This window comes from Myotis myotis, unplaced genomic scaffold, assembly GCF_014108235.1.
Source record: "Myotis myotis isolate mMyoMyo1 unplaced genomic scaffold, mMyoMyo1.p scaffold_m19_p_17, whole genome shotgun sequence".
In the NCBI taxonomy this organism is placed as follows: Eukaryota; Metazoa; Chordata; class Mammalia; order Chiroptera; family Vespertilionidae; genus Myotis; species Myotis myotis.
In genome coordinates this window covers 9,661,647-9,769,997 of record NW_023416321.1, presented here as the reverse complement: position 1 = coordinate 9,769,997, position 108,351 = coordinate 9,661,647, and the positions used below count along the sequence as shown (strand labels likewise).

The following is a 108,351-nucleotide window of genomic DNA, read 5'->3' as shown; positions in this document are numbered from 1 at the left end:
TGCGGGCAGCCAGGAGAGTGAAGCTAATGGTTCCGGGACAGCAGAACCTTCCTCTGCTGGAAATTGTTAAATCAGTAAGGCTAGCTCAGCCGGCGTGGCTCAGTGGTTGAATGTCGACCTATGAACCAGGAGGTCGCAGTTCGATCCCCGGTCAGGGCACATGCCCAGGTGGTGGGCTCGATCCCCCTTGTGGGGCGTACAGGAGACAGCCGATCTGTGGATCAATGATTCTTTCTCATCACTGATGTTTCTCTCTCTCTCTCTCTTTCCCTTAAAATAATAAAATAAATCAGTAAGGCTAGGAGCAGGGGCAAGAAATTGTATTTTTTAAAATATATTTTTATTGGTTTTTTTACAGAGAGGAAGGGAGGGGGAGAGAAACATTGATCAGCCGCCTCCTGCACACCCCCCACTGAGGATGTGCCCGCAACCAAGGTACAGGCCCTTGACCGGAATTGAACCCGGGACCCCTGAGTCCGCAGGCCAACGCTCTATCCACTGAGCCAAACCGGTCAGGGCAAGAAATTGTATTTTTTAGATCTTAGGTCATTCTGGTGATTGGCAGATTTAGAAACCACTGGATTAAATGCCAGGATTTATTCTTTCGGCACAAATGTTAGCTTTTCTTTCTTTTCCTTTGCTTTTCCTCCAGCCCCACCCCCGAGAGAGTGAATCAGTCTGGCTGATTCCAACAGGGCCTGAGAGAAAGGAAGTTGGGAATCTTGACTGCGCATCCTTCACAGACATGAAGTAACTGTGGACTTCGCTGGTCGAGTGCGCCCTTTTGGTGCAAGCGGAATGAGGTGATGGTCCCTGGGGACCGCCCTCTACTCTCCCCACTGAAAAGACCACATTTAAGATGAATATGACCTTAACCCTGACTTACGAGTAGAAGCCCCGTCCCACAAAATGGTACTGACACACAGAAACCGCCAAGGCCAGTAACTCAGACTGGCACTCAGGGCGAGCCCTGCCTTTCATTTCTGGTCTCACCTCTCTGACTGGCATCGTCCCCACTACGTGCTGATAAAGCCACTGGGCCTCCCCAGACGGCTCCTGCTCTCTCTGCACCTGAATGCACCCAGGGGACCCTTCCCCAGGAGGTCAGGGGGCCGCCTTGGGGGAGGGGAGGCCAGGAGAGGAGATGGGTGCTGTGCTCTCCCCTAAAGCAATCCCACCTTCCTGCCCCCCAGTGGGAGGCCTCCTGGTGCAAGACCTCTCGTGAGGGCCCTGCTTTCAGAGCTGCCACAAGCCTTGGGACCTCAGGGATAAGCAACTCCACTGTGGGCCAAGTCTTTTTGTGTGTTTGTTTGGTTAAAGATTTTTGAGAGAAGAAGGTAGAGAAACATTGATCTGCTGCCTCCCACACACGCCCCAACCGGGGATTGAACCCGAATCCCTGGCATGCGCCCTGACCGGGAATCCAACCCGCAGCCTTTCGGGGTACGGGACGATGCTCTAACCAACTGAGCCACGCAGGCCAGGGCTCACAGCCAAGCCTTGATCAGCCAAATACAGTTGTAAAACCCAAGCCTCTTTATTGTTCATCCTCCCTCCTGCATCCCTTCTGTGGCCTGTAACTCAGACTCGCAGAATTCAGCCTGGAATGAATCTCAGATTTCTTCTTGTGTGACAGTTTTCAAGTCCTGGGTTTGGCCACAGCTTGGTGAGACGGGGCGCTCCAGCTTCAGCCACAGCAGTTCTGCTCTTCTGTGCTTTTATATAACATGTCAGAGTCTGGTCAGTGATGCGCTGGCAAAAGTTTTACAGCCGATTCTCAATTCTCGCGGGGGTGGGAGCGGAGAGGCCCTGATCTGTAGCATTTGCCAGCTTCTGTCGAGTAAATCCTCCTCCTAAAGCCGGGTCCAAGCTACGGACCGGAAGTCACCCCATGCAAAGTTGGGAAATCGGCATGATGGGTTCTTGGGGGCCGTGCAAGCCAGCAAGGCCTGGTCCTTCTCGCTAAAACAGCGGTTCTCAACCTGTGGGTCGCGACCCCTTTGGCGGTCGAAGGACCCTTTCACAGGGGTCGCCTAAGACCATCCTGCATATCAGATATTTACATGACGATTCATAACAGTAGCAACATGACAGTTATGAAGTAGCAACGAAAATAATGTTATGGTTGGGTCACAACATGAGGAACCGTATTGAAAGGGCCAGAAGGTTGAGAACCACTGATCTAAAAGAAGTGTGAGGACGGCTGTCTAACATCCCCTCTTAAAGAGGAGGCAACTGAGGCCCAGGAAGATTTAAAGACTTGCTGAGGGTCCCAGAGCTAACCAGGACCAGCAGCCAAGCCTCCTGACCCCCAATCTCCTAAAACTACAAATGCTGCTCAGCCGGACGTGGGGGGCGGGGACCAGAACCATCACAGTCAGCACCAGGGCGGTGGCTCTGGGAAGGCCTGGCAGCAACAATGTCAAAGCAAGTGGCCAAAGCATCTCGCAGCGGCCTTGGCGGGTGCCATTTGTGCTTCTCCTTCCTTTTTTTTTTCTTTTTCTTTTTTCCCCCTGAGTTTGAACCTCCCTCTGCTTTTAAAAACGTTTTTTCTCCATTACAGTGGACGTGCAGTGTTATTTTATATTGGCTTCAGGTGCTCAGCGTCATGGTTAGACATTAAATAACGTACGAAGCGATCCCCCAATGAGTCCAGTACCCGCCTGGCACCATACACAGCTCTTACAATGTCATTGACTGTATTCCCTCTGCCTCTCCTTACTCTTCACAAACGGGGAGCAGGGAGGGGGATCCAACCTCATTCCAGTTTCCCCATTCCCGCTGGGGTGACACAGGAAGCACCCTCCGCCGAAGTCCCCAAGTGGCCTATCTCCCAGGCCTCTCCTGGGGGCAGTGCATTGTATGTTGTGGGGGCAGGGTGTGGGTGTGTGGGGGAGGAACTGGGAAGGAACAAGCCCATTCAGACACGTCCAGGGGCGATTATCTTAGCAGCTGTTACACTTTCTCCCTGGGTGAGAAGCAAGGAGAGAGGGTGGATGCCAAGGAAAACGATCTTCTAGGATGCGGGGTTCCCGCTCTGGCTCTGCTGCTGATCTGGGTGCTGTCTCCCCTGCCTAAGGCATCCGTTGCCCCCGCCCCTGCCGCGCGATGGAGAGTTAGAATGGATGCTTCTCAGCATCTCTTTCTTGGACAATCCATGAATCGCTGGGGGGGGGGGGGGGGGAGGGGGATGTGTAGGAGGCCCCTGCATCCCCTCCTGCACCCCACGCTTCTCCTCTGAAGATGCTCCCCACTCTAGAGACAGCACCCCAGAAGGGCTCCCTGGCTCTGGTTTCTCTGCACGTGGAGAGGAGACACCCAGTCTCCAGGGCCGCCTTGGGGCCGCCCCAGTCGGCAGCTGGTCTCCTGTTTCCTAGAGACTCTTTGTGTCTGTTTCTTCCCAGGGAGCTGGGGTCACGGTGCCAAGAAGGATGCAAGGGGGGTCATCTTCCCCCCAGCTTCTGCCCATCTCTCCCTCCCTCCAGTCTGGTCTGCCCGGGAAGGGGAGGGTGGGTGGGGGCAGAATCCTGTGACCCCCCCGCCAGCCTGTCCTGCACCTTCTCACTGTCTGTCTTCCCCTCCACGGGAGGAAAACGGCTCAGGCAGAACAAGGGCCGTTATCGCCGACCTGGCCCTGCTGCTGCCTGATAGAGCCCAGCCCTCCCCCGCCAGATCTCATTAAGGGGTCGCTGCTTATGCTCCCCAGCCGCCCCCCATCCATCTTTGGCCACGGATGACAGACTGGGCCCGGGGGCTGATGTCCGGCAGGTGACAGGGTTAATGGCAGAAGAGGGCAGAGGGCAGAGGCCAGCCGACTCACAGTGTCGGGAGGGCAGCCCGGGGAGGCCCTGGGTCCATTCCAGCTGGGCAGCCCCTCAAATTACAGCCCCTGAGGATGGAGGGGGGAGCTCTGGGCCCCTCCATCCCCAGGGGAGCAAGATGGGCAGGATCGGCCATCGTGGGAGCAGATGGTGGGAGAGGAGACTGTTAGCCAAGGAGGAAGAGGAATGAAGAAGCTTCGAAGGGGAAGAAGGGCTGGAAGCTGGGGGGAGGGGGGAACCCTCTCGATGTGGGCTCAGTAAAAAAAAAACATATAAATAAATCAATAAAAAAGCAAGCCTCTCGAATGCCTGGGTGCTCTTTGGCAAGAAGCGCATATTTTGCTGGTGGGTGTGAGGTCGTGGTGTCTGGGGTGGGTGCCCATGGCCCTTTCTGCCCGCTGCGTGTCCCCGGGGCCCAGCCTGTGGCGAGGGACCATGTTCAGGGTCAAACAGTGGGGTCCCCATCCCGTTCCGATCCTCCCTGTGCGAGTCCGGGGAAGTGACTTAACCTCTCTGAGCCCGTGTTCTCCATCTGTGGAGTGCAGACCTAGGGCAGTGGTCGGCAAACTGCAGCTCGCGAGCCACATGCGGCTCGCTGACCCCTTCAGTGTGGCGCTTCCACAAAATACCGACTTCTGCGCACGGGCCACGAAGTTTCAATCGCACTGTTGCACACCCGCATGTGGTATTTGTGGAAGAGCCACACTCAAGGGGCCAAAGAGCCGCATGTGGCTCGCGAGCCGCGGTTTGCCGACCGAGGACCTAGTGGAACCAGCTCCCGAGAGGAGGACATGACGTGATGCGTGGAAAGCAGCACCCGGCCCACTGTGTGCTCAAGGAGCACCGGCTGCTCTTGGTGGTGTTTTCATGCTGGTGTCACCGTTGCAGCCTCTCCCCCCTCCTCAGGCTTTTCCCAGGCCTTCTGCCCCGGGCCCTCCCTCCTGTGACCTCCTCATGCCCAGGATCCCCTCCTGGCCTGTGCCGCTCACTCCCAGGAGCTGCTGAATGCTGCTTTGGGGGCAGCTGTCCCCCTCACCACGCCCAGAGGGAGGCCCCACAGTGGCCTTTGAAGCCCCAGGTGGGGGAGGGGCTGCCCTGTGTGGGAGGAGAGTGGAGGAACAATGGACAGTGGAGGGCTGGCTCTAAGGCTGGACAGCTGGCAGTCAGGCAAGGGTGTGGGGTGGAGGTGGGACGGGGGCATGACCTCCCAAGGCAAGCAAAAGGTCCAAGAGAGCTGGTCCTCATGGTGGCCTCCCACAGGGGCCCCGGATGCTGAGGGTGTCCTATGGGGAGGGGGAGAGGGATTGTGGCAATGCTGCCTGGACTGAAGTTGTCCAAAGCTCTCCCAGAAGGGGGCCGGGAGCCCCCCCTCAATCCCAGGGACCGCTCAAGTGCACCCCGATCTCGGGGTGGGCAAAGCCGCCAATGAGCGCTGCTCTGCCCTCCTTGGGGAGCCTGGATGGAGCGGCTCCCCCGGGTGCTGATCGCCTCCATTAGGTCCTCAATCTTGCGAGGATAATGCATGGCCCAGGCTGGGCTGGGGGAGGAGGCCGCTGGCAGGGAAGCTGGGAGGCGGGTGCAGGGGCCTGAGCAGAGTGCCAAGCAGCCTGCCTCGGCAAACCCGGGCGGGGCCAGTAAAGGCAGCAGGGGAGGGGGCCACCCCACCCTCCACAGCCCCTAGCCACCTCCGGACCCTCGTGCCAGCTCCACCAGCTCCCAGGGCCTCAGGGGCTTCTCCTTGGGGTGCCTCACCTTCCCCAGGCTGCCGGCCTGTGTGGTGCCAGGGTCCTGGGGAGCAGGAACCAGCAGGATCTGCCCCTATGGACTGGACCAGAATCCTGCTGAGCTCAGAGCCTCTGAGGACGGCCCCGCCAGACCAGAATAAAAACACCCCTGATGGCAGTGGGAGGACTCAGGACAGGAGACTGCTCCTCCCTGGCGCTGTCCAGCCACCACTGTCATATGAAGTCAAGTCGGCCTCGTGGTTCTGAAGGGCGTGTTGCTGCGAAGTGGCCTGCTTGTTGCTAAATCCCGTTCCCTTTGGGATGTTGCCGCCTGTGCCAGTTTACTCTGGGGGTCCATGCCTCAGTCTCAGGGTGTCCCGCCCCAGTGTTTTGCCTTCCACTGGGAAAGCCCTGTGACCACCGTGTGTGTGTGCATTAGATGGCGATGCAGTTGGTAGAGCCCTTTCACAGGTCGCTCCCCACCTGCCCGCTAGGAGGACAGGTGCTACTGTCCCTGAAGGCAGCAGAGCCTAACAGCCAGGGGTGTGGCCCTGGAGTCGGGCAAGTCCAGGTTGCAAAGCAGCATCCCTGCCTTCCAGCTGTGTGACCTCCAGCTGTGTGACCTCTGGCAGGCTCCTTATCTATTAAACTAGAGGCCCAGTGCACAAAATTCATGCACTGGTAGGGGCCCTAGGGGCTGCTGGCTGCTGGCTGGGGCCTCCCTCCCTTCCCCCAGCCAGCCTTGCCCCCGGGTCGAACTTCCAGACGAACTCCCAGTCAAGGGGACAATTTGCATACTGTGCTTTTATTATATAGGATGGGGGTTAAACTAGCATTAGCATATCTGTGGCTTATGAGAACTTGCTACAGGAGGTCATTCTAGCTTAAAGCATTTAGCACAGTGCCTGGCACATTATAAATGCTGAAAAAACAGCAAAGGGAAAAGGCATTTTATGAAGAAAACGGGGTCCTAGAAGGTGAGAGGTTGGGCTGGATTACAGAAGCAGACAGTGCAGCAGTGAGGTCCCGGGATTCTCAGTGCTCCCTCCACCCCCACACCGACAGGCCCCGTCCCGCCCTGCCTGCCCCTCTCGGTGGGTTCTGTCCCACCCTCTGGCCCCCCACCCCCTCAGCCTGGCCCCCCACGGCTCCTGCTCCCCGCACTGAGCTAGCAGGCCCCTCTCTAGCCGCTGGGCTCTCCTGCCTGTGGAAGCCTGATTCTCTCTTCCTGTCAGGACCGAGTGGAAAATGTTTGCGATAATAGAGCAGCAACCAGAATACGAGGCCCATCATTCACCAGCGATCAGATGTAGGGGAGGTGCCAGCAGTTAGATTAATAACGGCGCCATTAAAAACTAGCCGGCGACGCTCCCGGAAAGCACGTGCTGGCTGGGGTGGCTGGGTTTGTTTATTTATTTATTTTTCCCTTCAGGAGCAAACGGGGCCACGGAGGGAGAACATTAAATTATCTCGTGAAATGATTCCGGTAATAAGCTGGGCAGGTTAGGAGGACTGTTGGCAGCCCCCGCCAGACCTCCGGTGACCTTTCTGAACTCCTGTTTCACTTGGCCTTGCTTTATAAAGGGCCAATTACTCCCTTCTGGGTTGGCTGTGTCCCTTGTTTAGAGCTGCTGTCTAGATGGGCAAAATGGGCGCTTTTTCATCAGCCAAGCAAGTAAGAGAGATCATCTATTATTCTTTGCCAGGAATCAGAACGTGCTGTGGAAAAGAGGGGGTACTTGTAGGGACAAAGGCTTTGAATATTTGACATAAGCACTGTTCTAGAAAGTCAGGTCCACAGAGACCCCATCATAACAGCATCAGTAACCATCACAACTAACATTTATGTCGCGTGGACCAAGGGCCAGCTTCCCTCCTGGGCACTTTCGTGTGTTAACCCGTTTGATCTCATAATGACCCCAGGCAGCAGGCACGGTTCTGTCCATTCTACCCACCAGGAGAGTGAGGTCTCTCAGCTGGTAGGTGGTGGATCTGGGATTGATTCCCAGCTTGCTGACTTCCCGACTGTGTTCCCACCGGCTGTACTGCCTCAGACGGTCTTCGCTGGGGATGTGCCTTCTTCGTTGCTAACTGTCTGAGATGGACATGCCCTGCCCTGCGTTAATAGATGATTCCTGCAGCCTGAGAACTCCTTCCTGCCTCACATAGTCGCAGCCACAGTACCTTCCGTGAGCCAGGCCTGGGGCTGAGACACGTGTTATGCGCGTCATCTCACTTGTCCCGTTGCCTGTGCGGTTGGTGCTGTTCTCGTTCCCACTCTGCAGGTCAGCAGACCAAGGCTCGGAAAGGCAGGCGCAGGAACCAAGTAGCAGACTTCGACCTGGCTGACTGCACACCTGGCTGCCCCGTGAGACAGTTTCTCCCGCGTCCCAGGCCAGGATTTTTATGACTCCACTGCTCGAGGGTCTGGTGTGACCAAGCCCCGTTGCTAGGGGTTTATCCCGTTTCTAAGACGCCCAGATTCCAAGGGTGTGGTCCTCGGCCAGGCGACCCAGCCAGACACAGGCCAAGACAGGAAGGCACAAGGAGTCTTTTAATTTTACATTAAAAGCAAAGTCCCCTCCCCCTAGCTTCTCCCTCACCCCCTGCCTCCGCTCCCTTCCAATCACATCAGAGCCCCCAGAGGGGGCTTGACCTCTGTCCTCAGGGGAGGTCAGCCGGGGTGACCCTGCCTGTGTGCAGGATCCCATGAGAGAGGCCCAGCTGCAGGCCCCGGAGGGCTGGAAGCGCACCCGGAAACGGGCTCGGGGTCACCCAGGGCGGCCCTGCCGAGGAGGGGCTTCCCTGGCCCTTTGTGAGTGATGGGCAGGGGGAGATTAGTTCCACGGGCAGCCCCTGTGTCTCCAGAGAAAGCGCCTATTATGGAGTGACTCAAAACACAGGGCACAGCCCACCCCACCTCCCTTTTATCTCCATGGAGATGAGGGAGGGTGGGAGGATGGGGAGGGGGGGTGGGCGATGGAGAGAGCAGAAAAGGGAGGGAGAAGGCAAGGCAGGTGGAAACGGGCCATGGCAGAGGGGATGAGGTGGAAGATGGCAGGAGGAAGAGGGGACCAGGCGAGAGGGGAGAGCCCTTCCCGGCCTCAATCCGAGCGGCTGGTGGGATCGCTCTCACCGCTTCCTCTCCACACTCGGCCTGCGGCGTCACACACACTCCCCGGGGCGCCCCGGGCCGAGGAGGTTTGCCCACTCCCCTGCAGCTGGCCCTCTGACCTCTGAGGGTGAGGGGTCTGACCATCTGGGATGAAACTGCAGGATGGCCGCATGGAAGGCAGCTGGGGAGCAGCTGCTGGGCCTTGTCCAGCTCCTGGACACACCAAGTGCCCTCAGAGTCATCCACCCTCCGCAGGGTCCCCAACAGACACGGATCCCGTGTGGGCCTCAGGCCCTCAGGGGTGGTGATGTCTCCCTGGGCCCTGGGAGCCCCTGTGGTTGTCAGAAAGGGCTTCCTTCTGTCAGGTAGAAACCTGTCTCCCTCTTAGACACAGGCCGATCCGCCCTCGGGGACCGCACAACGGAATAGGGTGGGCATTTAATAAACATGGCAGACAGAGAGGATACAAGTCCAGCACTTCTTGACATGAAATATTTGCAAAAAGTTGTTGAGCAGGTAATTGTGTTGGAAGAAAAAAACAATTCCAGCTGCTGGGATCCCATTGCACAGGCAGAGGAGAGGACAGATGGAGCTGTAGGGCCCTGGGTGCCCTGTGGTCACCCAGAAGGTCATGGGCAGGGCCTCCGGGGTATCTCAGCACCCTAGGCATTTGATGAACAACCAGCCCAATGGACAGAATGGAGCCCGGAATCAGACCTTTATAGGGTATTTTCTCTGGTCTGTGCCTCAGTATCCCTGCTACTAGCTGGACAGACGCCCTCCATCCCAGATAGGGTGCTCTTGAAGAGGGGCCGGCTCCTAGCGAGCAGCCGGAGGCCCCATGTTCTTATCGGACGTAGGAAGGAAGGGACCTCCCTCGAGAAGTTCCCAAGTGGAAAAATGTGTGGATCCATAACTTGGATAGAAATAAGGATTCAGGGCTGAGGTGTGTGTGTGTGTGTGTGGAGTTGGGGCGGGGGGGGGAGATCCTCCAACCAGCAAGAGTTCCAGCCTGCATTCTGGGGGTCTCCTCCTGGCCCCCTACAAGACTCTTCTTCCCCAGGTGGGTCAGCCATGAGGCTGTGAGGGGCAGGGGGGATGGAAGAGGGACAGGAGGCAGAGTCCGCTGTGTAGGAAGAACTTAGGGCTCTCTCTGCCCGCTTTGGTTTCCGCCTGGGGAGGCCTAGGAAGGAGGCTGCACAGGCAGACATTCCGAATGAGTTCCATTTAGGTGCACCAGGAAACAGAGATAAGCTGAGACTGTGGGCGCGCTAACAAAGGCCACATCCTATGCGCGAGAACCATTGTTTCTAAATGCCAGGCCTCAGCAGATGTTGGAGACGGCCCTGCCTCCGCATCAGAGAGAGAAGGGAGGTGAGCCTGCTGCTGCCATCTGACTAGTGCCCGCGCCTCAGCAGTCAGGAAAGGCAGGCGTACCTGCTGTTGTCTCTTCCCATTCAGTACCGGGGCTCCTGCCCAAATGCTCGTGTCCAGATTGTATTTATGACTGTTTTAAGAAGGAGTGACAGAGCCTTTTAATATCCCTGACAGCCGGGATGTTTTAATAGATGGTGGAGCGGGGCTGCCCGAGTTAAGAGAAGAGAGCGGAGTTGCTGAGCGAGCTGTCAGGCCTGGTTTCTATGACAGACCTGCTGATCGGCTCGATGACAAAATAAAATACGGGCCCGCGTCTCTGCTCGGCCCCGTCAGGCTGACAGACAGTCTGTCACCGTTGTATGTCATCTTTTACCTCCTGATCACTCAGGCTTAGGGGACCTGCATGTAACGGGGAGTCCCTACCGGATTTCCACCCAACTTGCCTCCCCCAAGCATCGGGCCTCCATTCCAGGCGCTCCGGCTGGCGTTCTCCAGTTTTCCAGATTTCAAACAGAACTCGTCTACCTGAGAGCTCTCTCTGCCTCACCTGTTGCTGTTTGTGAGGTGATTATAGGTCCTAGAGCAGTGGTTCTCAACCTTCCTCATGCCGCGACCCTTTAATACAGCTCCTCATGTTGTGGTGAGCCCCAATTTCATTGTTACAAATTAAACATAATGAAAGCATAGTGATTAATCACAAAAACAATATGTAATTATAGATGTGTTTTCCGATGGTCTTAAGCGACCCCTGTGAAAGGGTCCTTCGACCGCCAAAGGGGTCGCGACCCACAGGTTGCAAACCGCTGGCCTAAAGGATTGTCTGCTAAAACAGAAGGAATGGGGGGGTTAGGGGGGAGTGTTTGCACAACAATGGAAATGTACTTAATGCCACTGAATTGTACACTCAAAAAGGGGGTTAAATGGTCAATTTTATGTAATGAGCTGGGCCAGATATCTGCACACACACACATGCAGATGGAGTAATAAACAAAGAGACTTTGGATACCAACTTGGGTGTCCACGGCCTAGGCCTGTCACCTGCAGCAGGACTCCTGCCAGGGTCTCCACTCCCATAAAACACTCCGCCCTCACCTCCTACTTCTGTGCCCTTTGCCCCAACCCTGGGCTCAAGATCGGGTTTTGAGTTGGACAAGTTCCTTTTACCCACGTTTCCAGCTCTAGGTTTGGGGCTGGTCTGACCTTGAACTCAGTGTGGGGCTCAAGCTGCTTTGGCCACACCCTCAGGAGGTTCTGGTGGGTGAGGTCCAAGGGGTTCTCTCATTTTTTTGTTTTTATTTCTTGGTGGGAGAAAAGCAAGTGACAAATCCAGGAGCCACTGATCTTGTTCTTTCCTGAGTGGCTGAAAGGAAAGAAAGGCAGCAGCAGGCCTCCCTTCCCCACGTGAGAAGGTGAGGGTGCTGATCCGCTCCCCACATCTGGGGCGCCCCTCCCTCCTACACCACCACCACCAACTGAGAGGCAGCACTGGGGTTTCTGGGCCCCAGTCTCCGGGGCTGCAGACAACTACAGACAAGAGCCTCCCTCTCCCCGCACCGGCTCAGGGCTCTGCGTTCGAGTCCTCTGCCAGGAGAGAGTTAAGGGCTTGGGTTTAATTTGCCCGTTAATCACAGTTAAAAGAAGTAATGAGTGTCTCCCCAAAGCCTGGGTGTTCCTCTGCAGATTAAGCAGCAATTTGCATAGCCCCTTTATTCATCCCCACCTTCCCCGGTGGGGCGGCTTGTCCTTTCAGACACAGCCAAGCGCAGCCTGCGGAGGGAGCTTTGACAAATGGCTTTGCTGCGCGTGGTTTGGACGAGAGGGAGGGAGGGGAAGGCTGGGAAGGAGAGGGCAGCTCCCGACAGTAATGGATAGCCGGGGCGTTAAATAGTGCAGAACTTTTTATTAGACACACAGGAGAAGTTTAAATATTCAGACTGGTTTTCTGTGAAGCCTGGGGAACGAGCGGAGGTGGCAGGCAGGGTAAGTGAGAGTTTACACAGGGCCAATGTGCTCCCAGAGCCCTCACCAGTCACCAGGGAGGAGGGGCGCTTGGAGGACAAGGCGCTGCGGTCAGCTGGCACCCCCGCTCCCTGGCGCTGCCGTGACGCCCTCCTGCTGGGCCCTGGGCTCTGCCGGCCTGGAAGCGGCTCCAGCTCCAGGGGCCTGATCCCTCGGGGGCAGAGCAGCTCCTTCGGAGCCCACATATGGGTGACATTCAGTAAGTGGGGGCTGACCCCAGCTTCAGGTAGCAAACCCGGCTGTGAAGCAATGATATCTCCCAGAGGATGGCGATATCGCCTCCCCTCCCTCCCTGCTCTCTCTCCTCTGGTCCTCAGGAAACAGGGCAAGAGGAGAGACGAGGCCCACACGATACCCAGGGCAGCGCTCTCACGGATGGCTGAGAGACAGGACTTCAATCACCATCAGTCCCATTGAAAAGCCTGCGTAAACCCAATTTTCTTCCTGAACATCGTGTTTTGTGGGACTATTCTTTCTTATAATTTGTGAGCCATATGATCACAGTATGATAGAGGTCGGTCACTTCAGAGATCAGTAAGACCATTGATGTTCGGAGACGTTTGCGATTCCAAAGGGGACACGAAAATGAGCAGGACCCAGCCCTGCCCTTCAGCAGCTCAGTTGGGGACAGGCACCGGGAGGGCACTGAGAGGCAGGCGGGGTGCGGCTGAGGAGGGAGGGTCGTTCTGCAGGGGAGACATGTTTGGGTCTCTGGTCCGGAAGGCTAGGAGGGGCCAAGAAGAGGGTGGGGGTTTGGGGACCATGAGGCCGTGGTGTCTTGGATGGATCCCCAGGCTGGAAGGCAGGTGAAGCCCCGAATATTAAGAGCCAGCCGGCCGACTACACTAGGAATTTGGGGAGCTAAGGGGTCATCCGTTTCTAAGCAGCGGGATGATTAGGGTGACAAAGCCCGTGGCACATGGGAAAGGAGGGTTAGAGGGGAGCGAGCGGAGAAGGCAGAGAGGGAGAGGTGTGGGCTGGGATGATGATGGGCTGGGTGGGGACGTGTTGGAACATCTGGGACATACAGAGCCAGGACCCAAGCGCAAGTTTCTCACCTCAGGCCAGGATACTTCCGGCCCACCAGCCCCTTGCAACAGCTGGCAGGTGAGGCGCACTGTGCCAGCCCCCGTCTTGGTGTGCAAACACCCATGGCAGCGCCCTACCCGGGGCACGTGGTGCCCTTGTCTCATTTTACAGGTGAAGGGAAGGAGGCACAGAGAGGGCCAGGGACTCGCCCAAGGTCGCTCAGATGGCAAGAAAAGGCCAGGATTTGACCCAGGCTTCCCAGATGGAGACATGCAGGTCGCCACCACCTTGCTTTTCCTGTTCCCTTCCTAACCTATTACTGGCACTAGATTTTCGTATGTGTGCAAAAGGAGAGGAGGAGAGTAAACACGTGGCAATTAAAAAGTGAAACAAGACAGTGCCCTCGGCAGTCCCAGATCTGTCTCCTGCTTCAACAGTGTTTGGACGGAACAGACCCAGGGATGCCCCTTCTTCCAGCCTCCGACCTCTCTCCAGCCTCTTATCCAGTCACCACCTTCCGAACCACCTCCAGAACCACCTCCAGAACCACCTCCGGAACCACCTCCGAGACCAGCCAACACACCGGGGTTTTTCTACCTTAATTCCTCCTGATTGCCAAACCACCATGAGCTCCCAAATTCGTCGGAATTATTCCACCGAGGAGGAGGCTACGGTCAACCGCCTGGCCAACCTGCATCTGCGGGCGCCCACACCTACCTCTCTCGGGGCTTCTACTTCCACGGTGACGACGTGGCTCCCGAGGGCGTGGGCCGCTTCTTCTGCGAGTTGGTGGAGAAGAAGCCGAGGGGCTGAGCGTCTTTTAAAGGACGCGCTGAAGCCAAGGTGAGCGGGCAACACTCAGGAGCCATGGAAGCTGCCCTGGCCTTGGAGGGGAGCCTGACCCAGGCCCTTTGGGAGCCGCAGGCCCTGGTTCTGCCCGTGAAGACCCCCAGCTCCGTGACTTCCTGCAGAACCACTTTCTGGGTGAGGAGGTGGTGCTCATCAAGAAGATGGGCGACACCTGACTCACCTCTGCAGGCTGCCGGCCCCAGGCTGGGCTGGGCGAGTGTCTCTTCCAAAGGCTCCCCTCCAGCACGACTAGGAGCTTGTGGAGCCCAGAGGCCTTTGAGGGGCCCCTCTGCTTCCCCCTGGTGTCTGGCTCTTACCTGAGCCTCTCCCTGAAGCCCTGTCCCATGCATTGGACCAAATGGAAACAATAAAGTTTTTGCATAAAAAAAAAAGATGAAATAAAAATTAGTAACAGGATAGCACTGGTCAGCGTGCTCAGTGGTTAGAGCATTGGCCTGTGCACCAAAGGGTTGCTGGTTCGATTCCCAGCTAAGGACGTGTACCTTGGTTGTAGGTTTGATCCCTTGGCCCTGGTCTGGGCATGTGTGAGAGGCAACCAATCAATGTGTTTTTCTTTTCTCTCTCGCTCTCTCTCTCTCTCTCCTCCCACCCCCCAGCCCCTTCTACTCTCTAAAGTAGCAGTTCTCAACCTGTGGGTCACAACCCCTGAAAATACATCCTGCATAACAGATATTTACATTACGATTCAAAACAGTAGCAAAATTACAGTTATGAAGTAGCAACGAAAATAATTTTATGGTTGGGGGTCACCACAACGTGAGGAACTGTATTAAAGGGTCGCGGCATTAGGAAGGTTGAGAACCACTGCCATAGAGTCTAAAGAATCAATGGAAAAAATGTCCTCAGGTGAGGATTAAAAAAAAAACCCAAAAAATTAGTAATAGGACAGGCAGGTGTGGATTAAAAGGCAGGTAAGAGTTTAGGGCCTGTGTTTCTAGAGGAGAAATTGTAGGCAAAACCTTGGGAATGAATGAGGAAAAGGGCGAGGGGGGGGGGGAGGCGTACATGCCCAGAGCAGGATCAGCTCCTGCCCCGAGGGTCTGGGAGGTGCTTGCCTTTGGTCCTCGGCCCAGGCCAGTTCCCTGGAGCAGGGAACTCTTTGGATGGGTGAGGTTTCCAGGCTGAATCGTGCAGCTAATTCCCAGCCCACTGGCCATGGGAAACTAGGTCTGCATGTGCAGGACCCCACATCTCCCTTGGTGGGCGGCCAGAACCCGATGAACAGTTGTTAGCACCGCACTTAGCCCACGTTCACGGTCAGCACCGCAGGCTGCAGCGCCAAGGGGTCCTACTTCTGTTGACTGTATGAGAGGACGCGGTGCAGGCAGGAAGGCTTCCTTTGAGCGGAGATTGTGTGCGGCTTCGGCAGTGGTGGAGTTAGCAGGGCGAGTGGATTTTGGAAAGGCTCTGCTTCCTCATCTAAACAGGAAGACTCATCTGAGCCAAGTAGTGAGAGCCTTAGATCCCTGGAAGGAGGTGGCACAGAAGTTGCCCATGAAAGTGAGGTGCGCTCTGGGCAGTACATCCACATCACGCTAAGGAGTCTGAGGGTGCAATCTTGGCCCCTCCCCCCTCTCTCCCTGAACTGTTTATTCAATCCTAAAAACCTGGCTGCTCAGAACGTGTTCCTCCCTCTCCACCAGGAGGTCTCACCTCTCCCTTCCAAGAAGGCAAGTCAGACAAGGATGAAAGGTCCTCATTACTTCACAAACCAAGAATAAGGGCGCAGGTTTTTTCCAGCGACTACTTACTCTGTGCCCGGCACGGTTCTGAGCGCTCTGCATACATTAACTCATTTATTTAAAAAAATATTTTTATTGATTTCAGAGAGGAAGGGAGCGGGAGATAGAAACATCCATGAGAATGAATCATTAATCGGCTGCCTCTTGCACGCCCCCTACTGGGGATCGAGCCCGCACCGGGCATGTGTCCTTGATCGGAATTGAACCCGGGACCCATTAGTCTGCAGGCCAACGCTCTATCCACTGAGCAGCCAAACCAGCTAGGGCTACATTAACTCATTTAATGCTCACAACCACCTGAGGCAATTCTGAGACAAACAAGCAGGAACCTAAATGCAATCAGTGATGTAAGGGAGACCTGGGCGCAGATCCGGCGACACTGGGAGTGGACAGCCAGGCAGATCTTCAGGGTCGGGAAAGGGGCGCCAGGAAGCGAAGCGCGAGGCCAAAAGCAAATGGGGCTAAAGCATCTGCAGAACAACCCATGTTCTGGGGTTAAAGGCTTTTAAAAGACCATTTACATCAGCCTAGGAGTCAGTGGGCCTTCCTCTCACTAGATAAGCATTGAAAGGGGCTGAATTCCTGAGAACAGTCCCCTAATCATACCTTCTTCCAAGACACCAAAACCTACTGAGAAATCTTTTACCCAAAGCCACTTCCCTCGTGCACAGACGGCCACGCCGCAGCCTGCACGCCTCTCCCACGGCCTCAGCGGGCAGAGGGCAGAGGCCGGCGAGGTGCTCCTCTGCAAGGGCAGGAGTGAGAGCTCTTGAGGCCCGAACCCAGCCTGCAGGTCACCTGACCCACAGGGCTTCTCCCTGAAGCTCGGTGCCCAGTAAGCAATGGAGTCTGTCTAACAGCTGGTGATTGGACGAGGGACGTTAGAGTGGGCAAGGGCCGCATGCCTCGGTGAGCTGGTGGCTGCTGCGAGAGGGAGGCCAGAGGCCAGTGGAGCCAGCAGCTGAACAGGGGAGGTGGGGGGGGGGGCAGGAGGAAGCGCCATTCGCTTAGAGAGGAAGGGACCAAGAGACGCAGACAGCTCCCCAGGCCCAGCGCCCTCCCAGCGGCTGAGGGCAGGACAGGGCCCACTCAGCCCCTGTATGCCCTTCCATCCCAAGGACAGTTTTACCTCGACGTTCCACACCAATATCTTCCCTTTCCAATTCCTAGACTTGTTTCAGCCCCCAATACCCCCAAAAGAAGGTGAGCAGGCAAAGATTGGGGGGAAGCGATGGGCTGACATTAATTGATAGGAGCAGCTTCAAGCAGTTCATGCTGCCTTATCTCTCTCTCCTTTGGATAGCGTGTGTCCGCTGGAGTCCGCGGGGTCGGTGATTAATAGGGGCCATCACTCACTGTCCAGGGCGGCTGAAAGGCAGCAGGGAGGGGGCGGCCCTCCCCAGAACTGAGATAACAAGCAGCAGGAATAATGAGTGGTGTCACTCCACTTTTCATTTTGATGGAAAGTCATTACGGGAGTCAACGCCAGCGACAAAGAGCCATGAATCAACTGCTCTGCTATGAAATTAAAATCGAATTGCCGGCCATCCCCAGCCCCTACCCTTCCTGGGAAACAGAGATGGGTAGGTGGCTTGGGAGACGGGTGCTGTCTTGGGGTGGGCTCTGCCCAATCAGAGAGCAGGCAGTTACGGGTAGGAAGTGAACCGGCAGCTAGTGAAGGTGACAACTCCTGTCTCCACCTTGTTCATCAGACCTTCCTCCCCAAACCGCATTTCCCCTCTGCCGGGGGGTAAGCTGTGACTAAAAGGGAAAGACAGCTTTGCTGGCTCCAGCCAGGCTGCCACCTGACTGCTTCTCCTGGGCTCTGGCCTGAGTGGGGCAGGCTGGGCCTGGCTCAGAAAAAGGGGCCCCTGACTCAGGAACCCAGAGCCCCTTGCTGAGCCATCTGCAGATGCTAATCTGGGCCCTCCCTGTCACCCAGAGGACAGGTCCCTCACCTCGGCCTGCACAGGGACAGCTGGTGGCCTGGGGAGCCCACGGGGATCACAAACCCCATGCAAACAGGTGTGCAGTCTCAGCTCCAGGCCCAGAGAAGCAGAAACGGTCAGGATAAAGCCAGTCTCTTCCTCTTTTATTAAGTCCGACTGGTTAACAAGGAGACGCTGGGGTTTCAGGCTGACAGGCCACAGGGCCCATAAGACAGCTCCTTGCAGAGATACAGTGAGTGCAAAGGTCACCATCTGGGTGACACTCCCGCATGTGGCCTTCCACCCTCCAGAGCCTGGTCTCTCGCTGGGAAAGGCCCGCAACATCAGCCCTGGCGTCCCACCTCCGTCCTGAGGCTGAGGAGACAAGCAGGACGGGGCGGGTGTCACAGAGAGGTTCCCATCAGGTTCACAGGGCGCCCGTTGTACCTCTTGGAAATGTCAGCTTCAATCTGAAAGACAGCGGTGCCGAGTGGGCCTCGATCTGCGGAAACGGGGGTCCCGCCCTGGTAGGTTCCCCTTTCCTGTCTTACCAGCTTCTGCAGCTCCTTGGTCTTCTCCAGCAGCAGGTCCAGCTTGGGCTCCAGAGCGGCCTGCTCCTGCAGTGCCTCCTGCTGCTTCTGCACCATCAGTTCTTTCTTCAAAGCCAGCAGCTGGGACTGCTTCAGCTTTTGCTGGAGGAACTCGGTGACTCTGTCCACATACCTGCAGGGCGATCAGGGCAGTGGGGTAGCAGAGCAGCCGGAGCATCCGTTCAACTAACAGATGCAGCTCAGGAAACCACACCCCGAATCGGCCCCATCCTCCCACCTTTCTGTAAAGACTACCTCCTGGCTGCCCTGTCCTCCGGGTTCTGGCTGCATACAGCACATTACCCCACCTTGCCCCACAGAGAATCTAGGTCCCCGATTGGGATGGCCCAGCTATGGGAGGCAGGCACGAGGTCTAAGGGGTCATGGAGAAGAATACAAGGGGTCAGGACTCTTCAAGATGGAGGAGTCCTGCTCCGATCCCGGAACAGCCCCATGTCAAGGGGAAAGCCAGACCTTGGTGAGGCCAGGATCATAAACAGGTGCTGCATTCGGAGACTGGTGAGCCGGCCAATCAGGTCCTGCAGCACTGACACCAGGGTTTCCATCTTCGCTTTGGTCTGGCCCTGCAGGATGGCTGGAGCCAGCTGGAACTGGCTCACAGACAGGATGTCGGCCTCCTCGCTCATCTCCACGGCTCTCTGGGACAGGAAGATCTCGAGCTGAGGACGAAGAGGATTTGGTTCAAACCAAGAAGAGAACGCTGAGGCTAAGCCCCCAGCCTGCCCCAAGTGAAGGGTGAGATGTGAGGGTGAGGCTCTGGGTGCGGAGGGGTTCCTTCCTCTGAATACTTTTGTTGCTAGAAACGCACCAACTATAACGGCAGGGCTTGGGGCAGCCTCTGCTTCACTCTGCCATCACCCATTTCTATCTCAGGCCCTTCTAGCCTGGACCCCTGCTTCCTCCTCGCTGGGGATCAGATAACTGAGAACGCAGAGATTCAAAGGGTTCTCTCGGCCCCGGTGAAGGTATTTTCTCTCCGTGGAAGGAATGAGACTCAGGGAGAGGGATCCCTGGGATAAGGAAGGGCTAGGAAGACTCTGAGAGGCAGCCACAGATCTTGTCCCTCTTATTCAACCATGGAAGCTTGATCACTTCTGTCCTCCTCTGCCCTGGAGGCTAGGAGGGTCCTCTCTGGATAGAAAGAGGATGAATCTGTTGAGGACAATAATCTTCATGAAGCCTCCCCAGCCAGCAGGGCACTGGGAGGGAACAGACCCAGATTAACAAGGGCAGCCCCCAGCACCCCAGTCCCACAAGAAGGACCGAGAACACCGGCTCCTTACTCTGGGCTGCTCGTGCCTTAGCCACAGGGATAGTATTGACACAAGTGAGATCATGTGGCTCCAAACCTCCTACAGCATCTCAGTCACTCGTAGTAAAAGCCAAAGTCCCGAAGCTTCACCTCTCTGATCGCCTTCACTTGCCCACTCCCGGCTCTGCCAGGCCGGCCTCCCTGCATCAGATACGCAGGGCCGGCGCCCCTCTCAGGGCCTTGGCAATCGCGCCCTCTGCCTGGAGAGCTTTTCGGCCAGGCTTCGCCCTCTCCCTGCCCCTGCAGGTCCTGGCTTACTGGTCACCTTCACCACGAGGCCTTCCCTGGTCGGCCGACATGAAGCCCAGCAGCCCTCCAGCACTCCTTTCCTCCGTGGCACTGACGTTAACACCTAACACACTGCATCTCTTACTTTATTCATCTTGTTTCCTGTCTGCATTCCCCACTGGAACATAAGCCCCAGGTCAGGACTTGGACTGTTTTATTCCCTGCTCCCTCTCTGGCGCCTCAGGCAGTGCCAGGGGCTGAGAAAGTGCAGGGTAAACCCTTGCCGAGTGGATGGGGCCTCCTAGTCTGAGATGTCTCTGGTGTCCCTCACAGGAACAGGTGGGCCCAGGTCAGGGGTCTGGAGCAAGCCCTCCAATGCGGCGCCCCCCACCCCCCTCGCAGAGGATGAAGGTACCTCCATGAGCTCGTCGATGAACTGGTTCCGGGTCTCAGGGTATTCAAGGAGTGTCAGGGCATCCGAGCCCCTAGCAACACCTTCCGGAGCTGCCAGGAGGAGACAGAAGTGATGAGGGAGCTGAGGACGGGAGGAGACCTCCCCCAAGTGAGACGCTCTGGTGGGTTAATATGGACATGGACTCACTGAACTAAAGCCACTTCCTGTTCCAACCCCAGGGGGAAAGGTCACCCATTCCCACGTCTCAGCCGGAGACAGGCACTACTGCCAGCCCTAGCCTGTGAGGACCACAGCTGGTCTGAGTGAGGCCAGCCCTCTGGGCACAGGGGAAGTCTCGGCCTGCACTGCCCTCTAGTGGCTCAGTCGCTGCTACAGCCTCTCAGCGGGTGGGGAGGGTCAGTTCAGACGCAGAACCCATCAGCACTCCTGGGGCCCCTCGCCCACATTCCTCTCCAAACCCGCGCGGGTGCGGGCTGCTGGCAGGGGCCGTGCACTCACCCTCAGTTCCAGCCTCCACCACTGTGATCTGCAAAGCGGCAGCATCGTCTCCCCAGTCTATCCCATCACCCCCAGCTTCCTGGGTGGAAAGCAAAGAGCCCCAGGAATGTTGGCAGAATTTTCCCAGCAAAGTGAGCCAGAATCAACCCAAGCCCTCCCTAAGTCAACAACCGCACATTTCAGCTGCAGGAAGGACACGCAGGCCTGTGGTCGGTGGCAAAGACGCCAGTGTGGGGCCGTGTACGTTGCCACCCTCACCCCTGCTCTGGAGAGTTACCACCTGCTGACAGCCCCACCCCTTGCCCCGAACACCAGGAGAGGCCCAGACTCTGACATGTCACTTTGGAAGCTGTCTCCCCTGGACCACACCTGGTCTGAGAGCCATGAGCTTCCAATGATGCCTTTAAAGGCACAGACAAGACTTTTCTTCTCGCTGAAGCAGTAATCACAGAAAGTCCTCAGAGACGGACCAAGAGGGCATCCTCACCTTTGAATCCGATTCCAGGGAGATGCCCCAGTCAATGCCAGCAGGCTGGGCAGGGTCAGTCCCTTCAGAGGCCACCTCCACCCCAAAGTCGCCCCAGTCAATCTAGAAGAAAGGAAGTGTTAGCTCGGAGGGTGGGGATGGTAAGGGGCCTGCCTTCCCACGGCCTCGGCCGCCTCAGTAGGATGTGCTCGTCCACTGTTTAAATGCAGTGGCCTCCAAGCTCCCCAAGCAGAGCCCATCTCGGAGAGCTGACGGGACTGAAGGGTTCCTAGCTCAAAGCCAAGCAGATTGCTGAGGCTCCCGGCCCTCTTCTATACTCTGACCGCAAGAAGGCCAGAGGCTCAGAGGTTGAGCATCGACCTATGAACCAGGAGGTCACAGTTCAATTCCTGATCAGGGCACATGCCCAATTGTGGGCTCAATCCCTGGTGGGGGGTGTGCAGGAGGCAGTTGATCAATGATGCTCTCATCAATGATATTTCTATCTCCCTTTCCCTTCTTCTCTGAAATCAATAAAAAAGAAAAAAAATTTTAAAAAGGCGGCCGGAAAAATAGGGGAGTAGGGCCCCTGGGCCCTTCCACCTATAGTCTCTCACACAAATCCCTTTCTTCCTCTGGGACTCTGAATTCAGGCTGTGAGATTTGGGCTGTGTGTGTTGGGGGGTCGGGGGAGCAGCTCTCCCTCAGCCTGTCTTACCGCGTCTTCTTCCACCTGCTCGGGCGGCTCCTCGAGGTGCGGCCGCTCCACCACGGAGGGCTCTGTCCCCGTCCTCCACTCGTACACCGTGGAGTTCCCCCGCTTCTGCACAAATCGCAGCATCGGCAGCACCTGCTCCTCGGGGCTGCAACAGGGACATAACTGACCCTCCTGCTGCCCACTCACGAAGCCAACAGTGGGCTTTGGCCTGGGCCATAAGGTCAGATGGGCAAAGCCCCCATGGGTTCCAGTGCGTAAAATGAAACTCAAGTGTCATGTGGGTAAAACACAAGTGGAGAAGAGAGAACAGCCAGGGGAATGGGCACACTGCCCCCTGCTACAGAGCAGCCCCGGTACCTTTCACACACGAACCCCACGCAGGCCTGGTACAGGTCGATGGCTTCCCCCAGGGACCGAGCCCGCGCCCCGATCTCGGCCAGTTGACTTGGTAGCTCCTTCACCAGGGCCAGCAGCTCTCTCCGGACATTGTCTCCCTAGAGGGGATGGGAGAAGGGGGCTAAGGCAGGGTGCCGGGAAGTGGGGTCCAGCAGATGAAAGAAAACGTGCGCAGAGCAGACAGGAGAGAAGCTGGCCCCCGAAGGGCACAGCAGGCTGGGGGGAGCCTTTCTCAGATGCAGAGCTGTGGGCCCAGCAGGCAGACTGAGGCCCGGTGCCCTCCGCTCACCGTGATGCCGTACTGCTTGCACGAGTGGTAGAACTGCTCCCGCATCTCGGCAGCCCCGCCCTGGCCCTCCTCCTCCTTGCGGCTATATTCTTGCTGCAGCTGCTGGCACTTGGCGATCTGCTTCTTCAGCGAGGGGATCTCATAGGTGACGTTCCGAACGAGGAGGCTAGAGAGTTCCACTGAGAAGGGCCCAGGAAATTCGCCTCAGACACCCGCACCATCAGGCAAGCACGCCCGGGACACGCACACATGGACCCTCGTTTGGTGGGGAAGAGCGTGGGGTGGCTTCCCAGCTCCTCCCTTTTCTCGCTGTAGCACCTAAGACAGCCATTTAACGTCTCTAACCCAATCCTCATCTGAATCACAAGGTCGACAATATTTGCCGTGAGGACTAAAGAGGGAATCCACATAAAACACCAAGCCTAATGGCTTGTATTTAGGTATTTAGTAGGTGCTTGGTAAATATTAGCTATTATCATTATTATTATTTATACTATTAGAAAACACACCCAAACTACAATCAGCCCTTCAGTTACTCTCTCAGGAACTTGATATGGCCCCAAGGATAATCCATGCATCCTCTGCCTACTATAGAATGGGGGTGCGGAGGGAATGGGGTTCCACACTCACCTTACGAGAGTTCAGTGGTAGAGAACTCACACACACCTGAGGGGTCAGGCCTGGCATTTACCTATTACCTGCCTGTCCTCCTGCTCCTCCCAACACTGAGGAATGTATCTTCCCACCTTGCAAACATCTACAGCCCAACCTCTCCCCGACACGGTCTGTGTCTCCTAGAAGCTCAGTGTCTCGGGACTATGGGAGTGGGCTTCCCCAGTGGTGCCCTGGACACCAGGAGGCCAGACTGGACCGCCTACCTAGGTAGCTGTTGTCCTTCTCATACAGGGCCACGATCTCCTGCCAATCCTGCGGGAGAACGGAAACAGGAAGTGAGCCAGGACTGAACTCAGCAGTCACGTCTCAGCGCTAGCCCGGAGCAGGGCACGCTCTCCCAGCCTTCCCGTCACACCAAACACACATTCCTTGTCCCCCTCTGAGCGCTGGCTGGACCACCCACTTGATTTTAAGAGTGTGGCGCCAACGAGCAATCCCCAAAGGAGCTACTTCTGGCATAAGCTCTGGGGTCGGAGAGAAAGTTCAGGAAGCGTTCCATGTAGGTGTCTCCACCGGATCCTCCGAGAGACCCAGAGCTCTGATCCCATTAGCACCCTCGCCCACACTTGCCTTCATTCGCTGAGAAGAGTACCGGCCAAAAATGTTTTTTGTGGAAGCTTCAGTGCCTTTGAGAAGGTCCACGATTCTTAGGCAGTGGAAGTAGTGAATGTCTGGAAAGCAAGGGAGAGCAAAGACGTTGAGAATTCCAGTATCTCCCCCATCTACTCTGGCCGATAGCTGACTCACATGCCAGTGATTGAAGTAAGCACGGTTCTCCCATCATGCACAGCTCTCTCCTTCACCAGTCTGTGTAGAGAGAAACGGGCATCTACACCCCTGGACAAAACCTTTCTCTGGGGATCCGCTGTGGCTAAGCGACAGGGGAGCAGCCCAGCGGCTCTGTACCGCGCCCGGGGAAGCGAGGGCTCCGGCAAGGTGGCCCCAAGGCACTCACAGGACCCAGAGAGCAGCTGGGCAATCTCCTCGCTTTCCGGCATGTCCTGGATGGCGGCATTGATCTTCTCTCGGATGGTCAGCACCAGACTCTGCCATTTCAGGTTGCAGTGCCTTCTGTCCACCAGCCAGTCTACGTGAGAAACACCCAAATCACAGCGCTCCCTTCAGACGGTCACAATTCGGGCAGATGCGCTACGACAGGGGCTACGGGTTGTATTCACACTGGCTAAGGGCTGGGGGTCACGGGGAGATGGACATGAAGACAGGCCCAAAGGGATGCCTGGAAGCGCTAAACAGACGCTGGCAACCTGACTCCCGGAGCAGTTGGCTCCACACAAGGATAAAGAGAAACTTTAAACTAGTCCTGACATCAAAGCGCCACTTTGACCACTCTAAATTCTCCATAATATTTTTGCTTCCAGGGGTAATTATAACTTTCTTGACAGAGGATGATGTTCAACTTCCACTTCCTCAGGGCTGGGATTAACCACGACAATGGAAAACACAAGAGGGTTCTGCCAGGAGCCGGGTGAATGAGCAACTGCAAAGCCCCTAATACCGACAGCGCCCTCAAGGCTACCTCACACTGGTCTGTTCTTACTGGTGCAGCTCCGCCCTGCACACATGAATACGGTGTGACTGACCTCCTGGAAGCTGGGCCTGGATTTAAGTTGTTCACAGAGGGTCAGGGTGGCTGAGAGCCATGCATGTGTCGTCAGGAGGAGAGAGCTAAGAGCTGGGCTTTGTGGTTCAGGCGGTCCTGCCTTCTAATTACCAACTTCCTGGGGCAAGTCTCTCTGCCTCCGTGCCTCGGTTTCCCCACATGTAGAATGGGGATAATAAGATACTGAGCGATCAGGGGAAATGTAGGTACAGCACTGACCACTGTGCCTGGCACATGGCAAGGACTCCATAAATCCTACTGATCTTCACTTTTACAATATCAAGTGCCTGAAAACGCACCTGGCATAGCGCAGACCCTCCGCGAATGACTGAGGGTCTGCGCTATACCCTCACGGCCAAGGACAAGTTCATACACCGAGCGTGCACATGTGCCGAAGAGCTGGGACAGACCCGAAGTGAGGCCAAGGAAGTGGCCACTGCACAGGACCGACTAACCGGCCCACAGCGGGAAACCCAGAACCGGCCCTGGTTAATAAATCGGTCCGGCACGGAGCCCCACAGGGGTTCTCATTCTACTCCCTCTGCTGTGCTCCTTTAAAATGTCCAGAAAGAAAACTTCTGTGGATGTCCCAGAACCAGAAGCAAAGGGATGAGGTAGTCAAGCAGACAGCTTAACAAACGATACGGCATCAAATCAATCAATCCAGTAAGCATTTAAAAATGTGCAATGTGCAATGCCCTGCAGGGGTCAGAAGGAAGAGGTCCTTCCCTTGCCCTCAACTGGGGAGGGGGTCTGTGGATCAGATACAGACATCAGGGAGATGGCCCGGCCACTAACAGGTCTTTATTTCCAACTGGGTCTATGTCCCTCTTCTTCCTAAAGTCAAGGGAAGACGGAAGCTTCTAAAAAGAAAAGGGAGCCCCGGCCGGCGTGGCTCGGTGGGCGAACGTCAACCTATGAACCACGAGGTCGCTGTTCAATTCCCACCCGGGTTATGGGCTCGATTCCCAGTGTGGGGTGTGTAGGAGGCAACTGATCAATGATTCTCTCCCAGCACTGATGTTTCTATCTCTCTCTCTCCCTTCCTCTCTGAAATCAATCCTTTCCTATACAATAAAAGGGTAATATGCAAATCAACCAAAAGACCGGTTGCCATGATGTGCACTGACCACCAGGGGGCAGATGCTCAACACAGGAGCTGCCCCCTGCTGGTGGTCAGTGCACACCCACAGGGGGAGGCCGCTCAGCCACAAGCTGGGCTGACAGCAAGTCCAGTGGCCAGCCTCCTCTGAGGAGGCCTAAGCTGTCAGTTGGACATCCCCCAAGGGCTCCCCGACTGCAAAAGGGTGCAGGCCGGGCTGAGGGACAACCCCCCCACAGTGCACGAATGTCATGCACCAAGCCTCTAGTATGTATGTATGTATGTATGAATGAATAGATAGATAGATAGGAAGAAAAGGGAGTTTTCCCCAGCTTAATACAAAAAGCACAGACATTGGAGCCTGACATCAGTTCCCATTTCGGATCTGCCACTGTGTTGACTTTCAGGTAGGCCACGCCCCTCCCTGCGCCTGAGGGATGTGATTGGACAACACATGTTCCAGATGTTAAGTGGGAGACGCAGGTCAGGTACAGACTAGGCACGGTCCCTCCCGCTGCTGTTAGCCAGGCCGGTCGGGCCACAGGCCGGGGCACAGACCCGTGGGGACGGTCAGCGATTTAACAGGGGCCTCGGGGCGTCAGGGCTCCCAGCTGTTGGCGACAGGGGGGGAAGGGGCCGGGCTCCCCCGAAAGCGGGCTGCGCGGGGACGCCCCGTCCTACCGAGCAGCTTGCTGGTCTGGATGTCGATGGGCACGTGCTGATGGTCCTGGCGGGAAACACGGCAGACAGAGGGGTGTGAGCGCGGGGAGGGGGCGTGCCGCTCGCGCGCTCATTTCACGGGCACCCGCGGGGCCAGAACGAGGGGCGGGGGAGGGCTGCGCCCGCCCGAGAGGGTGGCCGAGGAAGCGGGTTAGGGACGGACGGGGGGAACCGAACCCAGGGGTCCCGGGAGAGCCCCCCGTTTCCTCGGCTCCTGTTCCCCCACCTGCATCCTTCCTCCACTTCAGCTTCCGGCCGACGACCCAGCACGCCCCGCCTACCACCAACCCAGCGCCCGGGCGGCAGCGCTTCAGTTTAGGCCCAAACCGGCCTCCTTCGCCACGTCGCCGCTTTCCTCGGAGCCAATCGGGACGCTCGCTCCACCCCTGGCCGCAAGCCCCACCCACCGCCGGGCTCCGAATGGCTGAGCCGAGGAGGGGCGGGAGAACAGGAGCCAGCCAATGGGAGGTGCGAGGCGGGCTCAGGGCCGGGGAGGGGCGGGGCGCCAGAAAGAGCTGCAGCGGCGGCACGATCGCGGCAGGCGGCGCCCGAGAGCTGGTCGCAGCCACGTGGAACCCTCTGAGCACAGATTAACACGTCTACAGGCGGGATCCTAGCGCCGCCTTGGCGAACCGGAAGCCTTCAGACTTGCCTTCGCCCCGTCTTGCCTCGTTTCACTGTTTCTCGTAGTTTGTAACTGTCTTCTAGCACTTGTCACACGTTGCCTTCCCATTCAGTTGATCTCATAGACGTGTGTTGAGCACCTGCTCCGGGCTCATTAGGACAGAGAAGGAGAGGAAAGAGGGCCAAGGGAGGCATCCCAAGCACAGCGCCTAAGTTGAGTCTTAAAGGAAGAGCTGCAGAAAAAGGGGTGATGTGTGGAGGGGTGTTCCGGGTGGAGGGGGTTGTACAGACAAAGCTTTGGAGGCAACAAACTGCAAGAGGGGTGCAGGAAACTGGCAATATAATTTGTGGGGTCCAGTGCAAACTGAAAATGCAGGGCCCTGGCTCTGGCCTGTGTGACTGGGTTGGGCATCCTCCCATGCAAGGAAAGGTTGCTGGTTCGATTCCCTGTCAGGCACATGCCCAGGTTGCAGGCTCGATCCCCAGTAGGAGGCTTGCAGGAGGCAGCTGATCAATGTTAGGCTCTCACATCTCTCTCTCTCTCTCTCTCTCCCCCCCCCTCTCCCTTCCTCTCTCTCTAAAACTCAATTTTTTAAAATACATATTTTTTAAAGTGTAGGGCCCTTGCTAAAAAATAGGAAGAATTTCAAGAGGGCCCTGCATAGGTCTCACACTCATGAAGCTGGTCCTACAGGCAGGCCAGCCTCTGTGCAGGAAAAGGCATGGATTGGCCAGAGAAGAGACTGTAAAGGTCAAATGGTCATATCATGGGGCGTCTCATTAAAGCACTTGGGTCCTGGCTGGTATGACCTGTGGTTAGAGCATCGGCCCCTCTCACCTAAGGGTTACGGGTTCAATTCCCAGTCAGGGGCACATCCCTGGGTTGTAGGTTCATCCCCAGCCCCTATCAGGGCGTGTGTGGGAGTCAACCAATCGATGCGTCTCCCTCACATCGATGTTTCTCTCTCTCTCTCTCTCCCTCCCTCCCCTCCACTCGTTCTAAAAATCAATGGAAAAAATATTTTCAGGTGAGGATAAAAAAAAAAGAAGAAGAACTTGGACTTCACCCCTGCATAGAGGAACCATTGGAGGGTTTTAAGGGTTTGAGGCAGGGAGGGACCTCTACAGATTGGCTGCAAGGAGGATGGGTTCATGGGGCATAAGAATGGGGACATGGGAGGTAAGACTGTCAGGAGATTATTACGCAGAAGTTCGGGCCTGACCTGGGAGAGAGGCATGAGGAGCAGCGGAAAGACTGGATTTCAGAATGTTTTGGAGGAAAATAAGCAGGACCTGGCAATTGGTTGGCTGTGTGTTGGGGGCGGGGGGACTGCACAGATGACACCTAAATGGAGGAGCCACACCTGAGGCAGGGATGAGGATCCTGAGCTGGGGGGAAGAGGGTGTTTCAGCCTTGGACTTGTGGGCTGGTGGTGCTGGGAGACCCCTGCGGGGAGGGTGCAGGAGGCACTGGGGTCCACAGCTCTAGCGTTCAGAGGAGCCATGGGGCTGGGGGCCAGCTCCGGAGAGCCAGGGGCTGAGCTGTGGTCCTGGTGGTCCCTGAAGCTGAGGGAGGGTGTGAGCTTCGGCAAGAAGTGGTAGAGCAGGGAGAGAAGGTGGGCGAGAACAGATCCCTGGCGTCTCACGGGGGGGAGGGGGGGGGCATTGGGCGCCCCCTCCTTCCGGGTTGCTGGCTCCTCCAGGAGGCTCTGCCTGCTCCTCTCTAAGTGGCCCCCTCCTCCCCTCCCCCCGCCTGGCACTCGGGGCTCAGTAAATTTTTTATTAAACTGTGTGTGTGATACAACAGCCAGAGGATCTAGATTCCTGCCCAGTGAGATCTTGGGCCATTTCCATAGCCTCTCTGCCAGCCACAGAGATAGCGGCCTATCTCGGGGTATTTCTGTTTATACGCTTAAATAAATAAACATTCTAGATGTATCTGACTTTACCGTTTACAACACGCTTTAATAAAGCTCATGCTTTGTAAACTGTGTGTGTGTGTGTGTGTGTGTGTGTGTGTGAGAGAGTGTGTGAATGTGAGTGTGTGTGTGTGTGAGAGTGTGTGTGTAACTGTGTGTGTATGTGAGTGTGCGTGAGTGTGTGTGTGTGTGAGAGTGTGTGTGAGAGTGTGTGCGCATGCGTGTGTGTGTGTGTGAGCCTGTGTGTGAACCTGTGTGTGTGTGTGAGTGTGAGTGTGTGTGAGAGTGTGTGAATGTGAGTGTGTGTGTGTGTGAGTGCATGTGTGTGAGTGTGTGTATGTGTGAGAGTGTGTGTGTAACTGTGTGTGTGTGAGTGCGTGAGTGTGTGTGTGTGAGAGTGTGTGTGCATGCGTGTGTGTGTGTGTGAGCCTGTGTGTGAGCCTGTGTGTGAGTGTGAGTGTGAGTGTGTGTGAGTGTGTGTGAGCCTGTGTGTGTGAGTGTGAGTGTGTGTGAGTGTGAGTGTGTGTGAGTGCGTGTGTGAGTGCGTGAGTGTGTGCATGTGTGTGAGCCTGTGTGTGTGAGTGTGAGTGTGTGTGAGTGTGAGTGTGTGTGAGTGTGAGTGTGTGTGAGTGTGAGTGTGTGTGAGTGTGTGTGCACAACGTTAATCATTAGTATAGCGTGAGTTGAAAGACTTTCCTGAAAATGGCTCCTGGGCAGCACTGAGGGCCTCTTCAGGGCTCTCATGGGAATTTGGCTCCCATCTCAGAGTCCTGACTCAGGCTCTAGGAATTGCTGGGGCTCCCCCATGATTAAACAAACACTTACTGGGCTGCAACCGTGTGTCCCTGGCTCCCTGGGATATCCCAGGAAGCATGTCCTCCCACCCCCACCCCACCCCCCACCCAGATGCATCTCTCCTGCTCGAATCAACAGGCGGGGCAGAGCAGGGAGGGGTGAGTCTGCAAGGCCCAGCCCTGGTGACTTGGTGGCGATAGACCACTGGCACTCACCCCACCCTCAGCTCCCGGTGACTCATGTACCTCAGCCGCTGACCTCTGGGTGGGAGGCTGCCCAGAGAGCACGGAGTGTGGGCTGCGGACAGCATTCTGCCCTGTCCCTCCTTTTCCAAGGCCACGGAGAGCCTCAGGGCCCGTGGGCAGAGGAGCACATGGGTGGCCTGGCATCCGGGCATCGAGGGCCTTGGGGTTCCCAGCACCTGGAAAGTGGCAGAGAGAGGGGTGGGATGCTGACCGTGGATCCCCCACTTCTCTGCTGATTTAGCAGGTGGGAGGCTGTCTGGGGGAGAGAAGCCCCTGGGGGGAGGGGGCAGGACATAGGGAGCTCATGCCACCGCCCCCCCTTGGACAGAGCAGATGCCCTCAGGGTGCTCCTTGTGCAGGCTGCCTTCCATCCTTTGTTGTTGTTATTGTTGTTGTCATGTCAACGTCATCACAGTCAGTTTGCTTGTTCAGTGATAACCATGTGCCCCGGGCCAGTGTAGATCTCCGTGTTTGACAAGCCTTATCTAACTGGATCCAACAACCTTGTAACGTGGGCACTACCACCGGTCAGACTTTAAAGGCGAGGGAGCCATGCTTAGATACGTAACTTGCCGAGATCATACCGGTGGTGGGGCTGGGAGTCCACCCCAGGCCTGTCTGGCTCCCCCACCTGCATCCTCGTTCCCCAGCAGCCCTGCCTGTCCCCTCCCGCAGCTCAGCCACCCCGGCCCCCGTCTCTTCCCCCCTCCTCCTCGGCCTGACTCCCACTTCCTGCCGACCCTGCCCCTTTCCCAAGTTCTTCCTTACCACACCCCGTCCTGGGCGAGGACGCCCACTGCTTATCTTTCTGCAATAGCCCTAAAAAAGGAGGCTTGCCCTTGACATTCAAGCAATCCATGTTTTAATTGGCCCTCTGTTTATTACTTTATGGTCCGTGTCTTCTGAGTGTTTGCTCACAGCCACGCTGCCTGTGTGTGTGTGTGTGTGTGTGTGCCTGCATGTGGTCTGCCTGCCGGGCTGGAAGCCCTGGAAACTCAGCAGCTTCAGGGGGGCCCTTGCTGTTTGCAGTATGATCTCTGTGCGGTGTTTTCCAGTGTCCATCTCCCCAGCTAGTCTGAGGGCACCTGTGGGCAGGAGGAGCCTTCTTCACCCCTGTGACCCAGCCCCCGGCCTAACACCTGACATTGACTGTGAGGGGCCTCGCGGTGGGTGTAAAGGAAGGACTAGGAGAAGGTGCAGCATGTGCACGGAGACAGTTAGTGATGCGTGGGGACCAGGATCAGTTGGTCTGGGGGTGGAGTGTGTGTTCCCCAGCCTGTCCCTCCTCCCTCTCTCTACAGCTCAGGACTTGTAGTCCAGCCCCCTGAACCGCTTGGAACCAAAGGGAGGAAATGGAGGTGAAGACATCAGGGCTGGTTGGCTTCCCGAGTTAAGCACAGGCCACTGACTTAACTCATCAGCTGGGTCGCGCTCTGGGGCCGCCGGCTGCACCCTAAACCCTGGCCAGCCGTGCCCTCCCACCCCTTCATCTTTGTTGGACTTCTAGGGGAGAATGCGTCACTGGGTGGCCTTGTGAGTCGGGTCTGAGGCATCATTTCCTAAGGGTGCCACTGCATGTCGTTATCTCACTCCCTTCACGGCGGGTGGAGGGAGGGAAAACCAAACCCACGGCCCAGCCTCCTGTCCCATGTACGTCAGTGTCGGGACCTTCACACGGAAACATAGTCCCCGCCCTCCAACAGCGTGACAGCATGATGCGTGCAGGGCTAACCCCCACGACAGCACTCCTGGCGCCCAGCACTGTGCTCATGTGTCACAGGTCATGAACCAACCGAGGTCAGAGGTGTGTGCGGGAGCTCAGGGAGCAGAGAGGAGGAGCGGCCAGCTCAACCTGGGGGTACAGGCACGGGGTGGGGACAGGAAACCGCCAGGGCGGCTCAGGGAGGAGAAGCCCTGGGGGTGAGACTTGCAGGGTGGGAAGGGACTGCGGCTGAGTGGAGAGCAGAAAGGAGAGGAACCGCATGGGTGAGGCGCAGGAAAGAGAGACGAGGCTGCTCCAGAAGATGCTGATCACGGGGCCTGGGATGTTTGTGGGAGAGCGGAAAGCTATTTGGTGGAAGAGACTGGCCAGGGGAGACCATGCAGAACCCTCAGGCCCATGGCGAAGGGTTGGAATTTACGCCTGCAGACCGGGGTTCACAGCCAGTGGGCAGCAGGCCCCTGTAGCCTTGTGCCAAGGGTCCAGGAACCCATAGACGCATTTATAGGATTCCAGTCGGTGCACACGAGAAGGACAGCAGTCAGATGGGGAGGGGGAGCTTTTCTACCCCGAGAAAGGGTCCTTTCAGAGAACAGGAAACCCACGTGGCCAGCACATGTCTGACAAGATGCTCAGCTTTACCAGAAATGGGGTTTGTGGTTCGCCGGGGCTGCTGGAGCAAATGATCACAAAATGGGTGCCTCGGAACATCAGAAATGTATGTTTTCACGCTTCTGCAGGCCAGGAGTCTGAAAGCAAGGTGTCAGTGCAGTGGCTGGCTCCCGGGGAGACTCTGTTCCATGCCTCCGAGGGCAATGGGAACATGGCAGTGGGAATGCAGGTTGGCGCACCGCTGAGAGGATCCACCCCGGGTGGATCCACCATCAGGGTTGAGTCCACACAGGCCCTGGCCAGTATTCTCAGTGGTTAGAGCGTCGGCCCCCACACCGAAGGGTCATGGGTTCGATTCCCGGTCAAGGTGGCAGGTTCCATCCTGCAACAAAAAGGACCACAGAAACAGGGCTCCGAGCCCCGGCAGGCCATCGAGGTCCTTGGAACTAACTCCCTTCGTGTATTTTACTTGCTGTTCTCAACAAGGACACATTTCCCAGAACATGCACTTTGCATGCTTGTTTGTGGAATATCACCCTTGAGCCTAGTTTCAGAAAGGGCATTGAAAGGTAAGGCATTGTATCAAGCAATGAGGCAGCCTGCGTGTGGGCGATCTGTTAAAGGGATATTCACAGTCTACAGCCTGATCTCAAACTCCCCTCCCAACTCTGCTCCTCCCCAAAATAGATCCCCCAAAGGCCAGGGTTTGGGCCTGACTTCCCGGGCTGGGCTCTCGCAGGAGGGTGGGTTGGGGAGCTGGTCCTGGTGGCACGCTCCGAAGGGCAGGCCACCGGTGGGCCCCCACTGAAGCCAGGGCACTGCGGCTCTCCCTGGGGCGCCTTCTCCAGCGTGAGGCTGAGAGGACAGGACTCTGCCCCCGTGTGTCCCAGAAACCAGAGAGGCCTGGGTTTGGGGGGTGGGGGGCGGGGATGAGTGCCTTCACAGAGCCTCTTCCTGTGAAGATGGAAATGGCTCCGGCCCTGGTTAGAGTCCCCCAGGCCAGTGCCCATCCCTCCATCCTTCCAGTCTCTTCCCAACACCCGAGCTGGGATGACTTCTTAGCCTCTTCTGGTGTCGTCTGGACTGGACATCCACGCTCAAATAGACCAAGTTTTCAGAGAAAGTGTCAGATTTGGAAAGTTGTGGGCATCTTCCTGGGACATCAGTGTCCTCTTTCCACGAGAGCAAGGGACCTTGCAAAATAATATGTTCAATTCACACAAACCCTGGGAGACAATGTGACAAGCCTGCTGCCGCTGAAACAAGAAGTGAAATAAACCGGTTTCACCCAGCTGGGTGGCTCAGTAGTAGAGCATGAACCCATGAACCAGGTCACCGATTCCCTGGATTATAGACTCGTTCCCCAGTAGGGGGCGTGCAGGAGGCAGCCGATGGATGTTTATCTCTCATTGATGTTTCTCTCTCTCTCCTTCTCCCTTCCTCTCTCTGAAATAAACAAAAAACATATTTAAAGCCCTGGCCGGTTTGGCTCGATGGATAGAGCGTCAGCCTGCGAACCAAAAGGTCCCAGGTTCAACTCCGGTCAAGGGCACATGCCCGGGTTGTAGGCTCAATCCCCAGTGGGGGGCGTGCAGGAGGCAGCCAATCAATTATTCTCTCTCATCATTCATATTTCTATCTCTCCCTCTCCCTTCCTCTCTGAAATCAATAAAAATATATTTTAAAAAGCATATTAAAGAAAAAGAAAGAAACCAGTTTTCTCTCACACTTACCTGTCCAAGGGAGGGAGGCACAAAGGCAACGGGCCACATTAAGGATTTCTCATTAAGAATGTTTCTGCTTCTCATTTCGGTTGTACAATCAACCATCGTATACATCACGTTAAATAGGAGCCTTTTAACAAACTTTCGGAAAAAGACGCTTCTTGGTGAGGTAGGAGGCAAACAGTTAATTTGGGTCTTGAGGGATGAACAGGAGTTTGTGTTGGGTTACACAGGGGGTGGTGGGGCCATTCCTGGCCTAGAGCACAGCCTGCGTTCCTAACCTCACCCACCCGGGCAGCCTCTGCACCCCGGAGGGGAGGCCGAGAAAGGGCCTCGTGTGCACATTCGGGGACGTTGGGAGAGGAGGCTGCAGGAATCCCATCCTCGAGGACCAGGCCAGGCGGGTGTCCTGTGGCCCCTGGGGAGCCTTTGAGGACTGTCCCCCTGAGGTTTAGGGACAGCTGTTCAGGATGGAGGGGACGAATTCACAAGGTCGCAAGAAACTGAAGGAAGTAGAAGCCAGTTGGCGACAGTGGGGCAGGTTTGAGAGTTGGTTAGGATTGAAGTGTAGGGTGGGGGGCGGGCCAAGGGAAGGGACAATTGTGTGTCTTTTCTCTACCCAGTGCCCCCCTCGGAGCCTGGCACGTTCACACTCAGCCCATGGAGGAAGGGAGCCGGCCGTGGACTGAGCATCTCGGCTGGGCAGCACTGGGACAGGGAGCTGCGGGACACTCACCGTGCAGCGGGGAGGCAGACGGCAAACACCAAGGGCCCTCCTGAGGGGGCCACAGAGGACCTTCCCCCAGGCGCGCCATATGTAAGAGCAGCCCGGCTGATTTGCAAGCGAGCTGTGGCTGTAGACCACTGCGGGGACCAGTGAGGACGTCACCCCTGTGCACACTCTGCCTTCTCGCCTTTTCCTCTCTCCCTGAGAGCTGGCCCCAGGTTTTGCGCGCTTTGGAACACCCAGCGAGGTCCACCCGAGGGACAGCTGGCTGCTTGGGGGAAGCTGAGGGAAGTGGTACCTGGGGTGGGAGCCATCACGGTTCTCTCCGGGAGTCTGATGAAAGTATGGTGCTGTCGCAGGAACATAACCGCCCTTTCCCGCACACACGGGCTTTCACGGCCCCCAGAGCCCACCCCTAAGCAAGGGAGGCGGCAGGAGATCTGCGGCTGTGGTGGGTCTGGAGGCCCCGGGCCCCCTTCCCACTCCAGCGCTGGGAGACTTTGAGGAGGGCCTTAGGGCATGGGAGCCGCAGCGGCCCACCCAGGGCCGGCCTGTGGGGCCCGGAACCCGGGGCGGAGCGGACAGCCTGGGAACCGGTCTGCCAACCAGTTTAACCAGGGACTGGTTTCGACTCTGGAGTTCAAAGGAGCTGGGTGCACCCTTGTCCTCCTCAGCCAGGGGGAGCAGCGGCCCTTAACCCTTTCCCGGTTGTGCCCGGGGCAAGGTCCAGGCTTTGTTGTGGCCGGAAAGGGGTCTGAACCTCCTCGGGGCATGAACTGGGCGGGGGTTGGGGGGGGTCGGGGGTGGGGGGTGGCCTTGCCTACAGGCGGCCAGCAACCAGGCGCTGGAGAAGGGGGAGACGGAGCAGAGCGGCTCCCCATCTCCCCGGACCCCAGGCTTCCCTGGGGATTTCCTCCTCCTGGCCAGGCGGTCCCTGCAGGACCCTGGGTGGGTGCCGGGCCCGGGGATTGGGTTTCTGGGGTAATGAATATTCATCAGGCCGAGCAGGCCTCTGCTTCTGTTTACTTAGCCGGGAGGGGCTGGGTTTCAGGTTCACCTTGACTCCTGCAGGCACAGTGAGCAGGTACCCCACTCCCGCACCTGTTTCTCCGGCACCTGCCGCACAGCTGCTCCTACCAGCTCCCCTGGCCCGGCCGTGCCTGGCACAGCACCCTGGCGGCTCCCCCGGCTCCCCCAGGCTCCCCTCCGGGCGGCGCCGGCGCTCAGCCCCTTGTCTAGGGAGGGGCTCACCTCCAGCTGCGGCAGCCAGGATCACAGGTACAGGCCGAGGGTGGGCGGCAGGAAACCAAGGTGCAGCCAGGGCCCCGTTCTGCCTCCGTGGCTGACAAGTCCAGCTGCGAGGGAGAGCCTGGCATGCGGGCTCCCACCTTCCTGGGTGAGCAGGCAGAATTCGGGGCTCATCCCGTTGGCTTCTTGGAGTCACTCCAGGCCTCCAGCCTGGAACTCCTGGGGGGAGAGTTTCTCTCCAGAGCTGTTCTCTGTTAACTCTTGTGGAGCTGGAGCCCACCAGCGCCTACCCCCAGCCTGGAGGGTACTTCTGGCTGTCTGAACCTCCTCCTGTTCCTGTCTAGGGTCTCCCAGACTTATCCAGGGTGGAGAAGTCCCACAGGGCCCCCCAGAAAGCTGAGGGCTGGGGCTCTGGGTTTTGTCTTACAAGGCAGACGCCGACTTGCTCCCTCCAGCCCCCTCCACCCCTCCACCTTGCCCCAGTCAATGGTTAACTTGGTTCAGCTGAGAAGGGGCTCGACCTCGCCTGGGCAAACTCAGCTGGGGCGGTGGGGCCTACCCGGGTGCCCACATGCGGGCCACGGTGTAGCTGTTATAGGCAAGGGGCGGTGGGCTGTCCCGTGAGGCTGGGCTCCCCAGCTGTGCAAACAGCGTAGGGGTAGTGGCCTCCTCAGGGGCAGATTTCTATCATCCCATGGACTGTAGGGCCCCAGGGCAAGGGCTCAGCCCTCTGCTTGGCCCATGAAGACTGCAGACCATGCTCAAAATCCCAATTCACTCCCCACCCCCAGCCCTGCGACCCTCACTGATTAGGCGTAGGTGTGTGGCTGTAGGTATCTTGTTCTTGGCTACTTTGGGGAGCTGGGAAGTTTGGGTAACACTTTCTTTCTTTTTTTTCTTTTTTAAGCAAGTCAGACTTTACACTCTCTTGGGGTAACTCACTGTTTACCAGACAGAGTCTTATAGCTAGCTGGGTTATTCTGCAAAACAAAGACCTAACTTAGCTATTCTGCAAATTCAGACTTCCACAGGTCAGGCTTGCTTAAAGGGGCACACACCTGCTTGCTTGTGCTCGCGTACCCTAAGCAGGGGGACAGCGAGGCCTGGCAAACAGTCTGCTAGAGAGACCAGAGTTTAAGCCAGGAGACACGGGCACCGAGGTGCCATGGTGGAGGCCGCAGGGCAGGGTCCAAGGGCCATTCCCGACTCTGGTTTTCTGACCAGTTTCTTGTGATCTGTCCCTCCCTGTGGAGCAGTGGTTCTCAACCTGTGGGTCGCGACCCCTCTGGCGGTCGAACGACCCTTTCACAGGGGTCGCCTAAGACCATCCTGCATATCAGATATTTACATGACGCTTCATAACAGTAGCAACATTACAGTTAGGAAGTAGCAACGAAAATAATGTTATGGTTGGGTCACAACATGAGGAGCTGTATTGAGAGGGCCAGAAGGTTGAGAACCACTGCTGTAGAGGCTAACTTGAAATACCCATTAAAGCGGGTCTGTTTTAACTGGCACATAAAAAAGCCACTTCCTCTAGGCGAGGCAGTCTGGTTATTGCTGTTGGTTCGGGAGTTGGATCCTCCACTCCCCACGTTCCTTGGCAGCCCTGGTGGGGCCATGGGACTTGCCCCAGACCAGGTGGCAGCTCCGGCACCCACAGGCCGAGCAAGGGCGCAAGCGTCCTGTCCCTCCTTCCCTGCCCTTCTCGCAGCTCCTTCCAGACACCCATCCTGGAACACCGAGATCTGAGCAAGGCTGTGCTAGGCCCAGGTGGGGCAAGCTGCCAAAGCAAACCTCCCGGGCTGTCCCCTGGGTGCCCTCGCCTCCCCTGGGTGCCCGAAAGGTATTTATCTGGCCACTCTCCCCCCTCCCTCACTTTCTAAACGGGAGCTGCACCAGGTCTACCCGGGTCTCTTGCTGCATGAGCCGAGCAGAGGGACAGAGGTGGCAATACGGAATCTGCTTTCTGGACAAAGCCCTGGAAGGAATCGGTTGGGCGCGTGCTCTGGGCAGGGGGATGGGCATGTGGGGGGACAGGGGACAACAGCCAGGGAGCCAATGGAAGTGGACGAAGGCACTCAGCTCACTCCCAGCCTGGGCCAGCATCCTGCCTTCGTGTTTTCTGAATTGGATGTGTTCCTCCTCTAACAGAACACACTCCGTGCTCATGTGGAAGATCTGGAAATGAGAAAAGTGGAGGGGAGAAAGCGTCCCGTATTCCTTCTGCATAAAGAAAACCACTGCTAGCCATTTGTCATACTTCTTTCTGGTCTTTTTAGAAAAGGTAGTTAAGACCATCAGTTTTCATTTTTATTTTTTAAAATATATTTTTATTGATTTCAGAGATGAAAGGAGGGAGGGAAGGGGAGAGAGAGAGAAACATCAATGATGAGAGAGAATCATTGATCGACTGCCTCCTGCATGCCCCACGCTGGCGATCAAGCCCGCAACCCGGGCATATGCCCTGACCGGGAATTGAACCGTGATCTCCTGGTTCATAGGTTGAAGCTCAACCACTGAGCCACACTGGCCGGGCAAGACCATCAGTTTTTTGAAAGAGGTGACACATTTGCCTGTGCCCGGGCTGACTGACCGTCTAGCTTTCTGGTGTGTGGTGGCTGCTGCCCCTCCTCCCCAGGACCTTTCACAGCCACACTCAGGAGTCCTGAGGCCAGACTACCAGCCTCTCCTGAAACAGAGATGCCTTGACTGATCTTAATCCCTCTGGTCTACATGCCCACCTGTCAGTGATGTGCAGGCATCTCCCAAAATTTCCACTAGCTCAGACGCACCTTTGTGGCGGTCGGTAAATGGTGGGGTCTCATCCCGGGCACAAGGCTTATCAGTGGAGAAGCCTGGACTTTAGCCCCACAGCCCATCTCTTTTGGGATTCCCATGGAGAGTCCAACCCATGAAAACCCTATGTCACATGTACCTCTTGGCCCCACCGAACCTCCTTCCAAATTTCCAGCTCCCCTTCAAACTCCTGCCCTTGTGGAAGCTGGGTGGGAAAGGGGGCCATCCCTCAACCATTATCACCATTGTCATAAGTTGTATTTTGCAAAGCAAGTCTCTCTCTGTGGGCGGAGCTGAATATGAGGGCTGGGAGGGACGGATGAGGCCACTGAGGCCCAGAGGAGTCGCTTGCCAGGGGTCACGCACCTGGAACAGTCGCAGCGCTTCCCACTCCCAGCCTGAGGTTCCTCTCCCTGCTCATCACCAGTGGGAAGTCCAAATTACTCTAAACATCACACGTCCTGTTGAAATTTGAATGAATGGATTTATTAATTAATGAATTCCAAGCAAAATGCCCAGGGTGTTTCTGTCTGTCTGATACCAGGTGACCATCTGCCCAAAGGGTGTCCAAGGCCTGGATGCTGTGTGACTTGTGCAAGCTGTTCACCTTCCTGCAGTCCCAAGGGGCCTGGCAGCTCGATGCCGCCTGGCGATGGCCTGTGTTTTCCCCACTGTCACCTCCCCTGGGCTCAGATGGCTTTCCTGTCCATGTGTGTTCGGCTACCTCTTCCCCAGACCCTCTCTCTTCTCTCCAAATGCATTGCATCACTTACCTGAATCTTGGGGTCACTCGGCCCCACCTTTCATTCCTTTAGGCCTGGGCCATTAAAAATAGCCTGTGGTGCCGGCTGCAGTAGTCATGTGGCTGAGCATTGCCCTGTGCATCAAAAGTTGCCCATTCGATTCTTGGTCAGGAAGAATACCTGGGTTGTGGGTTCCATCCCTGGTTGAGACATGTACGAAAGGCAACTGATTGAAGTTTCTCTCTCTCTCTCTCTCTCTCTCTCTCTCTCTCTCTCTCTCTCTCTCTCTCATGTCCTCAGGTGAGGATTAAAAAATAATAGCCCTAACTGGTTTAGCTCAGTGGATAGAAGTGGATAGAGCATCAGCCCACGGACTAAAGGGTCCTGGGTCCTATTTTGGTGAAGGGCACGTACCTTGATTGCAGACTCATTCCAGGCCCTGGTCGGGGCATGTGCGGGAGGCGACCAATTGATGTGTCTCTCTCACTTTGATGTTTCTCTCTCTCTCTTCCCTTCCCTTCCACTCTTTCTAAAAACCAACAGAAAAATATCCTTGGATGAGGATGAACAATAATGAAAATAAATAACAAACAATAAAATAAATAAATAATAGATCAATAAAATAGCCAGTGGTTAGGAGTCTAGAGGGGGCTGCTCTAAGGCACCCCCGCCTTCTCCCCACTGACCCCTTCCTCTCTCCTGCAGAAGCCCACCCTCGGCTCAGGGAGCACCATGACCGAAGTTGGTTGGTGGAAGCTGACCTTCCTCCGGAAGAAGAAGTCCGCCCCCAAGGTGCTGTACGAGATCCCTGACACCTATGCCCAAGCGGAGGGCAGCGCAGAGTCCCCGGGGCCTGAGGGCGGGGATCCCAACAGTGACTTTAACACCCGCCTGGAGAAGATCGTGGACAAGAACACAAAGGGCAAGCACGTCAAGGTCTCCAACTCCGGCCGCTTCAAGGAGAAGAAGAAAGTGCGAGCCACACTGGCGGAGAACCCCAACCTCTTCGATGACAGGGAGGGCAAAGGACAGTGAAGGGGGCCGAGGAGGGTGCTACCCAGCATCTCCCTGCCTGCTCCCTGCTGTCAGCTGGATCTGAGCTAGGAGCTTGCCACGCAGGCCTCTTTGGCCGCAGCTGAAGCCCTGGGGGCAGTTGATGCCTGCTGGCAGGCAATGTCTGGTTTTAGGTTTGTATTTATGTGCCCGGCTTTCTGGGAAGTGTGGGAGATCCCAGGGTCCTCCCACCGTCCCCCACCACATATAAAGGCACTTCGGTTCAAGGATGACAAGTGCCACCCAGGGTGTCAGCCCTCCCTGAAGCCATGTCAGGGCGGGCAGGGAGGCGGACAAGGAATACAGAGAGTGCCTGATTGACTTCACTTCCTCCCAGGGCATGGGGTCAAGGGTGAGTTTGACTTGCTGCTCCCTCTACTGTCTCTACCCGTGACTGTTCCCTGGACCAATCCTGAGAGTGCATTTTCCAGCAGACATGTGATGGGGGATGGTTTCCAGGAGCCAGAGGTGGGCTGGACTTGAGCTCACCTCCTAACACAAGTGGGAAACTTCCGGGAACTTTGCCCCCAGATGTGCAAGGGGAGGAGGACCCTGGCACTCCCTGGAGGTGGCCAGGTTAAGGACCCCATGGGTCCAGGTTAGGGGAGGGGGTGGGGAAGCTCTGGTAGGACCTAACCGCAGCCAGTTATTCCCCACGGTATTAAAGATGGATCAGCCCCAGAGATGAGTCCTAGAGCCTTGAATTTTGTTTAAGAAAATAACTATAGGTTTCTCTCTTTGTTTTTTTTTTTAAAAAATACATTTTATTGATTTTTTACAGAGAGGAAGGGAGAGGGATAGAGAGTTAGAAACATCGATGAGAGAGAAACATCGATCAGCTGCCTCCTGCACATCTCCCACTGGGGATGTGCCCGCAACCCAGATACATGCCCTTGGCCAGAATCGAACCTGGGACCTTTCAGTCCGCAGGCCGACGCTCTATCCACCGAGCCAAACCGGTTTCGGCGGTTTCTCTCTGTAATAAACAATGCTGCAAAAGCGGAGCATCTGTTTATACGCTCGTCTTCCATTTATTGAGAGGACCGTGTTTATGCCTTTGTTTCCCTTCATGGAAGCGGAACCTGGTGCTCAAATCGTTCCTCCCACATTTCACAAAGGGTCCCAGGTGGCGGGATGCAGGGCTGGGGACACCAATTTCACCCTCCAGCCACGGTGCTTGTGGCACCTCAGCGGTCAGTCCCTCTGGTCAACAGAGGCCAGCAGGGGCTGCAAGAGAACGAAGCAGACCTCTGGGGACTGACCCAAAGTTGCAGTGGTTTGGTTTGGGATCAAGATTCAAATTCTGGTTCCACCTCTTAGTAGCTGTGTGATTTGGGGAACATTAAACACACACACACACACACACACACACACACACACACACACACAACCTCCTCTGAACCCTGGCCGGGTAGCTCAGTTGATTAGAGCATCGTTCCAATACGCCGCTGGTTCCATCCTGTCAGGGCACATAGAATGAGTGCATAAATAAGTGGAACAACAAATCAATGTCTCTCTCTCTAAAAATCAATCAATAAATTTTTTTTAAACATCCCTCCTCTGAGCCTCAGTTTTCTCTTCTATAAAAGGGCCTCTAATGATATCTATTTCACAGGGAGTGGTCAATGGTTAGTGACCCATTAGTAGTCCTGTAGGAGGTGCGCCATTAACATTGGTTTCCTCCCCCCTTTCCCTTACTAGGGAACTCACCATAGCCCACAGTTTCCATTTAAGGAAGAGGAGAGGCTGTTAGATCTGGATCTTTCTCAAGCCCCAGGAGCTGGGAACTGGAAAACATTGGCCATATCTCCAGAGCTCATGGTGGGAACATGGAGAGAGAGAGACCAAGGTGGCGACTAAACAATGTGGTCCGGCAGCTTCCAGGCCAGCTCCTCGCAGGCTGCTGGGCCACCCCACCCCACCCCAAGGAGTGCTGCTCAGGAAATTTATTACCAAAACAAACAGACCATACAAGGGGCCTTTGTTAGGTGGCCTCACCCAAGGCATGGGGAGCTCTGAGGAAGAGTGAGGGAGAGACCGGGAGCAGGAGGAGGACAGGACTCTTCCCCTATCCCTCCTCATGACGGAACTTTCTAAGGTCCCCCCAATAACTCAGTCCATAAAGCCTCCCGTGGAGGAGCAGACTCCCCCATACTCCAGTCCTGCCCACTGTTAATACCTGATGTTTACAGAGGGTTTAAAATGAGCCAAGCCCACGCTGGCTGGGTGGCTAAGTTGATTGGAGTGTTGTCCTGTACATCAAAAAGGTTGCGGGTTCGATTCCCATTCAAGGGCATGTACCCCAGTTGTGGGTTTGATCCCAGGCCCTGGTCAGGGCGTGTGTGGGAGGCGACCAATCGATACGTCTCTCTCACATAGATGTTTCTCTCTCTCCTCTCCTCCCTCCCTTCCACTCTGAAAATCAATGGAAAAAAAATCCTTGGGTGAGGATCAAAAAAACAAAGAAACATCCTTGGATGAGGATTAAAATGGGACAGGCCCTGTGGCAAGTACTCCCCGAGGTCCCTCCTTTAATCCTCTCGTGCCCCATTGAGACAGGGCCCATTACTAACTACCCCCGTTTTCCAGGTGAGGGCTGAGCTTAGAGAGCTTGAAGTCACTCACCTGAGACCATGCCCTCGCAGAGGTGGGGCTGGGACTGAAGCCAGAGCTGGGCTGCGCTGTGACCACTGAAACACACAGCCCCTTCCATTCCTGATTTGCATCTGCTTAGGGATGGGAAACTCGGGACAATGAAAGGAACCAGTCACCCTCTGCTGAAGGAGAGGTGGGATGAGCCAGGGCAAGGCCTGGACCGTGGGATCCTGGGAGGCGAGCACCATTTGAGGGTGCTGCAGACTCTGGGACCAACGGGGGAGAGCCAACCAGCGTGGAGGCTGAGTGGACCCTGAGACTCCAGATTGTAGGGACCTCCCATTCCAGCCCATCCTGAGCTTCCCTGAGGCGAGGGCAGGGGGCTGAAGCTGGGCCCTGGGCCACAGACCCTACCTGTGGTCTAATGCTGGCACCTCACTGCCACCATGACTCCTCCTAGTTGGCAGGGTCTGTGGACCCCTCTGCTCCATGCATATGACCATGCTCCACGGCCCCAAACTGATGACTGCAGGAATCTTCCCGGGAAACTCCACATATTCCCTTAACCTGGGCATTAGTGGATGGGGGTGAGGAGGTGGGGTGGTTACCAACGACCAAAGGGATATCTGGCTGCCCAGGGAGTCAGAGCCCAGGCAGCTGTGAGTTTTTACCAGGCCAGAGGAGGAGGAACCGAAAGTGCAAATATGTGCAGGAGCCGGGAGAGGCTACGGGTTATCGACCACAGTTTCACTGGGACTCAACCCAAGGGGGGAGGGGGAGGCAGGCGGGGCAGGCTAGAATGGCCTGTGCAGCCAAGAAGGGGCCAACCTTGGGCAGCAGGCGCCCCCTGCTGGATGCCCCACCTCCCAAGAGAGGAAAATCGAGGTGGGCAGAGTTGCTTAATCCCCCAACTCCCCTCCTTCCTAGGGTGGGGGGCAAGACCAGGCCAGAGTGGACATTAACATCACGCACATCTGATGAGTTTTTATTAGAGATCTGGCAAAGTGATTGCCGGACAGAGAAGAGAACTGCTGAGACCAGGCTCAAAGCTGGGGAGACACAGCTCCCAGAAACACAAACAGGACAAGGGAAGGGTCCCCAGCGCCCTCTCCTGTAGGTCTCAGAAAGGTTGTGCTCAGGCTTGAGGGGGGATCAACAGCAAGAGAGAGGCCCTTGGGGGAGCTGGTCACTCGCAGGCGCTGAAGCACATGCCCGTACAGTGAATGAAGCCGTGTGCAGAGTGGCAGGTTCAATGCCACTGTGCACAAACAATAGTCCGTCCTCTCTTCCTGGCTGAGTCACAGCAAACATTTACCCAGCCCGGCTCCTCTCCACAGCCTGCAGGCCACTCATCCAGGCTGACCTGGTCACCAGACTTGTGCCCGAGGAAAGCAAATACAGTTCCGCACAGGCTCAGCCGAGGGCTCCCGGAGAATCCGACCGTGAGGGTGAGGGGCAGGGGGTTTAGGGGTTGAGGCCAGTGCACTGTCACCAGGGGTGGGTGGGGGTCCTGTTAAACGCAGGCGGGAACTCAGTGGGTCTGGGGAGGGCTCCCAGTGATGCCAATGCTGCCTGCCGTCCTGAGGCCCACACAAGGGTCTAGCCCAGGGGTGGGCAAACTTTTTGACTCGAGGGCCACAATGGGTTCTTAAACTGGACCCTGGACCGGAGGGCCGGAACAAAAGCATGGATGGAGTGTTTGTGTGAACTAATATAAATTCAAAGTAAACATCATTACATAAAAGGGTACGGTCTTTTTTTTCAATAGTTTTATTCATTTCAAACGGGCCGGATCCAGCCCTCGGGCCGTAGTTTGCCCACGGCTGGTAGCCCAGGGGCTCGAAATCTCGGCTTCACAAAGTTCCCTGGGGAGCCTTTAAATTTCCCAATGCCTCAGACCCGTGAAGTCATCTCTAAGGGGAGGATCTAGGCATCATCAGGATTTTTAAAGCTCCCCCCCCCCCCCCCCGATAATTCCAATGTGGGTGAAAGCCAGTGACGTGGAGAGGTGAGGAGTAGGGAAGGGGATGTGTGAGTAGTCAGAAAGGCAGAATCTCTATAATAATTTAATTTCATGCCTGGAAAGTAAAATAAATAAATACTGTTTATAAACCAACCTGGAAAATAAAGCTTGATTAAAATCTTCCTGGCCTATAGGTACCAGCACATGAATCCTTTCTACAAAACTCCTGACTGGGATTGAATGCTTCCAGTAAGAGAATACTCACTACCTAATGCTCACTACCCCCTCCCCCTGGCAATCTCTCCCCATATTGAAGTGAAATCTATTTCTGTGTAATATCCACCGATGGGTCCTTTGGAGCTACAGAGAATAAATTCCATCTTTCCCCACACTGCTGTGCTTCAGAGAATGGAAGGCAGCTATCAGCGGGGTAAATGCTGTAAGAGTATCTGTGAATAAACGAGTGAGTTAGGGTTCTTTTATTTGCAATCAACAGCAATTTATTCTGCGAGTTTATGTCAAAAAAAACTTCTTTTTTGAGACAGTGGGTGTGTGAGGCAGGAGGAGGAACCGCACAGCCCAGGCGGGGAAGGAGGGCGCCAGGCCTCTCAGGGAATTGCAAGAGCAGCAGCCAGAGGCCGTTGCTTCTTGGCTGCCACTAACGATGCGGCTACAGTGAGCACGCGGCTACAGTGAGCACGCTCTGGGTCTCTCCATGTCCAATTTCCAATAGTTGACAAGGAAAACCGATGGGCGAGACTGGCTCAGGTGCTTATGCTGGGACCAATCAGCTTTGGCCAGTAGGACTCAGTCACAGTGGTAAAAAGACAGGGCTGCTGGGGACCCACTCTGTGTCACCAGAAGAGGGATTTACAGCAGCTGCTCCCTCTAGAGGGAGCCATTCCAGTAAACTATTGTCAAAATCAAGAAAATAATGATGAGATTACTTTCCATTTGTGATTCTCTATGCCACCATTACACTCCACTAGAGCTTACTGAGAGCCAACCAAGTAGAGGGTACTGAAAGGATGAACTCTGAAGACCCCTACATGTAAGGAGTGGGGAGGGAAATGGTGGCCCTTAGAAGGGCCCGACTCCCAACCCCACACCCTCTCTCAGCACCTGGTCCTCGCTCCCGTGGGCACCGCAGCCCGGGAGTCAGGGAGCAAGCCTCTCGTAGAGCCAGTCTTCCTCCCCGCGGTGGGTCATGGGTCCCAAAGGGGAGTCTCCTGTCGGGAGGCTCCGCCGAAAGACGATCCGGTCGTGCAGGCGGTTGGTTTGGCCTTGCCAGAATTCCACCACCTGTGGGCACAGGATGTAGCCACCCCTACGAAGAGAAGCAGCCATGTCACTCCCCACCACCCCCGGGCCCCCTGAAGGACGTTGCTGGGCGGTATCTCAGGGCTGACGGGGAGGAGGAGATCTGTAACCCACAGACAGGGTGGCTTCCAGCAAACACGAGGGTCCTGGTGTCCCTTTCTACACGACTATGAGGCATCACTCACCAGTATTTTGGCTTCGGCACCTCTTGTTCCTGGTACAGCTTCTCCAATTCCTCGTTTTTCTTTCTCAGATACTGTTCAGGGGAAGGAGATAGAGGAAGGGCCAGACCTGGTCAATGATTCATTTAATAACCACGTACTGAGCATGTGCCAGGTGCTGGGCACACAGGTGAGCAAGGCACAGGCGGCCTCTGTCCTCCGGGAACAGAGTCCAACGGGAGGGTCTGACAGACACATGAGGCCCATTGGGCCATTTCCCCACTCCCGTTCCCCCAGGAAGACATTCTTTCCACTTTGCTGGAGAGAGGGCCCTGGCATCCCTGGGAGACAGCCTCTGGGGATGAGCCTGGGCCCTCGCCACCCGGAGGACTAAGAGGAAGCCCCACTCACCTCCCGATCAGGGATGACGGAACTCTGGTGACTGACCACAGCCCCAATCTGGCTGCTCTTGGGGCGGGAGTGGAAGTAGCACGCGGCCTCCTCCTCTGGCAGCTTCTTCACAGGGCCCTCCACACGCACCTGCTCAGGGATGGCCTTGGCTACATGGCGTTCAAAGCCACTTACCCTCCCCAGGCCACAGGCCCATTCCCGTCTTCTCTTTAGCCAATGCCTCACCACTCTGGGCTGCCACCAGACCAGCTAACTATATGAGAGCTATGAGAGGCAGGATGTTTGCCCAGCCTGGGGACCTCCACTGGGCTCCTATATAAACTCAGGCCCCTCCCAACACAGCCCGCCCCAGGCTGTCCTGGGAACACTCACTCACCTGACGGTTCAGGGGCTCCCAGTAGAAGACAAGGGAAGCAAAGGGATTAGAGTCCTGGAAATGAAAGAGAATCCACAGGCAGCGTCAGGACATGGGGGAAGGCAGGAAGTCTGCAGCGTGCAGGCCCACGGGAGATGCACTCAGTGTAGTATCTCATTTAAACCCTCAACGGTAGGCCTACTGTTACAGGTAGGGACAGGCTCAGAGACGTTAAGTGACGAGCCCGAGTTCACATAGCAAAGTGGCAGGGCTGCGTCGGAAACCTAAGCTAGCTGGACTCCAAAGTGATGCTTGCCATTTCTCAAGCCCACAGATTTTGCATGTTCTCAGAAATGTATGTTTGCCTGGCAGGGACTCAGGGAGGATGACTCATGTGGATTTATGAACTGTATGCATGTGAAGTGCCAACACTGTATTCGACACCAGAAGAGGTCATGGGGGTGTAACACAGATACAACAGATGCAGCCTCTGCCCCCGCAAAGCTTACCACTTAGCAGAGGACACACACATTAATCACATAATCATATACATGCACAGCTTGAAACAGAAAAAATGGCAGGAATGTTGCTAGTTAGAATGATAGCAAACAGCATGAGCGGCTGACTCAGTGTAGGAGTTGAGGAGGCTTTTTTGAAGAGGCTAACATTGGGGCTGAGACTGAAGGGACAGGGTTACTTGGATAAACAGATGACAGAGGCAGGGGTGGTTGGAGAGAGCATTCACGCATGTGCGGCAAGGAGAACGGAAGTGCAAACGCCCCCAGGCAGGGTGGCCCTTGAGCACAGACAGCAAGCGGGGTGGGGTGGGGGTGACTGATGAGGCAAGGGCTGGACTCTGCAGCCCCGAGGAGGATTTACCGTGACCCCTCACCAGCTCTTTCCCCTTTCGGCTCTCGAAGTTAGTGAAGAAGCGGAAGCCATCCTTGTCAAAGCCCTTCAGCAGCACCATGCGGGCAGAGGGCTTCCCATCTCTGGGACAGAGAGCAGAGTGCCGTGGTCAGAGCCCACTCAGTGTTCTCGCCGCTGCCCCTCCCTTGGGATGTCTGAGCATCCCTACGGCTGTGTCCCCTTATTCTGCACCATCCGGGCACTCAGGCCACCCACCCATTCCCACCTGCCCCTGGGGATTTAGCCTGAAAGCAAACAAACACCAATATGACATTGAAGCTTCCCCCTGCGTGCCAGAGGCGTCCTCCCCACGGTCCTGACGGCGGTCTGTGGATTCTTGTTCACTCCCAGGACTGTCAGGGACTGAACTCTGTCCCCCTAAAAGCCTGTGGTGATGCCCTTGCCCCAATGTGAGTACTTGGAGAAAGGGCCTGAGGGAGGGAGTAACGGTAAATACGGTCATAGGGTGAGACTCTAATCCAAAACCACTGGTGTCCTTGTAAGAGGAAGCACCACTGAGCTCTCCCCTGCTCTCTGCATGCACAAAGGAAAGGCCATGTGAGGACACGGCAAAAAGGCAGCCATCTGCAAGCCACAGAGAGAGGCCTCGCTAACCAACCCTGACAGTACCTCCATCTTGGACTTCTAGTTTCCAGAACTGTGAGGAAATGCATTTCCGTCGCGTAAGCCACCCTGCCTGTGGTGGTTTCTTACGGCAGCCCTGGCAAAGTAACACGGCTCTAAGGGCAGCAACCAACAAGAATGCAACGGGCCAGTGCTTAGGGAGCACAGAAGGTGTGGCTAAATCAGACCCTCTGCTCAGGGCTTTGGGGGACACCCAGGGCCCTGCACAAGAGCGCTGCCTTCGCCGGGGCCGGTTTGGCTCAGCGGATAGAGCGTCGGCCTGCGGACTGAGAGGTCCCGGGTTCGATTCCGGCCAAGGGCATGTACCTGGGTTGCGGGCACATCCCCAGTGGGAGATGTGCAGGAGGCAGCCGATCGATGTTTCTCTCTCATCGATGTTTCTAACTCTCTATCTCTCTCCCTTCCTCTCTGCAAAAAATCAATAAAATATATTTAAAAAAAAAATAAAAAAGCGCGCTGCCTTCAAGGCCTTACATTTGACTGTGGGGGGACAGGAGGAGCTGGATTGGATGGGAGGCTAATATGAGAGATGTCTCCATGGTTGATGACCAAGTGAAGGATACAGCCAAGCACTGTCTACAAAGAGCTTCACGAAGAGGTCCCAGGAGGCACAGCTCTTCAAGGGCAGCTGGGGATAGGATAGGTGGGGAGATAAGGGAGGCAAGGGTCTATGGGGGGTTGCATCAAGGGCAGAGAGGAATGAGGCACTGCATTCCATCCCTGAAATGTCACTGAATGAAGTGTGACCTTTGGTTTACAGGGAAGGACACTGAAGCGCAGAGAGGACAAGCAACTTGCCTGAGGCCACACAGCATTTTAATGAAAGTGCCAGAACCATAAAGTTGTCATCCATCAAACTGAGAGCTCCCTCAGTATCCTACTGCATCTGTGCCCACCCCCAGCAGGGCCCACGGCCATGCCCACCTGGTACAGGTGGCCAGACACATGGCGTTGGCTTCCCCGATGTCAGGACACGCAATAGCCTCTTCGAACCAGGCAGCAAACTGCTTCAGGGGGTCCAGAGAGGTCAGCTGAGCCTCCTCAAATGCCTGGGAAGGAAGGGTTTTATTTCATTTCATAAACACACATATTGCTTAATGGGTACGTAGACCTATTCTAGGCGCTTGTCAAATACTAACTTATTTAATCCTCATCACAAAACACAGTACCCAGGAAGCAGGTTCTGTTAGCCCCATATCACAGGTGGGGACACAGGCAGGAGGACGGAGACTGGCTGACAGCTGGTGACGGACGATGAGTCGGGGCTTCCTGTCATGGGTGTCAGACCTACCATTTGGAAAGCCCTTTTTTTAAAAAAAGACAGATTCTGGATTCTGCCCTTGTAAGTCCTCATTCAGTGGGTCTAGGGGTCAGTGGAAAACCGCATGTTTACCACAGTTCTCTGCGTTCCTCTCGGGAGGAGGAGGAGGAAGGAAAGGAGGTTCTCCGGGGGGGAAGCGAGGGGAACGCGTTCTCCCTCCGGCCCCGTGAGTGTCTGCCGCCCCCACGTTTTGCTCACCAAACACCGACAGGCTGACCGTCCCTGCGCTAAGCACGTCACACACCTGAGTCCACCACTTCCCAGGTGAGGAGCGGAGGCCGGAGGTTAGGTCACCTGCCCCGGGGGTGCACCTCGTGGATGGAGGGCGGGCTCCAGCGGCGCCATGCCCCCCAGCACAGCGGCCTTCCGACCCCGTCTGCGTCCGGCTTCCCCGGAACCTCTCCCCCGGCGGTTGCCTCTGAACCCTCCCCTCTCCTCTCCTGGGGATGGCCTCAAGCCCCTGCGTCCCACCGGGTGGCCCCAGAAACCCCGTGGGGTTCCTCCCACTCCCCCCTGGCCCCCCCCCCGCCCCCTCCGATGATTTGCGAGCCCTTGTCCCCCCCCCCCCCCCCCGCGGAGACCCCGCCCGGCGACGACACCTCTCGGTCCCCGCGGTAACTCTTGCGCATCGGCCCCAGATCCATGTCGGCTCCACGGCTGCACAGGTGGCTGCACAGGTGACGAAGGTGGCGGGGCCGCTCGGCCAGTCGCCAGAACATCACGTTGACGCACGCGACGGGGCCGTTGGTCACGTGACCCGGCGTCGCCCGGCGCCGGGTTCCGGCATATTCGGAACCTGTTCCTCAGTCCCGAGTCCACCCCCGGGAAGGAAGGTTTGTCCGTCTCCCAGCCCAGATACCCTAAGTCCTCGGAGCCAATGGGAGCCCAGGGTCGGAGGAGGGAGACAGGCGCTGGGACTCCATTGGCCGGAGTTTCCCGGAGCGCGGCCAATGACAGCGAGAACAGAGGAAGCCAGCGGCCAATGGGCGGCGCCGCAGGGGGCGGGAGCAGGGAGACAAGGAAATTCTGTCACCGCGGTTAACACGCACGTGGAGGTTTGTTAAAGGTATCGGGCTGCTGCCTCCCGGGCCGGGGGCGGTGGGTGAGCCGCTGGGGGCTCGAGGGGAAGGGTCAGTGTGAAGTGGCTGGCCCCTGGTCGGTGCCCGAAGGCGGGCCTAGTGCAGGAAGTGTCCCTGCGGGGCAGGCTGGTGGCCTGGGAACGGACCAATGGAAATGGAATTAGGGGCCAGACCCTAAGGCAAGGTGGTGGGGAGACGGAGAAAGAGGACACCTGGTTTGGGGGAGAAATCAAGGCTTGAGAGTAGGAGAGGTTGAAGTGACTAGTGACCCCTCCAAATAGGTGCTGTGTAGTGTGTATGTATGTGTGTGTGTGTTTGGGGGCGGGGAGGCGGGGATGAGAAGGAAGACAGCTGAATGGGAAAGGGGAAGAGGGAAATTTGGGATCAAGCTGTCCCAGACCAGCACCGTCTTCCTCCTCCAGCTCTGAACGCCCTCTCTCCAGCCTCATTTCTTTCACCCCAGGCCAGAGCATGCTGCTTTCTTTACTCATGGCCTCCCCTCTCCTGATGCAGCAGACCAGCCAGGTGGATGGAAAGCTTACCTCTGCCCCCCCTCCCCCCCCCCCCCCCCCCGCCTCCCCCTCTCGGCCGAGTTTCCCCTTTTTCACCTCTTGCCCTTCCTGGAGAGTTGGAGTTTGGTACTTAAGTCAATGCCAGCCATAGCTGAGGGCACAGGAGAGCAGGTGGCCGTGCCAAGCCATTTCCAGGATGCAGGGCTGAGAAACGGGAAACCTGCCATTGCCTACCCATTCCAGCTTTGGCCTGGCTGGGGCAGCCGTGGGTCAAGGCCTCTCTCTAGTCCTCGTTTCCACCATCATCAGGAATGGGAGCTGCGAGAACCATCTAGGCAGGCACCCCAGGACTGTCAGGTAAGGGAACCTCCTGCCCTGCCCAGGTGTCTGCATGACAGCTAAGCTTCATAAAGCTCTACTTTCGATACCTGTCATCCTTTATCACGGGCACATAGCTTGAGCCAAATAGAATCTGGAAGACAAATTTGCTGCAAAGAAATAACACATGTCTCAAGGCTTAATAATATTCATCTATAGATTCTCCACTGGTTAGAATTTTTTGCTGCATTGTTTTCCTCCGTCAACATGATTGAGAGAGAGCTGACAGGACTTCCTTTCTTATTGAAGTTGTCTTTCCACGTATGAACATTGCTGTCCTTCCCTCCTCCCAGCACCTGCATTTAAATCTGTGTAAGCAGTCATTAGTGCCCTTCAACTCAGTCGGTTTTGTTCATGGGCCCACACCCTTAGCACCCCTGGGATGTGCTACCCTGGACCCAGGATTCTAGGGCACCAAGACAAGGATAATTTGAATGGTTTTAATTAAACCATTACAGTACAGTTGACTCTTGAACAATGCAAGGGTTAGGGTCGCTGACCCCTCCCCAATTGAAAATTCACGTATAACTTTTGACTCCCCCAAAATTTAGCTACCAGCAGCCAACTGTTGGCCAGAAGGCTTACTGATAACATAATCAGTCAATTACCACATGTATTATATGCTGTATTCTTAGAAAAAAAGTAAGCTAGAGAAAAGAAAATTTTAATGAGAAAATCATAAATAAGGAGAAAATACATTAACAGTATTGGGGGAAAAAATCCATGTATAAGTGGACCCATGCAGTTCAAAACCGTGTTCAAGGGCCAACTGTATAGATATTTATTCCTTCAGTTGACATTTATTAAAGACTTCTTTAGGACCAGGGACTGAGCTAGGTGTGAGCATACGAAGATGAAGATGGCACGGTTCCTGCCCACAGGGTTTTGTAGTCTGTAGGGGGAAGCAGATCTGTAAGCTGAAGAGTTACAGGTGCTTCTGTGAGGAGACGGGGAGCAAACAGGAGGAAGTGGCCTCTGGGGTTCCAGCAGTCAGGAATCTTTCGTAAAGGGAGCAGACATTGTATTTGTCTTAATGAGTATGTGTTAGCAGATGGACAGTGGAACAAGCGTGCCAGGACGAGGGAACAATGTGAGTAGAAGCTGGGTGCCTTGGGGAGATTTGGAGCAGGGTGATCCTGCTGGAACGGGTGGTGAGGATGCGAGCCGGGCACTTAGGCAAGGGCGCGGCGTGCCAGCTTTGAGGATCAGGCAGATGGCATGGGTTAGGCTTTTAGACAACGATTCTTTTTTTATCCTTTGCTGTTGTCGAACCACAGTGTCTAATTCCTCTATTTTAAAGACCAGGTGAGAAAAAGTAGATTCCAGCAGCCTCTCCCCTTCTCGGCAATTAGCGAGGAAGCTTGCAACTGGTTGCCTTGTACTATTTCCCCCTTTGTCTTGAGATAATAAGTAGGCTTGCATGGTGCTTTTCTGCTTTGTGGGATTTGGTGTCCGGATTACAAAGCAGCCCCGCAGTGCAAGAAGGAGTGGGGAACACACCCACTGGGGGTGCCTCTACTGCTGTGCCCTCAGCAAGGGTTTTGCCTGTGTGGGAGAAATGAATTTTGTATTGTCACTGCTTTTTATTAAATATTTTGCCACCCTCCCCTCCCCACTTGGTAAATTTATTAATCTTTTCTCCAGAATCTTGGATGGAAAATATATTGCAATATTTCATTGTACAGAGAGGCACACTGGTTTCTCCATATGAAACAAAGAGGCTGCAGGTGGGTTTGGGGACTACGCTTTGCCTGTTTTCTTTCAAAGCTTTTTAAAAAATATTTATTTTTATTGATTTCAGAGAGGAAGGGAGAGATAGAAACATCAATGATGAGCCCTGACTGGTTTGGCTCAGTGGGTAGAGCGTCAGCCCGTGGACTGAAGGGTCCTGGGTGGGTTTAATTCTGGTCAAGGCCATGTACCTTGGTTGCGGGCTCGATCCCCAGTAGGGAGTGTGCAGAAGGCAGCTGATCGGTGTTTCTCTCTCATCGATGTTTCTAACTCTCTGTCTCTCTCCCTTCCTCTCTGTAAAAAAAATCAGTAAAGATATTTTAAAAAAATCTATGATGAGAGAGAATCACCGATCAACTGCTTCCTGCATGCCCCGTATTGGGGATCAAGCCCTGACCGGGAACCAAACCATAATCTCCTGGTTCATAAGTCGATGCTCAACCACTGAGCCACACCGGCTGGGCATTCTTTTGCATATATGTTCTGAAATCATCCTTTAGTCTAAATGACTGGATTATATATTTCTATTATAGCTTAGTGGCTGTGTTTTGGGACCTGGTGACCAAGTGGATGGTGGGTGAAGGAGGTCAAGACACTGCAGTGTTGTCCAAACTGAAGCAGGACCCTGGCGCCTCAGTGTGTGGGTGGGCGGAGATGGAGAGGAGGGGAGTCAGCTCACCAGGATGACTTCAGGCGACATGGGTGGTGCTGTTCGTTGAAGTGGGACATTAGTTAGAGGAGGAGGTTTGGGGGAGAGCTGAAGTCACCGTGGAGTGTGAGGGTTTATGGGACACCCACGTTCAGTCTGATTATATAATTGAGTCTGGAGTTCAGGAGAGAGGTCTGGGCTAATGAGACCAGGTTAGGTGTCATGAGCCACCGAAGTGGCACCTGAAACCATGGGGGAGGGTGAGCATGTCAGAGGGTCTGGGAGAGTTAAGGACAGGGGGAGAGGGGAGAGGTGCAGGAGGATGGAAATGATACAGTGCCCAGCTTTCCAGGGGGCTGATGGCAGGCTGGGTGTGTGTGTGTGTGTGTGTGTGCGCGCGCGCGTGTGCGTGCTGGGGCCTCTAAGCTCGGGAATTCTTGGGCCCAGCTTGGGGTGAACTCAGGACACACAGAAGGGTGGGTGCTTGGTGTTCTGCCAGCAGATGCCTGAGTCCCAAGTATGGTTATCAGGGGACCCAGAGGAGAGATGCAGAGGAGACTGACTTAGCTGAGTGTCCTGTGGTTATGGGGTTGACGCCTCACATGATTCTTGCATGTGCTCGTGGGTCACTTTGCAAATACATCCTATGGTTTTCATACGTGTTCCCCATTAGGAGCTCCTTAATGGGATGGACTGTGTCACTTACTTTCTCTGGCTCCTTCTCAGCATGCCAGCCAGGAAATGCTAATCTGTCATGTTTATGCACAAACTGTTTTGTTAAGCCTCTCTGTAGCCAGTGCGAGGCATGGTGAGTAGGGCTTGGGTTGTTTTTGTGTGTGTGTGGTTTTGTGTGTTCTTTTTTCTTTTCTTTTTTTTCTTTTTTGCACATGGTGGGAGCCTGGCCAAGTGTCCTTGTTGGCTGGAGGGCTGTTAAGCTTTCCGAGGCTGAGTGAGGTCTCAGGGCACCAGGCTCATTTGTGGCACTGGCCGCGTTGTCATTAGCGTGTGGGCCACAGGTAGGAGGCCTGATAGCAGGTTCCCAGGCAGGCCCACGGATGTGACCTGGCGATTCTTAGTTTCATGGGGAGATCCTGAGTGTTGGTAGGTGTTTGACTCTCTTCTCCAGCCCGGTTCCCTGCCGTTTCCCACTACGGTTTGCTTTCTTTTCACCCGCATCCCTGTTCTTTATTCCATCTTCCCTGATCCACTTTCTGCCTCTTCTCCTCCCTGAGGACCCCTTCACTAGGACACCCAGCTGCCACCTGTCCTGAGATTCCTGTAGTTCCTTTAGTGGCTTTATCCCAGCCCCACAGGCCTTGGTCAGGTTACAAGAGGTCTCTGTCCTGAGAGGGTGCGTTAGGTTCCCATGTAGGCCTCAGCCACATCCATGAGCCAGGAGCCCCTGATGGGTCCAGGGACCTGAGATGCTGCAAGTGGCTCCCATCATCATACTCACGTAGGGCCTCAGTGAGCCCCCAAAAGGCGATTGAAGAAATGGACTGAGTAGTTTGAAGGAAGCCTGAGTTCTATTTGCTGGTTTGATTTTTTTTTTTTTAAGGGCAATTTGCCTGGATTTGCCTTCAGTATGGGGGGAACTTCCCCAGCCCTCTTTTCTTTCCGGTTTATAATTCTAGGATCTGGAATCAAAGAGCTGCTGCTGTGTTGAGCATCACTGAGCAGACAAGATGGGGCAGGGAGGGTGGCTTTGGTACAGATGACCCTGAGGATGGAAATGTGGGCGGCATGGCCCCACACTCCCAAGCTGCTGGGGATAGCCTGCCCATCAGGTGTCCTGGGGTGGCTCTAGCCTGGACAACAGTCCACCACCCCCTGCAACTCACAAGTAAATTAACGGATGGGCTGCAGCAGATGAGGGCTCATTTGCCACCAGGTTTCTCCATTCTGCCCTCATGCCATTTCCTGGGCTAGGCAGAATACATTCTCTTGCCCGCTTCCTAACTCGGGCATCTCATGGGAGGCAGAGATGGCCAGGCGTAACTTTGGAACCTGCCTCGTGGAGAAGGGGAATCCCGCGTGTCGGCACTCAGTTCTGCCCTCGGGGCTGGCACCCTCATTTCCAGAGGATGCCCAGGGGTCGGTCAGTTTCCGCACTGGAAGCAGATGACTTGGAATCAGCTCTCAGGAAAGGATGACTCCTTGTGCCTGATGGCAAAGGCTGTGGGGAACGTGGGAGGAAGAGGTCCGTTTGCTAATATTCCCCTTCTCTCCACCAATCCTAATTCAGAACTCAGCCAGGCGTTTGTTTTCAGTCGCACCATCCACGCGAGAGGAAGAGAGAAATACACCCCCGTCTTCCACCTGCCAGTGAAGCGATGAGATGCCGGGCTGATGGGCTCATTAAGAGGCTTCTGTGTCAGAGTTGGTCTGGTATCACTCAGAGGACTTAAGTATGGGTAGGACGGGGCTTCCTGCCTGATCACGAAGAAGTGATGGAGACAGAGAACCTGTGATCCGTCTGAGGTCCGGCTCCCTTTTATTTCTCCGGCGGAAGTGGGTGAGGGTGGACTGGCGTGAAGGAAGAGCTGTTTACTTGCAAATGCAGCCGCTGGCGACAAAGGAAAGAGTAAGGGAGTGGATAGCTCCAAAGGAGCCTTGGCGCTCCTGCACGGAACAGCGACCCTGGGTGCAGTGCACCCTTCAAGGTGAGTAAAAAGGCACCGTCCGTGTAAGGAGAGCACATGCTGTTCCTTATCTGCTTGGGAATAACTCTCTCCCTTCAGCCCAGTTGCTCTTAGCATCCCGCCCGTGTACTCCAATCAAAATCTCCGTAACATCACAACCTTGACCTCCTTCATACCTCTCTGCTTCCCCCGCAAATCCCCACCAAGATGTGAATCTGCAACACTTGGTGAAAACAAAACAGCTCACTGCCCCCCTGGTGCTGGGGTGATGGGTAGAGAAAAGCAGAATCTGTGGCCGGGGTCCTCTCTTGGATAGACATGGGCTCCAGGCCTGGCTCTCCGCCCTGGGAAGGGATCTGGGTCCTTAGCAATTTCGTTTTCTCCAGACTCTTCAGCCTCTGGAAATGACAGAGCCAGGCCCCTTTGGCTGTCTCTCCCAAGTGAGAGCAAGACCTATGTCTGGGCGTTGGAGAGCTGAGTGGAAGAAGTAGTTTGCTGGTAAGGGAGACATTGCTGTGACTTGAGTCTGAACAGTGTGCCTGCTTTGATCTGGGCAAAACTGGCTATAGAAGAACAAAGCAGGAACACCTGTGCTAGGCCTGTCCCCCTGGAGGGCCCACCCAGGTGCTCTGGGGGCTGGTGCCAATGCCATGAGGTCTGTGTGGCCGCGACCCTTTCAGGCCAGGAGAGGAAGGTCCTGCTTGGTCCTAGGTGGACCACTCAGACCAAGGTTCCCTCCCCTCCGTCCCCCCTCCAAGCTCTATGAGGTCAAAGACAAAGGAAGCTGCACTGCCAAGTTGCGGATTTTGCCTCAGGCAACTAAATTTATTAGCAAGAAAAAATTTTTGTCAGCCCAATGCTGAACAACAAAGTACATCGTTAATAAAGGATAACAAATCTGTCAATCATAAAACATACCTCAAGCAGTTACAACTAAAAATAAAGTTGTATTTTGTTTTTAATTTAAAAGCCTCAAAAATAACAAGCAATATGTTTTTAAACATGTAGTAGACACAATTGTCTATTATACAATATACACTGTACATAACTAGAGCTTGGGCCAGTAGGGGTAGGTGAGATGAAGGGAGAGCGGAAAGGTTCAGGATGTGAAGTTTTTATCTGAATCCAGATTCAAATTGAAATGCTGTGTCATTTAGAAAAGAGAACTGCTAGTGAGAAAAAAACCCATATGCTCATCACTGCCCCCCAAAACCCTAAACTGAAAGCAGGCGTGGGGGAGTGAGTAACAGTACAGGAGGAAGGGAGCAATTAAATAAAACTTTAAAGCACACACAATACACAGTGTTCATTATCTGAAATAGAGTATAAGGCAACGTTCTCCATAGAAAAAGGGGGATCAGGGAGTCCGTGGTAGTTTCATTTTTAAATAGAAAGTTGGAATGTGCTGGAGAAGAGCTGTGGCAGGGCGAGGCGTGTGGCGTGGAGGCGGCCTCTTGAGCCTGGCAGGAGGTGGATGCCGGTGGTGTCCTGGGTGGTGCCCTGGGGGCAGGGCCCGGGCGTCTGAGGTGCCGGGGCCAGGGAGGTGCAGGAGAGCGGGGCATGGCACGGTGATGCGACTCTCGCAGTGTTTGGGGGGGGAGGGGAGGACTCACTTTGCTCCTCGATGGAGTGAAATTCATGTTTTTCCTTTGGAAATAAAGGTTCCCACTCGTCCTGGTTTAGAACGTCTCATTGGGAGAGCCAGTGTCCCCGGTCTGGTGAGAGGCAAGGGCCAGGGCAGAGCCAAGGGCTTCAGCAGAGGCGAGTGTGGGGCAGCAGAACCCCCTCCTGTGAGGACAGTTGCAAAACAGGAGGGCGGGGCTGAGGGCAGGCCCAGGACCGCCGGGCCTCCTTTCCACCAGGGGAGGGGCTGCATCTTCGGGCATCCCGCCTCAGTGGGCCTTACAAGTTCTTCGTGACCAGGTGCGTCTTGTAATGTTTGGTGAGGTGATCACTCCGCATGAAGCGCTTCTGACACTGGGCACACTCAAAGCGTTTGTCCCCTGGGAAGAGGAGATGGCCATCACTCAAGAGCTCATTCACAGACTACCCAGCCCCCCAAGAGGAGAGGCACACGTGACATCAAGCTTGTGATGTCAAAAACAATAGTGATTGCGCCCTAGCTGGTTTGGCCCGCAGACCGAACGGTCCCAGGTTCGATTCTGGTCAAGGGCATGTATATTGATTGCAAGTTCCCTGGCCCTGGTCGGGTGCATGCAGGAGGCAACCAATCGATGTGTCTCTCTCACATCAATGTTTCTGTCTCCCTCTCCCTTCCACTCTTTCTAAAAATGAATGGGAAAAAATGTCCTCAGGTGAGGATTAACAATAACAACAACAAAATAATAATAATAGTGATTGGACCCATAAATGAGTGAAAATAGTGAAACGATTTCAGGACAATCATTCAGGAAATAATAATAGGAAAGGCAATATGGGGTAGCAATTAAGAGTGTGGACTTGGTAGTAACAGCTCAATGTAGTGCTGTTCCATCCTTGACAATCTGAAATCATAATACCTGTAATTGAAATAGATGGGCTAGCCCAGCTGGTGTGACTCAGTGGTTGAGTGTCGACCCAGGAACCAAGAAGTCAATGGTTCGATTCCTGGTTGGGACACATGCCCGGGTTGCAGGCTTGATCCCCAGTAGGGGACATGCAGGAGACAGCCAACTGATGATGTTTCTCTCTCATTCATGTTTCTATCTCTCTCCCGCTCTTTCTCAAATCAATAAAAACATTTGAAAAAAAAAGAAGAGAGAAATAATAGATGGGCTAGCCCTAGCTGGCTTGGCTCAGTGGATAGAGCATCGGCCTGTGGACTCAAGGGTCCCTGGTTCTATTTGGTTGTGGGCTCGATCCCCAGTGGGGGGCATGCAAGAGGCAGCCAGTCAATGATTCTCTCTCATCATTGATGTTTCTATCTCTCCTCTCCCTTCCTGTCTGAAATCAATAAAAATATATTTAAAAAAATAATAGATGGGCTAAAGTTGTAGCTCCTATCAACATTCCTCGGGATTATTCTATAACTTGTCTTTAATGTAGAAATGTATAGTTTCATCGATATGATTATATTTCAAATGGGGGGGGAGAGTGTGGATTTGGGAGCCAGGGGGCCTGCGTCTGAACCCAGCTCCACTAGCCGAGACCGAGCCACTTCTCCATGCCTCAGTAAAAGGGGCATGATCGAAGCACCCTCCCCATAGAGTTGTCCTGAGGATTGAATTAGTCGGCTGTAAAGTGCGCAGTATAGTTAGTGCCTGGCATACGACGTCAGTGCTTGTTACATAAATAACTGCAGCTATGGAAGAAGTCATCAAGGCTGCATGATGCTTTGGGAAACACTGATAAAGGAATGGCCTGAAAGCATTTCCTGGGTAGGCTTGGAGCCCTGAGAAGACAGCCTGTAGCTCCTGCTCAGTGTGGCAGTTCCTCAGCAGGGCCAGGAGTCTGGATGCCACTGAGGGCAATGGAGTGGGGGTGCAGGGAGTGGTGGGGGGAGGACCCGTGTGGTTGCAAGCCTGCCAGGGAAGGGGGTGAGAAGCCGTCTGGGAGGCAGTGTGCCACTGGGGAGAGGGAACAGACCTGTGTGGGTGCGAGCGTGCCGCTGGAGTTCATCACTTCGTGTGAACCTCTTTCCACAGAAGAACCAGTTGCAGACAAAGGGCCGCTCGCCGGTGTGCAGGCGCACGTGGGCCCGCAGCAAGGATGTCTTCCGGAAAGTCTTGCCACAGTCGGGGATATGGCACACGTGCTTCTTCTTGCCCTGCTCTCCAGACCTGGGAATGGCGAGTGGGAGGGAGGGAAAGGGAAACGTAGTGAGGAAGGAACAGAAGATGGGGGCAGGATGGGATGGAGAGAGGATGTGGGGGCAGGTCAGAGAGCAGAGGAGGTGAGGAGGCAAGGTGGTGTGGAGTCGCTGCCTTGGCCCCCCCCCCCCCCCCCCCCCCGATCTGTGTCCCAGGAAGGGCTTGGGGAACAGGCACAGGCCAGGCAGCCAGGCTGGCTCCCGTTACCTCTTGTCCCCGTCCTTGCAGTTGGGACATGTGCAGGCCATGCGGCGCCGCTTCTCCCCGGGCTGGGCCTCTCCCGACAGGGCCTGCTCCATCTGCAGCTGGATTTGGGTGGGGCTCAGCCCGCTGATGGTCAGGTTGTTCCCAGAAACGTTCTGCACCGTCAGCTGCTGCTGCCCTGTGGGGGTGGCAGGGCATGGCTGGGTGAGGAAGCCTGAAGGGACAGAGCAGGGCGCCTGACACCCTCCTTCCCTTCTGCACACGATAAGGACAACCAGATAGCAAATGCTTCTGAGAGCCTGTTATATGCCAGATACGCCTGCAACCTTCAGTCCCATCAAACAGATATATTATCCTCCTTTCACAGTTGAAGAAACAGGCCCAATAACATATCGAGGTCACACAGCTAGTAAGTGGTAGGACTCGGGTCCGAACCCAGGCAGTTGACGTCAGCATCAACGTGCTGAACCACCACACCATACCAGCCAAACGTGCTTTCACATATTTCAATTGGGAAGGGTCTTGTCTTGAGGGGTGTTTCTTCCAGAATTTCCTCCAGCCTTAGGCTCTTGTGAGATACCTGCTCTCAAGAAAGTCTCCAGGGATTTCTGTTAAGAGTAAGAGCCAGGCTGGTGTGGTTCAGTGGTTGAGCACTGACCCATAACCAGGAGGTTAGGTGTGATTCCTGGTCAGGATACATGCCGGGGGTGGGGGGTGGGTTGCAGGCTTGATCCCCAGTAGGGGGCGTGTAAAAGGCAGCCAGTCAATGATTGTCTCTCATCACTGATGTTTCTATCCCTCTCTCTGAAATCAATAAAAACATATTTAAATAAAGAAGACAGTTCTGAGGGCTTTGGAAAAAAAAACCAGTCCCCTAGGACTTGCATAAAGCCTTTCAAAGCAGGGGAGTGCTGCTGGCCTATTGCTGGTGTTCAAGTGCCACTACCCTGTAAAGGCCTTCACCTGGCTAAAGAAGGCAAGGCAAGGCAAGGAACCGTTTTTGCTAGGTAGCTACAATATTCCTTTGCTGATTTGCAACGCTGCTTTCATACTGTAAATATTACCAAATATTCCCACTCAGCAGAAGTGAAGCACAAGCCAATCCCACTGCCAAAGGCTCCTTCCTTTCCTCCCAACGTTAACTCAAGGCTTTCCTCATTCTGGAAGTCTTCCTTCAAGTTTCTTTACCCCGGGCCTCCCTTGAAGATGTATCTGTCTTTGGTCTGTACCAAACGAATTTGCATTTGGTGTTAGCTGGAGTTTTCTCCTAGTATATCTTATTCTCTCCACCATATTCGAGGTCTTCAGCTGTAAGTTGGGGCCAATAGCATCTTACACTACCTCGCAGGGCTAAGGACCGAGTGGACATGCTTTTAAGCGGGAAAGGCTGAGACAGTGTCGGGTATTATCCTCACTCCTGTTCCTGGGAAGCACGGGGCTGGCGCCCAGTTCCGATGCGAGGGATGTGCAGGCACCACCCACGCCCCAGCCAAGGGGTCTTCCCTCACCGCCGGCGTTGGTGATGGTGACAGGCACACCCTGGACTTGGACACCATTGATGTTGATGGTCTGCATGGCCTGGGCCGCCGCCGCCAGCTGGGCTGCATTCAGGCTGATGATGCTCCCGGCAGGGGCGATCTTTGGCAGGGGACGCTCTTTCCGGAGAATCGCGGCTGAGTGTTTTTTGCTGGTCCCGCTCGGATGGGGAGCACGGGGTGCAGGACTGCTACAAGTGGTGGCGGAGGTGGGTGCAGCTGTTGCTGGGGAGCTGTCCTGGAGAAGGACCGTCTGCACCTCACCGGAAGGCGTACGGAAGTAGACCTGGGAGGGACCAGAGAGAAAACGTCAGTGTCCCAGGAGAGTCTGGTTCCCGCACTTACTGCCCACCCCAAACGATACTGACTCTGAACATTCAGATCAAATCGGGAAATGCACCAGCAGATCTTCAAAGGCAAGCTGAGTGGAGCGCTAGCCAGTTAGTGCTAAGGAGAGGAAGGCAGGTGCAGAGGGTGTGCGTGGTACCTGAGTAGGCGTTGGCTCGGCCGCCTGGATCTGAAAGTTCTGGGAGGGCTTCTGGGGGACAGTGGGGAGGGTGGCAGATGCCGCCTGCACCACTCGCAGGGCCTGCTGGGGGATCTGCACCACCTGCTGCTGCTCGGCCTTGGGGGGCACCACCTGGACCTGCTGGACCACAGCTGGCTGGCCCCCGCCAGGGCTCTGAACAATGAGCAGGTTGTTTCCTGCCTGGATGATGTTGTCCGCTGTGGTCTCGATCAGCACCGTCTCCACCTGCTCAGCCACAGCCACCGAGGGCTGGGAGGCAGGAAGACTCTTCTTCCTGGCTTTCTTATTCGTCTTGGACAGCGGGATGGGAGGACTCTCTGTGAGGAGCTGAGTGGAGGCCCCGGTGTCGCTGGTGTTCACAAGGTTGTTGACAGGCAGAGTAAGTGTCACGTTGCCACCCCCACCCGTCAGCTTCACCACATTGGCCCCGCTCTGCACGGGGGTGGTAGTTGTACTTGACTTTTGGGCAGGGGCTGGCTTGATGGGGACAGGCTTGTGACCGGATGGTGAGGGGGTGATGATGGCTTGGTTGGTGCCAGGGATGATCTGGATTTGGTTGGCGAGATTGGGCTGTACTTGGATGGTCTGGCCACTGCTCGCCTGAATCTGAGAGACTGCCTGGTACTGGATGTTGGCATTTGTTCGGGTCCCTTTGTTAATCACAGTGGGATTCTGGATGGCGAACACCAGCTGACCCCCAGGATAGGATGTGCTCAGTTGTGACCCTTGAATCTGAAGTATGTTTCCTTTGGAGGACAAGATTCCAAAGCTATTCTTGCCGGGGCTGAGAGGGAGAGGGGCAGGTTTGATAGGGACCAGTTTTCGTGGTGTGGGCTGTGGGGGAGCAGGAGGCGTCACAGCAGCCTCAACAGCTGGAGGCCCAATTTTGCTACATGTTGCAGCAAGCAGGGCTAAGGGAGATGGCTGGGAATCCTGCAAAAAACCCAGAGGAGAAAAGGAGTGAGACGTGAGGGCCTGTAGCCCAGCCACCCTCTGCCTGTTTTGATCCTCTCCTCTTGGCAGGTTCCACCCCACTTCCATGGCAGGCAGGGTGCCAGCACCCTCCCCCTGCAGTGGTCCTGTTGTCCCTGCTGGTTTCTCCATCCTATATAGTAAAACCCTAATATGCAAATCAGCCAAACAGCAGAACCACCAGTTGCGATGACGGACTGACCACCAGGGGGCAGATGCTCAATGCAGGAGCTGCCCTCTGGTAGTCAGTGCACTCCCACAGCGGCAGAACCCTCAGCCAGAAGCCGGCACATGGCTGGCGAGTGCAGTGGCGGTGGCCGAAGCCTCTCTCCCACCTCTGGACCCCTCAGGGGATATCCGACTGCCAGCTTAGGATATATCCCCCGAGGGGTCCCGGACTGGGAGAGGGTGCAGGCTGGGCTGAGGGACCCCTCTCTCCCCCAGTGCACAAATGACGTGCACCGGCCTCCACTTGAGTAATAAGGGAGAAAGGGTGGGAAATGTCTTTCTCAGGAGGGAGTGCCCCAGAAGCACCCAGGACAGGGTGAACTAGCAGCATGAGCTGGCCACTTACTCCCCACTGGCCTTGTTTCTGACAGGGCACAGAACCACCCTGAGCTCGTACGTGGAGTTCCGTTGGCCCACCACAGGGATTACGGGATCCCCGATTCCTCAACTGAGGAAGGGAGAGAGGGAAAGGAAAAGGGAGGAGCCACAAGAGGAGTAACCCTCTGGTCAAGTGTTTTCTAGGGACATGACTTCACTGACCAGGGAATGCTGCTCTTTTGAGGCTACAAGGCAGTCTCTGGGCTTTGGGGACACAGCCTCTATTTTCCTTATATGGTCAGTGGAGCTAGTGGAAGAGACCTTGAGTTTAATCCTGCTTCCCCCTGACCCAACTGTGGTCTCTTAGGTTAGTGGCCATGGTTTCTTAATTCAGAAACAGTAGATAACTGAACTCCCCCTGGTCTCCTGTCCTGGGGTGTTTACAGTGAGTGCTCAGTCTGGTTGAATGGCAGCTTCAGGAGTCCTTCCGGGCTGATGCAGCCCCCCACCCTCAGAGCCCACTCACCTGGGAGCTGGAGGCAGCGGGCTGCAGGTAGTCACTGGGACTGACAGCAGCAGTGGCAGCCATGCTGGTGTGTGGATCTGCTGGAAGAAAAGAAAGTCATGCACAAAATGCCCCCAAAGAACCCAAACCCACTTGGCTGGTATTTCCGTTTTGTCTCTTTGCTGCCGCTTCTCTAAGAGCTTTCCCCACACTGACCCACTCAAGCTGAGCAACCTGCATCTTTTCAGCAGGCGCCCTTCTCCTCTCCTCAGACTCAGCCATCCACGGCTGTGAGGACAGCTGGACCTGCCTTTCCTGGACTGTCCCCTCCAGCCAACATAAAGCCTGAGATAACACGAAGATGCTGAGATTATACCAAGAGCAGCTTCCGTAACTGCACCATGAGCCTAGGGAGCCCTGCTGACTCTCCCTAGGTCAGGACCCCTGCATGGTGGGTGGGGAAGCCCCTCCCCCAGCTACTCCTCCAGCCCTGACCCAGGTTTCCTGCTCACTGCTGTGGCCAGACGCCAGGCCAGCCTGGAAGAGAAGCTTGGCTCAGTCAGGATCCCTGACAAGGAGGACACAGCTACTCCATGCCCAAGTCCTGGGTGCTTTATGCTCAGCCTTCACCACAAAGGCCCAGGTATTGATCTATAGCATATGGAGAAGTGCTTTATGTGAATTTACAATAGGGATGGCCCCATACTAGGTATCACCTGGTTGGCCCAATAGGTAACTGAATAAAATGAGAATAAAGATAGAGTAAATTCTGTTTTTGTTTAAATGTATATGTATTTCAATATATGAATATAGCAGGAAAAAGTCTTAAATTGCTAAAATGTTAAAAACCATTATCTCCTGGTAGTTGGATTTTGCTTGACTAAGAGAATTTTTCTCCTTGTTTTTCTCTGTATTTTGTCATTTTCTCACAATAAATATATTCTATTGTACTCTTTTTAAAATAAAGGAAGATAAAGAACATTGAGGAAGTAATTAAAGGAATCTCTGCTCTGAATTAAGTCTCACCTAAGATAAATATAAGATAGGTAAAATGGAAATCATGACAATTGGGGGAAAGAATCTAAGCTATCTTACAGTTCATACATCACTGAAGAAAACAGGACACTGGGCAGAGTCTAACTTGTATCCTAGACCCTTCGAAAGTAGATTTCGGGAAGTACAGAAACAAGAAGGGTATTAATTACTTCAGAGGCTCAAAAAGGCAAAATGGCTTAGGCAATGAGCCCCTGCTGGGCATCTATTGAGGAGAGGAGAGGTTGGGGAGAAAGTGGAACAATTCAATTTTCGCTGGCCTCTGGCTTCTCTCTATGGGAGAAGGGTTGTTGTTTTTTTTAAAATATATTTTTATTGATTTCAAAGAGGAAGGGAGAGGGAGAGAAAGATAGAAACATCAATGATGAGAGGGACTCATTGATCAGCTGCCTCCTGCACGCCCCCTACTGGGGATTGAGCCTGCAACCTGGTATGTGCCCTTGACCAGAATCAAACCCGGGACCCTTCAGTCCGCAGGCTGACGCTCTACCCTCTGAGCCACACCAGCCAGGGCTGGGAGGAAGATTCTTAAATGGGAAAAGGTAAAGAAAAGGTGAATGGGGGACTGAATCCAGGACAGGTGATGGCCTAGGAAGAAGGCACACCAATGCCTCAAATGGTTCCCGGCTCTAAGGCCACACAGCAGCACCCCAGAGGAGGAGAGACTTTGTAGCTCAGGAATAAAAGTGAGGAGCCAGAGGGCAGCTCCGGGCAAAACCCAGAGTAGAGGGAGATCTGGAAATATCAGACTCTGATCCTTGTCAGAACCCTAGAATGAATGACTGACCAGCACTACAATTACTGAGGTAACGGAGCAGGGCAGTAGTCATAGGAGTAAGCACACGGCTGCAAAAAACATCTGTCATCTGAACAAATCTGTTTTGTGGGGTTTTGGCTGGATACGCCAGAATGGTATACGCTGCACGTTTTCTTTCAACAAGGCACCTGGTGAAATTTTTGTAATATTCTGATAGGAAGGGAGGGCACTGCGGGCAGGATAGTCTATTTTGGGGGCTAAGTTGAACGTGCCTCCACCTAAGTGTTGAGATCCATGCTGTCTAGCTGGCTGCTGCGAGGTCAACCAGGGTGCCTCACACTAGGGATGGGGCCCAGGACCAGGGTCTGCAGGCTTCTCCTCAGAGGCTCCAGCTTTCTCTACCAGAATGTTTTGTTCTTGTTTTCACTGTGAAGATCATCTTTTAAAAAGGAACAAATACTGTAGGTCGCTGGGTGATTGTTGCTTACCCCAGATTTGCACATTTCAGGGCTGAGATGTGTATTTACAACTGTACTAGTGCCAAGTGGTACTATTCTAACTGCGTGGGCTAATTCAGACAATTTAATTCTGCATTTAACTCATTCGATACATTTGTGCAACGTGAGGCATGACAGCTCTTCAGAAGCTGGGAGGATTGCCTCTCCTCACTAGACACTGCAGGGTGGGCGTGCGGAAGCCACGGAGGCCATGGTGTCAAGTCTGTGCCGTGCTTATGCTGACAACAGCGATTCAGGTTCACACTAATGTCGTCCTCCCAGAATGATGTCGGTTTGAATTTTACTGGCTTTTGGGTAGTTATTTAATTAATTTTATAGGAGCTAGATCAGTGAGTTGATACACAGATTTACGTGAGTACATAATTAAGTTGTAGCATTATAATGAAAACAAACTAAGTTGACTCAAAAACATCTTTTCTCTACAGCAGCGTTCAAACTATTCAGACCATGAACCACAGCTATAAAAACAATTTACATCAAGATCCAGTGCACACACACACACTCACACATACACCCACACACTTCCTTGTCCCGTGCTCATGCAATAAGAGTTTCCAGATGCCCTAGCCAGTTTGGCTCCTTCTCTCATCATTGATGTTTCTATCTCTCTCTCCCTCTCCCTTCCTCTCTGAAATCAACATATATATATAAAGTTTCCAGTAACAAAATATGCCCTTACTACATGTGATGGACTTTGATATTTTCCTACTCTATTTGATATTTTTAAACTATTTTTAAAAATTGATTTTTAGAGCTCTGGCTGGTTTTGCTCAGTGGATAGAGCATTGGCCTGCAGAATGAAGGGTTCTGGGTTTGATTCCAGTCAAGGGCACATGCCCGGGTTGTGGGCTCGATCCCCAGTGGGGGGTGTGCAGTAGGCAGCCAATCAATGATTCTCTCTTATCATTGATGTTTCTTATCTCTCTCCCCTAAAATCAATAAAAAATTTAAAATTAAAAAGAATTGATTTTTAGAGAAGAAGGGAAAAAGTGAGAAACATCAATGTTTTTATTGATTTTAGAGAGAGAGGAAAGGAGAAGGAGAGAGGAGGAGAATCACTGATCAGCTGCCTCCTGCACACCCTCTACTGGGGATCAAGCCTGCAATCCAGGCATGTACCCTGACTGGGAATCAAACCCATGACCTTCTGGGTCATAGGTCCATGCTCAACCACTGAACCCATGCCAGCAGGGCCTAGGCTTTTATTTTTAAACTAGAGGCCTGGTGCATGAAATTCGTGCACAGGTAGGGTCCCTAGGCCTGGCCAGCTATCAGGGCCGATCAGGGCCTTCCTTCTGGCTACCAGCTGGGGCCTCCCTTCGTTCTGCGCCACCCCCTGGTGGTCAGCACATGTCATAGCGAGCGATTGGTCTCCCGGTAGAACTCCCTCAGGGACAATTTGCATATTAGGCTTTTATATATAGAGATGCTGATTGTGACTCACTAAATTGCTTTTGTGCCATAGAGATTGGAAATTGCTGCTTTAAAGTAGTCTAACCACCTCCCAACTTTGGGAAACTGTCCAACGACTTAGTAGGCACGTTCAATTTGCAGAAGTCACAGGACTGAGAAGGATTACAAACACAATGGGTGTCAGTATTAGGGTTCAAAGAGCTCTTTAAAAAATGGTATGTGGCCCTGGCTGGTTTGGCTCAGTGGATAGAGTGTCGGCCTGCGGACTCAGGGGTCCCGGGTTCGATTCCGGTCAAGGGCATGTACCTTGGTTGCGGACACAGCCCCGGTGGGGAGCGTGCAGGAGGCAGCTGATCGATGTTTCTCTCCTCTCATCGATGTTTCTGACTCTCTGTCCCTCTCCCTTCCTCTCTGTAAAAAATCAATAAAATATATTAAAAAAAAAAAAATGGTATGTGCAGAAGGCTCCAGACCTAAGTGAGAATTTGTACTGTGCTAGTCATCAGCACCCTCTGTAAAACATAGGTAGTCATCCTCATGGGATTCCAGGAGGCATCAACAATTGATATGAAAAGCATTAATCATGTAGTGGGTAATCAATAACTGGTGGTTTAAACTTTAAAGTTGAATAAATTCTTAAGATTCTTTTAAAAAGTAACATGTATACAGGACAGGAAGACAGAGCTTAATCGTGAGCCTCATGTGAAAAAGCTGCAGTGGTTTTAACTCAAAGCTAAACAGGCGCCAACAGAATCTCGATGCGGTTGCCAAAAAAGCTACTGCAATCTTGCACTGCATTTCCCAAAGTTCAATCACAGAAGAAGAAAAATAATAGTCCTAGTGTGTTCTGCACACTTGGGCTACATCTGAGTGGCGGGTTTCATTCTGAGGGACATTTTGAAAGGGGGCTTTGCAGTAGGAGCTGGTGCAGAGAGCAGCAGCAATGGTTGTGACCAGGGTGCCCGAGCAGCAATATCCACCAGGGTATCTTATTCCATCCTGGGTTCAAAGGGTGGAACCAAGATTTCAGGATGGAAATTTCAAGAAGGCAGATTTCAGATTAAGAGGGAAGCTTCCAAAAGATGGAATAAGTTGCCTTTTGAAGTAATGTTCTCCCTTCTCTGGAACCATTTAGCCTGAGGCAGAATAAGTGTCTGTTGGAGTCAGGATGTCTAGATGGGGTGGGAAGTTGGACTGAATTGCCTTTAAGATGTTTACAATTCTCAGACCACGTTACTGATAAAAACACAAGATGAGTTAGCTGCTGGCAGGGCTGGAAAGGGAAGGCAGAAGCTTTCCCAGGAGGCTCCCTGGGCTCGGGTTCACTAGCTAAACTTGGTGAATGACTCTCCCTGAGACATCGTCTGTTATGAAACGGAAGGACATCAGAACAGGACAGAGCGCAAACAAAATGAAAACTGGCCTAGAGCTTCTTACTCACCTGCCTTTCCCATCTCCCTGTCTCCCGCTGCAGTCATTACTACCCTGGACTCAAACTGTTTGGAGACCTGGCTGGGCTCTGAGTGAGCCTTCAGTTAGGAAGCCACAGCAGAATCTACTGAAGCAAGCTGCAGACTGCTGGCGCTTGACGTTGCACCATTTCAATTTGGTTTCATTTTCCTCCCCAGCTGGCTCTTGAAATACACCTCTAGATTGCAAGCCGATGTTTGTATCTCTCCTAGGATCACTCAGAGTTTTGTGGCCCCTGGGCAACCAAAACAGAGAGGATCTCGCTCCCCGCCATTGCAGAATTATACCCTGAGATTAACCATAAAAGGGAGAAGAGAAGCATTTCCCGTTGGTGTCTGGAAATGAGAAGTGGTTAAGAAATGGCGCAGATAGTAACTACAAGACTCTGATCAAAGTACTTTAGAATCACATTAATTTGGAACTTTATATTTAAAATGTGTAATTTGGACATAAATTGTGCTTTCCTTCATATTATTCAAAGCAAGGCTAAACAGTTGTATGAAGACTGCAAAAGGACTCCTACTGTTTTATACCACGTCCACCATTTTAATTGCACCGTTTGCTTTTTCTTTATCCTCACTCGAGAACATGCTTATTGATTTTCTTAGAGGGGAAGGGGGAGGGAGGGAGAGAAACATCAATGTGAGAGAGAAACATCGATCAGTTGCTTTCCTGTACACACCCTCGACAGTGACTGAACCCGCAACCTACGATGTACAGACAACGCTCCAACCGAGCCACAGGGGCCGGGGATGTACACCTGGCTTTTAACAGCAGTTTACATCCAGTCACTGGAACCTACATTTAGCAACATTGGTAAGTGGGATTACTGCATACTCTTGAAAAAGAAGGTGTCATTTCTTTCAGAGTTCTATCATTCAGGTTGGCTAAGACTTTCCCAACAGAGATTTCACCTCGGCTGGTGAAACTTTACAAGGATTTACTATACAGGCATGAGTAGCTCTCAGGTTTCAAGGAAAACTTCCAAGGTCATCCAACAAGCCGTCCAGTGTCTGATGGGACCACAGTCTTTCCTTTCTCTATACGGGAAGCCAGTTTAATTCTAAGACCAGCAGAAGCATCCCGAGTATCCCAGCTCTTGATATACAGATAGATCAGTGGTTCTCCACCTTCTGGCCCTTTAAATACAGTTCCTCATGTTGTGGCCCAACCATAAAATTATTTTCGTTGCTACTTCATAACTGTCATGTTGCTACTGTTATGAATCGTCATGTAAATATCTGATATGCAGGATGGTCTTAGGCGACCCCTGTGAAAGGGTTGTTCGACCGCCAAAGGGGTCGCGACCCACAAGTTGAGAACCGCTGGGATAGATTATTCATTTCCACCTTTGTCCCCTCTGACTTGGCTTCAAGCACCTTCCATAGGCTGACAACTCCCAGGTCTCTCAGCCCAGTGCAGACCGGTACACCCAGCCCTCTGTGGGCCTGTCGCTTGGACTGCCCACAGAACCTCCCATACTGAGCTGTCACCTCTGCCCACTCTCTCCAGCTTTCTCATCCCCTGGCACCAGGGGCCTTCTTCCAGATCCTTGAAGATCCTTCGTTTCTCCACTGCCCTTTCCTTGCTTAGAGCTCTTTCTTCTCTTACTAGCTAAGACCTACTCATCCTTCAGGTCTCAGCCTGTTTTTTGGTTTTTTTCAGCAAAATTTACTGTGAGACCACTATGTAACAGGCATGTCATTTCCTCACGGAGGCCTTCCAGGGCCCCTGAGACGGGAGGGCTTCCCAGGGGTGGGCCAGGTCTGTTTGCTGAACAGATACACTAAGTCTAGTCCATAGCCCAGGGACCCGTCAGTGCTGCAGGCTGAGTGAATGTCTGGTTAAACCAACCTCTCTCCTGGTATTTCCAATCACAATGACATCTGAGCATCATCCCCACTGCCAACCAATCAAGCCCTCCTGATTCTGCCTCCTAAATATAAAGCTCTCCACAGTCTACTCATTGCTCCTCACCACCATCGCCATTATCCTAGCATTAACCACTTTGGCTCAGCCTGAAATACTGCCCAAAGCCTTCAAAACAGCTCCCCAGCTCTGGTCTTGCCCCTCTTCTCCAGCTTCCATAATCTGGTCAGAATCATTTTAAAATGCAAATTCCATCCAGCCTCTCCCCTCATTAAATCCTGCAAGAACTTCCAGTTGATCTCATGATAAGCTTACAGAGGTCAAAACCATCTGCCCCTCTTTCCCCCCTACCTCTCCTACTTATCTCCTGCCCTTCCCTCCTGCAGGCACACCGTTTTCTCCATTTTTGGACCTACAGAACACGCCCTCTCCCCCATTTGTGGATCTCCAATCCTCCTTCCGAGGTCCTTCATAACCTACTCGGGGGAAACTTTCCTCCCTCCCACCCCCACGTGTGGGGCAAATGCCCCTGTTATGTGCCCGGTACAGGCACCAGGGCACCCTTCACAGCACTTCCCCCACCACACAGGCGGGAGTGTGTTTCTGTCCTGGGGGGTCTTCCCATGAGCATAACAGGAAGTGGCCTGAGGGATCCCGAAGCTCTGGCCATCGGACTAGGGGCTGTTCCACTGGGTCTTTCACTTGAGACGCAGGAATGAGAGAGAAAAGGGGACCAAAGAAACACTGCAACAGTGGGCTTCACGAAGCTCTTTCTCCTCTGAGAGAACCTGACTCAAATGTGGGTGCTCAGCTGCTTTTTTTTTTTTGCCTCAGGCTCCTACCATCCCAGCAATTGCTTTCTTGGCCTCCTGCTATGGTATTTCCCCTGGAGGAATTTCACTGCACAAACAGTCCTTCTGCTGTCTATTTTGGTCAGCTCAGCTGGCCTAAAGCCAACAAAACAGTTTCTAAGCCTAGTCTTTCCCAGTTGCCTTGCCTGGAAGAATTCAGAGCTGGTAAGGGAAAAGCAAACCAGGCTGGTTTTAGAGAACAACGTCGGACCTCAAAGGGAGTTGACAAACGGGCTAAGTCAGAGAATCAGCTTGTGAATGACTCCACATTGCACAGAATATTTCCCAGAAGCTAATCTCCAGCGGTCACAGTAACCATATAAAAGCTCTATAACAGTTAAAGAAATTTTTTTGACTTTCATTAAATATGAACACCCCTGGAGGGTGCCTTGCTAATGCCACAGGCCAAAGGAGGAAGGTATGCAAAGAACGTAGCCCTGGCCGTTTGGGCTCAGTGGATAGAGTGTGGGCCCTGGGACCAAAGGCTCGCAGGTTCCATTCCAGGTCAAGGGCACACACTTCGGTTGCAGCTGGATCAGAATGGAGATCTTGTCTCCACCCAGACCCTTCACCAAGCCACCCAGTCTTCCCTACTCCTGACTTCGATCCCATCCTCAGCCCATGACCCTGATGTGTGTCCACAATCTCATCAGGAAGTTAAATTTTTGGCCTGACCGGCTTGGTTCAATGATTGAACGTCAACCTATGAACTAGGAGGTCACGGTTCAGATTCCAGGTCAGGGCATATGCCCGGGTTGCGGGCTCCATACTCAGTTGGGACATGCAGAAGGCTGCCAATCAATGATTCTCTGTCATCATTGATGTTTCTATCCCTCTATCTCTCTCCCTTCTCTAAAATTAATAAAACTATATTTTTTAAAAAAGAAGTTAAAATTCCCTTTAATAGCTAAATCTATTATTTCTTTTTTCCAGAAAAATTTCTTGCAAGAGTCACTTGTATTTACTGTCCCTAATTTCTTCCCAGCCAGTCTTTCTTAAACCTGTTCCAACCATGTTGCGCCTGCCCCATCCACACCACAAAAACTGCTCACACCACCAGTGACCTCCACCTTACTAAGCCTAATGGTTAATTCTCAGACCTCATCTTCTGCGCTGATCTGGCAGTTGACCCCTCGTCCTCCTTGAAACACCTTCTTTTCACTTGACTCCAAGACATACTTGCCAGATTAGCCTCCTACCTCTCTGACTACCCCTTGTAAGACTCCTTTACCGGGTCTGCCCCTCCTCAAATTCCAAGTGGTTGAGCTGCCCCAGGACTCAGTCTCCAGACCCGTTTTTCTTCAGTTTTCACATATTTCCTGGGTGATTTCATCTAGTCTCATAGTTTTAAAAAATCAATTAACATCTAGGTTCTACATAATGAGGACTCCCAAATTTATATTTTCAGGTTTGTATATCTGACTGCCTACTGAAGTCTCCACTTGGATGTATTAGTAAGCATCTCTAGCCCAAACAGGGCTACTGATATCTCATTCTGAGCCTGTCAAACTTCCGCACTGCGGTGAATGACACTCCATCCCTCCAGCTGCTCAGCCTGAAAGCCGTGGGAGTCATCCTTGATTCTTCTTTGGTTCCACACTCTGCATTGGAGTCGGCAAACTTTTGGCTCTACCTTCAAAATATCTTCAGAATCTGATTGCTTTCCCCACCACCTCTTGTTAACACCCAGGTTCAGGTCCCCATCACCTCTCGCCTGTGTAACTGTGAAAGCCTTCTTCCTGGCTGGGCTTCTGACCTTGTCCCTGTTGGTCTTTTCCCAACATGCATCAGTGGGACCCGTCAAACATAAAGCAGAGGTTAGCCCTCTGCTCAGAGCCCTCCAATAGCATCCATCTCCCATTCAAATGGGAGCCAGAGTCCCCACAGTGACACCCAGGGCCTGTCTCCTGTGACCTCTCTGACTTCGCTCCTATCATTCTCCCTCACTAGTCAGCCGCGAGGGCCTCCCTACTGTTCCTGAACGAGCCAGATAAGGTCCCTCTCAGGCAGGGCCTTTGCACTTGCTGTTCTCTCTGCTTGCGTTCTCACCCTCTGTCTCTCACCCCAGATTGAGTATGGCTCTCCACTCTTTCAGTTTTACGCAAATGTCATTTCCCACAGAGGCCTTCCGAAACTGCCCTATAAAATTACACCCCCCCCCACACACACACACATTCTTCCTGTCCTCTATTTTTCTCCTTAGCACTTCTCCTTGCCTAACACCTATTAGTTATTTATTGTCTCCCACTAAAGCTTCCTAAAGGCATGGACTTCTCTGCCTCACGCATTGATGTACCTCCGTACCGGGCACACAGTAGGTGCTTAGTATATATATTTGTTGAGTGGATGAATGCATGAACCTAGAGGCTGCAGAGGGGGAGAGCCTATATGGAGCTTACGAACCAAAAGAGGAAACCTGCAGCTTTGCATGTCCTTTGACTCAGCTGGGATCTGCTCACTGGGTTAGCTTAGCTGATCCAGTGCCAGATGGAACTCTCAACCCCACCAGTCACCTCACACAGGCCCAGTGCACAGTCCATTCCTGCTCCCGGACAGGAGCAGAGCACACACGTCATCACCACCACGCTACATTTCAATGCTTCCTTCAGTTAACGTATAGGGTATGTTTGGGATGGGGGGGGGCACATTTGAGTCACTCCTGGGCTAGGATCGGCTTCTGAAATGAGCGGTGACTTCATTTCCCCTGGGAAGGGAGGGTTAGCTTACCGATTACTTTTTTGAAGGCTGGGAAATGATTTGCTGTTTTCAGACTAATCTGAGACTTCCAATTAGACAGTGACCAGGAGCAGGAATATTCCACTTCCAATCACACAGTCCTGCCTGCTGTCTCTTATTCCCTATTCACACTCTCTAAAGAGGCTGCTTTGTCATTCCACCAAGTCCCAAAGGAGAGGCCGACGAGGAAGCTCTAGAAAGAGGACGTCTGGAAATGTGCAGGCCCGGGCCTACTGGTCCCTGAGCCGCTTCCACCCTGTGGCTGAGATGAAAAAGGCCATCTAACAGCCTAGGGACGAACAGCATCGCAGGGCCCTCAGCATCAGAAGCAAGAGTCGCCCAAGCCAGACCTCTGCTTTGTGATGTTCTGGGGCTCCTGGCTCGGTACAGCATGCAGCTCTGATGTCGAAACAAATTGTAGCTAAGGAATGAGATGTCCAAAGGAAGGATTCCAACAGCTGGGTCTGTAAGCCTGCTCTTCCTGTGACACAAACAGCCCTGTAATCTCAACACTCCTCAGAGCTCCGCACAGGAGGGCAACAGCAACGTCTAACTGGGCACTCGGCCCCTTCACACTCCCTTGCTCCTGAGCAGAGCACGGCGGCCAGGCCCTGGCGTGAGGAGTACAGTAATTCCCTGGGCCGCGGGGGCCTCAGTGCATCTGCAAAGAACGCTTCCTGGACATGCAGTGGGCAGCCTCCCCCCGGCTGAGTGCTGACTCTGAGCCTGCTCCTGGACTCTCTTTTCAGCCGTAGGAAAATCGGTTTCCACTTTGGAATCCCGTCAACTGGAACAAATCCAACAGTACAACCTGGGAGCATCTCCCCAAGGGCAATCGCTAATCCCTTTCCTCCTCAGGCTGGCAATGTCCTTGAATTAGTAACACCCCATGTTTTTACCTTCCTTCCAATAGATAACAGAAAAGTGAGACCTCCCTACCCTGAGGTCTCCTACGAAAGTGCCTCCAGCCAAAAAGAAATCTACTGATAATTTAGGAAGAACTTAAGAGAGAGACTTTCAAATGCGTTTCAGAAATATAAAGATCTAAGCACTGGCTCTATGAATATAAGGAAGAAATGAAGAGAAAGCATTTCCCCCTCCTTCAACAGGTCTAGAAGTCACACAAGGAGTTGCATGTGGATCCAAAACTAAAGCAAAGCAAAAAAAACCAAACAAGCAAAAACGTCAACAGATACATTCCATAAGGAGGTCCAGTCTTCCGCCCAGCTTGTGCTGGTCGGGTCCAGCTTGTGGACCAAGTGTTCCTGGTTTCAAACTTGTCGAGAAGAAGTTCACAAATCCCAAAGGGACACTATCATCCAGTAAACTCGTAAGCAAGTACCGGGGCTTTAAAGAGAGGTTACTCCAAGTCTGCAGTCCACAAGGCTGCAGACTGGACCATGGAATTGTTTACTAGTAAACTCAGAAGTATTCACACAACTATACCTCCAAACTTTGTAATACTCCAACACCCTTTAAAGCAGTGTTGCTCTGCATCCTATCTTCTGTGGCCACTGCCCACTCCCTAAATAATCCCTCAGTTTTTCAATCTTTGGAAGTGAGGCATCTAATTTGTGTGTATACAGAGAACAGAGGCGTGAAGATAAGTCTTAGAAGAAAATCATACATTTCCATCATAGAAATGGGGGTGAGCAATGTCTAGAAAATTGCTGAACCCAAGTCAATATCAGGGTGTATTAGTTGGCTGCAACAGCTTAGAGCAGCGGTTCTCAACCTGTGGGTCGCGACCCCTTTGGCGGTCGAACGACCCCTTCACAGGGGTCGCCTAAGACCATCCTGCATATCAGATATTTACATTATGATTCGTAACATACATCATTACAGTTATGAAGTAGCAACGAAAATAGTTTTATGGTTAGGTCACAACATGAGGAACTGTATTTAAAGGGCCAGAAGGTTGAGAACCATTGGCTTAGAATGTCTTCACAGGGCCCTAGTTGGGCAATACTTGCTTAAAGCAAGCTTAAGAGTTGTTACATACCTATGGCAAAGGACTGGTTAGGGACCCTGCAACTTCCCCAAAAGATTACTACTAATCAACAGAACTAGGAAGTGCAAGGCCAAGACACCAAAATGAACTACCCAGACATTTGCTAAAATCTTCTTATAGCTTCTTCCTTCCTCTGACAGACCTCCAGAGGCCCAAACTTTAGTAAAATTTCATCTATGTGCTATCAACAGTGAAGTCACACTCTGCCTCCTGAAGTCACTTCTCCCTGCTGGGTAGTCAGGATATGACTATGAACTACCTCAACCTGGGCCGCCTCAGCAGAGAGAATGTCTTTAACAGCCTAGCTCAGGGGGTTCATATGCCAGAAGAGCATTTTTTTCTTCTTGTTGCTGCTTTTCAATGAAGAAGTTAAGCCTCTGTACAACCAAGTGGAAAAACCAGAATTAGACATCTTACCAATTGGCCCAATGAGAATCCATTTCCAACAGGAAATAATGCCTGTTAGAAGCCACTGGCACACTGACATCATCAGCCCGATCGGTAGGTTGTATGACAGAGGAGCCCCTTCACCAGACACAGGAATTTAAAAAGTCCCTGCAGTTACATTAATGACTGCAGACAACAGGTTTCCTTGGGTCATTACTCGAAATTACTCCTACGGTGTGGACTCCACCATCATTCCCTCCTTTCAGGCTCTCCGTGAGTTGGCTAACAACCCCGAACTTTCCAGCCCAAAAAATCTTATCCCAAATACCAACTCAACATTCAGCCCTCCGCTGGGACACTGAACGCCTTGCGGGGACAGCACGTAAGTTTTAGACAGTGCACGCCAGTGTCCCTTAAAAGTCATCACCCCTCCCTCTGCAATGCAGTCGGTCGGTGTCACGGAGGACAGCCAGGAACCATTTCACTGCCGGCTCCTCCTTCCGCTTTGCTAGGAAACAACACATAAGCCAACCTCAGGAGAAGAAACAAAGTTCGGGAACATGTGCACTGAGGAAAGCCAGACCGAGCCCCTCTGGATCAAGCTAACTAAGCAACGATTAAACACCACAGTACAGGGGGGCCTTGACTTAGGAGTTTAATTCGTTCCGAGACCGAGCTCGTTAACTCAAATTACTCTATCAACTCAATGCAAAAAATCGGCCGAGAGACAGCTGGTATCTCAAAAAACTCGTTAGTCGGGACGCTCGTAAGTCAAGGCCCCACTGTATCTTGGAATCAAAACCAGTGAATGCAGTGAAGACAGGTTTCTCAATTGCCCAGAGAAAACACAGTTCCTTCTCAACTAAAACTATAAAGCCCCCAGGAACACAGGCCATGCACTGGGATGGGGGTGCGGCGGGAGAGAAGAAACGCCCTTTCTGCTTTATTTCTCTCGTGCATTCCCTAGGTTTGTGCCCGGCCTCTGGGAGTCGGCAGGTCCGGGCTAGCTCCGTCTACAAGTCCTTAAACGTCTCTCCGTTTCTGAAGATACTTAGCTGGAGGCTCAAGAATCCAAAGGAAGGAACACATGGCAAGGTTCTGCCTACTCGCAGTCCAAGGCGAGGGGTCCTCTGCCTAGGGAGTGCCCTGGTGTCCCGACACCCTCTCTCCATGGGAGACACTGGCAACCACGTTGGCTTCTAGACCCAGCGGTGTGCATGTGCTTGGCGCCATCTGGATTGCAAGCATCCCTTCCTTGCCCCTCTCTGCACTCGGGCGAGCCCTGAATCGCTGGTGGGCACCTAGACTTCGAGTGCAGGAGGGTCCGTCCCCCCGGCACAGGGCAACCGCGAGGGGGGTCGGTCGCCTCCTCGGAGCAGGCCCAAGCCATAGCCCCGGGCCGGACAGCGCTGGGGGGGCTGGGGGGCGACCAGGCGGAGGGGCGATCGGTCGGCCCCAGGTGCCCGCTCGTCCTGCCAGCCCCCGGAAGCGCTGCCCTCCCGCCCAGCGGGCTCCGAGGAGGCGGGGAGTCGAACGCCCCCTTCCGGGTGCCTCCGCCCGGCTGGCCAGCCCCGCTCCTCCTCCGGGCGGGAATCCTCCCTCCCCCGCCCCTCCCGGAGCCGGGCCCCGGCGCCAGGCCCGGCCCCAGGGGGCAACCCCCGGCCCCGGTTCCCCCTCCCTGCGGCCTCTGCCCGTCTTCCCGACCCTTGGGGGCTAGGAAGACCCCGCCGGCAGCGGCCAAGACCCACCGCTCATTACGACATCTTCCTCCCTGGCCTCCGCCGCCTCCGCCGCCACCGAGAGCCTGACACCGCCCGCCCAGCACCCGCCAATCCCGGAGCCCGCCACCGCCCGAGCGACGGCACTGTTCACCAATAAGAGTGTTGTGCACTGGGGACCGACAGCACTACTAACCAATCAGAGACAGGTATCTAGAGCGACGTTGGTTTGGCCAATAGGCATGTGAAATGTAACTGATGGACGGTAGGAGGCACCAACCGGAAATCTACTGAAGAGTGAGCGACATGTTCGCCAGCCAACTGGAGGAAAGCAAAGTTCCTCCCACGGGGTGGTTGATGGACAGCAACAGGAAGCTGGATGGGGCGGGGCTTATCTTGAGGAGTGGTTTTGTATTGGTCGTGGTTGACCTTCCACCCACCTCTAACCCAGAGGATGAGTGATAGATCTGCCCTAAAGCCAATCACAAGTCCTCAGGGTGAGGCCCTTGAAAAGCCCTGTAAATAGCGTGAAAATCGCACCTCCATCCAGAGTCGCGCGGTGTATCGCAGGGGACTCCTGCCCTTCGGCCACTCAGTCCCGTCCCTGGTGAGTGAAAAGCCACCAGCCTTTTATTTAGTCCCTCGCCCTTCACCGCCTCGGGAGCGGGGCATGCGCTCAACTTTGTAAAACGAGGCATTGGATACCAAGCGGGAGTTGGGGCTGCGTGACTTCTGAGAGCGGGGATTACTGCAGCGACCCTCTAACGGACGGCCCCCGGATGCGGGCATCAGAGTCACCTGAAGCTCTGGACGTGGATTCTGGGGTCTCCACTCTGCAGCACTGGGCACCCCTGGACTCTGCGCTCGAGCCAGCGCCTCGTGTGGACAGAGTTGGTGTCGCTCTTTGAAAGCGGTGCTGCGAGCAAAGGCCCTGGCGGGTGCCATCCGAGCAGGCTTATCTTGCCCAGGTCTTCCCTGTAGACGTGTAACTTGGGGGGCTGCCTCGAACAGTGAGAAGGAATGCACTCTGCCTTCCTAGCGGCCTTGGCTGGAAGCGGACCCATCCCTCCTGCAGGGAGGCAGGGCGCCCAGACTCTGCGCCTCTGCCCCCATCCGTCCAGTGCGGCTCCTTAAGCGCGCCTGCACTGTAGGTGGTGACTTTCCTTAAAAAAAACAAAAAACAAAAAAGCCCCCACAGCCCACAGTGAGAGAAATACGTTGGCATCCTGGCCAATACACTTATACCCCTAGGAGAGTGTATATAACAAAGTTTCCAAAATCAATACTTTTCCCCGATATTTTTATTTATTTATTTATTTAATATATTTTATTGATTTTTGACAGGAAGGGAGAGGGATAGAGAGTTAGAAACATCGATCAGCTGCCTCCTGCACACCCCCTCCTGGGGATGTGCCTGCAACCGAGGTACATGCCCTTGACCGGAATCGAACCTGGGACCCTTGAGTCCTCAGGCCAAGGCTCTATCCACTGAGCCAAACTGGCCAGGGCTTCCCGATATTTTTAACCCTTTCTTTTCTCTCTGCCCTTTTCTTCCTTTCCTGGAATTTTGAGAGAGAAAAAAAACACTCATAAAGGGTTGATACAATAAAAATATGAAATGCTGAGAATGCCTAATGCACAGGAATTGCTGAATAAATGTTAATAGCCTTCCAGTGTCCTCCTCTCGGGCGTAGCCTTTGAAAAACAAGACTTGAGAAAGATCACTCCTCTAAGACCCTCCATTGGCCCCGTACTCCTGCCTGGGTAAAAAGCCCAAACTTCACTTTTTAGGCACACGAGGTCCTTCACACTCTTTACTTGGGTATGTCATGCTTTATCTCCCTCCTCCGTCCCCTTTAACTCCCTACAAATCCTCTCCTTTTGCCTGAAGGACATATTTCCCCCTTCCTAAACACTTAATGCTTCTCTCTACTATTTCCCTTCCTATATAACCCCTCCTTTGTTTTGGTAAACTCCTACGCATCCTTCAAGACTGTGTTCAAAGTCTGGCCTAGCCGGTTTGGCTCAGTGGATAGAGCATTAACCTGCAGAAGGAAGGTCCCAGGTTTGATTCCAGTCAAGGGCACATGCCCGTATTGTGGGCTTGATCCCCAGTAGGGGGCGTGCCAGAGGCAGCTGATCAATGATTCTCATCATTGATGTTTCTATCTCCCTTCCTCTCTGAAATCAATAAAAAAAATTTTTTTTTTTTAAAAAAGAATCTGAACACAAATCTCCCACCCAGCCTTAGCCTGTTCCTCCTCTGAACATTTCTTGGCACAAGCGTGAGTAAATTGCACACTTCTTTTCACTTCTGATTCCCTGCTAGATCTTGAACTGCCGCAGAAGGACTGAGGCAGTACACAAAGGACTGGCAGGAAATGTTCATTGAGCTAAAGAATGGATATTTGCATACAATCTGCCTAGGACTTGTTTATATAGACCACACATTCTGTTCCCAGGCCATTTTTCAAGTTCAGATTGCTTCACTGTCAAGCTAAGGACTCCACCCCGGTTCAGTGACTCAGGGGTTCGGGGGAGGGGAGGTGGGGCTGCTGCCAAGCCTTTTGTGGGAAGAAAGCTGGGGGCAGCTGTGCCTCTCCCACCCCCGGAGCCCCATCAGGGAGACAGCAGAAGTGAAAAAAAAAGTGTGCATGTGTGCCCGTGGGAAGACGGGGTGCAAACACTTAAGAAGAATTTGGCAGCAATTTTGAGTTACTTGAATGGTGCTTCCCTTTTGAGAGTTGCCATTTTCTTATTTTTCCTTCATTTCTAGCCGATCTGGCCCCTCTCATACTAGAGGCACAGCCCAAGAGCGGGCCACTTCCTAAGGAGAGGACCCCCTTCTACTTTTGTCAGGACCATTAAAGTCTCTCTTTTAAAAAAATATATATTTTTTTTTATTGATTTCAGAGAGGAAGGGAGAGGGAGAGAGAGATAGAAACATCAATGATGAGAGAGAATCACTGATTGGCTGCCTCCCGCAAGCCCCTCACTGGGTACCAAGCCAGCAAACCTGGCACGTGCCCGACCAGAATCGAACCTGGAACACTTCAGTCCGCAGGCCTATGCTCCGTCCACTAAGCCACACCGGCCCGGGCGACCATTGAAGTCTTAGAACATCACTTGCAATTCTCACAACTTCTGTTCCCAGAGATGGCTTCTTTCAAGATGGCCAGGCAGCCGGCTTCTCAGACCCATGGGAGAGCTTTTGATCCATTCTGAAGTCTGAGTCCCGTCCCAGGCCAGGGACATCAGAATCGCTGGGCTTGGGACCCGAGTGACAGCAGGAAGCAGTTCCTCAGGTGACTCCAGCGGGCAGCCAAAGGTTGAGAACCACTCCTTCGCCCAAAAGCATCTTCCCACTGGGGGTGCCCAAGTAAATAGTTCACGTGAACAGCCTGTACTTTCCACCCCTGCCCACTCCTGCCCCTCCCCTTTCTGAATTTCTCCCCTCCCCCACCCTACCTGCCTCAGTCTGCGGAGCCAGTGCCGGCAGGTGGTTCCTGCTATGTCTCAACATCAATGGGGAGACAGCTCTTTCCCCGTGTGTCTGGAGCAGGTTCTCTCTCAGTGATGTTTACTTTCTTATTTCCAGCTGCTTCCTGCTCCCGTTCTCCCCATTTCTAATTTACAAAGCTAACCATTCCCCACCCCTGAAGGCCCCATGTGTATCTTACCCACCACAGCACCTTCCACTCCCAGCACATTGCTGGACATCTAGGGGGCACTCAGTAAATGTTTGTTGACCGACTGACCGACCACATCCTTCTATCACTTTTCAAGGGCCTGTCCCCCTCCCTTCCAGCCCCAGCTTCTCACACGTCCATTTCTCGTCTCCTTCCCTGACTGCCCCTTACCCCCTCCCTCTTCATTTTCCCAGTGCTTTTCCTAACATTCCCTTGGTCCTTCTCCTTTCCATGTGGCTGCCTCCATCTAGTTGGTACCAGAGAATGAGTGTTGATCCCCCAGGATGTCGAGGGCACTAGTGGGAGGGATAGACGGACCCAGAACCCAAGTACCCAAGTTTCTGCCCTTGAGAAGCTCCAAACCCCTCTGGGGTCTCCTAGGACGAACCACGTGTTCCCGCTGCTGCCGGACGCCCAGAAGCTAGAAGGATAGCAGTGAGTGTCCCAGCTCCTGACTCGCTGTTGGTGCGCGCTCAGGGCCACGACCCCGGTTTATTGTTTATTTTTGAAGCGTTACAGCCAACTCCGCCTTCTCCAGGCTGCTCATTCTGCCTTCGGGATTTTCCCAGTAGCCTCTGCTTCTCTCTTTTCCCTCCTGCGGTTTTCTACATTCTCTTCTCTTTCCACCTGCACAGAAATCAGAGTTGCCGACTTTTGGAACCACCCGGACACTCTCATATTCCCAGAGAAAGATCGGATGAGGCCAACACCTCGTTTAAATCTTGGTTATTTTTTTCCCTCCCAGGTTCACCTATTTCGGTTTCCTCCGTCTTCGGTGAGCATAAAAAAAATGGACAGAGGTTGTAAAAGACACCTCCCTCTTATACTGTGGCAGCTACCCCACTCAGCACCCCGGGGGCGCACACACACAGCCACCCCTCCTTTTCCTCGGCCCGGGGATGCCCCTCCGGACCCATGGACCCAGGCCCTGACTCATCTCCTCCCTCTGCCTCCTGGTTCCCCTGCCCAGGCCGATGGCTGTCCACCAACTGCCATGGAATCTTCCAGCAAAGGCATTCCACCCATACCTCCCCCGGGGTTCTTTCTCCTTCCCTGGTTCTTCCCACGCCAGCCCCTCTGGGATGAGGGCTGTGAAACTGAGGAAGAAAAGGCAGCTTCCCACCCGCAAGAGAGAAGGAACCTTTAGGATGGAAGGCACCGGGGCCCCGCAGCCTTTGCATGTCACCACCAGGGGGCGCCCAAGCCCACGGCATCTCCAAAAGCAGAGGCTGGGTGCCCCCTCTCCCCCGCCCCCCCAAAGTATAACTGAAATATAGCGTTCTATTCCTTTCAGGTGCACAGCACAGTGATTCGATATTTATATATATTGTGAAATTATCACCACGACAGGTCTAATCACCATCTGTCACCACACAAAGTTACCTGTGTTGTTTTTTTCTTGCAATGAGAACCTTCAAAGTGCATTCTCCCAGCAACTCTCAAATACCTAATACACAGGGTTCGTAACCTTACAGGGAGGGAGGGCAGGCATGGAAATTCCATTTAACAAGCACGCGTTGGGTGCCTACTGTGGGCCAGGCCCAGACCGTGCTCTGCTCCGCCTGGAAACAGTATGTGGTCCAGCCTCCACCAAGACTCCCTGGAAAGAGCCATTTACTTGCCTCTTGGAGGAATCCTTGCCTACCTCTCTGCTTATGTCACCCCCTCTGGTAACAGCGCCCTCGCTCACTTCAGCCTCTTCCCTGCGCTCAGCCCCTCTCCACCCCTCCTGGCCCTGGCCACAGCTCCATATCTGCTCCTCTGACCCCGGCCACAGCGGACTGGCACCTTCCCTGCTGACCACGGTGGGTGGTGAATTTCCTCGGGGTGGGCACTGGCTCCCTCTCTCTTCTGGGTCCCCGACCCTCTTCTGTGGAAGCCCCATCTCTGTTGCCATTACTAGCTTCCTGTTTCCCCAGACGCCCCGAGTGTGGACGGTGTGGGTTCAGGGAGGCCACTGGCTGGGAGGCTGGGAGGCTGGGAGGCTGGGATGGGGAGCCCCACTTCACCTGGCAGTGCCGATCCAGCCGGCAGAGACTCGGGAAGTGGGCGAAGGTGGCGATAACAATAACAATAATAATATTAATAATAACACCGGGGCCCACAAAACGGCTGTGAGGTGCCCTCTAATGATCCCTTATATTTATAGATCTCCTTCTCTTCCGAGACACTTCAGAGCCCTCGCCCAATTAACCCTGCCGCTTCCCTGGGAGGGACAATTAACCCCGTCTTTTATGGCCAGGGGAAACCACGGCCCTGAGAAGGCGATGGAGGTGGCCAAGGCCACGGGTGCGTCAGTGACAGCGGCAAGGTGTAGGGTAGCACTCTCTCCTTCCTTCCTCCGCTGTCCGGCCCCATGTAGGTAGACGTGTGTGCCCGTGTGCACACATGCGCACACCCACCGTCCATCCCAAATCTGCCTCGCCAGGGACCTCGGCATCTGGGAGAGGCTGCAACTGGGGCAAAGGATTTTGTGTCTGGAGTAACGAGGAGGGACCTCCCGGGTATGGCCGAGGAGGCCTTCTCGGGGCCAGCCGTGGCTCTGCGGGAATCTCTCTGTTCTGTTGGGCAGGCCTCACACCTGGCAGCGGGCCAGTCTGGACTACGCCTCTCCCAGTGTAAGGACTTAAGAGGAAAGAAATGTGGGGTGTCTGGGGCCCCCCTATACGACGTGTCCCCCACTGACAGGGCCCCGTAGATGTTCACCCTGAAGAGCAGTGTGAATGAAGGACCCCAGGAACCCTCCCAGCCCCAGGATTGGGGATGGCACCGTGATTCCGAGCAGAAGAGGTGGGGTAGCCCTCGAGAGGAAGAAGACAGCGGCAGTGATCGGGCCTGGAGAAGAAGACTCTGAGGCCTGGAGCCGGGGAGGAGGAGAGAGACAGCGCTGGGGCTGGTTACTCAATCTCAGCTTCCAGCCCTGGCCCGTTCGGCTCAGCGGATAGAGCTTCGGCCTGCGTGCTGAAGGGTCCCAGGTTCGATTCCCGTCTAGGGCACATGCCGGGGTTGCGAGCTCGATCCCCAGCAGGGGCCGTGCAGGAGGCAGCCGCTCAATGATTCTCTCTCATCATGGATGTTTCTCTCTCGCCCTTCCTCTCTGAAATCAATACAAGTATGTGTGTTTTTTAAATCTCAGCTTCCAGTCTTCACCAGAAAAGTAAAACCGACACAGGGAGAAGCATGCGTCTGGTCCTGAACTTGGGTGTGGAAAGAGGGAATGTGCTTCTGTTTGCAGCAGCAGGGAGCAAGGTTCTCTCAGGGGAGAGCTTCCTGCTCATACAAAGCAATGCCCTGGAGCAGGGGACAGCCCAGGCCGTGAGGTAGAAGTGGGGTGCCACTGGGCTAATACGGACTCTGGCTGCAGTCGGCTTGGACGCCAGGACTGGAGGGTTGCTCGTGGGTGAGTCCCCGTTTGGAGAGGAGAGCAGTGGGAGCCACCGTGAGGCGGCCGAGGCTGGGTGCTTCACGTCGCTGAGGCTTCTGGACTGCCCCCCCACCCCCACCCCGCCCCACAGCTTCACCCCTGACTCTTCTCTTGCCTCTGACCCCTGACCCCTGCAGCCAGGGCCTGGGATGGATGGCCCCGCCCCCAGCTCCAGGTTTCCCGCAGAAACTCCCAGGTCACATTGCTGAGAGTTTACTAGGGCTCCCAGCTGGGTCCCACCTTTGATCTGGCTTCAAAAAATAAAAAGCCGTCCCAGGAGAGCAATTTTCCCCGGCCTGCTGGGGAGGGAGGCAGGCTGGAGGCAGGTCCTGACCAGCCCGGCCCACTCCTCCTGGAGCCTGAAGTCTGACGCTGGTGGCAGGAGGGCTGAGGGCCACGGGAGTGAAGCCCTCTTCCCTCTCTGGCTTCCTCCTCTCCCCGCCAGAGCGCTGAGCTCAGGCTAGGCTCCCAGCCCAACCTCCTGCCACCCAGGAGGAAGGACGGTCCAGCTGCTCCCCTCACCAACTTCCCCCACACGGGGCTCCCCACCCCAACCTCCCGCCTATGGGGCTGGGCGAGAGCAGCGCCCTGCTTGGGAGGCCAGCGTCTCTCCCCTGCGCCCCTGGCCCGGTCCTGGGAAGCGCTGCCTGACCTCAGGGTGGGGCCTGGCCATGGGCAAGTCTGCCCACCTGCTGGGCACCTGAGACATGACTCAGTTGGCGGTCGCAGAGCCAGCTGTGGTCTTGGACGAAGGGGTGGGGAGGGGAAGGTCAGGCTGGAGAGAGGTCAGCCCTTTAGGGTGCTCCCTCCCCATCTTCTCCATCTTCCCCGGCAGAAGCCCCGCCCCCTCCCAGTTCAAAGGCTCTGGCTCCTCACCTGTCCCAGATGCTTCCCGGCCCTTTTAAGTGGTGAGCAGCGCAGCCCTCCCCCACCCAGCTGCGGCTCAGGCTTCTCCATGCAGGCGCAGGGAGCCTGGGGGACCCGGGTGATGGGGCGCAGAGTCCAGCGTCTGAGAGGAAGCAGAGACACACGCTCAAACCCAGCTGAGCTGCCCCCAGGGATGTGGAGCCCTGGACACAGGGCCACGGACCCACTTGCTCATCCTTCCTTTGGGGGAAGGAGGCAGGGGTCCAGCCCCAGGGAAAACCGCAGCTGGTTTACGAGGCAAGAAGTGAGGCTATGGCGCTGGCGCTGGGCACCTTCTGCTCATCAGAGTCACAGGGCTTTCTCTGTGCTTCCTGATTGTGCCATCTTTGTCTCCCTTCAGGTGAGACTCCAGCCACACCTACACACTCCCGAAAGCACTCCCTCAATATCAGGACTCTTCCAGAAGCGGCCTGAAGCCACCCACACTCCTGCTCCCACTTCCAGGCCACGGCTGCCCCCCCCTCCCCTCACCTTGCCCCAGGCACCTCTCCCCGACCTGGGGCAGGGAGGAGAGTCCAGGGTGGGGGAGGAAGTTGGGAGTCACCTAGTCTGCAGGTGGGGCGGGGTCCCCATGGCGATACCATCTTTGTGGCAGCTCCAACCTGTTCTATTGGTGAGCGAGTTTTTTTTTTTCCTAGAGGAGAAAGGTGAAGGCTTCGGAGGGGAGTTATTCTGGCTCTGAAGTGTCCTTGCAGCTCCCCAGGCCCCTCCAGGCCTTGTGCAAGAGCTGTAAATCTCTCACCACCCACAGGCCTGGGGGCGCCTGCTGCTGGGACTTTCATGTCGGGAGGTTTTATGCGTTTGCTCCCCTGTCAGGCTCCACAGCTCCTGCCCGGGGCCTCTCCCCAGCCTGTAAAAATCCAGTCCCATAAATCTTAGCTGCCCCCCTAAGGGCCAAGCAGTGTTCCTCCCACTCCACCTCCACCCCTAAGCATCCCTCCCCCATGAGAGATAGCAGAGCAGTGGCAGGAACAGAGGCAAAGGGCTTCCCAGGAGGGCCGCAGTTGGGTGGGGCTCTCTGGGGCCTCCTGCCCCCCCGCCCCCTTCTCTGCAGTAGCTGCTGCCTGGTGGGTTTGGACATTGCAACCGAAAGGTCCCCTGCGGCCGCTTCCAGAGCTGGAGGGGCTCCTGGGGGGTCTCTGGTTGGGAGGCCCTTGGTCTCCGTGGCCTGCTAGCATCCACCTGAGCCTCCTGAGACAGGTGGCTGTCTGTCTGCCAAGCCCCCAGGTGTAGTCAGAAGTGGCAGGCAGCCCAGCGACTATGCCACTTTCCTGGATCCAAATGGGGAGCCTGGAGAATGGGAAGGGGATGCTCGTGGCTGAGACCTGGAGGGCTCCCGGATGACTTGTAGGGGGTCAGTGAGTTCCATAGTAAAACACAGTTCTTAACTTCCCAGTCTGATGGGGGAGACTGGGCACTACCCCAGGACTGGGCCAGAGAGAAGGGGGTCAGGCTGCAGGCCCTGGGGTGAGTCTCGGGGCTGGGCCAGGAAGGGAGGGATGGGCTTGTTGTGCCTGGGGACCTCTGGCTGGAGAAGGGGAACACAGGACCAGCCTACGAAGGAGGAAAAGGTGGGAGCTGCAGAGGGACAGGGCGTCTCCGGTGGAGGGAACAGTCTGTTCGCAGGTTCCCAGGGGGAGAGGATGCGGCCTGGGCAGGAGCCCAGAGCAGTTTGTCAGGAAGGTGAGGAGCCTGTGCCTGGCTCTGCCCGTCCTGGAGTCAGAGGTGAAACTGAAGGTTGGGAGCGGCCAGGTGGGCACTGGGAGAGAGGGCAGGCAGCGAATCTCACTTCTGGAAGAGAGGACACTGGGAAGCCCGCATTCTTAGCAAATGAAAGTCATCGCACCCACCCCTCCCCATCCCACCAGGCCCAGATTCAGCCTGACTTACATCCCATCTCCCTATTATCACTGTCAGGCCAAGATAGTGCTAGTGGCCGCCATTTATTGAGCAACTTCCTGCATGTTAGGCACTGCTCTAAGCACTTTACATCTACTCATCCCACTTTACAGATGAGGAAACTGAGGCATGGGGAGCTTATTGTCTGAAATGAGAGGTGGCCACCCAGGGTCACCCAGCTGGATAATGGCCCAGTCAGAATTCCAACTGCAGAGCCCGGGTTCTCCGCCTCTGCCCTCTACTGCCAAGGACCTCCTCTGTACCTCCCCCGGCGCCCACAGAAACCAACGGGGGTGCTGGCCCCTTTCCTCAGGAAAGGAGCAGCGTGGCTAACGTCTTTCTGATCCTCTCAATCCCCTTTGCTTCCTGGGGATTGCCCACCTCTGAAGCAGCACCAGGGACTAGCTGCTTCCTCCCTCCCCGTGCCCTGCCGCCCCGCTAGCACCCAGCAACCATCAGGAAACTGGGCAGCAGCAAAAGTGAAACTGACTCAGCTGGTTTCCCACCCCCCACCGAGGGAAATGGGGAGCAGCCTGGGTTGGACAACAACCAATTAGGCACTTTTTATTGCTCACGCCGTCATAATCCTCGGAACTTGGCCAGGATGGAGAGGAGGAAATGGGAAAGGATGGAATTCCAAGAAGCCTTCAGCGTTCATCCCAGCCGTTCCCCCGCTGCCAGGTGGGAGAGCCCCGCTGCCATCCAGGAGAACTCCAAGCGGGGCTGCAGCCCTGGGCTCTGTGTCTCCTGAGAGTCCTTCAATATCAGAAAGGGGTTTTCCCCCGGCTGGTGTGGCTCAGTGGTTGACCCATGAACCAGGAGGTCATTTTGGGCTCGATCCCCAACAGGGGGCGTGCAAGAGGCAGCCAATTGATGATTCTCTCTCATCATTGATGTTTCTATCTCTCGCTCCCTCTCCCTGCCTCTCTCTGAAATAAAAACATATATATTTTTTTTTTTTAAAGAAAGGGGTTTCTCCAGTCCTTTGTTCCAGCAACTCAGGGAAGAAGAGGAATCGTGTCTCTGTTTGTTCCCAGAACAGAGTCAGCAGGGAGCAGGCACCCGCACGGTTTCGGAGGCCTCTGTGGTGCCTCTGCACGCTGGCTCAGGGGTCAGAGGATTACAGGTGTTTCTAGTACAATCTGACTCTCAGGCCAGTCGCTCCTGGAGGACAGTGGTTTTGTCTCCTTCAGACTGAACACTCCTCGAGACGGTGTCTTCCAAGAACGGGCCATGCCTCACTTGTCGCCGGCCCCTTCCTTCAACCACCCCGGGCAGAGCTCTGTCCACGGTGGGCCACTCCTGCTGCCCATAGAACAGTGATTCTGGCCTTGACCCCAAGGGGGCTACATCCTGGTTAGGAAGTGCCACCGTGGCCTTTCAGAACCTCCATGTCCTCAGCTGTAAAATGGGGTAATAATAGAGCCCACCCGGGGTTGTGAAGGTGAACGCCTGGCTCACAGCCAGGACTCTGTACATGAGGGCTCTTATCAGCTTCTTGGGAATCTGAGACTCCTTCCAGCAGAACACAGGACGGGACTCCAGGAACCCAGGCATCGAGGGGTCGCCCTCAGAATGCCAGGGGCCGAAGCTAACTGGCCTTGTGGCTCTGTGGGGGTCTCTGGCTGAGACCCAGGTAGACAGATGAGGTCCATTATCTCTAAGAAGGAGCAAGGGGGGCTGTGGTCAGCATGGGCAGCCTCAAAGACTTGGCGCAGAGAGCGTAGCCATAAAAATGGGCATCAAGTTAGGACCCAACTGTCTCAGCCAAGTGGAGAGGAGCAGGGACTGTGCATCTCAGAAGGCCACGCAGGAGTTTGGTGGCTTCTATGCCAGGAAGGCAGTGGTTTCGAGCCCCACAGAGATGCTTGGAGGGTGGTGGAGGGCTGGGCATGGGCAGGGGATGGACACAGAGACCTCTCCCTGATCAGGGATTCCAAAATCTCCCGAAGGAGGAGAGAGGACAGAAGGTGAAACCACACCCAAGCTGAACACACACCGTCTTCTCTGCCAGGTTAGAGACACGCCCCTGAGTTCAGAGTGGTCCATACTGCCCCTCTCTCAGTGGGGTGGGGATCTGGGGGGCATGGCAGCTGCTTCGAGGGGGAGCAGTTCTCCCCTGAGTATGGACCCCAATGGGGCTGAATGTATTGACACTTGGCCTGGAGCCAGGCCCTCAGGCAGGTGGGGCGGGCGAGTGGGAGGAGGAAGGAGCACCATGACCTTACAGAAGAGATAGCCCAGACCCCAGCGCCCTGGGTATTGGGCCCGGAGGCAGAAGCCAGCTGGAATGGGGAAGTGCGGTGGGAGGAGGGGCTCTGAAGCTCTTGGGAGAATCTGGAAGGAAAATGCTCTTTTCTTCCTTTCCGAGTTTCAGTTTCAACGCGAAAGTCGCCTCCGCGGGAAAGCCTCTCTATAAGCCCACGGCTGGCTCCCCCCTCCCCACCCTCCCCGGCCAGTACTGTGACCAGGCTGCAAGCGGGTCCTGAAGATGACACAGTCAGGGAGCGGCTGGTCAGAGAGGGGAGACAGGGTTCTTGACCACAGAGATGTCCCAGGCTGATGGGGAAGATAGGGTGCATTCCTGACCCTCCATCAGAGCCCGGGACCAGGGACAGATAGGGAAGGAACGGACTGCTGAGGTGGTGCTAGAATGGAAGGGCATCTAGGGAGGGGGCTGGATGCGGCTGTTGGGACAAAGCTTCCCGGAGGAGAATGTGAAACAGATTAAGGGAGGGAGGCCAGGGAATGCCATTTATCCTTAAGCTCTGCCCCTTTCTCCAGAGAAGAAACTGCCTGAGACTCTACAGCACATCTGAGCCAGGATTCTAAGTCCCCCTTCCCCCCAGGTTTTGGGGAGGGTGCCAGGATAAAATGCAGAAGGTGGAGGGGGCGGAGGGCTAAAGGGGTGAGTGGGAGAGGGCGGGGAAGCTTGTCATTTTGGTGAAATTCCTCCCTGGCCCACGGATGACCCAGAGCCACTTAAAGGAAAAGGAGAGAGAAGAGGCCAGTTGAACAGGTCCCGGTGGCCGCAGTGAGTCAGGGTGCCGGCCGTCTGATCCTATGAGCCAAATCTCGAATCTCTGGGGCTTTAAAGGCTCCTTGTGTCTGGCCTCAAAGTCACCGCCCAGTAGTGATCTGCCCCCTCCCTCTCCTTCTCTTCACGCCCCTTTGCTGCTCTCTGCTCTCTGACCCCAGAGCCTGCAGGACCCCTTCTCCCTGGGAGGCTGAGTCACTTCTCCCCTTACCCAAATTTGGGGAAGACACGGATAAGAAAACGGCAGGATGAAGGGGCGGTGCAGCTGGGCACAGGGCATGGGAGCCAGAGAAATCAATGCCGTCCAGCTAATGGGAGGCCTGGCTGCTGGTCCCCCCCAATAGGCACGTGGAATTTAACCCTTTGTAAGGGGCGGGCCTGTGTAGAGTGTGTGGGGAGAAGGTGAAGGTGGAGAGAAGGAGGAATTAATATGGGCCCCAGAGCCCCTTTATGTGGGTGCTAATTGCCATTAGAACAGCGGTTCTCAACCTGTGGGTCGCAACCCCTTTGGCGGTCGAACGACCCTTTCACAGGGGTCGCCTAAGACCATCCTGCATATCAGGTATTTACATGACGAGTCATAACAGTAGCAACATGACAGTGATGAAGTAGCAACGAAAATAATGTTATGGTTGGGTCACAACATGAGGAACTGTATTTAAAGGGCCAGAAGGTTGAGAACCACTGCATTAGAGGAAGTTAATTAGAAGGAAATACTGCAGGGGGACAGGACCCTTCAGCTCTGGGTCTGAACCTGTGGGGACGTCAGGGAATTCCCATCAGCCCCTGCTCTGGATAGGTCCAAGTCGGGCCAGCCCAGGGGGTCTCCTTGGGTATTTTCTTAAAAAAAAAAAAAAAAAATTATATATATATATATATATATATACACACACACACACACATTACCGAATTCAGAGAGGAAGGGAAAGGGAAAGAGAGATAGAAACATCAATCATGAGAGGGAATCATTGATTGGCGGCCCCCTGCATGCACCCTCCTGGGATATGCCCTTGACCGGAATCGAACCCGGGATCCTTCAGTCTGCCTGCACTTGGTATTTTGTGGAAGAGCCACATTCAAGGGACCAAAAAGCCGCATGTGGCTCGTGAGCCGCAGTTTGCCAACCACGGGCCCTGGCCATCCTCCTGGCGCCAGGCACATTCATGGGGGTGGGTCTCCTTGGCAGAGTCAAAGGCTCCTTAGAGCCTGTCCGAGCCAGGATGGGGCATGGGGGGGGGGGGGGTGCAAGGAATGGGATGTGAACTGTTCGCTCTGTTGGAGGAGAGGAAGGAAGAGGGTGTCTCTTGAGCTCCTGGACACTCTCCCCCAGCTCACAGGCGTTGGCACCACAGGCCTGCGCGCCTGACTGGCTGGGGGAGCTCAGAGCCTGGCTGAGCCCCAGTCGCAGGAGGGAGGGAAGACAGTGGCGAGGGGGTGGGATGTCTCTTCCGCCTGGTAGATTAGTGACTCTGAGACAGGAGAGGGCCTGTCACCAGGCCCATAAATAAAGCATCTGCGTCTCTCCCTCCATCTGTGTTTATCTGTCTGGCCTCCCGTTTCCGGGACAGGAGATGTCTCCGCACCCCCAGCATCAAACGCCTGGCGCTGGGAGGGAGGCGGGGCAGCCTCCCTTGGCCTCCGCTCTCAACCTGTTTCTGCTTCCTCAAATCCCTTCCTCTCAGCCCTCCCTCTCCAGCCCGGTCACTGATTCCAAGAGGCCTCTGGGACGGGTGGACGGGGAGGTGGGGTTCAGAGCATGGTCCAGGGTCTCGATCAAACAGCTCTGCCATCTCCTCTCAGTGCTCATCCTTGGCGGCCTCCAGAGAAGGTGCCCTGGGGCCCAGAGGGAGGAGCTTCGAGGCCTGAGTGTCTTCAAGGAGCAGCGCCAGGGGAGGGAGGCAGGCTTGCTCCCTAGTGATGCTGAGGGCCCAGGAGAGGGGCCTCAGGCAGAGAGCCTGGTGCAGCCCCCCCCCCCCCACTCCTCCCAGGATGTAGTGGCCACGGGGAGAAGACCCTGCCTCTCCCCTCCCACCTTTGCTGACTTTTCCTCTCAGCACCCTCCTCCCCTCTCTCTGCTTTCTCAGGCCCTAGGCAAGTCCAGGCTGTTCTTAGAACCCAGGACATGCCACCAGGGCTTTGTAAAGTGTGGTCCTCAGGCTACTTGCATCGACATCCCTGAGAAAGGGAAGGGGAAATGCTTGCCTGGATGCACATTCCTGGGCCCCACAGACGTACGGAGTCAAGAGGGGCTCAGGACCTTTCATTTTAATGAGCGGCCAGGGCATGCTGGTGTAGTTCAGGCTGGAGAACCACCCCCTTGTGCTATCGGAGGTGCTATCAGGCTGTCTTGTTCTCCTTTACGTTCTCGGAGCCCAGCACAGTGCCTGGGACATGGTAAGTGTTCCGTTCCATAGACATAGGGAGATTGAATGCATTTCTAGACGGCGAATGCCCCTTCTTTCACGCCAGGCCTCCTTCCCTGGCCTCTCCAACAGCCCCAACCTCAAGCTCTTGCTTTCTGCTGAGGGTAATGCCAAAATAGTTCAGCCAGAACCCCCGGTGTCACATGTCACAGGAGACCCCCAGCGTCACATGGCACTGGCACTCACAGAAACACTCTAACGGTAGGGATTGCGGGTGCCAGGACAGGTTGGGAGGCGTCTCTCGCTGGGGCAGGTGAGGCCGCTCAGCTCTCCCCTGATGCCACATGAGGCGCCATCTCCATCACCCACCCACAGGGAGCAGTGCTGGGGTACAGGGCCCTTGTGCCCGGGGCAAGGAGTGGCCGGAGTCAGGGAAGGGGAAAGTCACAGAGAAGGAACATGATCAAAACTGCGTGACCGAAGCGGAGACAGCACGCCTGCTGCATACTCAGGGTTTCCCAGGGGCCCAGCCATCCAGGCGGGAACGCGTGCACGGTCCCTCCTCCTCTCTAAGCTTCCGTTTTCCTGAATTCAAACGAGCACCTCTTGAAAGAGAGCTGTGGCTCTTGCAGATGTGGGGTCTCCTCCTTGGGCCAGGGCCAGGGCCAGGGCCAGGGCCACCCCATGTTGCCCCCTCTGGTTTGCATGGCATTGCTTGGGCTGGACCACAGTGCAGTGGGCAAATGAATCGAAAGTGCTGGGGCTCCAAGGTAAGGAGTCTGCCTGAGGCGAAGGCAAGAGAGGATGTGGAGAGAAGCACAGGAAGGTGCCTGCAGCTACAGTGAGACCCCCCCACCCCCCACCCCTGCCCCAGGCACACTCTGATGGCCTTTCCAGCTCCAAGTAGCGAAGGCAGCCTAGGACTGTGGAAGCCCTAGCACTGCCCTCCCAGGAAGCCTGGGAGGGGAGGGAGCAGGGGACCGAGGTGTTCTGGGGTGGTCAGGACAGCTCTGATGAAGGGCAGTCAAGCAGGGTCCCAGGACCCCGGGGGGCAGCAGGAGCCTGGGAGCCAGATCCATGAGTGCAGTAGCATGGGGATGGCAAGCTGAGATGATGGAGGCTGGAGGCTTGGGAGAGGAGGAGGAGGAGGAAGAGGAGGAGACAGATGCCAGGCCAGAGTTTGCTGAGGGAGGAAGAGGCACAATCACCCGGGCAGGAAGGGGAGATGGCCGAAGCTGCCACCCTGGCCATCACTGGGGTTGGAGGGGAAGCTGAGACATGGGCCAGTGGAGGCAGGAGAGCAGGCTGTCTGGGTTGCTCCCCTGTGGTGGGTAGAACCTTTCCTGCTGAACCCAAGCTGGGCAGGTCACAGAGGCAGCGTCCTCGACCTTAGAGAGAAGTGCTGATCTGAGGGCGGAGCACAGGGCCACCGGATGGGAGCTCTCTGTCCCTAGGACGCAGCCCAGGTCTTTGGGAAGCCTGCCGTCTAATGAAGGGGACAGCATCCTTGCCTCTGGCCTACAGTGGCCGTGGGGGCACCACTGGGCACTATACACACTGAGCCTTCCAGGGGGGGGGACCCCAACTTAAGGTAGCAATCAGCTCAGCAGGCTCGGCTTCCTGAAGTGGATTTTGAGGGAGGTTTTGAAGATGGAGAAAGATAGGGGTTAGGGCTTCCTCCTCCGTTGGCCTGGAGCAGTGAGGGGGGTGAGCTGGCGAGGATGAAGGGGGGACAGCTGGCACAGCGGCCTCTGGGCAGCAGCCCTGGACGGCCCTGGTGCAGGGGAGACCCACCTACAGAGGAGCCCTGTTTCAGGGGAACGGCTGAGAGGAGACATGACTTGACCAGGGTGACCCCGCTCCTCGGAGGCAGAGCTGAGACCAGAGACCAGATCTGCAGGCTCCTCTCTTCCCCGCCCCGGCTGGCGAGCTGACAACCTGGGCTGCTATCAGAGGGCCCCCAGCTGGCGAGCTGACAACCTGGGCTGCTATCAGAGGGCCCCCAGCGCGGGGCCACCTTCCAGGCGGCTGTTAGAACCGGGAAAGTACCTGACTCTCCCATGGCCTCTGTTTCCCCATCTGTACTTTGGGCCCTTTCATCTAAGGAGGGGAAAGTCCTTTGCAGGGAGGTCCCACGTGAATGCGAGGTCCTGGCGGGACCTGCTAGCAGTTTTCCTGTAGGAACAGGGGTGGCTGGAGCCGGGAGAGGAAGGGTGGCAGAGGCCGGGATACCCCCAGCGGGTCCGGGTGCTCTACTTCCCAAAGGGCCCAGTCTCAGGATTTTTGAGGGGGGCGGGAGGGGCAGGGGGAGATGACTATTTTGCATTTAATTTGCATATCAATGGTGTGAATTCCAGGCCTGGCCGCTTGCTCTGGAATCTCCCTGGCTCCTGCTCCCTCCTCTGTGGTTTCCCCACCTGTCTGAGAGCCTCCTGGTTGCCAGTTGTGTGGCCACGCCGGGGAAGGGGGGTGGGGGTGGGGGTGGGGGTGCAGATGTTGGCGACTGGCTTCCCCAGGACCAACAAAGGGCCTTCCTGCCCGCCCCCAGGCCCCACTGGCCTCCCCGCCGCGGGGTGCCCGGGAGGCCTCCCCAAGGCCTGGTGGGAGGCTCCAGGCTGGCTGATGGCCTCCCACCGCTCAGCCTCCCCGAGAGCCGGGAACCCAGCGGGAGTCCCTCGGGCCCTCCCCTGCCGCCGGGGCTGGCGAGAGGGGTCCCTGCACCCCTACCCTCCTCGCCCTCTGCAGAGGCCGGGGCCTGGGCGGCAGTGGGCCGGCAAAGGGCTGTCCCCTCCCACTGGAGCCAAATAATTGCCTCCTGCTTTGTTGTGTGGTGTCTGGGGCCCGGGGCCTCTCATTTGTGGGGACGTGCTGTGGCGAGAGCCTCCCAGCGTAATTACCCTCCTCCCATCGCCGCCGCCGCCACTGAGCCTCCTGCGTCCGCGGGGCCTTACTCACACCGCCGGCCCGGCCGGACGGCAGCTCCCCCCGCGGCCCAGACGCAGGGAGCTCCCCTCCCCGCCCCACACCGTCCTCCCCGGCCCACAGCCTCTCGGCCGCCCCCTGCCCCCATTCCCTGCAGCCCGGCGGGTCTGCCTCTGGGACAGGGGCCTTTCTGGTCTGAAGACATCCATCCCTACCCTGCCCTCCTCCCCCGGGAGCCAGACCAGGGACGGGGCCCTGGGCACGCGCCTCGCCTTGCGCAACATCTGGACAGGAGACACACCTGTCCGGACTCGTCCCGGTTATGGTTGGAGCGACCTGCAACCCTGATACCTGAGAGAAAGCACTCCACTCAAGCGCCTATTCCTCCCCCCCCTTTCCTATTTCTCAATCACCAGTTTATCTATCTGTTGGGAAGGACAGGAGGAAGAGAGGATGAGAGATAGTGCGTTCCTGGCGCACTCGCACATCAAAGAAGAAATAGACTTCAGCTAAGAAACAGACACAGAGGAGCCACAGAGAAGGCCGCTGTAGAGAGCCTCAGGCGCACACGGCGACAGGGAAACAGAGCTTTCCACCTCTCTTAAATCGAGACAAAGTTAGAAATAGAAAAGGCAAGATATGTATTAAATCTCGTGTGACTCTTGGAGAGAGTCCCCACCTCCCAGGCCTCCTGGGGCTTGCAATGCTAGGGCTGCCACAGTCCTGGGCTGCCTTCGCTACTTGGAGCTGGAAAGGCCATATTTGTTAAACCTTGTGTGGCTCTTGGCGGTAAATGAAGGCTGTCACCGGGGATGGAGAAGGACAGCAAGAGGCTTGGGATGAGCCAAGACTCTTAAGTTATGAGGAGACAGTCACGGGCCACAAAGGTTTGCACGTAGTAGGTGGTCCATCAACTGTAACTGGTGGTAGAGGACCCCTCTCTCCTGCGACCAGAACACTGACAATTTAAATGGCAGCAATAGGGATGTCAGGTGGACTTCTAGAGGAGAGGCTTTCCAAACAGAAGAACCATTCGTCATCAACAAAGATCCTACTCTGTGCCAGACACTGTTCTGGGTGCTTCTGGCACAATTATGGAGCAAAGGATCCTTGGGAACACTTGAGGTGACGCACGCTGCCTGCTGGAAGGTGGATCAGAAAAGCACAAATTCCTCTTCTCGGGAGGTTTTAGGGGTGCTACTTAGACAGGATGGGTGCAGGGGGTCCTGGATTTTGCCAGAAAACTAGGGACGGTGAGCTCTAGCTCCAGGTTATGGAGACCATCTATCTCGCCAGTGGAGACCAGATCACCCGTGGTGCACCCACTGAGTTCAGAGCAGGAGGGTGCATCCCTCCGGAGGTCACAGGTCACAGGCAGAGGTTCAGTCTCTGGGATGGCTGTGAGTTCTGGGGTACCAGCTGGGAAACCCAGGCATTGAGGGTCTCTTCTCATCCAGATAAGGTGAAGTTAGGAGTAAGCTCCTTCATTGGGGGGAGGGAAACGCAGCAAGCTTAGGATCCTGTAAGGTGATCTCATTTCTCCCTCAGTCTAGAGGCAGGTCTGTCTTCAAAGAACTCTTCATCGTCCTCCTGGTTCTCTTCTCACTCTTCGGAGGACTTCTCTCGCCACCCCCCCCCCCCCCCCCCCCCGCATCGGGGATTGTCCCGAAGGTCCACTTGAAAGCCCTCTCTCTCATTAGCAACAGGGGAAAGCACTGCTTCCTGTCCTTTTCAGGGTGGAGGATGGACAAGGAAGCAAGGCTGTCATTTGCTGAGGTGGGGACCACAGGCTCCTCCACAAATATCTCTCCACTTCTACCAGCTACCTCTTTTAGGCCCTGCAGCAGAGGCAGGAGATGAAAGGGACAGAGCTGACCCTGAGGGGAGGGGGGAGAGCAGGTGGGACCTGACTGGGAAGGATTTCAGGAGCAGATAGAGGGGGTGGGGCAGAGGAGAGCAGGGATTCTGGCCATCTCATTGGTTCCCTTGGCATCAAAGCATCCATTGGCTTCACCACAGTAGGACCCATTAGTGTGTTTGTGTTGGGTATGGTGGCGTGGTAGGAAACTGGGTGCAGAATCCTCATATACCAATGTGTTGACTCTGCATGGCTTCACATTCCTCCTTCCCACCCATACAAAGGCAGCTAAATCCTCCAGAATCTGCCCTCACCGGGTCTCCATTCTGGAGTGACCCCTCTGATCTTCCAGCTGAAGAAAGAGACACGTGTGAGAGCCCCTTAAAGGAATCATAAAGCAAAGATCGGGCCTGACCTGTCAAAATACTGTAATGCAAATGTTTACGAACTATGACATGCATATAGGAAAGTGTCACGCGCAGAGGGCATCAGTAAATCGTGAGTGGAAAACGGGATGCATTTGCACCGAGTGATCACACCTGGGTACCCGGTGGGCAGCTCAAGGATCAGAACATAACCCTACCCCAAAGCCCTTGATGGGTCCCCTTCTGGTTACTAACCACACACCCCTATCCCCCAAGGGTAACGGAATCTCTGTTCTGACTTCAAAGAGCATAGATGTTTTTTCACCTGTTTGTTCCTCCTTATAAATGGAGTCATATCCTGTGTGTTATTGTATCTGGCCTCTTTCCCGCCACATGTTTGTGACACTCATCCTTTGCTTGACTTTGAACCCGGCTGTGGGGGGAGGAGTGGGATGTATCAGAGGTGCTCCCCTTTGGGTCTCAAACTCCGACTCGCAGTGATCCCTTTCAGAGCACCCCCCCTTTGCTGGTGCTCTAGACTCCCAGGTTCCAAGCAGGAGGAACACCCTGGAAGACCTTGTCCTCTCGGGACTCCTATCCAAGCTGGGATCTGGGAACCACTGGTTCCAGACCACACCCCTCCAAAGGGACTCCAGAGGAAGTCCCCAGCCGGGCGGGGATAAATTAGATGGCGCTTTGAGATCTCAGGATGAAAGGACTGCCCAGGGCCATTGTCCTTGGCCTCCTGTCCAGCGTGGTGGGGGAAGGGAGGGAGTACCCTGTCCCCTCAGGCTCTAGGGATGGGCATCAGCCTAGTGGGATTGGCACTGCCAGGCTCTGGAGGGTTTTTGTTCTGAGAAGCTCCTGTCCAAAGAGTCAGGGAGCCCAGGTCTGAGATATTGGGGAGTGGGGAACCCAGGGCCCAGGCCCCAGGGTCTGCCCCCCACCTCCCGGGCAGCGCCCAGACAGCCCGGCTCTGGTGCCGTGTGTGGTTTCAGGATAAGCTGCCGATGCCACCCAGAGCGCCCTGCTGACAGACAAGGATCTCACCCGCTTTCAAAGACGCCCTTTCATCTGCCAGGGCTAATTACACCTGCAGAGCGGAGGAGAGGGCACTGGAGCCAGCCCCCTCCCTCTTCTCCTGTCCCAGCTCCCAAGCCCCCTGCCTCGGGAACCCATCTCCTCCCTCCCTTCTGCCAGTTTTAAAGCTCTGGCGGCAGCCTGGGCACCTGACAATTATGGCTCCTCTAGTGACAAGTGGCCCTGTCTCCTGGGAGGGAGGCACGGGAGAGCAGAGGGCTGGAAGGTGGGCCTGTCTGTGTACCTGAGGGTCTGGGTGGCATCAGGAGGGTTGCTGAGAGGCACTGGGGAGCAGATGAGGGCTCATGAGTGTGAAAGTTCAAGTCTATGATGGAGGCAGTTTAATGGAAGCCAGGAGTACTTGGCAGCTCTGTGCTGGAATCCGGTTTCATTATTTTATGAGCTGCATGACTTGGCTTCTCACTATTTGAGCCTCAGTTTTCTCTCCTATAAAACGGGGATACTAGTACCCACCCCACAGAGTGGCTTCTGAGGAATAGGGGAGCCGATGCAGCTAAGGGCTTAGCCTTTGGCAGGGGCTTATTGGGGCTTGGGGGAGATGCCACTTCACGGGAAGGCTCTTTGGGCCCCCAAGGCTGTGTGGTCTCCATAGTACACGAAGTTTACCCTTCTTCCAGCTCTTAATGCCCTGCTTTGTGACAATGCGTATGAGTCCGAGTCTCCTATCACCTTGCAAACAGATTCCTTGGTGCCGTGTGGTATCTGTCTTCAGCCCAGCACTCAGGGCAGAGCAGGTGCTCACTACACCATCAGCTGTCATGGGAGTGGAGTGTGTGGTGGAGGCACATGACTGAAGGGCTCCCATGAAGTGTGGGGGAGTCTCTGAGTCAGCATGAGTGTATGTGTGACCGTGTGCACCACAGTGACAGACTGAGAGGGGGTACGTGTGTGTGCGTGTGTGCAGGAGAGGTTACTGTGGGCGTATGAGGGGCAGAGTGACTCCACAGCGTCTGTCTGAGTTCAGGTCTGAATGAGCCTCTCGGTGAGTGATGACCTATGAGGGTGTGTGGACTGAAAATGTGTGTGTGTGTGTGTGTGTGTGTGTGTGTGAGAGAGAGAGAGAGAGAGAGAGAGAGAGAGAGAGAGAGAGAGAGATATGGCAGAGGATCTACAGGTGTGATTGCATGTGAAACTGAGCAGGAGGAGCTGTATCCACCTGTGTCTGGGGGGTTGAGGGTTGAGGGGCGGGGCACATGGCTGTGCCTAAGGGTCTATTTAGGGCTTCCAGTGGTAGTGAGCTCTTTTTTTAAAATATATTTTTGTTGCCTTCAGAGAGGAAGGGAGAGGGAGAGAGAGAAACATTGATGTTGAGAGAGAATCATAGATTGGCTGCCTCCTGCAAGCCCCACACTGGGGATCAAGCCTGCAACCCAGGCATGTGCCCTGGCCGGGAATTGAACTGTGACCTTCTGGTTCATAGGTCGATGCTCAACCTCTGAGCCACGCTGTCCGGGCAGCAGTGAGCTCTTTAGAAGAGCAAATAAGGTCCCCAACCAAGGTCCTTGACCTGGGAGAGAAAAATGGAAGGGCCCACTCTTTTTCCAGAGCAGAGTAAGCTAGGGGCTGGGGTGGTGATTTGCCCTTGAATGGAAGGCACCAGTCCACACTCCAGGGGTTCTGCACTCAGCCCCTTCATGGTCCTACTACCCCAAAGCAAGGACGTTCTGCTTGGTGTCTAACCTAAATCCTCTATAGTCCAGGCCAGCCTAGGCTCTGCCCTCCCATTGTCACATCCTCACATAGACATGAGCCATGGATCATGGAAACCCTGGATCCTCAAGTCAGGAAGCGCTGACATCAAGGTTTCTCCACTTTCCTTCTAAGCCTTGCCATTTCTCTTTACCTTCTCAGGTCCCCTCCTCTGACCGTGTCCATCCCAGGAAAGGTAATGCCCCAAGCTCACCCGGACGGCAGGTCCTTCTAGAGTCTAACCAGCTTCCCTCATGTTTTCAGGCCCTGCTCAGGGGCTGGGAGCAGAGGGACCCCACTGGAGCAGCTCAGTGAGATTGGGGGGGTGGGGGGGTGGCGTCTGATGGCCTAGCTGAGGTCACCGGCCACTGCAATATGTCAGCGGTGGGTGTGCCCATCCCAGCCACAGCACAACCTCCCTTTCAGCTTTTGTTCCTGTCAGCCCGGCCCGTTCCCACTGTGGATTCTCAGATTCCCAGCGTGGCGTATCCGATGAGCCAGAGTCTTCGCCCGGACACGATCTTCTCCTGGCCCTGCCCTCTGCTCACCTCCTCCTCCCTGCCTCCCTCCCAGCCATGGGGAAACCACTTTTTTTGGGGGGGGAGGGTTGGGGGGACAGTTGCTTACAGTCTCCCTCCTTGCTCTTCTCTTTGCCAAGCCACCACCTGCCACCAGGGAAATGGCGGTCGGACACAAGGAAGAACTTTTCGGGGTGTTATCAGGTGGGGAACTTGGGCAGGCGGGAGGCCCCACTTTCCCTGGGAGCATGAGTGCTGATCAGTGCGTCTGAGGGAAAGGAACAGTGTGCCTGGGGGCGGAGAGGTGGGCAGGGGACTTCTCCAGTCTCCCTTTTGCCCTTGGATGATGCCATCCTCAACCCTTTGTTCCCCACAGATGTTTGGCTGTTCCAGTTTGGCAGCCAATCCCCAAACATGTCTCCATTCACCCTGGCTTAGAGCTGGGTTTCCACATCACCGGCAATGACTGCGCATCTTGCACCCTCTCAGCTGCCCTCTTGACCCTGTGTCTGGGCTCCCAGCCCCTTCCCTCCCCAACTTGGGCTGATCTGCCTCCTCATTTCCAAGAATTCTGTGGCTTGGATTTTCTACTCCAAACACCTTCTCACATCTTCCTCCCCCTCCCCGCCCCCAGGAAGCCCTCCCCTGGCCTTTCTTTTTCTTCCTGCCCTACCCCATCTCCCCAGCCCTGATGTCCATTCCCATTCTTTCAGCCAGTCTGCCAGGGTGTCTCCTGGTGTGTGGGTTGGGTCTTATTTAGATAAGCCAGGAGTTCCCTGAGATGGGGCCTGGATCTCTCCCCACCCCAATTAGAAACACCCCAGGGAGCCCTGGCTGGTGTGGCTCAGTGAGTTGGGCGTTGTCCCATGCACTGAAAGGTTGCTGGTTTCATTCCTGGTCAGGGCACATGCCCAAGTTGTGGGCTCAGTCCCCGGTGGGAGGCCTGCAGGAGGTAGCCAATCCATGTTTCACTCTCCCATCCATGCTTGTCTCTCTCTCTCTCTCTCTCTCTCTCTCTCTCAAAAATCAATATTATTTTAAAATAGAAAGAGACACCCCAGGGATAGGAACCTTGATATTTCCCCAATTCTCAGGAAAAGCCCTTGAGAACAGAGGGGATAAGGGCGATTGTCAGAGGAGGTGATGGGAAAGATCTGGCAAGAGCTGAAGAATAAATAAGAACTGTATCTCCCCTGAGCTTTGGCCCAGGAAGCAGGGCAGAGAAGAGAAAGAAAGAGTTGTGAAAGTTTAGTGGGGAGGAGTTGGGGGGTGGGGGAGGCGGCGGGGAAGAGAGAGTTTTGATGGCTCTTCTGATGGACCTGGCCAGAGGGTCCCGGGAAGCCTTTAATAAAGCAAAGGCTGGGAGAGGTGACAGCCCTTCCTAAAGGGCAGGCGTGGGGGAGGCCAGCTTTGGTGGCCAGTTGTTGAGGGCAGAGGGAAGCTGCTCCATCAGCCTCCTCTTTCTGGAGCCCCACATGCCAAGCAGTGGTATTTGGGTGCCCGGGCTCCCTGCATCGATCCAGAGTCACAAAAGGTGCGAACAAAAGCCCCCAGGCAGCCTCCAGTCTTGGCCTGGAAGAGAAGCCATTGGGTTCTAATCCTGGATCTGCCATTAATTAATTTGCTGAGTGATCTCTGGCAAGTTCCTCAACTTCTCTGGGCCTCCCTTTCCTGTTCCCATCCCTCCACCCCACGAACAGGTGCCTGCGGAGGGAGGTGGAGCCTCCTCCAGGCTCCCTCTGAGGCAAGAGGACGGGTGAGATGATCTTCCCAGAGGCCAGGGCCAGTGGCTTGGTCATGGACCCTTACTCTGGCCAGTGCAGCAGGTTGATGAGGGGGATATAGTGCTGTTTCACTCCTGAGGGGAACATTAATCCCTCCCCACCCCTCCTTAGGGTGTCTCCCCATGAATCCCCCACCCCCCACCCCCGCCGGGCCCTGGGCCTCCTCCCTTGACCAACCCCCACCTTCCTGCCCACCTGGGGCCCGGCCCAGGAGCAGGAGCAAACCCTCGGAGAGAGGCGAGCCCTAAGCCCAGCAGTCCTGATGAGCAATAATTTGTTTTATGACAGAAAAGGAAATTGTCTTCAGTTTCACAAGAGTGAAACGAATTCGTTTGAAGTAGTTTGCCCTGCGGCAGGCAGGAGAAGGTTTCTCTCCCGAGCTTGCCTTCCCTCTCCTTCTCTCCCCCTCTCTCCCTCTTCCCTTCTAATTACTGCAGCTTCCAAGCTGTTGGCATGAGTTGATGCCAGGCTGTCAGATGCCAACTGCCCCAGGAGCTCACCTCTTGGGTGTGGATAGGGGGATGGAGCCACAGGAACAAGGTGGGGTGGCTCTCGGTTCAACCTCTGCCATGCCCTAAGCCTTACCTGGCACCGTCAGGGAGGGAGGAGGAGGGCTGGGGCGGAGGGCAGCTCGGCGGGGCCCAGGAGGGCACTCAGCCTCCGGAGGCACTAGCACTTTGAGGCCCAGGGAGAGACCTGTCATGACTTCGTGGGCTCGCCTGCACGGACTGCCGCTGTTTCCTGATCAGCCCTCTTTCTCCACCCTCTCTTACAGCATCCTAGAAGCTGACCACCATGGTGGCATCTGAGCAAGAAAATGACCATTGGCCACCTATCGGTGTCAAGACTCTAAGATTCATTTGGGGTGGACAGGACGGGGAAGAGAGCGCCTGTGGCTCATCAATGCTCTTATTAAGGAATCCAGTGGAGCCCTAGCTGGTTTGGCTCAGTGGATAGAGCACCAGCCCAGGGACTGAAGGTCACAGCGTGCAGGAGGCAGCTGATCAATGATTCTCTTTCATCATTGATGTTTCTCTCTCTCTCCCCCCTCTCTTCCTCTCTGAAATCAATAAAAATGTTTTTGTTTGTTTTTTAAAAATCCAGTGGAGCCCTGGTCGGTTTTCTCAGTGGTTAGAGCGTAGGCCCAAGGACCGAAGGGTCACGGGTTCGATTCCAGGTCAGGGGCATGTACCTCGGTTGCAGGTTCGATTCCCAGCCCCAGTCCGGGCATGTGCAGGAGGCAACCAATGGAAGCGTCTCTCACATCAATGTTTCTCTCTCTCTCCCTCCCTCGTTTCACTCTCTCTAAAAATCAATGGGAGGGGGGAAATTCTTGAGGGAGGATTAAAGGAAAAAAGAAGTCCAGTGGACTGAAAAATCACAGGACCTTCCTATGTGCATTCTAAGGGCTCCTCCCTCCTCCTCTCCCGCCCTTCCTCCCTTCCTCTTTTTCTTCCTCCTCCCTATCCATCCTTCCATTCATGCATTTCACAAACTTATAAAACCTTTATAGAGTGTCAGGCACCATTCCAAGCATTGGGAGTGGAGCGATGACAAAAATCCCTGGCTCCATGCAGCTTACCTTCTAGTGAGTGCTGTGTTAGCTACAGGGGGAAGCGCTGTGCCTGGCACAGGCCTGAAACAGAGCAGGCACTTAAAAATATTTGCTGAATAAGCAGCTAAATGCCCAGCCTGAGTGAAAGGTGACGTGACAAAAGTTCAGCTGCTGAAGAAAAAGAAGCTCTTGCTTAACCCCTTCTCTATCGGCTCCACCCTCCCTCCCTTCCTCTCCTGAGAGCCTTCCTGCCATGGCCCTGGGCGAGGTTGAGAAGGGGCAGCTGGCTGCACGGAGAGCAGGCAGCCGCCAGGCTCCAGGGCTGCCAACCTGGCACCGCTGCCTGGCGCTGGGCGCCCTCTAAAACAACAAACTTTATGTCTCTAATTGGGCCCTTCCTGTTTGTCTTGATATTATCTCTGGTCCTTGAAGTCCACAGGCCCAATCAGGGACCGGGCAGAGGGCAGGAACTTTGGGGACTCAGTGCCCTGCGCTGTAGGTATCTAGGCTGTGCTCAAGGGCACTGGGCAGAGGTCTGAGGTCTAATGCCCCAGGGCACTGAGGGAGGAGCCCGGGCCACAGCAAGTTCCTAGAGTCCGGGTTCTGTCATCTCGGGTTCTTGGATCAGTGACATGCCTTTCCCTTAATGGCTTTTGGTTTCCAAACGCTGCAGAGCGGAGAGCTCAGGGTGGGAATCCCCAAGCTTCACTGCTCTCTCTCTTCCGGATTCCCAATTTGGCTGGGAAGTCCTTCTTTTTTTTTCTTTTTTTTTAATATATTT

The 108,351-nt window shown here is 54.9% G+C and overlaps 4 protein-coding genes and 2 long non-coding RNA genes across 14 annotated transcripts; 2 read left to right on the top strand and 4 right to left on the bottom strand.

Annotated features, from left to right (window-relative positions):
- Nucleotides 1-17,768: 17,768 nt before the first annotated feature.
- Nucleotides 17,769-27,043, bottom strand: CDK5RAP3 (CDK5 regulatory subunit associated protein 3). 2 transcript variants are annotated; one of them, XM_036340687.1, is made up of 14 exons: nucleotides 26,903-27,043; nucleotides 26,638-26,683; nucleotides 24,189-24,320; nucleotides 23,804-23,904; nucleotides 23,437-23,485; nucleotides 22,559-22,737; nucleotides 22,231-22,367; nucleotides 21,874-22,018; nucleotides 21,177-21,278; nucleotides 20,690-20,768; nucleotides 20,192-20,280; nucleotides 18,690-18,895; nucleotides 18,177-18,348; nucleotides 17,769-18,095 (listed from the first exon to the last, which is right to left on the bottom strand). In XM_036340687.1, exons 1-14 carry the CDS (start codon nucleotides 26,906-26,908, stop codon nucleotides 18,030-18,032), a joined length of 1,509 nt encoding a protein of 502 aa, XP_036196580.1. In that variant the 5' UTR covers nucleotides 26,909-27,043; the 3' UTR covers nucleotides 17,769-18,029. The 2 variants fall into 2 exon arrangements, with proteins under 2 accessions (XP_036196580.1, XP_036196581.1); XM_036340688.1 differs by lacking the exons at nucleotides 26,638-26,683; nucleotides 26,903-27,043 and adding an exon at nucleotides 23,981-24,040 and having other exon boundaries at nucleotides 24,189-24,321.
- Nucleotides 27,044-30,135: 3,092 nt separating this feature from the next.
- LOC118671822 lies at nucleotides 30,136-36,830 on the bottom strand. Its single transcript, XR_004972882.1, has 3 exons — nucleotides 36,294-36,830; nucleotides 32,622-33,784; nucleotides 30,136-30,435 (listed from the first exon to the last, which is right to left on the bottom strand). It is a non-coding gene; the product is annotated as an uncharacterized LOC118671822 (long non-coding RNA).
- PRR15L (proline rich 15 like) lies at nucleotides 35,868-41,731 on the top strand. 2 transcript variants are annotated; one of them, XM_036340689.1, is made up of 2 exons: nucleotides 35,868-36,320; nucleotides 40,538-41,731. In XM_036340689.1, exon 2 carries the CDS (start codon nucleotides 40,565-40,567, stop codon nucleotides 40,865-40,867), a length of 303 nt encoding a protein of 100 aa, XP_036196582.1. In that variant the 5' UTR covers nucleotides 35,868-36,320; nucleotides 40,538-40,564; the 3' UTR covers nucleotides 40,868-41,731. The 2 variants fall into 2 exon arrangements, with proteins under 2 accessions (XP_036196582.1, XP_036196583.1); XM_036340690.1 differs by lacking the exon at nucleotides 35,868-36,320 and adding an exon at nucleotides 38,344-38,577.
- A 3,489-nt stretch (nucleotides 41,732-45,220) lies between these two features.
- Nucleotides 45,221-51,410, bottom strand: PNPO (pyridoxamine 5'-phosphate oxidase). 2 transcript variants are annotated; one of them, XM_036339205.1, is made up of 8 exons: nucleotides 51,165-51,410; nucleotides 50,169-50,293; nucleotides 48,583-48,682; nucleotides 47,712-47,765; nucleotides 47,336-47,464; nucleotides 46,949-47,019; nucleotides 46,566-46,770; nucleotides 45,221-45,892 (listed from the first exon to the last, which is right to left on the bottom strand). In XM_036339205.1, exons 1-7 carry the CDS (start codon nucleotides 51,282-51,284, stop codon nucleotides 46,602-46,604), a joined length of 768 nt encoding a protein of 255 aa, XP_036195098.1. In that variant the 5' UTR covers nucleotides 51,285-51,410; the 3' UTR covers nucleotides 45,221-45,892; nucleotides 46,566-46,601. The 2 variants fall into 2 exon arrangements, with proteins under 2 accessions (XP_036195098.1, XP_036195097.1); XM_036339204.1 differs by lacking the exon at nucleotides 45,221-45,892 and having other exon boundaries at nucleotides 45,921-46,770; nucleotides 51,165-51,409.
- Nucleotides 51,411-51,480: 70 nt separating this feature from the next.
- LOC118671250 lies at nucleotides 51,481-72,103 on the top strand. The gene is made up of 3 exons (XR_004972698.1): nucleotides 51,481-51,631; nucleotides 57,160-57,577; nucleotides 70,872-72,103. It is a non-coding gene; the product is annotated as an uncharacterized LOC118671250 (long non-coding RNA).
- On the bottom strand, nucleotides 58,354-80,568 carry SP2 (Sp2 transcription factor). 6 transcript variants are annotated; one of them, XM_036339198.1, is made up of 8 exons: nucleotides 80,470-80,568; nucleotides 65,678-65,754; nucleotides 63,592-64,566; nucleotides 63,078-63,390; nucleotides 61,573-61,747; nucleotides 61,142-61,335; nucleotides 59,463-59,559; nucleotides 58,354-59,344 (listed from the first exon to the last, which is right to left on the bottom strand). In XM_036339198.1, the coding sequence occupies exons 1-8, from the start codon at nucleotides 80,474-80,476 to the stop codon at nucleotides 59,236-59,238; spliced, it is 1,947 nt and encodes a 648-aa protein (XP_036195091.1). In that variant the 5' UTR covers nucleotides 80,477-80,568; the 3' UTR covers nucleotides 58,354-59,235. The 6 variants fall into 6 exon arrangements, with proteins under 6 accessions (XP_036195091.1, XP_036195090.1, XP_036195094.1 ...); XM_036339197.1 differs by having other exon boundaries at nucleotides 65,678-65,757; nucleotides 80,470-80,534; XM_036339201.1 differs by lacking the exon at nucleotides 80,470-80,568 and adding an exon at nucleotides 76,315-78,118.
- Nucleotides 80,569-108,351: the final 27,783 nt, after the last annotated feature.

Bases quoted from the DNA above. Each gene is read 5' to 3' on its own strand.
- CDK5RAP3 (XM_036340687.1), bottom strand. The intron at 22,738-23,436 runs GTAGGCGGTCCA...GGCCCTTCTCAG, and splicing joins GAAGGACAACAGCTACCTAG to TGGAACTCTCTAGCCTCCTC. The intron at 18,896-20,191 runs GTACCTTCATCC...CTTCGTCCTCAG, and splicing joins TCATCGACGAGCTCATGGAG to CTCGAGATCTTCCTGTCCCA.
- SP2 (XM_036339197.1), bottom strand. The intron at 64,567-65,677 runs GTGAGTGGGCTC...GGTTTTTTGCAG, and splicing joins CCGCTGCCTCCAGCTCCCAG to GATTCCCAGCCATCTCCCTT. The intron at 61,748-63,077 runs GTGAGGGAAGAC...CCACCCCCACAG, and splicing joins CACCATCACCAACGCCGGCG to GGCAGCAGCAGCTGACGGTG.
- PNPO (XM_036339205.1), bottom strand. From the start codon at position 51,284: ATGTTCTGGCGACTGGCCGAGCGGCCCCGCCACCTTCGTCACCTGTGC. The intron at 50,294-51,164 runs GTGTCGTCGCCG...CTTCCTTCCCAG, and splicing joins GTTACCGCGGGGACCGAGAG to GCATTTGAGGAGGCTCAGCT. The intron at 46,771-46,948 runs GTGAGTGATGCC...TTCTCTTCGTAG, and splicing joins GTGCCGAAGCCAAAATACTG to GGGTGGCTACATCCTGTGCC.
- PRR15L (XM_036340689.1), top strand. From the start codon at position 40,565: ATGACCGAAGTTGGTTGGTGGAAGCTGACCTTCCTCCGGAAGAAGAAG.